The following is a 140,268-nucleotide window of genomic DNA, read 5'->3' on the forward strand; positions in this document are numbered from 1 at the left end:
CAATTTCTACAGTAACACAGGGAGTTTTATTGGAGATGTTAGACATTATCTAAAGTATAATATTAGCTTTTTAAAAACAAAAAGAAAATGTTTGATTTTTCATCTGTAAAATGAAAAGTTGAGAAGGAGCTGCTCATGCAGTTTTCCTCAGCTATCATTCAATCTGTCCTATATACAGTATATTTAAGTCTTGTTTGGTTTAGCTAATAAATTAGACATTAAAAAGAGGACAGTCTGGACAACTGAGAATATTATTGGTGCTCCTCTTCTCGCTCTCCATGAAATGTACACCTTCACGGTGGAGAAACAATCATCATGGACATGAGCACCAGAACTTCAAGACAAGAACATATATTTCCCAAAGGCAATCCACTTAAACACACATTTTATTTAGTATATTGCCTACAATTTCACAATTTCATCGCACTACTTTATTTATTTTTATATAGTACATAGAGGTTTTCATCACCAAGACAAACTCCAATTTTTCTGAAAAGTTCTTTAAAAAAAAGGTGGCTTTTAAAATTCAAGCAATTTTTTTTGTATAGGGTTTTTAACAATGAACATTGTCTCAAAGCAGCTTTACACAGATAATGTGGTAATAAAAATGAATATGTTCTTTATAAATGATAAAATCATATTCATTTCAAATGAGAAGAAAAGAAAGGCTGGTGAACAGTCAACAGATTTTAGCTGTTATACTGTACATGATAATAGGAACCAACTGCTCATCTTGCGGTGGTTTAACTGCGTCAAATATAACTAGAACTAATGCTGTGGTTTAAGAGGAGTGAATAAATAAAGTGCTGTTATTGAGATATTACCTAAGGCCACATCACACCACCTCACCCCAGAATATTTTTTATTTTTTATTTTTTACTTCTTGTACATTTTGGCTTATGTAATATGTATTAATTTTCCAACTTTTAAACGTTTAAAGTGAATCATCGTGACCTCATCATGTTTTGTGTGTGTGTGTGTGTGTGTGTGTGTGTGTGTGTGTGTGTGTGTGTCTGCGCGTGTGTGTGAAACTAGCACTTTGAGCGGATTAGTGCAATCAGAAGCCTTGAGTGTGTTTAAACACGGCTTGAGGGACAGGAACTCAATCTGTGTCTCACCCAGTCGAATTAATCAGCCCTGTATTAACACACACAACTATTTTCAGATTTGGATTTTGTCAGGGTCACCGTGTGCTTGTCAAAGTTCAAAGATCACTCTGCTGAGGTCACCTCGGACAGCAGACAGGAAATTAGGTGTGTTCTGGGTGGCCAGAAGAGGGCAGCCACACTTATGATATAACATTAATAATACACACTGTTTGACAGGCTGATGTAGATGGAAACTGCTTTTGCCCAGTGGTCAGGCTATTTATTTTTAATGTTAACTATTTAAATATATGAATCATAGCCTTCTGTCTGGTAATTACAATAACAATGGTTATGACAGGTATCATATTCCTTTTATATGTTTGTAATAAATGTGCTTATAAATACATATTGTGCACAATTGTCTTTGGAATCAGAATAAAATTTCCCCTTTACTTAAAACCCAAAACTGCCTCAGCATGACAATGCCCCTGTGCACAAAGCCAGCTCCATGAAGATATGGTTAACATAAGTCAACCCTATGAATTGGAACGCTGACTGCACCCTCATGTCTCCTCACCCCACATCAGTACCAGACTTGTTTACACCCTTGTTTTGAATAAGAACAAATCTTCACAAGCTAAATCTAGTGGATCTAGTGAATCCCAGAAAAGTGTGTAAATACAGCAAATAAGGACTAAATGTGGAATGTTCAAAAATAGTATAAATTTGTTTTATATATATATTTATATATATGTTGATATTATTCAGAGCCTTTATTTCCCCCTCCCTCAAGTTTCTTCTCTGAACAACAAACTATATTCATGACACAGGCTTAAGACTAATCCCCATTTGAAATAGTTAGTAGGCCTATATCTGCAAAATGACTCACAGAGATGGAAATCCTCATTGTCGCACGTCATTCATCGTGTGTGTGTGTGTGTGTGAGTGTTTGAGTGTATATATGTATTCAAGTGGCATCCCTCATGGGGTCAGGGGTGTTTGAAGATGATAATTGGAATCGAGCTGCCGTTATGTCTCCCAGCGGAACCCCTCAGACCGGACCGCGTGTGTGTGTGTTTGTGTCTGTGTGTGTGTGTGTTGGGATATAAAAAGAGAAGAGAAGTATGAAGATGGTCTCAAGCATAGATACTCCCAGGCAAGAGCATCTCAGACTTGTTCTCAGCTGATCTGAATTTGAATAAACCATACCAACTCATCAAACAAGGTAAAATGAAAATAAATGTTTAATCCATTTTGTGTTTTTTGGTGTAATTTTGCAGAATCGAAATAGCATACATTACCTCTGATCTACTCTTTACCACGTTATTTTCTACTTGTATTTTTTTTTGCTTTTTTTTATTAATTAAAAAGTGCTAAATAAATTATCATTGTTATTATTATTATTATTATTATTATTATTATTGTTGTTATTATTATTGGTGATTGTGGTGGTAAATCAGGACTGAAACTGCAACTGTGAAAAAAAAAATTAGAAATGAGAGCAAATTTCTTATTTACCATTTGGCTTACTTAATAAAATGATTGACTGTAATGTATTTGTGTGTGTGTGTGTGTGTGTGTGTGTGTGTGTGTGTGTGTGTGTGTGTTTAGCATGATGGTCAGTGTGTGCAAACTGTTGCTGGTAGCTGCCTTGTTGCTGTGTTTGCAAGCTCAGCTGTCTATCTCTCAGCACTGGTCTCATGGATGGTACCCTGGAGGAAAGAGAGAAATCGACTCTTACAGCTCACCAGAGGTTTATTTCTCTCTCTCTCTCTCTCTCTCTCTCTCTCTCGTTTCTTTCTCTCTCTCAAACACACACAGCTTTACATAAAATAACTGAAAGTGAAAGTTTTTGAGACACAAATTGAAAAAAACTTCTAATTTCTTCTACCAAAGTTGAATTTGAGTTGAAGGCAAAATGTTAAGTATTAGGAACAAACCTGAGCAGCGTAATGTCTAATACCTTGTATCTATTACAGGACAGTAAAGAACTCAGACTATGCCACTGTGTTATGTTGAACCTGATGCTCAGAAGACTTTCTGGTTTTCAAGTTCAAACTTTAAAAGTTCTGTTGTCCTCAAACACACGGTATCAAACCAAACACACGGTATCAGACCAAACACACTGTATCAGACCAACAAAGAAAATGCGGTAATCATTAGCAAGCATAATACAGCAAACCTAAAGTATTCTGAAAATAGACTGAAAAGGCTGAGGTCAAATTCACATTTCCTGTCAGCGGTTTATAAAATCTTCCTTCTGTTTCTCACGGTTTGAATAGATATCTGGGGAGATTAAACTGTGCGAAGCAGGAGAATGCAGCTATCTGAGGCCACTGAGAACCAATATCCTAAAGAGCATCCTGGTAAGAACTCAATCTGCATCGTTTTACTATTGATTTATGATTAACGAAAGATCAGTGCGTGAATTTATAATGTCTATGCTCCTAATGGTGTTAATTGCCTAATTCCTTAATGACTTGATGACTCAATAGAAATGTGTTAATGACTTGATGACTTAATCAGTTCATCGGTCATTCAGCATTTGCTTTATACGCTTATTATTAAAGAATATCTGAATCTCTTTTTAGAGAAATGTTATCATGTAAACCTCGTGTTTTTACTCAAGTTTCTTGAGTTACCTTCCTCACACCTGCAAAAAGTGCTTTCAATTGTTCTTTCATTTTACCACAATGATTGTTTCCTCAACAGCTTGATGCCCTTGCAAAGGAATTCCAAAAAAGGAAGTGACCTCATCAAATTGTACCTCCAGGATCACAGCCTCTTTCTTTGCTTTGTTTCTCTGCACTGTTCTGGATAAACACCTCTGCTAACCTGTGGATGTGAGCATGTGTTTATGTTTTTGTGGTTTTAGCATTAAGCTTTCTGTCATCTGTCTAAGAAGCAGCCCTGTGAAATTGCATCATGTGATCGTTCAATAAAATGTTTATTTTGGTATTCTGTCTCTTTCTGAACTAACAATTGAAAAGTTGGCTGCATTTCCAAATACATAATTACCTGTGTGAAAGACTAGCTTGTGTATGCTTGTCGAACTCCTTATACTGTAAAGCCTATTCTGAGTACTTTTCACCTGAAACCTGCTTCTAATCTGGAGAATTATTAATGGTTTAGCCTGTGGTAGATTTTCTTACATTGTCTATAACTCCAGAGAACATTAGGAACGCTAACACTAAATAAACCAAAATGTGGCAAAAACATATGAGGACACTACATGTGAACCTTCTCCCAAACTATTGTCACATATTTGAAGGCATAAATATAGCAAGAATGTCTGTGTTTACTGTAGCATTATACTTTCCCTTCCCTTTCCCTTTCCCACATACTGGGATGAATTGGAATACCAGGCCTCTGACTACACAGGCTAATCACTAAAGAGAAGTTCCAAAGTGAATCAGAAAGTATTCACGTAAAAATGGGGTTATTATAACAAAAGGAAGATCAATTCCATATGGTTTTGAAATAAAATAATAAATAATAATCGGGTTTCCACATACATACATGTATGTACGTGTATGTATGTAACAAATCATGTAACTTAGTGCATAAATAGTGTACATTTTTATAGGTACAACAGAGCTCTAAATATTGTGCAAATGTTTGCTATTATTAACTCCTGACTGTGCTTGTGTAGCTCAACAATATATATTGTCTGAAGAATGATATGCCTCTGTAGTACCTCAGATTCTGATGGACATTAGTATGCTCTGATAAAGCTGATTCACACTGACTTTCACACAAACATTCAATGATAGTGAGTATGCTCAAAATGCTAATGGAAGCTACACCAAGAAACTGAACACCAAGTATGGACTTGTCCTTGTAAGGAGAAGACTAGCATTGCTCCACTGGCCACGCAGGCGATTCCAGGAAGTATCTTTGGAAGTGGACGCCTCCTCACAGGCTGCAGAGATACAAGGGTGTGTTGCCAGTGTACCACAGTGTACCAGTGTAAGGTTACAGCACATGAAAAATAAGGTGGTCCATCTTGGCCTAATGTTCTTTATAGTGACGACAGCTGATAGAAATCCTAATCCACACTTACTCTTCTGACAGTCAGCTATATAAGCACAACAGGATGTTAGGTCAATTAGCTTTCTTCACCTTGTTCAGAATGTCCTCAATTGACCACATTAATGACTGGTATCACTGACAGGAGCTAATCAACTGAACTATGCTGTTACTTGTGCTATTATTATTCGAAGTGGAATTAGTGAAATGCACTTCTCTCTATTACTTATACTCCAACCCACTTACTTCCTTTCCAAGAAAAAAACACCAACTGTAACTTGTCTGACTAATAATAATATAAATATGCTCTTTATTTTAGTCAGTTTTTCCACTGACCAAATTCACAAATATAAAAAACTATATTATTATTACAACCATGGCAGTAAAACTAACAGCATCATCATTTGGGTGTTACAATACCATCATTAAGTTAACATGTAAGTGCTCATAACATTTATATTTATTTATTTTATAGTTATTTCAGTGTCTAATTCCCCTTTCACCACACACACACATTCAATTGCTCGCACATTTGCTTCAGTATTAACCCACCTAACTAGACACATGCGCACATGACTCATTTTGTATTAATCTCCTGTAAGAGCACACACCCTAATAGAGTTGTATTATGTATTATAACATGCATTATAATACTTTATCATTACTGACATAATGAATGTGTTCATAAATTTCAGTGAAACAGGTCACAATAAACAGGAGAATGTTTGTAAGGTACACTACAGTATATGTACAGTATATACTTGAACATTGGCATTAATATGGAATGTAACTCTTTCCACACATTCCTGCTAGAACTGCCAACAAGAGAATCTCTATTATTACATTATTATATGTATTATAAATATTTAGATTTTTCCACGAAGTCTTTCGCACAATAGCTGTATTTTCCAGATTTGTTGGGGGAAAAAAGTTGATCAGTTACACCATGAAGTTATGGGAAAGAGTAGTGGAAGCCAGGCTGAGAGAAGAGGAGATCTGTGAGCAACAGTATGGTTTCATGCTGAGGAAGAGCACCACAGACGCATTATTTGCTTTGAGAATGTTGATGGAGAAGTATAGAGAAGGTCAGAAGAAGTTGCATTATGTGTTTGTGGATTTGAAGAAAGCGTACTAAAGGATGCTGAGAGAGGAGTTGTGGTATTTTATGCGGAAGTCTGGTGTGTCAGATAAGTATGTGAGGGTGGGGCAGGACATGCATGAGGACAGTGTGACAGCAGTGAAGTGTGCAGTAGGAAAGACTGGTTCAAGGTGGAGGTTGGACTGCATCAAGGATTGGCTCTGAGCCCTTTCCTGTTTGCAGTGGTGATGGACAGGTTAACAGACGAGGTCTGACAGGAGTCTTCATTGACTATGATGTTTGTGGATGATATTGTTATTTGTGGTGAGAGTAGGGAGCAGGTTGAGAAGAGCCTGAAGAAGTGGAAGTACGTGCTGAAGAGAAGGACTGGTGAAGATAGAGGAGTTTAGGTACCTGGGGTCAACAGTGCAAAGTATTAGAGAGTGTGTTAGAGAAGTAAAGAAAAGAGTGCAGGCAGGGTGGAGATTCCAGAAAGCACAGTTTCACTGTTATATAGCTCCACAAACATGTAATCATTTTAACTTGCAATTGGTGTGTGGTGATTCGGTATGCTCTGCTATGTCTGAGTAATGATAATTAGAAGTTTAAATAAAATAATTGGTTTCAGAAGTTAAGCCTTATTTTAGGTTAAAAATAGCATATACACTATGTTACTAACGTATTTAAATAAAGAATAAGCCTGTTGCCCACTGTTTATTATTTTCATCCTACCATCATTCAATGATAGAATGAAGGGGAAAGACAGCTCATCCATATTTCTCAGTGGCTGCATTTGTATTTAGATCAAGGTTAGTTGCACTGGCATTAGGCGACTCATTATATGGTTCATTTGGATAACTCATATACAACAATATTCTTAATTCCCACACCTCTTTGGACAAGTAAGTACCCTGTGGATCAAGTCCCTAAGAGGTAATTTTTACTAAAGAACTATTTCTCACAGTGGGTTTGTGAAGCAAAACTTAAAAAACTCTTACATTGGAAAAATCGCATCCTATTATTATCAAAATCATGTTTATCACATGAAATGATCACTAAAATGTTGAATCATGACTTGGTGAGTGAGTCACATGCAAGTTGAGGATAAACAGATTTTAACGCTAAGCAACATTAACCCCTAACCATAAGCAAAACATCAAAGACTAATCTGTCTCACTTGACTTTCCAAAGTTCCATCAACTTTCCATCGAAATTTCATTTGCATGGCCATGAAAAATTTAAGAGAGTTCAACCTAAACAATACAATAAAATACAACATTCAACCATATTACTCCACTTTAAACACACACCCACACATTTGCTTTGCTGCTGGGAAAAATAACAGCTGGTCAACATCATGACCAGAATAATGCAAACATGAATCCCCCTTTTGTTAGACATAGGGACGTCAGCCAATCCAGTGGAAAAAATGCAAACCTATATGTGTGCGTGTAAAAAATTGTCCAATAAGAATATGGCAGTTATGACCTTGAGGGGAGCTGCTATTATTATTATTATTATTATTATTATTATTATTATTATTATTATTATACTGCAATTAATAAAATGTTTTCCTACCAACCCTACTATACCAAGAAGTACCCATAAAGCATTACATTTTTTAAATAAATAAATAAATAAATGTTGTAAGTCGCTCAGGAAAAACATGTGCCAAATGACGTAAGCATAACGCTTGTGGCTGCTTTCCACATCTGCAAATTAGCTGACCTACAAGTTTTGGGTATATTCAGTTCCCTTACTGTGACGGTCACATTTGCTAAATGTGTTTACACACAACACTTTGGCTGTAGTTCTCTTTTGCTTTATTCTGCATTTTGCATGCATTTCTTCCTACATCAACGGTTATCTGGATTGCCGTTAAGCCTGTGGCTACATGTCACTCCAGTACAGATCATGCCAAAGTTTTGTTATCTCTTCATGCCATGTTGTGCCCTGCTTAAAAGGGGCTGTTTTAGAGTACCACAACTAAATTACAAATTACAAATTACCACTACTAGCCCTCACTCAACTTCTGTGGCCCCTTGAACTTGATTATTTATATTGTATTAATCTTTACTGTCATTTGTTGAATGGAAAAACATCAGCTGGTTCAAGTGAGCCTGTGTTCACAGTAGCATCAGATACTTGTTCTTGTCTGTGTATCCCATCCAACTCAAGAAATGGCAGGTGGTGTTTCCTGAGGTGCTCATCATGTTTGTAAATACAGTAAGAACAACTTTGGAGATTATTTGGAACGCATCAGTGCATCAGTTCACGACTTTACTAATAGTCTTGTGGTTGAATGCACACAATTCTCCACAAGCACATGCCAAATTCTAATGTAACATCTTCCAGGAAGTGTGGAGATTATAACTACAAATAAATGAAAAAAACTTTTTTCCATGTAGTGTTCTTATAGTGTAACTCAAAAGTAAAATGGGTGTAACAATTACACTGCTTCTTTTTTTGGTTTATACAATGGAAACACACACACACACACACACACACACTCTCTCTCACACACGCTCTCTCTCACACACACACACTCACACTCACACACACACTCACACTCACACTCTCTCTCTCTCTCACACACACACGTCACTGCTTTTTACTCATAGAGTTTCTTGATTACCCTGTGTAATTGTAGGTATGTTTATATTTAGGTAATAACTGTAACATGTTTATTCAGGGGCTACTACTTGTATTTTAAGCTCCTAGTTTGGTGTCAGTGTCAGTTGAGAGTGTCAGCTATAAGGAAATACGAGAGAGAGAGAGAGAGAGAGAGAGAGAGAGAGAGAGAGAGGTGTAAAGTAACAGGAAACATGAAGAATCTATGCGAGATTTACATGTAGTTGCTGAGAACTGCCGAGCAACTGCTGAGCTGCTGAGAACTGTTTTGTTGTCCGGTCTGTTTACAAGACATATGCGAACTTTTCTAGACTTTTTTCAATCCCTTTTCTTCTGGATTTGGCGTGGATCGTAAGCGGCTGCAGTGCCCCCCATTAACGGTAAGTTAACTTCAGCTTGACAGTGTTCTAGAGCAGAGACTCTTCAAACTAAGACTTTTCCATTTTCCATTTGCTATCTAGAAACCTGCTCTAGCATGTCTTTTACTGTCTTTATCACTTGCATTATTATAAAGTTTTTTGTTTGTTTAGTTTGAAACATTCTCACAGGCTTACAGTCAAAAAGTCTTAATACATTAGAAGTTCACTCACTCAAGTGACCAACATTCTGACATCAGTGGAAACATTGTTTAGAATGAAATTCTTTTTAATGCCATTCAATTCTTCTATAAATTATTTGCCAAAAAGTCAACTTTAGAATGTCGCTTCTTTCCTAAAGATTGTCCATAAGACACGGCAGAAGACACAATTTCTAAATAGTCTTAAAACTCGTCAATGTTAGGATGACTGCCAACTTCCTACAGCTCACCGAACCCTACTACATTTAATACATTTATTGGGTTTTTCAAATATTAAATGGTTACAAAATAATAAAACCTGCAGGATATCATTCGTAGAGTAACTACTACTGTTTGTTCTTTTATGGCCTCATGATCTTTCTTCTCTTTTTCTTTACTTCCATTTGTTTCTTTTCCGCCACATCCTTAAAACGGTTAGTTAAAGCTAAAACAGCCTTCACCGCTCTTCCCACACACGCTGTTTAGTTTGGATTGTGATGCAATTATCCAGCATTCCAATGTGAAGTTTCTCTCTGAGAACTTGCAGCTTACTAAAAACTTGTTTTTTTTCTGATCAGACGAATGGCTTCCCCTTTTCTAGCAGGTAAAAGATTCATGATGGTTAAGGAAACATGTCTCAATGCCTTAAAAAAACCTATATATAATGAAAATGGATACTTTTAAAATAAAACAATTCACACAATTTTTATTATATTCCTAAAATCTGTTTGCCAAGTAGGTTACACATGGAAGGAGTTTGTGAGTTACACAGTCACAATTAAACAGACAATCATAACAGATCCAGAGCAAAAAAAAGACCTGTTATGCCATATACAGGTCCCTATGTATTGTGTAAACATCCGTTTTACCTGGAAAACAAGAAACCCCTGTCAAATCAGGCTTTAATATTTTTCCAATTATTTCCTATTTTCCAATCACTCGGAAATTTGGGTGGGTTTAGCCGAAAGTTAGCGTGTTGTATGTTATTTATCATTATTAGGGATAAAGATAGGGAAATGATGTATGTATGAAGCTGCAATTTCGCTCTATTGTCTCGTTTTCATCTGTTATTCACAATCCCAGTGATGGACAATATTTTTTACTACAGAGTATTTTCATTTTCGGAAACTATGCTACATTTTAATGGTCAATATATTTTATTAAATTTTTTATTTATTGCATGCAGTTCCTCGCTACTTTGAAGTGAAGGCATAAATGACCGTAAATGATAATTTAACATAAGCTATAGCTGTGCAGTTTTGGTTATCGTTTCTGTGGAGTAACAGTGCTCTCACTTTTTGCCTGTAACAACAGAAAACTCTTTACAAAGGTATGATATGCAGGGGAACAGAACACTGAATTGCATAAAAATATTATATATATATATATATATATATATATATATATATATATATATATATATATATATATATATATATATATATATATATATATATATATATATATATATATATATATATATATATATATATATATATATATATATATATATATATATATATATATATATATATATGTAAGTATACTTTTACTATTGATAATTAAGTTTGCTCAAACCCAAATGTCTATAGCAGGGGTCACCAACGTGGTGCCCATGAGGACCACATGGGTAGCCCACGGGCCTTTTCTGAAAATAGCTGTTTCCTACTTTGTTGAATCATTGTTGATAATTATTAGGTGAAATCATTAGCATGATCAGTGTCTTCACATAGATGAATATCATTAATTATTAATAATAACATATAATAAAAGGTAAATTGAGCAAATTTGTTATTTCAGATCAAACTGAAACGTGTGTGTATCAAACTGGTAGCCCTTCACATTAATCTGTACCCAAGAAATAGCTCTCAGTTTCAAAAAGGTTGGTGACACCTGGTCTATAGTGTATAGCAAAAAAAGTCCAAACCTTTAAAACTTTCAAAGAGCTAGAGAAAAAGGGAACAGACTGAGGTAAACTTAATTTAAAACACTTGAGCTCTTCAAACCTTTCACTCTTGAATATTTAGCGTGATGAGTAACTGGTGTCTGTGGTATGTGTTCGGCTTTATTTGAGCTAACTCAAAACCTGTGCTCTGTTGACCAACAGACCTTCTGGTAAAATAGAGAGATGGAAAATAAGGCTGATGTTAATGCCTTTTTAATTGTTTTATTCTTTAGAATGAAAAGCTTCAAAAGATACGTCCAACAGAGAAGAACTTTGCTGATCTTCTTATTGTCACTACTGGCATTTTGGCGTCTGATCAGATATGCCAACAATTTATTAAACAACACCAACGATGTTACAGTCATCAAATCCATACAAGCCAACACAAGGTTAAAAGATAACCGGTGGCATATTACTAAGAAACATGGAATCAACTGTCAGGATATTTACGACATGGACCCTGTTGCTTTGGGCAAGTCTTTGGAAATCAGACGGAAACCCTCTCCGACTCCAAGTGACGAAACCATTGTGAACGCAACTTTGGACTGTGGAGAGTTCTTGGCATCAACGGGGTACAATGATGTCCAGATCTCTGAGCAGGAGCGTCATTTTCCAATCGCTTTCTCTCTGGTGGTGCACAAAGAAGCACACATGGTCGAGAGGATCCTGCGTGCAATTTATGCACCAAGCAACATCTATTGCATCCACTATGACCTGAAATCTTCATCCGCTTTCAAAGAAGCTGTAAATGGCCTGGCGCGCTGCATTCCCAATGTCTTTGTGTCTTCGCGGTTAGAGACAGTGCATTACGGGGGTATCTCACGCCTCCGTGCTGATCTCAACTGCCTCTCTGATCTTCTGAACTCCGATGTACGCTGGAAATATGCCATCAACCTCTGTGGCCAGGATTTCCCACTCCGAACCAATGCTGAGCTCGTATCTGATTTCAAGGCCCTTAATGGAATGAACATGCTTGAGACAGTCCGTCCCAGTGAATACAAAAAGCAGCGCTACACCTTCCAGTTTAAGCTCAAAGATGAAAAATCACCGTTAAACACTGTTCTGGTAAATACAGGTGAGAAGAAAAAGCCTCCACCTCATAACATTGAGATATTTGTGGGCAGTGCTTACTTCGTTCTCTCGAGAGACTTTGTAAACTTTGTGTACTGGAGTCCTCTGGTAAAAGACTTTCTTGCTTGGTCTGAGGACACATATTCACCTGATGAACATTTTTGGGCCACCTTGAGTCGTGTGCCTGGAGTCCCTGGTGAAATCAAAAGGTTTGAGCCCGACATTATAGACTTGATGAGCAAAACACGTCTGGTCAAGTGGCAATATCTGGAGGGAAGCCTTTATCCAGCCTGCACAGGGGTACATGTACGCAGCGTGTGCATTTATGGTGCTGCCGAGCTCCGGTGGCTCCTTAACGACGGACACTGGTTTGCCAATAAGTTTGATCTTCAGGTAGATCCTGTGGTCATCGAATGTCTTGAATGGAACTTGACTAGAAAACAGGAGACAGAAAACAGTGTTTTCCAAAAAACATAATAATAACTCATTTTCTGTGAATAAACAGTATTTGTACTGACTGGTTCTACTGGACAGATTTTTTTTTAAAAGGGGGGGGGGGGGATTTGGTTCAAGATGTATTTATTTATTTATTCCAGGATTTTTACGTTTTCATGAATTTGTTAGAAGTGTTGCTGTGTCATGACACTGCTGTGCAATGAAGGGATTTTAGACTGTTTTTATGCGTTCAGTTTATTACATGTATATATTATCAAATTAGTTTTGAAGCAATAAAGCCTATGGGAACATAGTGACACATTTAAAGTAATGTAAGTCTGAGTATAGTGCAAATTTGACATCAAGTCTATGCAAACTTAGCAATGTGTAATTTTATACTCTGACACAGGTGTGAAAAAATGCTGTAAAGGAGGAATGCTTTCAAAAACACTATTGTTCTCTTTTTTATCAATTAACAATTGTTCAGATCAGGACTGAAGGTAGTTGTCAATGACATTGGCTGTATGTTTGGGGACGTTGTCTTGCTGCAGAAAAAAATCGGACCACTCAGACACCTCCCTGATGGTTCTGCATGATGGATAAGTACCTGCCTATATTTCTCAGCATTGACAACATTATTAGTGAAAAAATCTCCAACTCCAACTGTGGAAATGAAGCCCCAAACCTCCACCATGCTTGACTTCTGCTTGAAAATACTCATTATACTCATTAATGTACTGTTCTTCAGCCCTTTGAATAATAAAAATCTATATAAACAGATTTCCACTTTAAGGCATTAAGAACGCATTGTACTGTGTCGGCAAATAAATGAATGTTGCCAGTGAACATATACTGCAAAAATGACTAAATAAACTGTGAGCTGTTGATTATAGCATTTAAGATTTTTCAGAGCTCTTGTGCAATGCTGTGAACTTGTTTGTGGACTTTTCTTCATTCTTTCTTTCTTTCTTTGTTTTTTTCTTTTGGCAGCTATTTTATTCATTATGGGGATGTGACGTATCTGGCACTGGCTTACTGGCCTCATATTACATTTTTTTCATGGCCCTCTGTATAGGTAACAGGCCTGCAGAAATACTTGGTCATAGTTGGATGTTGTTCATGGATGTTGGATGTAATTTATAGTGACAACACGGGCCAGAAAGCAATGTTTCCAGAATCTTGTGAAATATCTGAGTTTGTTTTAAGAAACTGCCGAGTTGCAAATGCAAATGCAAACTAATGATGTGGATGTTTTAACTGAACTTGTTACACAACTGCAAGAGACACACACGTTCTGCTACAGGAGGTACAGGAAAAAAGTGGGTTGGGATAATCAAGAGGATATGATTCTTGTGAAATTAGTGGAAATGTAAAAAGTCGAGTTGCTGAATCAGTCTTATTTTACAATGCCTTATGAGACTTTACCCTGCTTTAACTTTCTACATAATGCTGCCTTTTGTGAAGTTGTTTGGGTAAAGAATATAAAGGCAATTTCTTTTTTCCCCTTTAACCCATTTCACATTGGACATGCTGTGGTAGTGCTGGTTTACACCACTGCAAGAAGGTATATTTGCATTGCAAAGGGAGAGAGGCAATGGGATGACACAGGTGTTGAGAACTAGAGAAGCAAACTAAGGAAGCAAATGAGCCAAAGTAATATATGTTTTATTTAACTATTAAATACATTTGATGGAATATATATTTTTGTTAACAGTCAATAAAACAATCTCAGTGAAATATAAGGCAGAGTATTATCATGTTCATAAAAGGTATGAATGAGTGTGAAAATGAACCATTCATTTGTAAAGTGTACCTGGTTTTAAGTGACATGACTCTTTTCCAGGTACTCCGAAGAATAGACACTGAAGCAACACAGCAGATAATAAATGATTTTTGAAATTCTAAGGAGACTAATCTGGGATTTTGTATGATATCTATCACAAAGAGTGTTATTCATACACCGTATCAGGTATCCAAAACATCAGATGTACTATGGAACACTGTGACGATCATCTTCTTGATCTTACGTTATTGCTCCAAAATGTTGAAAGGACAGAAAGAAAACTGGTCAAGGAGTTTTTTCCTCAGCTAGGTTTGGAATAATGAAAAATAACTTTCCAGCATATAAACATCCCAAAGTATGAATTCAAGTCAAAATAAAATTAAAATAAAACACAAAGTACTATTAAATGTGAAAATAGCATTTTATAATATAAGCCCATTTCCAAAAAGTTGGAAAAGGACAAAATTATTTGCAAATCTCATAAAACCATGTTTTATTCACAAAAGGGACATTGTATACCTGTGATCTTCCGGGACCTCATCTCAGAAAGAGGCAACAAAAGAGTGGAAAAGTGAGTGGTATTAAAAAGAAACAAGTGAAGGAATATTTGCAACTACGTCTACAAATTTTGGAACAATTCAGAATAATGTTCCTCAACTTTAAAATGTATTTTTTTGTATCTTTTTAATTGTTTAATAATTTTAATTGTAATTGTGGTCCTTCTTGACTAAAAGCTTCTTGCCATATCGTGAAAATCTGAAAAACCTCTGTGTGCAAGAAACATTGTATACCGGTGATCTTCAGGCCCTCAGGCAGCACTGCATTAAAAATAGGCATGTATTGGCTCTTTATTGGAAATTACTGCCTGTAAACACAGTCTGAAATCATTGTCTGTCATGACATGCAGGTTAAAGCTCTATCATGCTAAGAACAAGCCGTATGTGAACATGATACAGAAACATCATCCTCTCATTTAAAATGGTCTGAGGCATAAAGGAAAACTAATCCAAATTATTTTTGGAAACTATGGTCGACACATCCTATGGGATAATGAGGAGAGGGACCACCTGGCTTGCTACTTGTTTACTTACAAAAGAAAAGTTGAGGATGTTGATAAAAAGATGTTGATAAAAGATGTTAATAAAAGGCAATTTTAAGCTGGGTTGAAAATTATTTCAACTTTGTAAGCGAGGGATGGACCACTGGATGTTTAAAACTGGAGAGAACAATTCAGCAGCTGTTGAATATAGTCAGTGACCTGAGTCTGATTGTATCCAAAACAACCTGACAGATAATATCTACCAAACAAGTGAGTATTACAGACTGAAATTTGGTTGGATGACATGGGAAGACATTACTTTATATACAGTATGTTAAAATGTTCTCTAAGAAATCAAAAGCAGAGTGCAGATATGACCTCTTAATTGTTAAAAAGAAATGGTAAAAAGGGATCGCATGCTTGTAGATGCTTTTTCGATACTGCCTGTTTGACCTGCGACAAAAACATCTGTCTTAGAAGTCGACAAAACAGTCAATAGTGCACATAAATTTATTTGATGGCAGACTTAAAAGTATACGTAATGGCCGCATTTACCTTATTGTGCTTCATATTTTATACCCACCAGCGTCGTTCTCATATGAGGCATTTCTGTTACATAAATTAAACAGCATTAACTAAAAAAACACATTTAAACAGTTAAACTGAAGTGAAAATGAATAATGATAAATCAATTTAGATATATTTTATTTTATTTTAGACACTATACAGGAAAGCTAAATCTTGTATTCACTGTATTGTTCTTATATTGCTTGATCTTGATTAGATGATTTAAATTTGAAAATAGGAATGGTGAGAATAGTATAATACTATAAAGTGTGTTTCTGTATGTAGATGGTGCCAGTACTGAAAAAAGAAGCCACGTCTCAGATAACAACCACACCCCTGAATATTGCTTATCAGCTTATAACTGGACAATAGGCTTTGTATTTGTGCTCATTCACCCACAAGGGCATTAGTAAAGTCAGGTACTAACTTGGGTGAAGAAACCTTGAGTGCTCTCAGCGTTCCAATTCCAATGTGTTCAGAGCTCAATAGCAGGCCACTCAGACATCATATACAATTGTGTGCTTCTGGATGAGAACTAGGGGTGTGTCAATACATTTTGAATTTAAAACTCGGATTTAAACTCTGATGCTAAACAATATGCATTTTGCATGTATGCATGCATAAAACAAACAGTAAAAAGCTACAAATAGTGGTTTAATATTGTAAACAAAATGTACTACTGGTTCACCATACCTTGGAAAGTGAATAAATAATTATTAATTATATAATAAATAAAATATAATTATTTTATATAACAGAGCAATTGTAAAACATTTTTTGTATTGCATATGGTTATGTGTTTGCAACGAATACAATTTGAATTGATTTGTTCTGAATTTGGTAGAGCTCTAAAGTCAGCTCAAATGACAAATATCACTAGAGTAAAGGCAATAAAACCCTAAAATCTGGACTAATATTGGGCCATTTTGGACTTGGCCTATTTTTGCCTTCTTTGCTGGCCTAAACACTATCATAAGCACTGACCTACATTCACAACATAAATTCTAATATTTGTTCCATTAAATTGTATTAATTTATTCCCAACAGTTTATTCTCTTAATTTCGTAGGGTTTCTCTTGGCTGCACTGCTTCCAGTATGTGGATGTTAGATTTTTTTTGTCAGATTTCAGCCTCTATGTGCTGCCATGTCAATCTAATCTGCCCAGGGCCTTCAAAGTCTCTACTGCTGCCCCTTTCACCATAGAGAATATTATCAATGGGTCTGTTTCTTTAACCAATAAGATTTCATATTCACCTTACAGCTAGCTGGCCCAGAATAGTCAGGCTAAGTTCTACTGGCAAAACAAGTCTGTAGCACTGCACACATTAATACATCTGAGTTAGACTTTTTATGCCTACAGAGAAAGAGAAATTGATTTTGTACTTAAAAATAAAATTTCAATAAAAGCTAGACATTGTGAGGAGGTCAGCCAACCCAAAAGCTAGGTAGCTTGTCTCAGGGTTTGTTCTCCATTTCCAGACCAGTGAATACGAGCGTTACCACTGGCTTACAGCTTCTAAGGAGCGGTGCAAATTGTGAGTCTGCATCTCTGGTGAGTAGGTTGTATTTTATTTACAATGTTTTTGTCATGTTATTAGACAAATATTGGTTCTAAACTGCTCCAGATGATGTAGGTGGCACAGCTGTGGTGGTAGTGTAGAGGTTTGGAGTCTTAACTGGGTTTCTTGCTTTAGTAAAATGGTATTTACCCTCCATATGTGAAATGCGTTTCTTTCTCTGTAATACTACGTGTTGTTATATTGCCTTTTTGTATTGTATTGATGGTTTCTATAATTGTGACGTGATAGTGGTGGTACTAAGAGGTGGATTAAGTCAGGTAAGTCCCCACTGAAGGCCAAGATACCAAATGCACGGCCCGCCACTGGGTGAAAGGTTAAATAAACTTTTTATGAAGTTTATTCTTTTAGATGTTTTCTCTAAGGGAAGCTTACAGAGTAACCAATTTCAGCTGAAAGGACCTCAGTTAAGCCCCGACCACTTTATATCTATAATCTCGACAGAAAAAGGTTTGTGAACCCTCAGATGTAGCAGAAAATATTTTATCAACTTCATCAGGCATTCAGGTCACACACTGACAGGCTTGTCTAACATACCATATGCTTATATAATGAAGATGACAACACTGTTAGCAATTTGGCTCAGTGTAATTTTGAAGCACTTGTTGCTCTTCTTGCTGGTGCAGGTCTGTCGATAGAAATAGCTACAACATAAGTGGTTAAATCCGTCCATACATACTATTAGCTGAAAAGGCACGGCATTGCGTTTCTCCCTACTCCGCCCAATTCCCCTTCCCACTACAAAATCCACCAGTGTAGTTATGATGTACATCTACAAGATGCATAATCAGCAGAAGTTAGCCAGTATTCATAGGATATTTTGCTACAGAACCTACTGTGTCATCACTTTAAGACGCCAGTAGACATGCTTACAACTGCTCCATCAGCGGTTTTATCTATTCAGAATTTTCCCACATTTTACATTTCTTCAGTTAATGTAATCCAATCAAAACTTTTCCCAATGACCAATCCTTTCCACAGGTTCCATACAACCAATCAGTAATGCTCACTATTTGTCCCATTTTGAACTCTTTTCTCTTCGATAGAACCTTTTCCTTTTACAACTATTCAGTTCATATGCCTACTTCTCTATTTTAGATGAGGCTGGTCAGTGTGTTGCCTTGAATGTAACCTGACAAACTCTCACTAAATATTTACTGCTACATCTGCGTGGCATACCTCAATTTCTTCTGTAGTCGTCTTCTGGGAACTCGGGTTACCGTTCACCTCTTTAAAACACAGCTGTAGTTCAACTATCCCAGCTAAGTAGCAGAATCCAGGATGTGTCCCTGCCTCTCATCCATTGTTCCAAGAATAGACTCTGTATCTGGTTCCAAGCTAATCAAGATAAGCACATCCTGAACATTGAGGAACAAATGTGAGTTTAGTGAATAACCGTAATTTATTCACTTATTAAAAGTAGTCTCTGCAAGATCGATTCATAGATTTTAATCTCAATAATCAAAGATTTGATTAGACTAAAACACATGTAGAAACAATTAAAGCCAGAGCAATAATAGAAGACTTCCTGTCTAAGTCTGAAGTTGACATGCTTGCCATTCTTTTGTTAGTAGAGGAAATGTTTTCAAATGAGTGTTAGTGGAAACTTTACATCTGGCATTTAGAGATAAGAGTAAAAAAAAAAATTATGGGCTATTTGTTAAATCCTTATCATATACACAATTAAGTTTCCCACTAATCTAACTGTGGAGTAAACGATCCTTGATTACTTTTTTGTCCACAGTTAACATTTTATACATCCAGGTTTTTTCAAATGAAAGACTCGATACTGAATCATTGCTGAGGAGTTTTAATGCGTGTGTACCACAATTTTCAGGCCTTTTAGATTAACCACAAATGACAGCCAATGAATACAGTATAAAATATGACATTACAGCAAACAGGCAGTGGATAAGAACAAGTTCTATGAAAGGAGCATTTTTAAAAACTGCATTAAATACAAAACTAAAATACATTCAGTATTTACTAAAGATAGGTCTCTGTAAAAATGTGCAAATTCAACTGAATATGAGCACAATAAAATAGTCTCAAGGAAAAATCCCCAAGAAAGGCATTTAATTTGAGGGATCATGGTGACTGACAGGTTAAGTGTCCTAAATAGGTGAAGGGGGTGGGTTGGGGAAGGTCATCTGCCTGCTGACTGGTCACTAGGCATTCAGTGGGATTTCCTAGAAATACAAAAAAATGAATTGTTATTTTCCATGATCGGATTTTCCATGAGTAGGAAAATCCATGCATGAGTGTAACACTTAATGTCATGCACTAAAAGTACATGTAAATGTCTTTAAAGGCTTTTCTGTGGCCTTAATGAGCTGATTTATAAGCAGTATAGACGGCAATTTCATGCACACACACGAGCACATTTTAAAACACCGCTGTCAATAAGCCTGAACACATGCATATATAAGTCTATCTCTAATCTCTACTGTGTATATATTACACATTACATCCATTTCAGCAATCATTTTATTATATGTTCCCAAGAGATACAATAATATAGAATTCAAAACTGGATATACTTTAGTCAATGTGCAGCTTGTATATCAGTACAGGTTTACTGTCCTCTAAAAATAACTCAACATACTGCCATTATTGTTTAAATAACTGGCAATAAAAGTGAGTACACCCTTAAGTGAACATGTCAAAACTGTGTCCAAAGTGTCAATATTTTTTGTGAGCACAACTGTTACGTAACACTGCCTTAATCCTCCTGGGCATGGAATTCACCAGAGCTGCACAGCTGGTTGCTGGGATCCACTTTCACGCTTCTTCACCTTCCACTTGAGGATGCCACACAGCTGCGATGTGGCCGTTATTATGTTGGAGGGCACAAACCGACTTGTTGCAGTGTGCGGCGTCCTGAGCACTGATGAGCAGATCTTCCACTTCTGCAAACTCTAAAGCAATGCTTGCAGCACTTGTGCATCTGAAACAGCTTCTGCACCTGACGCGCAGCACAAGAACTTATCTTCTTTGATCGACCCTTGCGAGGCCTTGGTGTAATAATAGCTGTATGTTGAAGTAGTTTTAGAGGACAGTAAATGTGTACTGCTATACAAGCTGCACATTGACTACTCTGAAATATAGTATTGTCCCTTGAAAAAATATATTAAAGATGTTGCTGAAATGTGAGGGGTGTACTCACTTTTGTGAGATACTCTGTGTGTGTGTGTGTGTGTGTGTGTGTGTGTGTGTGTGTATATATATATATATATATATATATATATTAATAAATATGTGCATGTCATGCAAATTGAAAAAAATTCATGTAAAGAGCAATAAATATCTCTCAGTAAACACAACTTCACTAAAACTAACCTTTCATCTGTGGGTCTTTTATCCCAAAAACATTGAAATATTTAGACTGTAACAGAAAGGTTACAATACAGATACAGGGTGAGAAAAGAAAGAGAAAGAGATTAGTGCCACTATACTAGATAATCTACATGATCAGAGGTGGTTTTATGTAATGGGTGCCTACCACCTCCACCTCTCAACTCTGTTGGATCGATTTTAAATGTAATCGCACTACAGTGAAACAGGCAGTGATCACCTTGTTCAAATAAATTCAGACTGGTCTGAAAAAAGAAGGAAAGGGTAAACAAACCAGGGGTTTGATTTAAACAGAAATGTTGCATATGCAAAGTACCTTTGTACACAGTCAAATAATCTGTTCTTTATGCTGCCTATTGAGACCTTTTTCCAATTTTTTCCAATTTTATTATTCCCTTGTTTTTCAGAATTGCAACATAAAGGGTCATGAAGACATAAGTTCCAGTCGTTTTTTGCTGGATGTTTTATTGCTCAATATTCTTTTTTTTCGCTCTTTGTATGCAACAAGTATTGAAACTGGCCCAGAAAAAGATCATTCCACTTCAAAAAACATTCTTTGCAATAATGTAAATTATGATTTATTTGCTTTTTAATTTCCCTTTTGAGCTTTCTCTGTTATGTACCTCTTGAGGAACTACTGAATGTAACAAATGTGAAATATTTGGAATATATGGATGAAAATTTGTTCATATTTCTATTGCAGTAGATTAATATTGCCCACAAAACTTTGCTTTTTTTTTACCAGCTTTCGGCATAATTCCACAGTACTGTACATATAGCCTACTCTACTTATGACCAAATCGTGTTAAGAGTGTCGTACGCCACGGCTACGACAGTGCGTACCAGCTTCCGGCATCATTTTACAGTACTGAACATATAGCCTACTCTACTTACGACCAAATCGTGTTACGACCGGTCTGTCGGTCCCAATTGAGGTCGTAAGTCGACGTCTACCTGTAGCTGCATGCCCAGACATCTTTTATTTCTTACATACAATATACAAAGTAGGGACGTTTTTCTTGCACCTAGTTTAAAATGTATACTACAATAAACTACATTAACAATATACCAACTAACATTTAAATATTAGACCTAAAGTAACATTCCCATCTCCATGATTTTTGGCAGTTGTTCAAAACCTAAAACCGAATGCTCTTACAATGATTACGAAGAGATTTTTTGATTGACTGTAGTTTCATTAGCAGCTGAAACAAAAAAAAATATTTTAACTGGAAGTGGGAGCTCAGGGGTTAAAATACTGAACTTCTGATCGGAAGGTCATCATATTCCAGCACCACCAAGCTGCCACAGCTGTGCCTTGAGCATGGTCTTTAACCTTTCAGCTGCTCAGTTGTATAAATGATAGTACTGTAAATTACTGTTCAGAGGAATGTCTCATTTAAATACGGTCACAATCGCCTCTCAAGGTTGTCAAAATAAACTATATCCCTGAATTTCTCAGATTCCTGTTCGCACTGGATTGGGCGTGAATGAGCAGTTAAGAAATAGAAGTGAGAAACGTTGTGCCTTGAACTTACCTCAAGGTTTCCTCGTGCTTTCTTTAACACTCGGTGAGTCATTGACACTACAGAGATACGGAGAAATGGCAAGAAATGTCAAATACAAGAATAACACATAATTCTGCATGTGTGTGGTGATGCGAGTGTGTATGTCTTACACTGCTCTATGATGAGCCGCTCCATGCCCTCTTTGAGCTGATTGGTAGAGCGCAGGCGTTTGACAGCTCCAGTCATCATTCGCTCCTGCTGAGACAGTCTGATTTTTAGCTGAGCGAGCTCACTCCTCAACACCTCATTCTGTACCGAAAGAGAAAGAGAGACAGAGGGATAGAGAGAGAGAAAGTGAAATGTTATAAATGTTTCATTTATCTTTTAGTGAAAGTGTGTACGACTGTTTTGTAGGCCGCACTGAACTAAAATTCCCCGAACTAAAATCTTCTCAGAGAGGACAATTTTCTTCATATTTCCATGAGCATGTTAAAAAATGCCAATTACACTTGAGCCCATTCATGGCACAGAGGTTTTACTTTTACTTGCCCACAAAAAAAAAAAAGAGGACTGAAAAGTCTCTCTCTTAAATGTGGCATGCACTAAACCATGCAATGATGTCTTTCAGGAATTGTAACACAGCTGCAGCAGGTTACACAAACAGTAGTGGAGGAGTGACTTGTTGTCCCTCGCTTTCTCCAATCTATCCAGTTTGTGTCCCATTATCTATCTATCAGCTTTGCAGATGTTTTAATTTAGCTTGCCCGCATCCCTGGCACTGATGCTGATCCCCCAGCAGACCACAACACTATGAAGGGCACTTGCCACCACAGACTGATAAAACATTTCCATAATTCTGCTGCATACTTTGAAGGATCTGAGGTTCCTCAGTCTGCTCAACGTCGGTGTTGGTCCTTCAGTCCAGTCTGCTGTTTAAGTGAACACCCAGGTTTTTGTAGTTTTCCACAACCCCAACCTGCTCACCCATGATGGTATCATAGTTTTACCCTTCCACTACCATCTCTTCGGTTTTAACTATGTTACAATGGACATCGTCTTAAAGCAGCGTTACACAGATAATGCGGTAATAAAGAATGAATAAGAATGTTTTTTATAAGTGTAAGTTTGTCCCTAATGAGCAAGTCAGTGGCGAATGTGGCAAAAAAAACCTCCCTGAGATGGCATACGGAAGAAACCTTGAGAGAAACCAGACTCAAGAAGGAATCTATCCTCATCTGGGTGGCACCGGATGTCTTTTAGGCTTTAATAAACTACTCTGTATTACACACTTTAACACCAATGACTGGTATTGAACTGTTATGAGGTATCTCAATTATAAACCTCTGAAAGTATTTACTAATAAACAATAAACAACAACAAAAAAATAAACAAAAAAAACAAGCCTTTCAATGGGCTTGAAGGCTACATGAGAGGTTTTCACAATTTAAACAATGACTGCACTGGGAAAACCGGGTAGTGTTTGTACACAGGTCTGAGATTTAAGACACAAAACTAGTTTGATTATTAGTTAACAAGGTAAATGAACAGGGAAAATGCAACATGTCAAGGTAACCTAGTGCCTAAAAAAGACCATGCACATAAAATGTACTATATGAGTTGAAAAGTGGCTTGTCTATTAATACAATATCTCATATTTCAAACAACAAATTTTTAAATAAATCATACAACTGAGTTATGGCTGTGAATTATAAATCTTTAAGCCTACAGGAAAAAAAACATACAATTTCATTGATCAGAAATAGGACATTCCTCCACTGGCAGTTTTTATCTGCAAATAAACTATATTTATCTGTTTACCTGGGGAAATTTGATTTAGTGAATCATTGTGTGTTATGTCTACACTGTAGGTTTGTGCGTCTGTGTGTGTGTCTATGTGGGTATGTGTATTACCTGCTGAGTGTGTGTGAGGTCTCCTGTGGGCAGCGATACTCTCCAGAGCAGCTTTAGCAGTCGGCCAGCTTCCTCCAGCACCTGCTGCATGGTGCTCACACTGCCAGAAAAACCTGCACACTCCAAATACTAACACACACACACACACACACATCTCATAAGAGGGAATAATATATAAGGAGCAATAACTTCTTAATACGTAAAAAAAAATATTAAGCACTTCTAAGTGTATGGTTGTAGAAGCATATAGAAACAATATGCATTATTTTTGTGTGTAATTTGTGAATTAATTAAGGAATAGGGAGATAATGTCAATAATTAAATTAATAATACACGAAATTCTTGGATTTATACATTAAACACTGCCAAGTAATGTAATTTTGACCTTTTATTTTATATTAGAACTTTAGTCTTAGAATCGAGTTTTTAGTATTAGAGATAAAGCTAATCTTAATAAATAACAGCACATTTGAAGCAAACTTTTGTTAAAGTAATTTAGCCGACTAATCTTTTGAGACACATGGAGACTTAAAATGCTGGGATTCACATATGTGGATTTGTAGAAAGTCTCATTAGTGATTTACTAACAACGTGTTTATTTCTACATTGGATTGTATTGTGAAAGTGCCATAAGAGGCACACCAGGAATATGATCCTTTACATTTGTTTCTTATTTATTAACTTGGAGAAAAGCATTTAATTCTCTGATAAAAACCTCAAGCTAATACAATAAACTATGGGCAATGGGAATACGATAACATTGTTAAGATAGAATTTATTGTGGATAGAACAATACCGATACAAAAAAAGGAGTAATGGCAAGACAGTAAAATCTTTAAAAATTAGTGTAGACATGAATTTCACAGCACATATAAAAGAAAAATTACGGGTCTATTACTGGAGTGGCAATTGTTGGAGTTATTGTGTACATGTATTTGTATGTATTCTAACCCTGTCCTGTAGTTGTTTATCCATGGCTGCTGTGATTCTTTTGGCCTCTCTGATCTGTTTGCTTAGCGCGCTGTAATCCTCTATAAGGCCTAGAACATGACGCCCATGGCGATCTGCCCACTGCCTGTGGCCTGGAACCAGTCGGGACAAAGCCGGAGAACTACGCGCCGAACTACCGCTGTCTATGTATACAAACAAAGAAAACGATCATTGTCATTAGAATTTCATATGCAGGTTGAAATTCACAGATCTCAAAAGCCAGATGTTTATGCAATCACACGTGCAAATTTACAAAACGGAACAATATACCGTATGCAGCGCTGGACGGGTCCACATGTGAGTGCTGGTGTAACATCTCAGTTTTACTGCTTTCATCTGAGAGAAACATTTAAATAAAACAAAAATATTAAAACATATTACTATATATTAAATATGTACATATTACAAGTTGCTATCCAATAAACAATGTTCAATAGGAAATTAAAATTCTGGTACTTTTTTTTTATTTCAATACTGGGGAGATTATGCAAAATTCTCAAATAATTTTGTGCTGCGAGTGGTGAAATTACACATCTATATAGGAAAGAGTTGTACTACAACCTAGTGGACAGAAACAGAAATGCTGCTGCTAACAGATTGGAGAACAGTATTGTGATTATTTGTTCAAAAATAATCCAATGATTAGGATAACTGGAATTAAAAATACAATTTAACTGAGATTTGTTATTAACATTAAGATACTACTGACAGAATTCACAAATGAACAATGAACATTCTTTTAAATGTAAACTTTAAATATAAAAACTGATGCATTTGTGTTTGTATACCTGCTTGAGGGAGTAGATAGTTAATGTTGATAGTGGAGGGAGAATCTGAATGGTTCAGTAACTGCTGCTCCAGTTTGTGTCTCAGTGCAGTGTTGGTCTCGATACTTTTCTCCAGCTGCAGACGCAGACGCCGTACCTCGTTCAACAATTCCCTCAGATCCACATCGGAGGACTCAGAACTATGCTGCTCCTCTTCTAGACACACGTTATATAGAAGTATTGCAAACCTTTTTTTAATCAATATTTAAAACCTCTGCATAAGTGTTTGTGTGTACGGTTTGTACCTGTGTGGTTGTGTACTGAGCTCTTGATCTGTTCATGCACCTGGAGCTCAACTTGCACTGATTGTAGAAGTTGTTGAGTGTCTGCCAACTGCTGCTTTTGGAGATTTTGCTCACATTGCAACCTACAAACACACACAATTCCTTTACACACAACCATACACATAAAACATTATGTAATTGGAACCTCCGCAATTTAATCCCACGACTGATTTCCATAATTACGGTGCACAACCAAAAACTTTTCAGGAATTCAGGACCTCCAGGTGCACCTCCAAATGAACAATACATCACACAATTTTTATACGCATTTATGTAGCACTACTTGGTTGATGTTCCATAGGTAGTTGCATGCTAAAAGTACATGGAAACATGTTTGTGACTGATTACTCATAATAACAGACTATTTCCTGTACATAAAACACACATATGATGAAAACCAATGTGTGTTACCTGTACAGGCTGTTCTGCAGGTGTAAGCGTTCCTCACGCAGTATGTCACACTCTTTTCTGCTAAGCTCAAGCTTGGCCGTTCGCCTCGACAAAGTCTCTCTCAGATAGTCATTCTCCTTCTGTTTACCTACACACACACAATTTGTTCACAGACAAATAAACATGACTCCATCACCTTCTGTTTTAGTGTGTGGTTATTTTTGTTATTAAACATCAACTGTGAACTCAAATATGTGTATGTGTATACCTCTCGCTGACTGGCTAAGTTGTTCTTTTAGTGTGTGGTTCTGAGCCAGAAGGTAACTGATATCACTATTCAGCTTACTTGGATCTTCGGACCCAGCAATAAAGATGTGAGTATCTGCTGGAAAAAGAGATAAAATATATAACAAATTTGCATGCACCTTGAAGGTGTTTTTGTGTTAGGATTTGTGTGTGGTTGTACCCGGGTCTCTCTCAGCCTGCTGAAGTTTTCTCTCCAGCTGCTCTCGGAGTCTCTCGTTGGTGCGGATTGTTTCCTCCAATCGCTGACGAAGAGCTCGAATCTCCTGCAGATGCTCCATTAACAAATCTGTGAAAAACAATAAAGATCAGACTTAAAATAATTAAAAAACAATTTAGGAAAAGAAACCCCAAACAAGCACACATTCATTCCAGTACCTGAGCTGATGCTGGAGTGTACTGACTCATGCAGTGCCCAATGGCTGTCCGTAGTTTGGCTTTGGTAGTGCGTGTGTGAGACCGGCGAGCTGCTCTGAGTTTGTTTGTGTTTGGTCAGCGGGATGTTCTGACTCTGAGTGCGCGTAAGAATGGAGTGCGTGAGGTCGAGTTCGGTCTTCAGTGTGGCATTCAACTCTTCGCTCTTTCTCAGCTGTTCTTGAAGACGCCCATTATCCCTCTGCAGAGTGTAAACACTCCCGTCATCAACCGGAGATCTGTTCATGTCATCGCCAACAGATGAATGATGGGCCTCATCTTCAGGAGCATTCTTGCCACAGGTCGACTGCATACCTATTGGAAACCAAACAGCACACAAATGTGGCTCATAAATTAAAAAACATTCACAACATTGTGAATCTAATTCCCTCTTAGCCACAGTGTAACGTGGTGAGTCCTTGTGGTTTTGTATAAAATATGATTATATTACAATAGCCTGTCTTTACATTTTAAAGAATAAATTGCCAGACTCTGGCCAGTCATGTGTGATGTGATTTAAATAGCCACATCTTTAAGTAACATTTATTAAGTTACCATAATCACTGAATTTCAGATACATAGAATTAATTTCGGAAAGTGTCAATGTCAGCCTTGTACCTACTTGTGCCACGACATATATACAAGCACAAAAAAAAAGAAAAACAACTGGTACCTTTCTGACAGCAGAGTCTCAGTGTAATCTTTGTAATCCTGAACTTGCTACCACTGGCCCTTACCTACCTCTGGCTGACAAACTATTAAACTTCAAGACAAGTTAAATTCTCCTCAGAGAACTAAAGTGTCACCAGTACACAGTTATAGAAGTATAAAAATTCTCTTCATTTACCTGACCCGACCAAGGTTTCAGCAGAAATATATAAGCTCTGGAGAACTGTGTAGAGACCCACTTACACTCACACAAAAAGGCCCACTGGAAAGAGGTTTAACCCGATAGGCCTAGTAAATAATATATTTTCAAGGACTGCAACTGGATACCCCCTCTTCCACTTCCTCAACTATACTACACTTATAAAACGGAATTATTTTGGGAAAAAACAGTTGTAATCACACAAGCTGGTTCACGGATTGACATCCTAATGACTAAAGGAAAAATGACTTCATAACCATACTAATTTACCATTAGTGCATTAAACATTTATAAATTCAAACAGACAATTTTCAGGACAAATTTCTTTTTCCGTTCCACTCTGAAAAAGTGTGGCCTATTTGTTCCTATTTGTTTCTTTGTAATTTTTATTTACTGAACATTGACATTTATTATACATGAAAAAAAAATGCATGTGCATCCTTAAATTCTGCAAAATGTTAACACTTAACTAATCCTGGATCTCATAGTGTGGAGTGTGGAGGTGGCAACTTAGTGGTTAAGGCATTGGACTTTGGATCAAGTGGTCAGGAGTTCAATTTCCAGCCACATCAAGATGCCACTCCTGGGCCCCTGAGCAAGGCCCTAAACCACAAAGCTGCTCAGTTGTATGAATGAGATAAATGTAAGTTGCTTTGAACAAGTGTGTCTGCCAAAATTTTGAAATTCCAAAATAGTGAGTTTACAGAGAGAACAGAAGGAGCAAAGTTGTTTGTTTTATGTTGCCAGTCGCCATTTACATCACAGGTTCCAAACAATTCCAAATTTGTACCAGTGCAAATGTATATGTGGAGGTGAGTGATACCTTCAGTTGCTCCTCTAGCAGTGTGTGTTTGAGGGTCGTACAGACTGTCGTGAACAGAAATGGTGCTGTCACTAGACATTCTGTCACTCATCTCAGACTCTGAATCCTGATGCATACTGCTAATTTTGCCATGCAGCTGGTCCTTCAGCTCCTGAATGAGCTTCTCCTTCTCTTGGAGCTCCGCAGTAAACCTGACATGCACAGACACAAACAAGTAAGATTAAAGGTATATAAGCTAGTACCTGCTTCATACACATCTTCTTGAAGGACAGTTTAGAAAGTCCAGACAAAGATCCTCTAGGCTCAAGTTATAAAAAAAATTGAATTAAATATAAGCTGAGCAAAAAGTTTTAGAGTAAAAACCTTTATGGGTAACCAGCATGGCCAACCTTGAGTAAACAATAAATAATTAATACAGTGAAATAAGCTCAGAGCAAACAAAGAAGTAGAAAGTCCAAGCATGCACTGAAGAAAATCTGCTGTATAACTGAAAGATGTTCATTCCTCATATTAAAAGAAGTCCAGGTAAATTCAGAAAAGGCGAAGACAGTGAACCCCAAGCACGCGCACACACACTGCACTCATGTTCCGGGGCTGGGGCAGCCCCACTCACAGGTGTACATGCTGATGTGTTGCCAAAGCAAGGTTCTGGTTCTGCCTGCACAAATAGGTGATCTGCACCTGGTGCTGCTCTCGGTCATGCTCTAGCCGACTACGCAGCCACTGCAGCTCCTCCAGCATCCACGCAAGCTTCCTGACACAGCAACGGTGCATAGCAAAAGCATCCATACGTTTAAATTAGCAGCTCTACCCCTACTGCTGTGATGTGAACGACGTTCAAATAAAGATTAAAGGATATCTTCTAAGTGCAAATCATTTCACAGAAAACTTGAAAATATATAGTCAATTCCTTTCCATTTACAATATATGGCATTTGAATACGAGCCATTTTTGAAAGTGCACTGAGGTGACGTATTGTTTTTTCTTTTCATTGTCTAAGATATAGATCATGCTGTAATCCTGATGTAAAGCTCTTTAAAGTGTATGTGTGTACACTCATTCGTAAGGCATGTCAAAAGTATGATTGAGATTTAAGATCATGAAGTTTTGCCCACATGCATGACATGTCTCTGTGTGCGTGTGCGTGAATGTATGCATGGAGACTCACCTCTGAGCCACCTCAAATCCCGCAGCTCATCATTTTCCAATCGAGGGTCTGCTGGGTAATAAAAATGTGATTAGGGAAATAAAAAAAAATTGGCGAAATTCAAAAAGATTTTGAAACATTAGTGAGGGTATGCATGTAATAAAGAAGCCAAAGCCAAACACTAATACCACAATGTACAGATATTACACTAATAATAATGTATATAATATATGCTCTCTCTCTCTCTCTCTCTCTCTCTATCTGTATATATATATATATATATATATATATATATATATATATATATACACATACATACATACATATATGTATGCCTAGGCTACCAAAGTATTAATATACCAAGGCTACCAGGATATAGGTATACTTTTACCTTGGTATACCTTGGGTTACCTTAGTAGATAGACCATATCATTCATCATAGATGAATCTTTATCTTTATCTAGTCATCTATATTTTAATATCGTTATTTTTTATTTACACCAATGCAAGTGTGATTTTGTCAGGAAACCACCAGCCACGCCTCCCTCCAAGGCTTTAACTCTCACTCAGCCTCTCCCTGCTCTAATCACCTACACCTGCTCCCCATTACCTTTCCCCTTTTCTTACTTCCTACCATTAGTATTCCCCGTACTTCCATGCTCCATGCTCCGCTTGGGAGGAAGCGCTCAAGATAGGTTTGCCTTTAAGGGTTCACATTGGCGATCATCCCTGGACTACCCGCATTACGGATCCTACCCGCTCTCCGGTTCGTACTTCTCCTCAAGCCTCTGCCTTGTATATGTTTAGACTAAATAAAGGCAAGGTGTTTAACCATACTCCGGTTTCCGACTCTTGGTCCATACCGATTTAAAAAAGAATAGCAACAAAAAAAATTTGTGCCACTTACCAGTGAGCTGCATCTATGGTGAACTATTTTTAGAAAAGGCCACGCTTTGGGGCACCATGTTGGTGACCCATGGTATAATGCTACTAGGCTACCAAGCTATATTCTACAATGAACCTGTTTAATTACCATAAAATTGCAGTTGGGTTCTATTTTAGTATTATGTAAGTTTTGGAAAGAAAAAAGGGGCTGTGCTTTTAACGCAAAAAATAATCAAGTTGCCTTTTGGAGACAAACATTTGATAAAAAGAGCTTGGAGCAATGACTTTACATTTTTTTTCTTTTATTGCATTTTACTAGAGAAAGTGTATAGTATATAGCAGTGGTCCCCAACCCCCGGGTCAATTGGTACCGGGCCGCACAGAAAGAATACAAACTTACATTATTTCCGTTTTATTTATTATCTGATTCTGAACGATGTTTCCGTCCGTCCGTGAAAATATTGTCCGACATTAATCCGGTCCGTGGTGCAAAAAAGGTTGGGGACCACTGGTATATAGTATAGCATATAGTTAAACAACAAATTACTGCACACTACAGTCAAGACAAAATCTGCAATTCTATTTTATTTAATTAAGTGTATACCTACACTTAACATGCGACTCGAGCCTCTAACTAATATCTCCACCTTTGCTGAATGTATTGCTACACTGACCTTGCTCCAGTGTGTCTAGTAGGCTCAGACTCCGGTCCAAGTGTTTTTTGAGATTCATGCCTAGGGGGCTCTGGCCATCGTTGGGTTGCATCAGTTCCTCTAGTGCTCCCCGAAGCTCTCGCAGCTGTTTGCGCTGTTCAGCACCGAGTGTACGTGAGATTCTAATCTGCTCACGCAACTCGCACAACTCTCGTGCCTGAGACTGCACCAGAGACTCCATCCTGCCAAAAAAAAAAAAACACATATAATCACTCGCATTCTATTACAAAACTTAAAAGCTCTAACGTAGCCCATAAGTAAATGTAGTAACAAATCATTCCTAAACTGGCAACATTGGTGGTAATTTTGACAAAGCGTAAGGGAAAATGTATTCAACAAACAAACCAATAAAATAGATTCCTAAATGCAGCATGAAAAAGAATTAGAGGTGTTTTTCTCACTCTCACCTGGAAGGGGAAGCTGATTCATTACGGCTGTTAATTGTACGCTCTCTGTCCAGTTCAGCGTTAAGCTGGGAAATCTGTGCCTTCATTGCGGCACGTTCCTCCTCTTCCTCATCGCGTGTGGTGTCTGAGATCACACTCGGAACCTCGGCAGTCTGGAACTTCTTGGGCAGCAGTCGCTGGAGGTGAACAATGACCTTGTGCTGACTTTCTACCTGTGACCTGAGTTGCAAGAGCTCATGGGTGGAGTCAGATTTAGGGTCACGAGGCCGGGGAGAGCTGAGATCTGGTGAACTCGGGTAAGAAGGGCTGGAAGTTGTGGTGTCCAGATTGTCTGCTGAGGTGAATCCAGAGAGAGCGTGGTCCAAACCCACAACACCGTCTACATCTGAGACACACAATGACAAACAAACATAAACATACAACAGGTATAAAATTTAAATTTACGGGAAGCAAAGAAAACCAGAAGGCGGAACCCGTAACTCCAGGAAAACAGTATAGCCATGCAGGAAATGGAATCACAGACCAAGTGGGTGAAAAACCCAATACCAAAGCACTATCAACAAGACATCCTCCTAACCCCACACCAAGTCTGAGTCGACTCCAAGCGGCATGTGAAACATGCAAAAATGATCGTATCAGGAATCTTTCCATTATATCTCCAGATTTCTGACATGCAGCAGACAGGCAGAGAGTAAAAAACATGCAGGAAAGATATTTTTCTGTATTTATGAAATTGTATCTCAATTTATTCAGTAGCCAGCACGTCTTTAGTAACTGCCGATCACACAATGTCACAGAGCAGCGGAACGTATTTGGGGAAGAAATGCTAGAGACTCCCAAAGAAAGTAAGAAATTGAAATAGAGAGATAGTGCTGCTGCCAATTCTGTCTTGTCTACCTGTGCTACTGCCCTCCTCTTTTTCAACCTCCGTCTCACTCCTTCCACTTGTCTCGTAGCCAAGGTCCTGTGCATCCACCTGAATGCCTTTATCATCCTGTTCAACACGAGGTGCTAGGATTCATGAGCATGGGTGAAAGCAGCAACGACGTGTGAGTGATCCAGAGTCCATGTTATTGAACATAGCATGCAATGCGGTCATACTCCGACGAAACATTTTGACATCTTTATAACGTTGTGTAAACAGCCTTTTATGATCCTTTAGTTACTTAATCATCATCTAAAGCTAACACTTGTAAAATTGGACTTTCATACAATATAATGAGCTGCTAATACCCAGTAGTAGTAGCCCAGCTAAGGCTATTATTAAACACTATTACCCTTCTGTTTACCGGGGCATTTATAAGGGTTTTGATGCTGATAGGGTCATAACAGTGTCCGTGTATTCTGTTTATATACTTGTGCATATCCCCTTTAAAAGTTACAGCAAATTATGAGCGTGAAATAACTAACAATGACAACAAATAAAGGCAATTAACCTTTGTTTGTTTAATTTCTTTTGGCAGTGAGGTAGTGTATAAATGCATTACACTGTTTTTTTTGGTTGACCGAACAATAGAATGAATAGATTGAAGCTTTGCTTACCTTTGCGTCGCTCTGAGTGTTTATCCCTATTAGAGGGTTTCTGCAGTGCAATGATGGACTGAGCAGAAGCCAGTTTCTCCTCCAGCTTCTGACACATTTTCTGCTTCTCTTTTAAAGCCTTCTGCAAGCTCTCCAACTGGGCAACACTCTCAGGGTTGAGCTCACCCGCTGCTTTAAAGCCTTGTACTTTCTTAACTTTAAGTGCCTCCGCCAGCTCCCAAACCTTCTGAGCATGCTGTTTAACAATCTGGACAAGCAATGTTAGACTTTTATAAAGGTTTGGGTGTGGACTTCCTGATTGATCAGGATCCCATGTTTCTAATATATTCTGTTGCCCCTGTTTCTGCTGTCCTTGGGGAATCGGGGTGCTTGTCTTCTGTTGCGCAGCACCTGAAATCTGGAGTACTGGTTTGTGTTGGAGTGGGTCCACAATAGTGCTGTGACTCATATCTGTGCTGCCAGGAGGCCAAACCCTGTCTCTTTCCAGAACTGCCTTCTGAAGCCTGTTCAAATTCTGTTCAAGCTCTGTGTTGGGCAAGCTGTCAGAACCATGCAGAAGTTGATCTGACCTGGAACCGTAATCTGCAAGAGAGCCCGCTGTTTGTTCTGCTGCTAAAATATACTCCAAAAGACATGCAACCAATCTATGCTGATTCTTTTCATGTTCATGTATCGTCTCCTCTTGTGGACTTGTGGCTTTGTGGTTGCAAATCAGCTCCTGGTCGTTTGTAGGGCTGTTGCGCTGGGCAAACATTTTGGTAATCGTTTCTTCTGTAGTCCTAAACTTTTCCTGCAACTCTGGATTAAGCCTGCACTGTTGCAACAGGGACTCCTGAAGGGTCTCGGCTTGACGTTGCAATTCTGACACTGAATTTCCATCCGGCAAATGCAACTCCTTAGGAGTGCTTGCGGAGGATTTTCCTTGTTTCTGCAAGGCCTTCATCTGGCTGAGCAGGCCCTCAAGTCTCTCACACAAGGCTTGTGGGTCATTCTGGCGAGAGGAAAAGCTTTCAGGCTGATTAAATGAGGTCAGTGATGCAATGGCGACTTCAGCTGTGTTTAGGAATTCTAGTAGCTGAACGTTAAATTGATCTTTTTCCTGCACAACTCGTTGAGGCTCAGTGCACTGCTGCTGCAGTGAGGAATTAGATGCCAATCCAGATTGGCCCAGGCCGCTTTCAGAATCCAGGTTGCAAGCTGTAAGGTATGCAATTGTGGACTTTGCAGCATGCAAGGCTTCAAGGTACTGAGCATTCAATCGTTTCTTTTCCTGAAGCTCAGCTTGGAGCCCTTCCCAATTCTGCATCTGAAACTGAAGTTGGGAAATAAGCTCTTCCTTCTCTTGGCACTCCTGGTTCAGTAACTCCAGCTGAGATAAGAGTTCTGATTGTGGAATCTCAGACATATTCCTTGAATTTTGTCTGGCATCACAGTTTTGTTTAGTCTCAGTGTGCATATATTGTCTAGCATCAGAATCCCAAAGAGTCTCAATGCTACTGCTTGGAGAACGTTGGCGTGCTGTCCTACTGAGACCTTTGCTCCTTTGCGTAAACTGCTCAGAGTCTGTGGTACTAAGCAGCTCAGTACTTTCCTCTGTATCTCGATCAGTCAGCTCTTGCCTGTCCCTTTGCTTTGTAGGTCTCACTGCTACGGGCAGCCGTGATTTGGAGGATGCCTGCAAAGCAAAACATTTGGTGATGCATGTTGTAGCTTGAAATGCAACTTACAGCACTGCAGTTAAACAAAATACACTACAATATTTTCTAAGGCAATGATCAATGACTAACATGCGTACCTTCCAAGTGTTTTATCCATTTATTATTTGAAACGAAGCAGTTTTGCTAACACTAAGAACGTTTCCCCATCAATTTATTCAATCATAAAATCTTTTGCGTTTTGTTATATAAAAACACTCTGATTAAAAAAAAGTATTTTAAGTGTTAAAGAATTAAGTGTCTTTTTAAAAGGCATATGTTATAAAAATCTGTTTACTAATAGACTTAGATTACTGGGGGCTGCCAACCAAGTCCCAAGTTTAGTTACTATAAAAACAATAGAAGTGTTTTAAAAGCAGTGCATTATTGTTGAAATCATGGTCTTATAGAAAATGAACCATCAGGTCAATCACTTAAGAATTCCACACCATTGTGGCATAAATGTTCTAAAAACATACATGACTCTATATAGAATTAAACCAGAGATAGTTTGGAAAAATATAAGTATGTACCAATATCTGCATTTTATTACCCATGAGTGGCAATTAGAGAGAAAATAAAAATGTCACCCATATTTAAACCTTTTCTAAATTTTCTAATTCATGAAATACATCCGGGAGAAATCCAGTCTCCTTCAAATGAACTCCTTCAGGTTCAACACATCTTTAAATGTATAAACAAGAATTAGCTTTCAAATCATTCAGCATACAGACACATTACACCTATAATGCTGACTATACAGTTCGCCGTTTTTTGAAAAAGATGTCACTCAGCATAGATAGCTAACTAGCTTGTTGCTCTCCAAAGTCAAACTGGCACCAAATGCTTGCCAAAATAATTTGTCACAAGCCATTTGATAAAGTCTTAACACTTACTGCATGTTTCAGACTTTTGTTCAATTTCCTGCTTTGGTCTCGTCTGCCTTTCCTTTTGCTTTCTTGCTCTTCTTCATGTTCTCGGTCCTTGTTTCTTCCTTTATCTCTTTTCTGTATTTCCATCAACCTGTCCTCCAAACTGGCAGAATGTCTCCGAGTGGCCTCGTGCTCCTCCCTCGGACTCTTAGGAGCCATGCTGTCAATCAGTTCCGGGTTAAACCCTGGCCCACTTTCTGCTTTTGCTTTCGTATTGCGCTGTAGCTGTTCCTTCAATAGACGAACAACCTTGCGGTGACTTCGAGCTTCTGCGCGGAGGGTCTGCACAGTCCGGTGGAGGTTAGCATGGCTGTCGTTCTCTCCGGAACTTTCCGCACTCTCTTTAGACTCGACGGCGTTTTCTTCCTTCAGGAGCACACCGAGCTTTGACATTTCGGAACGAAGTTTATTAACCTGCTCCCTGTAACCGAGAGGATGAGAATATGAATGATATCAGCTTGCTATTATATATATATATTTTTTAATATCCTCATACAATTTGATATATTTTAATTTTATATATTATACAGGACACAAAAGAAGCTTATCCTCAGGATATTTTTAAATGGTGATATTGCATGATTTTATCACTGGAGTCTATGGTACAGTCTACAGCTTTGACTTCAGCGTGCTTACCTGAGCTCAGAAACAGATTCTGCTCCACAGTCTCTAAGCAAGGATGCAAGTTCTACCCGTTCATTCTCACCCTGGTGTCCAGGAGCATGTGGGGAGTTTCCATCATCATTTATTTGGGATGGTAAAGGAGAAGCAGCCATCCTTCTATGGGCTTCAAGACCTTCATCAGCTATCTCCTGGTAATAAACAGAGGTGGCAAAATTACACACATCCTTCATTTAAGTATGAGTAAGATACTCATGTTTTAAAAGTACATATTTTTAATACTCTAATCAACATGGGGAAATATGGATGCTTTATGCAAATGTATGTTTATTATTAGTGAAACCAAGCTCAACTTAGAGCATAAAGACAAACAATTATTGTAAATGTTTTAAATTAATTATGGTGGTTTAAATTAAGTAAATCATTAGGACACCAAACGGATCCTTTGCTATGTTTCCACACGGACAGTTAATGAGGTGATACCGGAGCAATTGTACCTCTTCTAACTTTCACACCCTTTACATAATCAAAGAATATTTGTATTTGATGTGAACTGGTTCATGTAAAAACATTTCAAGCTTTTTGTACATGCATTTATTATATCTGTGAGGTGAGTATTTACTGAGATTCAGGTAATTTTATTTGTGTTTGTGAAGGGAGATGACACGGCAGCCTGTCTGTTTACTTTATTTGACAAAAGCACAGTGTTTTGTTGCTATTATGAGTGTATACAAATAAAAGAAGACATTTTACAGATTCGAATGATGTATTGCTCTTATCTGCACAAATCAAAAAGACAGGAATTTAAGTTTGTTTCCCCATTATAAGAAAAAAAAAGAAAAGAAAATGCTCTGCGCGTTTGTCGCCCCCCAGAGGGTTAATTGTGTAAATCATGGCGGATTTTGGTGTTTGATTTAAAACTTGGCGCATCAATAAATCAAATGTTAACTGAATAAAAATCTGGAGTTTATTTAATTATTTCATATCTGAGTAAAGAAAGGGCGTCATGAATAAATGTATGTTGCGCTGAAAGTTTTAATCTCACCTCTTTTATATTTAGTTATTTATTTATGTATTTATATTTTTAATAAAAATGGTCAAACAGAAATGCACGCTGCATTGATAGCATGTTAATAAAATTTAATGACGTTAAAAAGGAATGTGCATTTGAATTTTGACTGCCCTAATTAATATATTAATACAAAATGAATTTCAAATGTATTACTTAATGAATGTGTCCAGGCTGAACAGCCACCATATAGAACATAAGCAAAGAAAAGATGGACAGGAATGTCTCTGTTTTCAGTCATGTTTACATCACTGACTTCCTCTGTCTCATCCACGTTAGCTATAATTCTTGTTGCCTTCTGCCTGCTCATTGTGAGCTTCGTAAACTAGTCTACGTCTGTGGTGTGAGAGAGCCAAAAAAAGATACACCAGTGGATTGAAAAAGCTGCGCAATGACAGGAAATAGGTTGATAGGCTGAAATCGGCACGCAGTGAAAAGAAAAAATTGACATTTCACCAAATTTACAGATTCAAACTAAAGTAACGAGCAGCAGTGACGAAGTATCTGTACTTCGTTACTTCCAATCTCTTGGTAATAAAACAGCATAATACATACAATATGTATAATAGTATAATAAGTATATTAATATGTTTAGCTAAAATGGAGCTATAACTATGCCAAACCACAAACAGGATACAAACATTAATTGTAATAAAAAAGAAAGTGCACTAATAATGCAGAAATGCTATAATAACTAATAGATGCAGTCTAGATGAAAGGGTAGGTGTACCCAATAAAATTAAAGTATGAGCAAATCAATAGTATCGTTAAAAACTGCAAGGTGTTAATGACATGTTGTAGTGATATACACAGCACATATGCTTACTAATGAAATCTATAAATTACGGTAGGTACCGTATCTTTGTGATTTGTAAATTTTTTTTATGTAACACTATGGCTGAAATTGAAACTAGAGTGCAAGAACACGATCTAAAATCTCTAATCTTACCCTTTCGCATCTGGTGTAAAACTTTCCCTACGTATCACATTGATCAACTTTTAAATCACACTTGCTTCTGGAACTAGCTGGGAGAGGTATTATGTTTTTAGGTTGCAGGATTGTTGCAGATTTGTATGTAATTGTTATTACAACCAGCAAAGGAGGTCACATCAGGTTCAAATGTCTGACAGATGCTTTAACTTCCTTATTAAGCATGCGGCAGTGAGCAGGACTGATTGAACTTTCTGTAGAATTAGCCAGTATTGGTCAAATTTATTTGCGGGAACATGTGGGATGACCAACATATACTTTGGGAGTTGGTTAGAATTAATCAAACTTCCTGGAAATACTAAATGAATGCCATATGAGTCAGATTTGAAGTATGACAAAGTGACAGAGATTCCTTACCGTCATACTGGCGGCAGTTAGACTCTCATCTACGTCTAGTAGGCTGGCTAGTCCCTGCGGCTGCTATAGTAATGGGATGGATGGTAACACATGACTTGAGAACAAAAAAACGTTATGAACGAAAATAACATAAAGAAAGCATACAATAATAGCTGGATGGAGAGGCTGCAGGTGGTTATGGGCAAAAGAACAGGCCAGAGAGATAGAGAGAGGAGAGAACATGGGTTAGGGAGAAACGGAGAATCAGACAAAAAACTACACTACACATAGAAAGAGAAACACCTAGGCGTATATATATACACACACACACACACACACACACACACACACACACACACACACACACACACACACACACACACACGTCAAGATCTCATTCATAATGCATAAACTAACACAGAAGTAAAAAGATTTAGGGTTTAAAGTCGATGTGTTAGGAAATCTACAGATTTTAAAAAGAGGGAGTGAGTTTTATGAAATCAGTTAGTATGCATTGACATCGGACAAAAAAGATTCTTTCCTGCTAAATAATGTTAGAATAATTGTTTTTGGTAAATTGTTGTCAAATAGTCTGAACTTTTTCTGTTTTATACAGAAAATGTTATTGTAAATTACCTTGCTGGGGAGTGAAAAGCCAAGGTTTTTTTGTTCCAGTGACTCTCTCTGAGCATTGCCTATAAGGCTTCTCTCTTCCAGTGCTAACTTTTTCTGCAGCTCTGCATTTAAAGTCTGCAGCTCAGAGACCTTAAAAAAAACAAAACAAAAAAAAACAAAACAGAAAGCAAACCAGAATAAATGTCTGAAAGAAAAAAAAAAACAGCAAACATTTCCAGAATATATATATATATATTTTTATGTCATGAAAAAAGTAAGAAGTAGAATAGAGCCAATAGTGTAATGCTGTCTTATGATTAGGGAGATGTTTGACGTCATGCTCACCTTCAGCCTTAGTTGTTCCACAGAGAGCTGCTGTAGCTCCTCCTCTGGCCCCTCTCCTACACATATACTCATATAGGATGTCTGCTCGCCAATCAGACTCAGTGTGTCGTCTATAATGACCAGCAAAATTACTATTAACATCAACATCTAGCAAATCAGTAATTTAGGACCATTACCAATCAAGCCAGCATCAGCATAAGCTATTATATGGCCAAATGTTTACAGAAACCTGATCGTGACCATATGGGCTTTTTGAACATTCCATTCAGATTCATTCCCTTTGCTGTATAATAAACTACACTATTCTAGGAAGAGTAGCTGTGGGAATCCGTTTTCACTCAGCCATAAAAGCATGAGTGAGGTCTGGCAGCAAGGCCTAGCACACAGTAAGTGTTGCAGTTTATGCCAAAGGTGTTCAGTGGGGTTGAGATCAGCTCTCTGGCACAGGCCACTCAAATTCTCACTGGCAAACCTTGTTTCCATGGAGCTCACTATGTGCAAAGGGCCAATGTCATGTTGGAGCCCCTTAATTCCAGTAAAGTACAATTTTAATGCTACAGCTAAAAAAGCAATTCTATACAATTGTATGCTTAACAAGAGAATTCCATATTCTGAAAGCATATAAAATTATTATATATTTTTTTTTATATCACATGTATGGCACTAGTGCAAGCTCTGTCATTTTCGTAATCTTACACACAAAATTGTATTGGACACTGTATACATATCTGGATTAAATAAATGTGTCATTGTCTTGGAATATTCAGATTAAAAACCTCTCCTTAAAATTTTCCGAAACTCTTCAAAAGGGAAGTTTTAGCGATTTCTCCGTAAAATGATCACCAGCTTTCCTCACTTATCCTGCAATGATTCATTAGGCTAAACCATCTTCTCATTTCTAACGAAAATAAACACAAGTTACTGCTGATTTATCCAGTACACATCAGATAAAGTCTGCTTCGTGGGTCAGGACTTCTTTAAATGTGCCATGTTTAGATATACATACCCATGTCATTGGCCTGTCCTACTCCTCCACCTCTGTTCTGGATCTGGCCGAGTCTGGCTTGTAGAGATGCGTTCCAGCGCTGAGCTTCTTCTAGAGCATCTCGCATATTCTCCAGCTCAGCAGGGTCTGCACCTAAACATATTCACCCATATTACTATACACACACATACTCATATACTAAAATCACCACTATGAGATAGATAGATAGATAGACATATATATATATATATATATATATATATATATATATATATATATAAATAAAAAGTCCCTATAGGGAAAATTAACAAAAAAATGTTTTCACAGAGTCATAAAATTCTTCAAATTTTTACAAATAGCCTTTAAGAATGCCTTTACAGAGAAATTATTAATGAATTGATGTTATTTTCATGGATAGATCTGAAAGCTTGTCACAATGTAGCATGTCTATTCGACAAAAAGGACATGAACGCAGGTCACTAAAAAAAATACCAGGAGACGAAGTTGGGAAAGACCTTTCTATATATTTACAAAGAAAAAACAATCATGTTGAGGATATTTTGCAAATAAAGCTGCAGTCTGTTAAATTAATTTCCTCTGTGCATGGAGGACAACCTGTAAATTTAATTTCATTAAAACTCCTAATAGAAATGCTTTGTGTCAGTATTCACAATGTTATTTATAATACCTAAAGTGTTTCAAACCATATTTTAGTAAACCCGTTTATGTATTTTTTTATTTATAAATGAGAAAAACGCAATAAACTGACGCCACCCCAAAAATGCTATTTTATATACTTCATTTTATAATTAATAATTATATTTTTTCATATAAATTTCATTATTTTAATATAAAACTCCATAAAAACAATTCCCTTGAAGTTTTTTGGTCTATCGTGCAATCCACAAGAAAAAATAAGCCAAACAAATTAGTTATGTGGTAAATGCAATTTTGTGATAAACCGGGGGTGCACGATTCGAACCTCGCTAAAGCGGGGGATTACTGTATTTCAAATGCAGCACAGAAATTAAGTTAACTGTCCCCAAATTAAAAAACTGCTTATCAGCTCTGGCTCTTTTTCTTAAAAGGAAACTCGCAAAACATAGCAGTTTTAGTTGAGGGGGTTGGTTGGTTAGTTAGTTAGCTAAAGGTTTGTTAAGGTTTTCAGTACAATAGCAATTTGCCCTGCAGGTACAGTAGCACAGGGGTTTAAAAACATAGTGTATAATGGGATTTAAAAAAGGACACAATGTAACACAATGACACCTTGAGAACATATTGACTCAGGCTCTTTCATGAACCTTTTTCTTTTTAAATTTTCCTTTAATCTGTCTATACATGCAGACTAAAGATGAAAGAATGATGGGATTGGACCGTTAGACAGTTTATCTTTGCATATGCATCATATGTAAATCTCTTTTTAGTATTGGATTTAATAATCGTAATGAAAGCTGAACGCACTGCTTAAGACCTTAACTTTTTAAACCAGTTACTCTATGACTGTGGAAACATGAGAGCCACTAGACAAGGACATACATGTTACATACATGCCTGTATGTGGAGACAGCACAAAGCCTATATATTATGAATCCTGGCTGGACATCAGGACTGAGAGATTGTGTGCTTGTGTTAGATGTTAACATGGCAGACACAGAAACACAAAAAGCACATTTTATTTAATGGCTGATTTCTCATTTGTTAATAGAATAAAATGATGAACAGATGAAAGAAGCAGTTAGTCAGATTGATTAATAGAGACAAAAAGTATAAAGAACATTGATTACAGGGACAAAACAATAGCAGGTTAATAAAAAGTGTATACATATATGGCATAAGTGAATGCGTACAGAGCATAAGCACAATGACAGACAGGAATACTGACAAATGAAACAGAAAATAAATAGTGAAGGATAGCAAAAATAATAGAAGATGATGAAATGAAACATTAAACACAAACCCAGGATGCATAGGGAGCAAGAGAGAAATGGAAAAGGTTCAAATACATAGCAGAAAAGGGATGAATAACCTGTTGGATAGCCTACGCATGTGTAATATATGCAATATGCTTTATACTTTCTGAAATACTAAACACATCAAATATCAGTTTATGCATTTTAGATTTCAAATTAACTATATGTTATATAATGGCTCAATAGTTATAGAGCCACTATCAGAAAGAGTTTGATCAGACATTAACTAAATAAAATAATACTTTTAAAACACAAAGAATACTTTACTAAAAAAAAAAAAAAAAGTAACAACTGCAACCCTGCTCTTTTAAGCATCATCCAGTCAACCAATCATTAAAGCAGAGCAATGCATGACATCAGGGAACTAAAGACAAGTGGAATGTTTCTCTAAAATGAGAAAAATGTCTGATGGAACCCAATATAATCCTTTTGCTTCTGTAGTCCTATCCACCTCCAGGCACATTGTACTGTGCATACAGTGTGCATGATTTTCTGCTCGCCGTGTTTGCAAAGAGTGGCAACTTATCTTAAACTGAACTAGCAATCCTGTTGAACTGGCCACCTCTCTTATGAACTGCTGCACAAAGGGGATATAATATATATATATATATATATATATATATATATATATATATATATATATATATATATATATATATATATATATATAATTTTATGTTGTGAAATGTGCCGATCAGCAGCTCTAGAAATACTCTAACCTTCCAACATTACTATTTATTATGTACAATTTTTTTTTTTTTTTATGTACAATTTTATTTATTTATTTATTTATTTATTTTAAAAGAGTATTTGTATTAGTATTTTATTAATAAATAAAAAAGGCTGGATAAAACATTTTCAAAACGGACAGCTAATGGAACAAAACCAGTTAAATACCTGCCACTGTGTGCCTGTGATTTTTTTATTACATTTTTTATGTGATCATATTCAGAGCTTAATGCAATGCATTAAAGCGACACAGAGCTCAGGCAGATCAACACAGATTCATTTTGTATTTAAACCATTTCAAGAGTTTCAACTCTCCTAACATTCTGACTGGCCCTCAGAAGTTGTCTATTGCTAAAATGCACTCAGTATTTGGCTGTCCTTTGACTTTCTGTACTGCACCTTCTCTCTGATTAACTCTCTGGATTTCTTGGCGCAGCTGCTCTCGGAGCTCGTTGTTGTTACGCACGCCATCTTCTAACTGCTGCCTGAGGATTGCCACGGTAGCCAGTTCCAGTTGTAGTGATTGCAGCCGCTGGGCACTGTAAAATACACACACACACAAAGCCATGTACAGTGTTACACAAAGTCTCTAAGAGCATACTGCATACAAGAAATGCACAAAAAATATCTTAACCAATATAAAAATATAAAAATTATATAATAATTTTCAAAAATCACTTATGAATTTAATTTGTGTTTAATTAAAACATGAGATAAATTAATAAATGAGCAGGAGGTACAGTGATGCAGCAGGCAGGGCTGCCAGCTTTAGGATCTCTGATTTGATCTTTAACATCACTGTGCTATTGTCTACATAGATTTGTTCTCCCTGTGTGTTTAAAGTGCATTCTCTGGTTTCCTCCCGCCCCAAAAACAATTCTGCAGTAGGATTGGCTACTTTAAAATACCTCTAGGTATAAATAAGTTTGTTTAAAAAAGTGTTTATGCTGCCCTGGGATAGGATCAGTCCCCACCAAGACCCTGGGCATAAAAAAAAAAAACTGAACTGATTACCATAGGGCTAACCAAAGTGTGCATCATGTGCTCTATATTGGCAGAAACCATTCACCTGTCTGGCTCTCGGACTGCATGAACAAGCTTGGTATAGAGCTGCTGTTCTTCCCTGAGAATGTGATTTAGCTCTGCCTGCTCTGAGCACAGGTCCCCCAGAGACGACATCTTCTGCTGGGATTAAATTTGAAGGTTTGTAGCGTGTTCATTGAGGAATAATCACGTTCTGTATTAACTGGAAATATTATAATGGTAGATGCGTCATGTTTGCGTACGTACCTGCTGCTGTCTATCTCCCCCTATGATGGTTCTCTCCCTCTGAGGAAGAGAGCGGAAGCTGAGCTCGTCCCCATACCAGGAGAGGTGGTCAAGTGTTGAAGCTGACTGCCTCTCCCCCATCTGGGCCAAACGCTGCTGTAATTCCTACAATTCAAATATTGCTAATGAGACAATACTAGTGGAATTGAGGCAATCATCCTGACTGGTTTTTAACACTTACAATCATTTTCTGCTGTAAGACAAGACTACAGATAGTCCAAGACTTACAATAAAGATGCGTTCCAATGACCCCCAACGTAACTTGAAAATATCATAAATCGAAACATGGCCTAGCCTACCCAGTAGTCTTAAAAATTGGTTATTATTATGGGTAGTATCCTGTATATTGTAAATAATTAAACAAAAGAGAGTACATCATTTAGCAAAACAGAGCAATTTACAGTAGTGTAATAGATAAACTTTACAGTATATGTGAATGTAGCAGGGGGCACACAGACGAGCGCCGGTTTGTGAGTAAAGGCGGAACCGGATGCACTCTGTTTTAGTTTCCGGCGACAAAAGAGCTAAAACAGCTAAACACAAAAAATTCAATAAAACGCGTTCCAACACCGAGATAACTAAAATCTGCCGACCACTGGCAAGAGTAAGGCATCCTACAAGGCGTACACCCTGGCCGCGTACCAATGTACCGCATAACCGCTGCTACGTTTGCCTGCCGTGCAAACATTTAAATACGTTACAACTTTGTCATATTGGTATCGTCATCGTAAGATGAAAAAATCGTAACTCTGGGACTACCTTTAGATTCACCTCAGGTAATCTAGTCACTTGCATATTTTATTAGCAATTGAGCATTTGTGGTCAAAATAAGTATTTTATATGCACACAAAACATGATCTCTCATACTTACAGTAATAATTTCATCCTTAGTACTGATTGAACATTGGAGAGACTCTAGTCGGGCCACCAGGTCTGACACAGAGGACTGAAGCTCAGCAAGAGATATCTACAACACACACACAAACATTCCAAATGATCAGAATTAATTTTTTTTCTAACCTAGAAGTGCACACACAGACATACAAACACACCTTGAGCTGGTTTTCTCTTTTTAGAGCACTGTTGAGAGCATCTGTTTTCTGTGCAAGCTCTTTCTTCAGAATAACAGCAGGTTTCTTATTGCCTGCCAGAGATGTCACCATGTTCTCCTCACTGTACTGGGACAGCTCAGCTACAAAGACAGACCACAATTAGAATTCCCAAAAGAATGTTCACATGAGCAGTTTTTGCTAATATTCTGAAACTGGTACACTGCAACATTCAACATCACATAACCAAGTCCTACTCATTTTGCATCACCTCCTGACACTGTACATATATACATCACTGAAAATGGCTGGTTTATTGTAAGCACTGGTTAATACTGTTAACTGCTTACTCAACAGAAAAAAAAATTAAATAATGCAAGAAGAAAAAAAAAGAGCCCTTTGCAACACACAAACATACCTTCTTTCTCTTTCAATCTCTGTTGCAGCACATTGATGGTATGTCTGAGCTCTACCACCTGAGGGAGTAGAGCCTCACCCACCTTTGTCTCATTCAGATTGTGGTCTCTCTCCTGAGCATGGTCCAAAAGCTTCTGTAAGCACACAGATTATTTATTCTTAGATTGATTCGAAAAGGGAAATGCACCACAGAACATTATTTGATGGTTGCTGCATTCTTCTCTGCTCAAAACTTTCCCTTTCCTTACATGACAACAAATCATGTATTTTTTTTTATAAAACCTGAATATGTTTCAAATGAATAGTTTAAGAACTGAAATTCAGAAACTACATTGCTTTTGGTGGGTGCAATAATAACAAATATTACATCATCTGCTGCAGTAATTATTTTCTAGTAGGCATTAGGAAATCCACTGTAAATGTCCTTGCTGGTTCTGTTAAACAGTCCCATGTTTGCAAGCCCTTAACAACATTTTTCAACTGTATAATTTACACATATAAATATTTAATTATAATGAATATAATTTATAAGGAAGTGTTAAGCCTCACGTTGATGAGTGCATCCTTTTCATTCAGAGCAGCACTGATATGCTGAATGTTGCTGAGTTGCAGCCGGGTGTCTGCGAGCTGTCTGCGTAGATCCTGTAACTCGGCCGACCGATCAGAAAGAGCCTGTGCATGTCGCTCCGCACTCTCCTACACCCACACAAACACAGATACAGAGACTAGTTTCTAATAACAGTATGGCGCATTCATTTTTTTTTTTTTATTGCTTTCTCCGTGTGCACAGGAGGTATTATAGCTTTAGTAGCGTACCTTGAGAAGGTGGTCTTTGCTACTGATGGTGGCAAGCAGGTTCTCCACAGCTGTCTGGTTTTCACACACCAGACGCTCTCTGTGCTTTACTGCCTCAGCCAACATCGCCTCTGTGACCTTTAACCTCTGGCCCATCTGCTCTTTAAGATCATGTCCCTGAGACTCTGAATGACTAAGAACTGTACTAGCCATGTCCTACAGGAGAAAGAGGGAGAGGGAATTAGAGCTGGTGAACAAACACCAAACACATTTTTAGCCATTGTGGTTATGAATCAAATTGATAATAACTTGGCAATTAATGTAGTGTTACTATATACAGTATATGGCGCACGTTTCTGTGTTTGTACCTCGATGTCTTGTCGTTGTTGCAGTGAGTGTTGGAGCTGCTGGATGATGGAATCTTTCTCTCTCAGAGCTCGCTGCAGGTTCTCATCACTCTCCTGTTTGGAGCGCTGCAGATTTTTGAACGAGTTCAGCAGTTGCTGCAACTCCATGTCTTTCTCCTTCAATAATGTGTCGAAGTTCTAAACACACAAACACAAATTTTACTTTGATCTAATTTGGGTAAAAGCTACTTTTTTGGCAAACATACACATACATATTTGGGGCAACTCTTTTGTGTTTTTTTGAGATAGCTGGGGTCGAAATTAAGCGGAGACCTGACAACCTGGCATAACAATGGCTCAATAAAACTAATGTTTAATTAGCCCTGGTTAATTTTAACAATGTCATTGTTAAATCATGTTAAAAGTCGAACACTTACATTAACCGTCTCCTCATTGTAAGTGAGCAGGTTATTGAGGCGCTCCAGCTCTCTTTCCTTCTCTCTCATGCTCAGCTGCAGCAGATGAATTTCATTCTCCTTCTCCTCTACCACCACAAACTTTTCATCTAATGCTTTCTGCTCACATACACATACAATTCAAGTGTAAGTAATGATTTAATGTAGCTAAAAAGTTTTTACTGATTTATCTGTACTATATGAGTGATTATTTATAAGGGTGAAAAGGAAGAAATGAGAATACCTCTAGAGCCTTCTCCTTGTCCCTCAGCTTTTCTTTGAGCTTGGCCAGCATAACATCACTTCCTGCAGGAGCCCGGTCCTGCTCCAGATCCTGCACCATGCTCATGTATTCCTGAAAGAAAAAGAGATGGAAAGACAGAAAGAATGAAAGACAAATATTGCATAGGTATTTATTCTCTCAGAACATCAAATTATCAGTTTATATTCATGCACTTTTTGAATTACGCCAAAACAATATGAGACTGATAAACTCCTATAGAAAACATTTCCATCCAGCTAATGTTTTTTTTTGTCATTGCCTAAGGTTGACTGTTTACATATGTTTGGTGAGGAACAAAAAATGGTTTTAGGCCTGACAGGTTCAAAAGAGGGTGTATATCTATGTGTCTTCTGTGTGTTTTCACCTGTAGCTGCAGTTCTTTCTTTGTGAGGCTAGTGGTTAGATGTTGTATCGTGCTCTGCAGCTTATGTTCTGTTGTGTGGGCTTGTTCTTGCTGCGCTACAGACTGATGTTCTAGAAGGTTTTGACGCTCTGCCAGCTCTCCATTCAGCTTTTTCAGTTGGTTCTGCAGGTCCTAATTCACACACACACACACACGCAAAAACCCCTTTAGTCATTATTTGGCTTAAAATAAATGAAAACACATACTAACAAAACATACAATTCCCTTTTTTTAATGGTCCTTTGTATAGGAATTTCTGAATGATGTGCATTTATAAACAAATGACATGTCAAAATAATCTACGTATTTTCAGAAAAACATGAACATATAAATATTAAGGATTCCAGCCATTGTAAATGATCTATCTACGGTATCTTACAAAAGTGAGTACGATCCTCACATTTCAGCAACCATCTTAGAATATCTTCTTAAGGGACAATACTACAGTAATGAAACTTGGATATATTGTACAGAAGTGAATGTGCTATACATGTATAGCAGTACAGATTTACTGTCTTCTGAAAATAACTCAACATACAGCCATTATGGTCAAAATAACCATAATGGTTTATGGTTAATAATACTATTGCAATGTTTGCAATAATATAAATGAATGCAATATACTTGTTTATTATATTGATTAAATTGAGCAATTAATTAAATAGATTTTTTAATTGATAAATTGATTAAATACAATTTAATAAATGGAACAATTAAATTAAATATTAAAATTTTATATTTTAATATATATACATTTGTTAGACCGTTTGGGTAATACAGATGTATATAAGTGTGTGTGTGTGTGTGTGTGTGTGTGTGTGTGTGTTTGTTACATTTAATATTACACGTCTTCATTCCTTCCGTCCTATATTCATTCACTCCTTTGATATGCGAAATTGCCAGGATTTTCTCCTTTTAAGAGAAATTCTTAAAGCTGGACATAAAACACTAAATAATCCATATTGCTAGACTGTCGTACAACCAGGAAGTAGTAGCAGTTTTGTGTATGCACAATACAACGCACTGCAAATCGTATTGCCGGTGAGTAGCTACAGTGACGCTGCGCTAACTCTATTTTTCATACCCCTAGCACTGTTGTCTATGTTTTCAAATTTAATAATTAAAAAAAATGCGCTCAAAGTGTGAGGCGGAGAAAAAAAAAAACTTGTAATAAAAAAAAAAAAACCTTTAACTTTGTTGTGCACATAAAAAGTCGCATTTGGTACACGAAAAGGTTTGTTACGAATACGGTTACCGTTACACCACTACATATAATAATATAATATTAGTCTGCAATCAGACAGAAGTGTAGTCAGATAAATAAAAGTGATCAGGCCTAATCCACATCTCAGTAGGTGTGTGGAAATATATACTAACATTAATGGTCTTGTCTCCTTTCCTTTTTTGCTGCTGAAGCAGCTCCAGCTCATTCTCCAGCTGCTGTTTGTCCTGCTGCAGTAGTTCCAGTTGTGCATCTTTGCTGCTGAGTACACGCTGCAGTCTCTGAAGCTCCAGAAGTGATGAATGGCACTCCGCCTGCAGACGAGACAGCTCAGCATGCTGTGACTGCAAAAGGGCCTGTTGTTCCTCACCGCCCTACATCATAAACACACACATACACACACACATGTACTCAGACTAGAGAAATTGGGTAGAAATTGTGCTTTAAAGTTTTCAAAGGCTTTATATCTGTAATAGTATATTAGGTTATGACAGAAACTAATACTTTTTCCATTTGAATAAATTTAATTATAGCAAAAATTAAATAATAGGTTGCCAATCTGTTTTGGTATAAGAGGAATTGCAAAATTAAGCAATGCATATAAGGTGATTTAGATGTCAAACAATAAATGCCTTGTTCTAAATGTTCTAAAAGTCAAACAAGACATCCTACTCACCTGATATTTCTGTAGCTGAGCTTTGTGGAGAGCTTCCCTAGCCTTGGTTAAGGCTTGATCTTTCTCCTCTAAATTCCCATACAACTCATCCACCTGAGAGAGAAACAAAAATAAATAAGTAGTGCAAATATAGCCAGTTTTATTCTTTTCCAAACGTCTTGTCTGATGGGAACCGCGACCTGTCGTTCTTTCTCTTTAAGTAGGATGCTCAGGCCCTGAATGGTCTTGTCTCGTTTCAGGGCATTTTTCTTTTGGGCAGCTAGATCACTCTCCCTCTCCTCCAGTTGTCCAGAAAGGGTCTGTGTAGTAGAAAAGGAAAGAGAACAGTATGAGATAGAAATTTCACATTCTTGATAGATAATAATTAAAAAATACTGAAAGTTATGCCTCATAAATGCATGCTCACATTTATAGCAGAGGATTTAACTCAATGTTTTGTTCAACCCGATTCCTGTAGAAAGGAAAAAGGCGAACCGATTGTGTTGTGTCTATATGCATGTGTATACCTTGTTCTCTCGGTCAATCTCCTCCAGCCTGTGTCTTAGTGTTTGACTGCTGCTTTTAGCCGAGTTAAGCTCTTCAGCCAGCTGTCTGGTTTTCTGCTGCAGCAGGTTTAATTCATCCTGCTTCACCACACACACCTGCAAATGATCACAATATTAGATCCATAATGACTTTTAATTCTGTAACACTTTACCTTCAGAATGTAAACCAGTGTCTTTATGTTTAATGTATAGATTGAAAAAAGGGAAAAGGGAAAAATTTAAAAAAAAAATCACAGACTGGCACAAATACATATACAACACACACAAAACGTTCTGTTGGCTAAAAAGTGTACCTCTGTTTTAATAGCTTTGTATTCATCATTAAACTCCTTCTCCATCTCTCTTACTGCTTGCTCCAGTGTCACCATTTTTGCCTTACGCGTGTTAGCATTTTCAAACACATCCCTTGGTTTTAACTGGACAGGAATCCTGGTGCCTAAAGTCAGTGGCAGTGGGCGAGGCCTAATTTCCCGAAGCAACTCGAGTAAATCACGCAACTGCAGCAATGAGCCTCTGAGTATTTGAGTTTGCCTGAGATGTAGGGGTGCAGTGATAGCCTGCGTACAGCTGAGAGAAATGGCACATGATGTTACAGCGGACTTCTTTCTGATAAGTTCCGGATACTTGGAGTTTGTCGTAGGAACATAAGCGCTCCTGGAATTCTGAACTAATAAGGTTCGCCCAAGACTGAGTGAAACACTGCGCATCAACTGAGTCTGACTGATTCTCTGATGCAGGCCTGTAATTCCATTTGAACTGTTGACCCTTGACCCATGATGTGTGATCCCTCTATATCCTCCTGTGAGGTAGGGCTGCAATTTTTTTTGCTGCGCTTTTGGCTTCTCAAGGTGCTTTACCTCATCTTGACGCTGTTTCGGCTCGATTTTCTTCCATGGTTGTTTTTGTAGCTGAGGGTCATAAGTTAATCGATCCTGAGACTCATGTCCTTGTGAGTTATTAAACCAGTATTTCTGGGTTATGAGCACACTCAGTCTAGATCGCTCACGCTGCAGATGTTGCAATTGTGTAGCATGTGTTTTCTGCAGGTCTTTAACGGCGATGTCACACCGGACCACGCACTCCAGCAAAGACATGCACTTCCCACAAAGTAGTTCACTGCTCCCCTCTGGATAAAGATTACACCCCAAAACGCTGACCAGAACTACAGCAGGTCGTAAACGTCCGAATTTACCGAATAACAATTGAGACTTTGTGCCTGGCACACGGTCACCACAAACACGACACGGTTCCCACATCTCCACAAACGCAACTGAGACAAATCACTCCAACATGACAAACCAGACAGCGTAGCCTAGATTCCTTCACATAGATCAAACATGGCTTGAAGAAGAACTACTAGGATAATTTGTTTAATCTTTCTCTTGCTGTTTCGCCCTTTTACGATTTCATCTCTGCTATCCTTTCGGTTCGGAGCCAAATACAGTGCGCTAAAGCTGCACAGTGGAATAAAGCCTCTAATCCACCCTCCCACACACTCTTTAATCCTGTCCCTACCATCTAACTCAAGTGTCCAGGTCAAAGGAGTTATTTTGAAACACATCAATATCCTCTGTTGTAATATAGTACTATTTTGATTAAAAAATTCAAACTGTAAAATTAATAAAAAATATAAACTCACTTAATTAAATGGATGATTTTTACTTATAGGGTGAATATGAAAAATATGAAAAAAAAAAAAAAATAAAAAAAATGCGCCAGGACGCAATATGAATGTTTTAATGACGTACTAAATGAGAAATATACAAAAGTGAGAGTCGGAAAGGAATTAACACCAACAGTTTCATTCTCTCTCTCGCCGCGCACACACAAACATTCTCTGTCCCTCCCTAATTCTAATAACTTATTTATAAAACTCATTCATGTACCTATAATCTTATCACACAATTTTACCTCTCTGTGTGATTTAAAGTGAGCAGAATGTTAAATCTGTAAATAAAATAAACACTATATATAGTATATATATATATATATATATATATATATATATATATATATAGTATAATATTTACATATACTAACAGTTATTGTTGATTGAAATCCTTGCAACATACAATCACAAAGAAAAAAGCAAATGACTAATATGAACAGTGTCCATTTAAGAGATACTACTAATAATACTACTAAACATGTAGGTTTTACTTTTCATTCAAACGATTGATCACCTGTAACAAAACATTGTGCTAAATGAGGGTTTTCTCTTAAACAGGAAAAAAAAAAACACACTGGTGAATGCTGTGTGTCTGTGTCTAATAATTTATTTTAACCAGCAGCTAATCTGATTGTTGTGGGAGATTAGAGTCCTCTCACTGCAAGACACATGACAACCACAACAACAACACACACGCACAAACATTCAACCGAACATTGTGCGGGCCCGATCAGAAGCACAATATGGAGGCATATGGGATAACCTGTACATATACATATATATACATATACACACATACATAAAAATATCCTACCTTTTGCGTTATTGAACAACTTGTCAGTTCATACATGCTTTACAAACCTAGTTCTACAAGCACTTTAACACTACACACTCAAGGCAAATACAAACATGGCTGCTACTGAATGAATGGCATTTTATATATAATTTTAAAATTGAAATTGTTTCAAGTTCCTAATATTTTGGAAGTGGGGGTGTGCTGAAGCACCAGTTTGTGAATGGACTGGGTCGAATAAGTTTTCTGTGTTTTACTAAGTGCAAGCAAGGATAAAGTCAGATGTGTATTTAAAAAATAAATGTGAAAAAATTGGAAATATGGAAAATAAAGAGCTCCTTTTCGAGTTTTGCCAAGCCTTGCTTATTGTCTCCTATTTTCCTTTTGAACCTCGGAGAATGCTTCAGTCTTTTAAATGTACACACAACATTTCTCTCACCTTGTTCTCCTTCTCTGCTTTTTCTCGCTCACGATCTAATTCGTCTTTTAGAGCCTGTAGGAGCAATGAACAAAATAGAGGATTCTTTTGTTTTTTTATATTCCAGCAGTGTATATAAAAATGTACTGCATGTTCATTTAAGGAGTTAATACAATTAAAGCCCTCACAGTGACAATAAACTGACCTGTACTTCTGCATTCTTTTGGTCAATCAGTGTGTTAAGCTGAACCACCTGCTCTGCGATAGGCTGGTACTGGTCTTTCTTCTGAAGCTCTTCAATCAGAGCATTCTGGTTTTTGATGGATTCCTTAAAGTGCTCAATCAGCCTACACAAGAAAGAAGCAGCCACACCCAGTACATTAAACACAAAAGTGTTATTTTACATGCTTTTATCAGTTCTGAAATGTTCGAAACATGGAGTGCTTCGTAGTTACATACAGACACAAAATCAGAGCAGAGAAATATTATTCAAATATTCATTGTTAAATATATAAATTTAAAATATAAATTTATGGGGTGTTATATAATAAATAGAAAAGCAAATCTCTTTTTTGTTAGTAACATTATTAAAGTTGAAAGCAGATTAAAGTTATGCTGTTGTCTGCACTGTGATGTGATGTGACCTCTCAGTACTTTTTCACTTAATACTGCAAAATATCCATGATATGTTTTAGATACACTGTATTGCCAAAAGTTTGCGGACACCTGGTAATAAGCATGGCATGTGCTTTTTGAGCATCGCATTTCACATTTAGTCCCAAATTGCTCATATAATTCCCTTCACTCTTCTGGAAAGATGTTCCACTAGATTTTGGCATGTTCTTGTGGACATTTGTGTTTATCAGCCACAATCAGATTTGATAAAATCAGGTAATTATGTAGGGTGAGAAGGCCTGGGGTGCAATCAGTGTTCCAGTTCATCCCAATCTTTTCTGACATCTGATACAATTGTGACTCCAGCTTTGTTGTAACAGTTTGGAGAAGAAGCACATATGTCAGGAATGTTGAATTTTGAATCTATATAAACTTTCTATCCACGAGCCTTGTGTGTTTGCATCCCACACGCAATATTTTATGTGAGTTAAGTCACTACTTGTAAAAGACATGTTAATTTGTGATTTTGCTCACTGGTCTTTCTCCTGCAGAGCCTCCTGTAGTTTGTGATCAAGCTCAGGGGCGGAGCCAGCACTGTGCGAAGGTCCTGATTGAACAGCAGCTTTGAGTTCTTTCTCCAAACCTAGACTTCTCAACTTCTCTTGCTCAGCAATTGTAGCCATCTTCTCTACTTCTTCCTCTGCACAACGCAGAGACTGGAAAGAAAAAGAAGGGGAAAAAAAAGTAAGAATCGTAAATTGGTTTACATACCAGTAAACATTTATTTTTATTATTGCACAACTATAAAGAAAAAAAATTAGTACAGCTTTCCTCATGTGTTTGTGTATATTACCTCTTCCAAATCTTTTATCCGGGCATCGAATGCTTCTCTAAGTGAATTCATCTCTCTCTGAGAACGCTCCCTCAGGCCTTCTCCTGAATCTCTGTTCGCTAAACTCTCTAATGCTTTCCTAAACACACACATTAAAAACAGACATGCATGCATCTCTTATGTGTTTTCACCTAATGTAAATTTTACTGATGTAGAAAAGAAAATTGTCATTGAGAAAACAGCTGCTTTGATTGACAGGACGAGGGGCGGGACTTACGATGCAGACACGAGCAGTTCCTGTTTTTCAGCAAGGTCTCTCTTCATAGATTCCACCTCCACCTTCAACTCAATGTTCTACACACATCCACAGAAACAACACAGGATTCAAGACACACACACATTATTTCATTATTTGGTTGTTGTCCAGAAGACACAACAGTGAGTATTGTTTCATGTGCGAGTGTGTGTCTGGATGCGCTTGTCACCGTTTTGTAAAGTTCTTCGGTAGAATCGTCACATTTTTGCTGCACGTGCTCCTCCAGGAAGTAGATTCTTAGCTTCAAGTTAAAGTTCTCTTTTTAGAGCTGTAATTTGCTACAACACAGGAAAAAAACCATTCTGTCACACAAATCATTTACGTATAACGTGTTTAACATTATTCTTTAACAACGTTTTTTTCTGTGTTTAATTTTCAGACCTTTTCAGGACTAGTCTAACCAAACATGAATAAACATGACCAATGAGGGTACAATTAGGCTACACAGAAAAGGGGGATGATTTGACAGTCTACCAGCCACTCTGTGTGCGTGCGTGCGTGTGTGTATTTGCCACTTAACGTCGGTTATCTCGATCCGCATGACCAATCGCCGGCTTTTGCCACGTCACCATCTCACTACCGTATTTTTGCGTATATAATACGCGTCCTATAGAAAGTTTTACATACCCCTCACCCAGGGTGCATTTTATATATGCGAAAATACGGTAGTGAGACGGCACTGTGCAGCCGCAGAAAAACTCGCGGAAGCGGCGGAAAAATCAAGCCTTACAGATGCTACAGGTGTAGGATACTTTTCAGACCTGTGTGTCAGAGTGAAATAACTCAAGAATTTAATTTTGATACTGGTTAGCTTTTTATAAAAACAAACTACACCCCGCACATTTTTTGTGATTTTGTGAGCGATCTTTGAGTTTGCAATGTTGGAGAATATAATAAAGGTTTGTTTTAAGAATCGACGGTGGTTTGTATTGTATACTGGTAAATCTCTGCTGTTATTTGGTGCACTTATGCCTTTTGTTGTTAACAAACATGTATGTACATTTTTATAGCATGCCTTCATTAAACAAATCGCGGCAACGCTGTTGTGTAAAAAAAAACCTCCAAAAACACGTGCATGCACATTCTCATTTATTAACGCACATCATGTACACAAAGAAATTTTCAGCACGTTAATATACTGCCGCCATATTGGTTTTCGTTTATCTCGATCATTGGTTATCTCGACGCTTTTTGGCGACCCCCTAGGACATCGACATAACCGGGTTCCACTGTATTGAAATATGTTGAAATGCTTCTACATCAACAAATTATAGTAGTTGTTTTTTCCCAGATGAAAGTCAGAAATTTATAGCTACAAACTTTAATTAATTGCTTCCTACATGTAGCTGTCCTTACAGTAAATACATTCATCATGAGGAACTTCATATATATATATATATATATATATATATATATATATATATATAAAATTATAAATAAAATCTTCAATGAAACACACATTTATTCACGACATCCGTTCTTTAAGCAGGTATAAAAAAAAGAAATTAACTCCACCCAAATAGAATTTTTAATCACTAAACATTTGTTTTACTGGTCAGCCAAGTATCAAATCATGTACCGAAGTCCGGCAATTAAACTGTCGGTGTGGAAACATAGCAGCTCTGTTTGGTGTCGATTTACATAATTTAAAGCACCATAATTACTTTAAAACACTTTATACTTTCTTGTACAGGAATATATTACGATCTTTACTGTCATCTGAACATGTAAACACACTTGTTTGTTAAAGCAACTTGCTCAGTGCAAAGAAAGAGAAGAAATGGGAACTTGGTATTTCTAATTCTATTTTTCATGTGTCTAATAGAAATGAACAAGTTCTTTGAAAAACATCTTGACCTTTGAAACATGTCTAGTCTTCATGTCCTATATATATATATATATATATATATATATATATATATATATATATATATATATATATAAATAGATAGATAGATAGATAGATAGATAGATAGATAGATAGATAGATAGATAGATAGATAGACAGACAGACAGACAGACAGACAGACAGACAGACAGACAGACATATAATAAGAGTAAAATTATGTGCTACTTATGGCAGGGTGTTCGACAACATTATGTATGTAAGTTCTGCTTACATTCTCATAGTCTTTCATGGTCATGGCTTTGGTTGGAGACATCTTCTGCCCAGGGAATAGGGGAGCTGAAAAACAGAGAAGACAGGAAGAAGTAGTTGATGAAAAAAAAGACACTAACATTCGAGCTACACCAGTTTATGGTTCCAGCTGTCCACATGGCCCTCTCTCTCCCACTCAGTTGGATCATATGGAATAATTACGTGTGTGTTTTTGTGGGTTACCTGTCATGTTGTCAATAGTGATGTCTGCACTGTTCAGCGAGTCCGGGAGTCTACAGCTGTAGAAATAAGCACACATTATCAGAGTTGGTTTAACACACAAATACCCACACATGCACACAAGCTCGAAAAAAACAAAGACTCGCTCATTAAATTAAATACACAATAAACCATTCAACACTGCAGTTTTATAAGACACGCGCATGCACACACCCTTCTAAATGTAGAGGGGCTTTTTCATGGTGCTTGTGAATACAGCTCCATGGCACACACAGGCACACACACACAGTACTGGATGTTATTCACTGACTGATCCAAAGGCATACAAGCAGACAAGCTTATACAATTTGACAAAAATGTATCTACCAATTCAAGAATTTGGCTCTATTTTCCATCTCATTTTTGTTCTTTTATAAAATTTCTCTTCCATAAGTATAAACATTAAAATCTTGACTTAAATAAATAGCATTTATATTGCCTCCAAACTATGTCATTATATTTAAAGGTATTTCTTGCAGTAACTATAGAGTATTTTAAAGATGTCAACAACAACAAATGAGCTGTGTTGATATTGTGTATGTCTCCCTAAAGCAGGGCTCCAGACAAAATAAATAAACAAATAAGGAGCCACTGGCTCCTATGAGGAAAACAACAGGCGCTAAATTATATTTTAAACTTTTAAAAAAATGTATCATTCACTTCCAGTCATCCTGTCGTGTGCCATATTTTTACAGCATGGCCTGGGAACTGAAGCGATCATACGGTGTTTTCTGTGGCGCTCCTGCGATTATGTGATCACGAGCATTTTTATGATTTTGACTATGCTGTGTTTTCTTACTGTCTCTTATTGAAATGATCTGTTCCGGTAATGAAATCAGTTTCCCCGCACTTTCTCTGCCCGCTTTAGAGCAGAAGTCGCACAACATTTTCTGCGTCTCGTGATCAAACCTCAATTATGAAAACTCTTGAATCCAATAAGTTTTTTAAATGTCTTTTGTCACATTTATTTACGTTTCCACTGACTGTTAGAGAAAGATGGTTGCTCTCCCTCTCTCCAACACTGGCACAAGTGCAGCCTGCTTTTTTTTACCAACACGTGTGTCATCAGCGGAAGAGTTGGACGGAGATGGAGACTTTGAAAAAGTCTTATATTTTTAGTTCCGACATGTTTTTCCTGATGCGGAAAGGTGAGTTTTGCTTTAACTTCCCGGTTATTTTGGCGCTTTAACGCGGCGCATGCGCCTTAGTTTATCACGTCAACAAATTGTGACAGGCCATTCCTTACAGAACACGCACATAAAAAGCCATAACATGCGGATTTAACGTTTATAACGTGTACATTTATATGGTCGCAGATGGCGCGATCTAGTCAAAAATATGAGACCATTTGAGTCGCAGTCTGGAGCCCTGTGTAAAGCACTTCGGTTGGCGCCATATTTAAATCACGTAGCTGTCAAAACAAAATGACTAGCACATTTTTTTGTTTAGATAGAACAGATATAAACAGTTACCATATTTAATATATAATAATAGATGATAACGTGGAATTACTCAGAACATTAAGCGTTTACCTGAAGTACCGTATCCAGATGTGTATTATACTCTGGTTGAAACCGATTGCGTCTACACGAAAAAAGCGTAAAGATTGATAGTAGTCTGGATGTCTAAAATTGCTTCCTCAGCGGAAAAGTCGAGAATGTTACCTCATACAGTTAGTATGATCTAGGGTTTGGTGACGATCGGAGAAAGTTCAAAGCTTTAAAAACGTGCTGTTTGGTTGGTTGCTATGGTAACTGGAGAGCGTATTAGTGTGCATTGCACTTGCATGGCCTGGTAAGTCTGTATGTCTACGCTGATATTAAAGCACAGTGCTAACGGAATTCTTTTCAATTGTAGGGAGTGAAATTTAAGGTTATAAATGATGTACTACAACTGTAAATAAGATCTGGAGATAATAGCAGTGATTTGGAATAGGCTGGGAGTTGTGAGAGTGTACAGAAAGAGATGAGGTGCACTGTTTAATTCACTGTGGCCATGAGTTTCACCATGTTCAATAAACCAAATATTGAATTTTTGAGCCCCTTGTCGGTAACCTAACTGCAGAATAAATTGTGTTCCATCATAACTTACTGCGTACATAATTATTTCATACGTTCTCGAATGGTTGTGGTTAGATTAGGTGAAGTGTGTAAGCCATGTTGCGATAGAACAGTGTGTGTGATAGGGATTGACTGCTTTATCTGTGTGTGGTTACGAATGAACAAGAAGGTGCATGCAATTCAATGCTGGCTAACGTGTCTAATTCATCAGGGGGTGTTGGTTTTTCATAAAAGCACATATCCACGAGTTGCTAGTCAGTATTCAGCCCTCTCTCTTCACTGCTGCAATCCAAGCGTCACATTGTTGTTTTTTCTTTCAGTAATGTAAACACTTTCATTTCCCAAAGCAAATTAGTGCCTGGTCTGAGAGAGCATGACCAACATGTTCCTAGTTTTAATTTTGACATTTTTAATCGCAAGAATAAATCATTTGTCCCAATATCACTGTGTGTAAGTCGTCTCTGAGCAATGTTTTGAACGTGCACGTTAGCTGTCCAGAAAGGTCCAAGGACCAAAGACGTCACTTACTCACATGAACAAAAGGTTGTTGAAATTGTCTATATAAATGACAAAATAAAAATAGTAGCATTTAACACTTTTTAACACATCATAGTATTTAGAGCATTACAAACACATACAAATTCAAATTTCAGTAAAAAAAAAAAAAAAAAAAACTGCAAACAACATTCACAGGGTTTATAATCTAACAACAATAGGAAAAACTAATGAAAATGTTGTAGCTTAAAAAAAAAGAAAGAAAGAAAACCCTTCTGTCAAAGTGCATTAAACTTAACAAACCATGAACTAACTTCAAAACAGTTTAGAAACATTCAAACCAAGTAATAAACATCTCATCATCGTCATCATGTCAATATCATCTACATCGTCCATATTGATGGATGACAAAATGTTTTTTATGGCATAGGAACTCAACCAATATATCATAGATGATATGAGATGGGACCGCCCAACTGCACGGATTATGAACTTTGCTTCACAACAACCATTATTCATGAAAGTTGGTCATATGCTTATTGAATGCTTCAATGTACCATCATATACGTTTACTATTTGGATCAAGGTTTGTGGACACCTGACCTTAAGGTTCGTATGTGTTTCTTGATCATCCCATTCAGCATTTAGTCCCAATTTATTTTTATTATAATAACCTCCAAACATCTGGGAAGATGTTCTACTAGATTTTGGAGTGTGGTTGTAGACAGTTGTGCTCATTTAGCCACAATGATGTATTAAAGTCTGGAACTGAGGTAAGGTGAGATGGTCTGGGGTGCAGTCCCAAACGCCACCCAAAGGTGTTCACAGTGGGGTTGAGATCACAGCTCAACAGCAGGCCATTTATTTACATTTATGGCATTTGGCAGATGCCCTTATCCAGAGAAACCTGTAGTGACCAAGTTAATACAATTGGCTTGATAGTACAGACGCTCCCCACCTTACAAACTATAAACAACGACCGTTCATAGCATAAATATGTTTATAAGTTGTTACTGTGGTTGTTATTGACTACGCATATCTCCTAATGATGAAATAGCTATAAATACTATCAAATAGATAATGAAATACACTAAAACAAATCGAAATATTGTATACAATATTTTAAATTAAGTAAAAAAAAAAAAATTCACTTGAAACAATTCATTGGCCCTAGTCCGGTGCGCATCATGTAGACTTGTTACGGTCGACAACTTGCTTTTCACTAGCTTTAACAAATTTCACTTTGTTTGTTCATATCTGCGAAAGTTCGTAAAATGAATGTTCGTAAAGTGGGGAGCATCTGTACTGGGATTTCAACTTGACCTATTGATCCAAAGTCCAAACGCCGGGACGCTGTCATTCTGGAACACAAAAGACATTCTGTTGGCCTCCAACTTTGTGGTAACAGTTTTGGGAAGAGCCACATATGGCTGGAAATGTCAGGTGTCCCAATATGTTTGTCCATAGTGTATTTCTAATAGACATGAAACATTCAGTAATTTATAAGATTGTTACAGAAAGCTTATAAAAAGAAAACATACGTCAAGCAAATTAAACATCATGAGAAAAAAATGAACAGAAAGCAGGAGAGCAGAGATTGGATCCGAGGTTGCTCAAATGAATAAAACCATTGGATAGTTGGACGTGCACTTTTACCTGCAGGACGTTTTAGTAACTACATTTGGCTAGATAGGTTTTGATTCAGTTTAGAATGTTTTACTATGATTTAATCAATGGCACTTCACCAAAATATGCTGGATCGGATATGAGAACTGAAAAAAGAGAAGGGATTTGAACAAATCCTGTAATAAACTGAAAGATCTGACTGAATTTGGAAAAGGAAATGTACAATTATGATATAATAATGTATAAATATAATTGTTCTATTTGCAAATCAAGTGATTTATGTGTGCAACTTCTGTGCCTCATAATGACTAAGCTTTCTTCTTGTATTTCTGCCATACCCATTGCTTACAGCTGCATGAATAGAGTGAGGGGAAAGCAGGCTACTACTGGACTCTGGGGCAATGAAAAGGTTTTTAATTGTAGGTTTGTTTAATAATTTATCTTACCCCTCCAAAAAAAAAAAAAACAGCAGCACAGTGAGCAAAAACTGTTTAATGGTGCAGTATAATGAAGTGCTATTGTGTAAACTGTTTGTTTTTCTGACTTCGGGACAGTCGCACTGGATCTGTTCTGGCGTGACTCGAAAGCATCAGGTTGCACAATCAGCTCACTTACGACATAGTAATGGATTCAACAAACACTAAATCTAAAAGCAGCAAATAACAGCAGCAGTCAACGGTTCTATTTTTAAGTCACTGTTGTGTTTTTCAGCGAATGATATGCTTTTATACACAAATACTAGGGGTGGCACGGTACATAGAAAAACACCCGAACCGTTCGGTTTGCTTGTCTCGGTTCGGTTTGTGTGTGCTCAGTTTCGCCTCAGTGTCGCGTGAACATACATATAGACAGTAAAAGTTGAGTAAGGAGTGCTGCAGTGGAGTGGAGGAGCAAGTGGAGAAGAATGAAGGCTGCCCGAAGTTGGCGGATTCAAATCCGGTATGTGGGAACATTTTGGATTTCATGTTACTTACGATGACAACGGAAATAAAACAGTAGATAGAACTGCGACTGTGTGCAAGCATTGAGCAAAATGCATTCAATATGCTAATGGCAACACTTCTAATATGACAGTTCATTTGAGAAGACATCACGCCAATGTGTCGATAAGCACAAACAGGAGAGAGCCGGTTAGGAAACAACTTCTACTGTCTGCAGCATTTAAGCAGCCTCTCAGTGATCAGTTAGACAAGTTAGCCATAAATAAAGCATTGGGGATGTTTATAGCAAAAGATATGCAACCGTGCAGCGTGATTGAGTGTGAAGGATTTCGTCAGCTGATGAATGTACTCGAGCCGCGGTTTAATATTCCCTCTCGCCGACACTTTTTTTTTTGCCAAATAAACGAAAAGCATGTCATCATCAATGTCTTCTCTCTTGCTGTATCAAAATCTCACGTAGCTTTTACTCAGAGATGGTCCCAATAATGTGCTTAAAGTCAAATCAAATTCAGTAAGTGCATGATTACATTACAAAAATGTTAATACTGTATCCTAAATTGTGGATAATTAAGCTAATAAGCCATATATCAAATGCTAAAGGAAATTTCTGGAGTGTTGAAGATTAAAAGAACAAATAACAAGAAGAACCATACAGAACCGAAAACCGTGACCCTAAAACCGTGATATGTACCGAACTGTGGGTTTTGTAAACCGTGCCACCCCTAACAAATACATATTTTTGACTCTTTTTTTAAACCTGTTTGTCTACTACAGTAACTTATGTGTTTTCAAATGTGATTTACTGCGGCTTTACTACGTTCAAATGCTTGTTTTCAATGTTTGTATATTTTATTTATGCATATATTATTTAATTATTATACAAAATTAAATGTATTACATTCTAGATGCTTATATCTTCATAACAAAATCAGGGCTGCAACTAACAATTATTTTGATAATCGATTCATTATTATTGTTGGCAGTAGTAGAAGAAAGCAGATGATGGAACAGTATGACCTTTTTAATGTTCCATACACAAATGTTGGCATTCTGCCCTTCTGATTATTCCACACATATATATATATATATATATATATATATATATATATATATATATATATATATATATATATAAAATCACCAAAAGGCTGTAGTCTACCAGTTACTATAAGGATATAATTATTCATAAGAAGTAAGAAGTATTAGTCAAATTCTGATATTAGGATTTTATTGAAAATGTGACACTGACATTTTTACCCTTTTGCATTATCATGTGTTTCTATCATGCATTTTTATGGTACTCTGGCAAATCAGTGTTTTTAATAACATAATTGTGTGATTAGAATCAGCATATTTGAAGCATCATTGAGCAGAATGTGCTTCGAGTTTTACTTCTGATGGGGTGATGAGTCAATGAGTCAAAAGTAAAAGATGTGTCGGAAGAATAGATGGTCAGGGTTTGAGGTGGTTTCCGTTAGAGAGTCATGAACAGGCCAAAGCTTGGACCATGAATAAAATCACGTTACTCTTTAAAAAAATAAAATAAACAAGTAATGGATCGATTCTGCCAATATGATTTTAAAACACTAAAAGAACCAAGCTGCCCGAAAATAACGGGTGGCGGACGAGGCAATAGTGCCACCTCTCTGTCTGGTATTAGTGATGGCCATTGCACAGGTTGCAGAAGAGGGAATATAAAGATTGTGCATAGCTTCCATTCAATTGCCTGACTTTCTATCCACTGAATAAAATCCTTCTTCTTTGACTTCAACCCTGGATGCTAAACTTTTGCTCGGCATTTTAACTTTGTAACTGATCTCTCTCTCTCTCTCTCTCTCTCTCTCTCTCTCTCTCTCCCTGTTCAACAGTCATTCATTCAGTTTTCAGTACCAGGTTGGTGCATTTCTGTATATAATTAAGCAGATTCCTGCCAAACACAGAAATTATGGTTGTGTGACTGTTTTGGTTTTGTGATTGTTGTGTGTGTGTACAGAAGCCTCTCTCACCGCTTCCTCACAGTGACTCTAAACACCCTACTTCCTTTCCGGTGAACACACACACACACACACACACACACAAGACCTTGTACACCATCACAGAATGGGACCCGAGGAACAGAGAAAACTCATTAAAAGCTACATGAAAAAGTGGTAAATAAAATCGGAGTGTCGTGTGACAGTATAAGCTGCACATCAATTTACCTGTGTGTTAATAATCATAACATCATCAACACTAACAACTCGTTTACTTATTCATCAGCACCATAAGGACAGCGAGGACTCAGATCATTCTCACCTTACTATATGCGCTTGATCCTGCAGGTCATTTAGAACAGCAAGAAACGCTGTTTAAACATCTTCCATACATCACACATCTTTCACACATCTTCCTCTAAACCTCACATCACTCACACATCGCTTTTCCACTCTGTGAAGTCTAGAAGTCGCACACTAGCAAACTACAGAGTAGAAACAAGACGCCGAATAAGATGAAACCAGATTACAGAGTTAACATCGAAATAAATAGTTCCAAAGCAAGTTCAAGTACAATTTATATACTGTTTTTTTTTATTTGCTTTCAGATAAAAACTTTTTACATAGTAGCCATGACAACCCGCGGGCACTAACCCGTTCCCGTTAGAGGTGTTCTATTATAAATTACTACATCTCAACTTTACGAGGTTTGGGACGCAGCCTGGATGTAATAACCCAATATGACCAATATTAAATGTCTGATTATCAAATTTACCTACCTACTGGATAACTGTCATGGTGAGAGAAAAGACTTGACACAGAAGGACAGCGTTTCCGCTTCGCCTTGCGCTAATTTCCTCTTTTTTTCTGTCTGAAACTCGTACTAACGGCGCTTCCTCGGTAGCTGCGTGCTATTTGTTGTGACAGCGCGCGACGCGAACGCACGAGCGGGAACCAAACTAACTGTCACTGCGCAGTCAGGTCAGGCCGGAGCAACTGGAAGACGCGCCGGATATGACGTGTGTCACCGTCTAAAGCGCCGGAATGGAACTGATACAGTGATATAACGGGCTTTAATCAATTCAGATATATAATATATATAACAATGATATCGTTAACATAACGATAATAACATAATAATAATAATCTTTATTTTATTTAATTTAATTTATTATATATATATATATATATATATATATATATATATATATATATATGAGAAGTAATTATCCATAAATTAATTACTGCTAGGATTTATATCATGAACAAAAATTGGCAATGTGCTGCTATCTCTGTATGTATGTATGTATGTATGCATAAATATATAATATACAAATACCAATGACTTAACGTTGATGTGAAACCTCTGGCTGTACCTGACAGTATCAAAAGCATCTTCTTCCAATACTTTAGCAATACTGTACACTTAATTTAATGTTTTATTTATTGTCCAGAGTGAAATCCTTCTGATTATTGATTTGCTGTGCTGTGTACAATGGCTTCTGTCTGCACGTTGACTGCAAATGAGTCATTTCACTGTGTGGAGTCCAAATTATTGTGCATTTATTTTTCCTATTATTATTATTATTATTTGAATCTATTCATGTGCTGTTTAATCTTATATGGTTTGATCTGCTGTTTATAAATGAAACAGATGTGCCAGCTGTGTACTGAAGTTAGTTTTGCAAGCTTTCTGACTCAGTAAAATGTAATTCTGTGCCAAAGTCACTTTATATAAACTAAGCTTGTGATCTCACTGACAGTCTGCAGTTTTGTTCTGGTGCGTTTTGATATATACAAATAAAATATATAAAGATAAAAATCCCCGTGTGTCAGTGAGTTGGACAGACAGACAGACAGACAGACAGCGCGCTCTGTAGTCGTTATTTTTCAAAAGAACTGAACCGGCCTACCTTCCATTAATGTCAAACGGCAGCGTTTGATCCTCCCCTACCACCGAATCCATTTTTGTTCCTTGTAATCCTGTTTATCTGCAAAATCCCAGTAAATAATATATATATATTTACTTTTTTAATTAAAAACCCAACAGCACGTAAACATTTCAAAGCCGACTAGGTACCGCCATTTTAGACCAGTGACGTCACTACCCGCTGAAGGGGTTGGGCAACGTGCTGCAGTGCTCTTCACTGATTGGACCAATCAAAATTGATTCCATTTCCTGCCACTGTTATTGGTCTATATCTCGATGGGACCTTTCAATCTTTTACAGACCTATTGGTGTTCGTAGACTTGTAGACTATTCCTGTAACATGTTTTTATAATATAATTACACATAACAAAAGGTTTTCCAGACAAAAATACCGTCCAAATCATTTGGTTTCCAACAAAATGGGATAAAACATTTTTTTATTTACTACACTGTTTTTGTGTAGTGAACATTTGCATACATTAGATTTCTCAGTCACCTTCAGCAACTGCTTTATGCTGATCAGGATCTGGATCAGGAAAGATCCTTGGAATGCTGGGCAAATGACTGGAATATGGACAAATGTATTGGAACACCTGATTTTATGTTAAGCCCTATGTTGTTCTTCCACTATTTTTTGGAGCACTGTAAAGGATGTCTAGATACAGTAGCATTACATTTTCCCTTTACTTGAGCTCGGAAACTCAAACATGATTTAGTATCCAGCTGTATCATATGGTTTACATGAAGTGGAAGATCTTTAGTGGCCTGCTGTAGAACTCTGATCTCAACCCTACTGAACACCTTTGGAATGAAGTAGAACACTGAGTGCACTCCAGGCCTCCTCTCCTCACCTTACCTATATCAGTACCTGACTTTAATAACACCCTTGTAGATAAATTAGCACAAATCTCCACAAGCACACCTCAAAATTTAGTGAAACATCTTCTCAAAAGAATGGATGCTATTATGACAGCAAATAAGGAATAAATGTGGAATGGGAACCTATGGTCAGGTGTCCACAAACTTTTGTTCATATAATGTAGTGTACGATAGATAGGTGGCCAGTCAGGCAGACACGCATACTTACATTTTACACAGACCATTTTGTGGAGTTTGAAGAAAAAAAAACCCAGAGAGCTCAGCGGAAGCCCATACAGAAATGGAGAAACTGCAGACTTTTGGTCTGTACTGTATATATATATATATATATATATATATATATATATATATATATATATATATATATATATATATATATATATATATATATATATATATATATATATATATATATATATATATATATATATACAGTACAGACCAAAAGTTTGACACACCTTCTCATTCAAAGAGTTTTCTTTATTTTCATGACTATGAAAATTGTAGAGTCACACTGAAGGCATCAAGGGCTATTTGACCAAGAAGGAGAGTGATGGGGTGCTACGCCAGATGACCTGGCCTCCACAGTCACCGGACCTGAATCCAATCGAGATGGTTTAGGGGTGAGCTGGACCGCAGAGTGAAGGCAAAAGGGCCAACAAGTGCCAAGCATCTTTTGGGGAACTCCTTCAAGACTGTTAGAAGACCATTTCAGGTGACTACCTCTTGAAGCTCATCAAGAGAATGCCAAGAGTGTGCAAAGTAATCAAAGCAAAAGGTGGCTACTTTGAAGAACCTAGAATATGACATTTTTCAGTTGTTTCACACTTTTTTGATATGTATATAATTCCATATATAATTCCACGTGTTAATTTATAGTTTTGATGCCTTCAGTGTGAATATACAATTTTCATAGTCATGAAAATAAAGACAACTCTTTGAATGAGAAGGTGTGTCCAAACGTTTGGTCTGTACTGTATATATATATATATATATATATATATATATATATATATATATATATATATAGATCGTGGCAATGAAAAGAACCCTTAGAGGGAATAAGGCAGAAACCTTGAGAGGAACCAGACTCAAAGACATCCTCATTTGGGTGGCACCAAGAGTGTGATTATAAATCATAAAAGCCATGTGATCACATGTATTATATCAGCCTCATATTTGCCAATCAGTCAGATTGCTTTCTTAATGTTAGCACACAATAGTGGCATATGAAAAAGTGGCTTTCAAATGTTTCAAATGTGGTCTGATTATCTGACAGAGGACCTGGACAATTTGTTAGGATACTAGGCATCATGGACTCTAATCAAATATCACTATCATCTAGAAAGCTTAAAATGGGCTGTGGTTGGATCTTCATGGAGGATCCAAAATATGCATCAAAATCAACATAAAAATGGTTTACTGACCATAAAATCAAGGTCCTGCCATGGCCACTCCCATACATAAACCTTACACTGTAAAATAAATCCTGGTAATTTACAGTAAACAACTTGCAGCTAGATTTGCCAGCATAAAGCTGTTATTCTACAGTGCGCCTACTGTAATTTGGAACAACAGTTTATTACCGTAATAAATATTACAGTACTGTGCTGTAGAAAATATAAGATGTACAGTATAACACTGGTGTTTGGTTGCCATTATACTCTTTCAGCTTTCCTACTGTAATTTCAAACACTTTATAACTGTAAAATGTATTACAATTCTGTAGAATGTGATTTTTATGTTTATGTTATTTATGATTTTAACTCTGCATTCTAAAATTAAAACCAAAGAAGATTTAAATTTTCATTACTGAACAAAGGCGCAAATAAAGTCGAAAAGGTTTTTATGATGGTGGCCACATAGAGAAACACAGTTGCTGCCTTTTTATGGACAAGTCTTCTTGGACCCCACCTTCACCTGGCTGGCCTTAGTTCCTTTCTCAGGGTTCAAACCAATGGAGCATCTAAAAAGTATTTATCTAATAAGTAATATGAGATATTAGGCTTGGTAAATTAAGATTCAATTCAGATTAGTCTAACACCTGTGAAGGAGCGACACCAACTCTGAGAGGACTTCACATTATGGCAACTCTGAAAAGAAAAAATTTTCCTTACATAGTTATGATCGCAACATGTAAATATTGATTTAACGTGTTCATTGTTTTAGATTAACTGACCACATGACGTTAACTGCATGATTTGTATTACCTTAAAACTGTAAATTTCTGCCTTATGAATAATACTTTTTACACAGTCACCTCTAATAACACATTAATATAAATTGACATAGATAAATGCATTTTTTTGTAAAGCTGTTTTGAAACAATATATATTGTTAAAGCACTATTAAAAATAAACAAGTATTGAATTAAATGTAGATAAACAATTTTATCGTTAAGAGAAATTATACATTGTGGTGGGATACAGGTCAAACTGATGTCAACATCGATTTGAGGCATTAGGAGACATTATCTTTGAGTAGTGTAGACAGAATTATATAACAGAAAAAAAGATAGCTTTTTAGGACTTTGGTATGCAAACTTCAAGATAAAAGTACCAATGCAATTCTATCCTTACACCTAACACGGTTAGTTCAACCCTAAATGAAAATTGTGTCATCAATTACACACCCTCATATCATTCCAAAATCATAAGACTTTTGTTTATTTTTATAACATAAATGAAGGTTTTTGTAATCAAATCTGAAAGATTTCTGTTTCTCTATTGGAAGTCTATTCACACACAAAAAATATTGGCCCTCCAAAATTCATAAAGAGATCATAAATTAAATCTATATAAACCAAGCAGATTAATAACATTTTCTGTAATTACACAATAGCTTTGTATGATGATCTGATTTAATTTTAGTTTTTATTCACATATAAACATCCTAAAAACTGAGATGTATACATGGCTGTTGCAACAATAGTTTGATACTATTAATAACAGAAAAAATACAGCTGACAGTGCATTGTAAAATTTGAATTAATCCGCACTTAATCTCTGATTTTATTACATTTATTACAGTCTGCAGACCTTAATGGCCATGTGTTCTTCAGAGCTATTAGTTTAGCACAAAATAATGCCTAAAAGCATGGCAACAATTGTGGAGCACATATTCAACAAAGAATGTAAACTATTTATTTATTTTTAATAAAACCGTGTTGTTTGCAATTGTTTGATATCCATGGGAGCAAAGAACAAGGGTAGGGCTCCAAACTCATTTCCCAGGACCGATCTAAAACTTTGTGTAAGCTGTATAGAACTGAAAATGTTCAATGTCTTTTGCTTACACTAAGATTAGATTTTTTCTTGTACTGCTCCAACATCAGTTATCAGATACTTTAAATGATCCTGAATATACTTTCACTGAGCACTTTATTATTAACAGCTGTACACCTACTCATTCATGCACTTATCTGATCATCCAATTATGAGGCAGTAGTGCATAGCATGATTGTTGATGTGACCTGGGCTGGTCTAAATTTATTTTCACAAATATTGGCACCATATAAGCCCCATGAATTCTTAATTACCCATATTTTTTCCACTGTTCCCAAAAATACAGGACTTTATAGGCAATGTGAGGCCACTGGGAACACAGTGAAGAAATACAAAATGATTTTGTAAGGGTTTGGAGTAAAATCCATAGTTTCTGTCTTCGTGAAACTTTGTGCAGACCACTGGAAAAACATGAAAGCAAGACCAATGTTTATACACAACTGACATTGCTTGAATAATTCATTTATTTTCAAGGGCTCTTCTTTAAAATAAATATGTGAAAAAAGACAAGAAAAAGTAAAGCAAAGGCTTTTACAGAAAAACTGCACACATGCACACACACGCACACACACACACACACGCACACACACACGCACACACACACGCACGCACACACACGCAACATAACCAGAGTGTTCCCATGACAATCATGTTGCTCAGTAAAGAATTGCAGAAGTACATCAATACTGTCAGTGGTCACCAAAAAGAAGACAACCCTGAATAGAGGAGGGGGTGAAGCAGAGGACAATCAGACTGTGAACACAAATACATTTCTGTCCCACGATAAAAGCTTTCAAACTGTGAATAACGTAATCCACAAATGCCTGTACTGACTCCACTTCAGCATCCAACCTCACTAACTACTCCAAAACACACACATATACACACCTCATTTACACACACCCCTTTTCATGTGCTTTTGCAGTTTGCAGTTTTGCACATAGCGCTGGTCATAGTGCATTGCTATAGTCAGCATTATTAATGGAAAAAATCAGCAGCATAGAGGTAACAGAAAACCCAACACACACAGACACACAGTGTGTGTGTGCAGGTGTGTGACTGTTTAAAGTGAAATAATACTACAGTAGAACCCATCTCTTTTTCCAAACTGAAAAAGTGCCACATGCAGAAAATACCTGCTGTAAAAAAAAAATCCAACTGAACTAAATAGAACACATCCTTTTTATATTAACTCGCATCACTGTCCGTCAGATACATGCCCCACTCCGTCAATGGCAGGTGTGCTCATCTTTTGAGGGTCATGTGACCAGTGAGGATGGAGTTAAGAACTCTGTATGCAAATCAAGGCAGCGCGGTGATATCAAGATTCCGCGGCTCTGGTTGATAAATCTTATCTCGACAGTGAGGCTCACCTGCACATACACGCTCAACATGCACAACACCCAGGCCATCAGCTGCACTAAGTATGACAACAAAGAGTGGAACAATAGCTATATAATAGACAGCAAATAAGGAAGCACGATTCCGGAGCTAATAGGTGTGCAAGAAACGAGCGCGCCACTTCCTTTTAAAGTTGCTGAGCCGCCTGAGCTGCAAATATGTGGTGATGCAGCTGGTGGGCCGTTGACAGTGGCGTGACACAAGGCCAGAAGTTTGTACAAGATGCCCATGGAAGCTTAATTAGGAGCCAAGAGAAATGTGTCACGTTTTTCATTTCCTCTTGGAGGAGCTTTGAGCTCGTTTGAGCTGCCACAGGTGATTATGGATGGTGATGGCATCCACACTGGCCGAGACCGTCTTGGCCGGAATGACGGTAAACTGCTTGCGGTCTGAGCTGTACTTGAAGAGCGTTTCGATCATTTTGCGAGTTATGGCACGTGGGCCGGTACCCAACAGCTTGGTCAGTTCTTCGGTGTCAGGCAAGAACACATAAAGGGCCCGGAACTGGCAGCCTCCATCACGGAACAGGATCATCAGGTGATTGGCTTCACAGCGCTCGATTTCCTAGGGGAAACAACAAGCAACAATATTAGTGCCCTATTTTAATCTGAGTTCAAACTAAAAGCACTTAGGACCATAGAGAATATTATCAATGGGTCGTTTTTTTAACCAATCCTATTTTAAATTCGCCTCACAGGGCTAGCTAGCTGGCCCAGAATAGCATCGGCATTTTTCCCTCCTCTGATTGGTTGGTCAGAGGAAAACTGTTACAGCCAAGTTCGACTGGCAAAACACGTCTGTAGCTCTCTGCACACATTAATACATCTGAGTTAGACTTTTTTATGCCTACGGAGAAATAGAAATTGATTTGGTCTTGGACATAGTTAAAATACATTTTCAAGAAAAGCTAGACATCGTGAGGAGGTCGGCCAACCCCGAAGCTAGCTAGCGTGTCTCAGCCCAGGAAAGGGTTCGTTCTCCACTTTCAGACCAGTGAAAATGAGCGGTACCACTGGATTACAGCCTCTGAGGAGCGGTGCAAATTATGAGTGAGAAATTATCTCTGGTGAGTAGGTTGGATTTTATTTACACTTTTATGTTTTTGTCATGTTATTAGACAAATATTGATTCGGACCTGCTCCAGATGATGTACGTAGCACAGTTGAAGTAGTAGTGTAGAGGTTTGGAGATGTCTTAACTGGGTTTCTTGCTTTAGTAAAATGGTATTTACCCTCCATATGTGAAATGCGTCTCTCTGTAATGCCGCGTGTTGTTATATTGCGTTTTTGTATTGTATTGATGGTTTCTATAATTGTGACTTGATAGTGGTGGTATTAAGAGGTGGATTAAGTTGGGTACGTCCCCACTAAAGGCCCAGGTACCAGATGCACAGCCCGCACAGAAATATTTCCAGTGTAATGGACTTGGAAAGACATTTAATTGTGCTTGATAGTGTCAGAGACTGAGAATATGCCATCCCTGAAACATAGAGAACACGGCTATCTTTGTAGCGCTCTTGGACTCCCAGTCATAGCTGTGGCATTGTCAGCATTTAAACTTGCAATCTTTGGACAATGGTGGAAATTTTGGCAAATTACGTTTCTGTTTTTATAACTTTAAACTGTCAAATTGGGATATGGGATACTTATTGTGTGTATATGTGTGTGTGTGTGTGTGTGTGTGTGTGTGTGTGTGTCCAGTTAATAGTAGATGGATCACCTCTAACACAGCATTCTTCTGGGCTTCATTGACCTTTCCAGCCAGACAGCAGTGGGCAATGGCATTCTGGATGATCAGCTTATTGGACTTAGCGCTGGGCTCCTTAAACAACTTCAGACCTACAACAAGCACATAGGAAGATTTTTTTTTATCAGAATGTGTGTGTCTTTGTGTGAGTGGGCTGGTGTTTTTACAGGGAACCCACTATAAGCCAAATGTCAAAGTCCCTGAATTTTTCCTGACGTTCACTGACTAAAAAGCGGAATTTTCATGATCTATAATAAATGGAAAAACATGCCACTGCTATGCTGAGCACTAAGCAGACAAAAAACAGTGTATTAAACCTCTCTATTTGCAAGGACCTTGTCAATCTTTTCGGTTATCCTAAACATTAATACGACATTGATCAAAACAATAAATAACGATTCATTTACACAAATCTATGAGTTTAAATACATAAGTAAATACTGGTTGCAGAGGCTAAGAATTTGTCAAGAGTTATTAGTAATTAGCTTGCAACCTAATTAGCTACATTTTCAATTCTGTCAGCGAGCATTAATGCTACCTAGCATAGGCTACACTTTAAAAATAATTTTAATTATTACTAGCTAGCTAAAGTGATAGCTACATACCAATTTGTTCTAATGATCTGTATGACCAGTGGGACTCAGTAAGCTTCACGCACCACAAGATTTCAGGCTCCAGGGTCTTTGCTAATGCTAAGCCGAGACCTGCTTAACTACTACTGTCACTGCTGGAGGTGGGAGCGGATTCATTAGCTGACTGCTTTTCTCTTAAAGCTATATGGAGAGGCTGCGTGTGATGGGCACTTGAGAAAGAAGATGCTCCTTTCTACTGCATAGGGGTAGCATGCTTCTTACTGTTTGCATGGATTGACATATTTGATAGTTTGATAGTGGTTTTATAAACTTTACATTTATCTTTTCTGTCGTCTCATTTTAACATCCAGTCTTTGAAGTTTTACATTTTGTAGCCAAAGCTCTTAAAATGTACATGAACAGGTGATTATCAGTTGCTGAGTGGAAAGAGAATAAAATGGCGTCAAAATTATAAAATGGTATAGTACATTTTGATAAATGGAAACTAAAATTTAAAGCGAAAAATAAAAATCCCTGATATTCCATGAATCTAATTTTCTAACTTTCAATGTCTAGAATAGACCATTTAATATTCTATGATATTACAGAAATTCTATGACCCGTGGGAACCCTGTTTATATCTTGGTGGAGACAAAATGTCCCCTCCCGACAAGAATAGGAATATTTGACTGGGAGTGTGTGTGTGTGTGTGTGTGTGTGTGTGTGTGTGTGTGTGTTGTACTCTACCACTGTACTCTGCTGTAGAGGCGATGGAGGAAGCAGTCGAACCGTTGTCCCAGTCTCTCTCCATGTTTCTGCTAGCATTACGGCTTAACATAGGAAACGACTCCACTGACTCACCTCTGTCACACACACACACACACACACACACACACACACACATGCACACACGTCAAGTATTTTAATTTTACCACAAAATAATCAAACATTTTTATTATATAGTCTCAGTCTAAACATGATCATCCTTTTGTTCTCACAGTGCTCAGAGATTCACCAACCTCTGCGAACCCCCTCCAGAGGCAACACTGTCTGCTTCAGTAGCAGCAGACGCCAAAGAAAGAGAGGAGCCAGATGGAGCAGCACATAAACTTACAGCTGAAAAGACAGAGAGAGAGATAGATAGAGAATTATAAAACTCAACAACTTTTCAAACACATTATTTTGCATTTTGTAAATTGTGCATCATAGACAGCATAGAGGCCAAACTCTCATACGGGTATTGCTCCCGGATTGGCCACGATGGAGTGATTTGGGGCGGGGCCTCCTGCGGTGTGGGCGGGGCTTGGCCACTCCCTGTTCTTCCATCAGTTCCTCCTGTTTTCTGCGCAGATATTCCTGCTTGATGAGCTCTCTGCGGGCCTTTTCATCCTCCTTACGCATGCGATCCTCCTCTGCCTTACGCCTGACAAATTAACATGCATGCACATACAAACAGACTTAAAAATATACCTGTTTTTGGCCTGGGGTGTCATGATTTTTTAACAGAAAGTTCACTAGTTATCAAGAAAATGTTAAGCCATGATTTAGTACAGGGGTCCCCAAACTATGGCTCGTGGGCTGAATATGTCCCGGCCTCACTCTTGTAACGGCCCATTGAACAATGCCAGAGACATGTTATCAAAATTCTATTTTAAATATAAGATTTACTCATATCTAATCTGTATTTGGAAATAAACATTGGCTTTCAAATTCAAATTTCCCTTAAGTTATTATATTAGTTATAAATTGTTTGATTGCTGGGACTATCAGCTGTCGGCAAAAACAGGTAGTTTTTCCGGCTTCCTGGCCGCTGTCATTACAAAAACCGCCGTTAATCACTGACGCCATATGATGTTTGTTTTTACATGTGAGATATAATTATATTTATTAATAAATATATTTGTTTATTTCATTTAGCATATTTTCATGATTCGATACATTTTTTTTTTTACTGTAAAAAAGTTAAGTACCGTAATTTCCGGACTATAAAGCGCACCCATATATAAGCCGCACCCACTGAATTTTACAAATATTTTTATTTTTAACATAAATAAGCCGCACCTGTCTATAAGTCTACACTAATGTACTTTACACAGGCTTTAACGACAGACACGTTACACACGGTGTAACGGGTGAAATATGTTGCGCTTCCTTTAGAAGCATAGCGGTATTTTGGGAATAGCATGCCACTGCATTTTTCCAGTATTACTGCATGTGTTCAAGACAATGATTATGTCCTTATTATTTTCTGATGCTGATTTCTAAGTTTCTTTGACTAACCCATAATGCTGTTGGCAAGAAAAATAAAAAAAGCATGAGTTTTGGAAACCTGTCTGTGCTTATATGATTTCTGTTGCAACTGGAGTTAGCGAGCTCTCCCTTCACCCAGACTCAACGCGTTACAACGGCTTGTATCTAAACAGTAGCCTACCAAGAAAGTCATTGTTTACGGTCTCCCTCTTTCCTTTCACAACTATTTCTCTCGGGAGTTTATCTTTTGGCATCGTCGTGCGTTTAAAAAAAAAAAAATTGTCTCCCGATGCCGTGCAGCTCAGAACACAGGTGAGGTGCGTTTTTCCGTTTAAAAAACGAGGCGACCTCTATTTATGAACATAGCTTAATTACTTGTTCAACCACCAACCATATGAATAGGCAGCAGTAGGTAAATGTTTGGATTTCAATAGCAGTGAAGTAAAAAAAATTCAATATGATAGTAATATCGCTCTTTTGATTAGTTAAATCTATCTCTTTAAAATAGATAAATAAAGGAGATAGCTCATTTGTCTGTATGGTGCATGACAAAATAATAACTAATCCAGCATTAGGAGGCATAATAAATTCATTGAAATAATACTGGTAGTCACTCCAGCCCATGTAATTTTACTTTACAGACCAACCCAGTCCCCAAATTGAAGAAACAAAAATAATGTGGCCCTCACAGAAAAGAAGCTCGAGGACTTGTAATTTAGCAACTTGATATAAGTTTCTTTTTTTAATCTACACTTGCAACAGATACAACTAGTATTATCCAAAAAAACTGTAAAACAGGTGACAATTGCAAACAGGAAGTACTTCCGAAAAAACCCTACAAAAATGTATTTAAGATTATAATCATACATTTTCTGTGTTTATTCTTTGCATTCGCATTCAATGAACACTTATATACAAATTGACCTAAACTGCCCGTTGTCTTGATTTCTTTCACATACACAAGACACAAACACAAATGTACCTGGCCTCATCTCGCTTGAGCTCTGACTCTGCCTCCAGCTGCTGCTTGCGAAGTCGTGCTTCCTCAGCCTTCTTCTGTTGCTTCAGCAGAAAGGCAGCACGCTTCTTAGCCAGCTCGTCTGCAGCCTTCTGATCGTCCTACATGCACAGGGTATATACACACATGTAAATACACTTTCTGTCCACTTTATTAGTAACTAATTAGCCAATCATATGGCAGGAGCACATTGCAAAACGTCAGTCAGACATAGGTCAAGGGCTCCGGTTAATGTTCATATCAAATAGTATAGAAAGTGTCATCATGGCATGGATAATAGTAGATAATTGTGCTAATTCCCAGATTAGCAGTTTATAAAATACTCATACCAACACAATTGGATGTTCAAATATACTCTTTATAAAATTTAGAAAATTCTTTATAAACACTTTATATGAGAATGCATTTATGATAAATAAGTTGTCAGTTGTTCAGAAATAAAAAAAAGAACCGGCACTAGTTGGCAAATTAAATGCCTCTAGTCACCATTTTATACTGTTCAGTGAAAACATTTTTGACAAAAGAAAAAGCAAAGTGACTGAATAAACAGCAAACACCCACCCCTCTTAGTTATACTCTAAAATTTATAAAGTGGGATTGATAATCAATTTATTTGTTCATTGTGTCTTTTAGATTGAAAAGCTGAGTAATAGCAAGGTTGAAATTTCAACTAATTTACAATCAAAAATTAACCTTTTGTTAGTCATTCTCAGTATTTGGCACTGCCCCTTAAAAGGCCCCTTAATGGTTTCTCACAGCAAACAAACTCAGAGTCTATAAAAACCCCAAGAGAAAAGCATATTACTGGCACCTTGAAGAAAAAACCCAGTCCTGATTTTTGCTCGTCAGAGTCTGGGGCATCAGCCAGGTCCGACAGGGCCACCTCGATCAGCTGGGCTTTCTTCTCTTCAGACTGAACAACAATCTCCTTTGCAGGACCACTTTGCTCTTCCACTGCTGGAGATTCTAGTTTGGGCAACTCTGGGACCTCTGACGTTTGGTTCCCAGAGTCATGGAGAAGGAATGTGGTATTTCGTGTCACAGCTTTGCCAGGGGTACGCCCAGTTGCCTTGGCAACATCCTCTTTGTCATTCCCTGCTCGGAGCATCCTGCATTCTGTAGGTGTTCTGGAATCAGTAGTAGGTGTCCGGGCACTGACTTTTGAACTTGGACGTGTGGTATTCTCCTGCTTAGTCTAAGTTCCAAAGGTTTTGTTTGTGCGCTACGGGACGAACTTAACTTGGGAGGTCGGCGTGTGGCAGTAGACATCTCTAAAAACTGGACAGAGGCTCGGGGCTTTGCTTCAGGAGATTTAGGCTTGATCATGTATTCCTGCGATGGAGACTTAATGGTTTGTTTCATGAGCAACTCCTGCTGGACAGAAAGCTGCATCATCTGCTGCTGGATTACACCAATTGCGTCATTCAAAAGCTCGATTGAGTGGCTACAATCACTCAGGTCTAAGTCTTCGCCCACTTCCTCCTCAACTGCCCCTTCACTCATGTGATTATCTCTATTTAATCCAGCAGTGGCAGCAGGTGAAACTGAATCATTCCATCGTTTTCTTGTCTCTTTATCAAGATTTTTCTCGGTTTCCTTGCTCTTGGCCTTCATCGCCTCTATGCATGCATCATCCTTTGTCAATACTTTCTCTTTGATTGCAGCTAATTCCTTTTTGGTGTGATGGGGCAGTGTTTCGCTGTGTCCCTTCTTAACCACATTGAGGAAAGCAACTTTGCCCAGCTGAAGCCTCTGCCGTGCTGCCAGCACCTCCATCTTCTTCTTTTGAGCCTCAATGGCACGTCGCTTATCCTCTAGCTGCAATCGCAGGTGCACAATGTCTGATGCCATGCTCCCTTTTATGTCAGGACTCAAAGTGTCATTTTCTGAGCCATCCGGAGTGGTAGCATGTGAGCTGCTGGCACTGCTGTAACCGTCATGCATAGTGCGGTGCAATCTTCGCTCTGCGAAGCTCGTCATGCGACTAGAGGTGCTGCTAGCTTGCGAAACTGAGCTTGGACATGGGCTACAGCATCCACTGGTGCCATCTTTGTCTCCGTGTTCACACACTTGCACATCCTCGCACAACTTTGCTGACTCATCTTCTTCTTTTCTGTAAATTGGGCACTGTAACCTTTCACCTGGAAACAACAAAGTACTTTCAAGCTCTTTCTCTTCTATATCATCATCATCCTCTTCTTCATCTTCTATGTCTGATTCTGACGCTCCAATCACCAACTCGTGTTTTCCGTGTCTCGGAAGCTCAGAGTTTGCATGTAGGAAGAAACCACCAGATTGCCCAGATTCTATGTTTTCTGGTTCCACAGTGTCAATGGTCATGAAGCTTTGGTTTATAACTGTGCGGTCAATCGGTGAGGGTCCTCCTCTTCTTCTGTGAATTTGCTCCTCACCACTTTCTTCTCGTTTACTGACCACTGTGATTTTCTCCTTATTAGGTCGTAAAAGAGCCGGCTGCAGTGGCTCCAGGAAGAAGCTCTCTGGCTGAGGCTCTCTGAACCCACACATCTCTCTTGGTCCTATAATGCCCACAAGCTCCTCCTCCTTTTCCTCACTGTCATTGCTGTGTACTGGGTCTTGGGAAGGCTGAACGTTGACATGGTGACGAGGCGTTACAGAGATGACATTAGAAGCTAGACTGTCTTTGCTGATGGAGCGCGCTAAACTGATGTTGTCACCACCCACACGTTCCCACTCCATTTCCAACTGAGAAATTGGTCTGCAGAAGACAAGCAAAGACAGAAATAGACTCAGAAATGTTGGACTGACTTTAAATATTTTTTCAATAATCTTTACATGTATTTCTGTACTTTCACCTTTGTCTTCTCTCCATCCAGGCCAGCCGGGATACGGGACTATGTCCGTCCATGCGTGAGAGAGAACTTGACCTGTTCCTGAACTCTACACACATACAAACACACAAGTCTGAAAAACACTGTCCTAATTATATTGGTCTTATAATTTATAATTATCTTATTATATTCAACATCTGGTGAACAAATTCCTCTGTAAAAAAACATTATTATCATTTATGTTACAGCATTAACTACTGTCTAAGCTTTCCTTTTGTTTATTGCTAAATGAAAGTAATAAGAAAAAGGAAAGACTGTACAGGCTGTGTGTTTGTGAATGCTATAACGTAAGTTATGAAAGGAACTAGCATGTCACTGGACCTTGCACATTTAACTGTAATACTAAGTTACAGTAATAGTTACAGTATGCTGCATAAACAAGGTCTCTCCCAAGCAAATTGGGAGATGAAAAGCAGAAGGGAGTTCTTTTTCTAACTTCGCTCGGTTTTTCACAATGTGAATCGCTTTGGGCGTGACCAACAATAGAAGCTCCTATGACACCATGTCTGTCTTGGTCGACCCCTTACAACATCAATCGCGCTTTTTCTTCCATGAGGGACTACATCAAGCTCTCTCAGCACATCCAGTTGCTGCTGGCTTGTCGCTAAATTGTTTAAAAAGCGGGCCATTATTAGATTCCGCCACCGAACAGGAAATCAGTCCTATGGGATTGTGTTGAGTAAAATTGCTAAATTGAGAAAGTAATTAGTGGCATTAGGCCAACTAAGGGCTTCACGCATCAAGGCGAACCTTTAAAGGGCTAACTACCCTATGGAAATTAATAGACTAACGTGTTGTGACAAGTCTTGAATACCTTGCACTTAACTGTCTTACATGTCAACTGTCATCCCTTTGCCAAATGAGTCACAAAGCAGGGAGGTTGCATCTCACCCGTGTCCATCATCAAGTCGAGCAACCATCTCGGGCAGGGACCCTCACCCGATGTGCATTGCATGTATGGGCCGGAATGCCCAAACATCGCTCGTGGACCCACAAGCAACCCACTATACAACCCACTGTACGATGTACAATGGCGGTGAAATGTTTAGAAAGACTGCAGAGAGTGGTGGTGGATATCCAACAAGTCCCATGTTTGTCCGGTGCTGCCACAATAACTGACGGAGGCCGAATCCCCGGTCATGCTAACTCTGACCTCCTCAGTCGAGACCCCCTAGCTCGGGCGACTCGGCCTCGCAAGCAGACAGTAATCTGCACGAGGTATGCAAACGAACAAAGGTGTAATGAAAAGGTAATGAATCGGCTGTGTCAGGTGAAGGAGCGTTATGGCTAAACCTGTCGGAGCTATTAACCACCATTTCACGGGGGTACAGACTTCAATTTGCAATAAAACTACTATTGCTATGAAAATATAAGAGATTTGCATACCGAGGCACTGCTAACGAGTTTCAAACCATTCCGTTGCAACTTAGGGTTTAGAATAAACATGGAAATGAGGTGCTTGGAACAGAATATCTAGGGCTTAGTATAGATGCCCTCTCCTATCAAGTTACGCTGACAGGGACGAAAATCGTTTCTTTCACCCAGTGTCTCTCCTGATTTTTTACATTTCTGTAGTACATCTAGGACTTCTCATGATGAGGGGTTGCCAGTATTTTTTAGCTCTAAAACATTTTCTGACCTTCATAAAAGGCCGGTATGTTTTAGAGAAAAGGACAATTACGCGGTGGTCACTGAATTCAACCGGCAGGGAGGCATACACTGCCTTCAGTTGCATCAGTTGACAAAAAAGCTGATAATGACACGAGGATTTTATCCATCAGCGCGACCACATTTTGAAAGCTTTCTTACTTTACACCATTTATTTTGCAACTGCGCAAAACTTTAGAGTTGTATGTTTGCAAGACTTTACAATTAAACAAGAAATGTACATTTACCAGCAGTGTCCTCCACCTGGACTGGATTCTGTTGTCTTTGTTTCATTGTAAGAAGCGAGTAGGAGGTGCTTGCTTTGGTACTGCAAAAATTTTCATAAACACACAAACTATAAACCGACATACAAATTACACCAGACACAAAAACACATACAATATTAAAACAGACATATTGCTGTAACTTGCACTAATATTATTTTACTCATTTCTGGATTTGTTGTCAACTGCTACAGAAATTCTATATGTCTTGTTTCATGAAACTATGGGTTCACCCAGTAATGCAGGAAAGCATTTACACTGAGGGTGCTTAAATTTACGCCAGCACACAATCAAAAAAGACTCTAATCTAGATTTGAATTATTGAATTAAATAGAATATAGAAATCAGAAAATAGAAATTGGTTTGACATGAAATTTGTGGGAAAAAAAATGTTGTATGATATATGATCTATTCAATAAATCATATATCATTTAACGTTTTTTTTTCGCAGAGATTATAGATCTATGTGAATAGATTATATTGTATACAGATTTATATACATCACACAGAGCTGCTTGGTGATTTTACCAGAAACTACCAGGAATGTCTCAGACCACAATGTACCCTACCTGGCACTATGTTAAAAGAGCTGTAGGGAACTCTAGGGAGTGTATGTTACATTACAGCTTGAGACTTATTAGATCAATCTCTTACTGAAGTTGTATAATAAAATTTTCTCTTGTGGATTTAAGTTATGGAAGGAGTATCAGCTGACAATGACAATGTAACTGTCCTTTACTATTACAATAGCTTATTCATGGATTTGGTTTTGAACCAGATGGTCAAATGCTGCCACCTGTATCTATGCCACTGAATAAATGGCTGAAAAAACACGGGACAAAAATAAATAATCCCCTTTTGGCAATGTTTTGCTTTTTATTGTAATATGTTGTAAAAAAATTGGATTGTACATTACATTATAGGGGATGTGGTAGTTCAGAGGTTAAGATGTAGGACTTCTGAACAAAGGTTTGAGTTAAAATCATGTGGTGCATTTAAGTTGCCACTGGTGAGCCCTTGGACAAGGCTCTTAACCCTCAACTGCTCAGTTGTCAAATGCCATAAATGAAAATGTTTGGCTTAAATACTTTTTTCCAGGTTAGAAAATTCATATTATTGTTAATAACATTTGTCTTATTTATCACATCACATCATATCATATCATATCATATCATATCTTATCTTATCATATCATATATCTTTCCCTAAACCTACAACATTTTAAAATTAATAAATAGATAATAAAAGATTTGTTTAGAGAAACATTTATTTCTTGTCACATGATCCTCTATACTCTAAACACAACCATTCTTCTGAAGGAGTCATTGTGTCATATACACTAAGTCATATATCTTGTCGAGTCTTGAAACTCCTGAATTTTCTTGCTTTTTTTATTAATTTCAATAAAAGCATTAAGGAAATGGTTTTGCTTCAATCAACAGGTTTCATAAAACACTTATCATGACTAATTCTACAAAAAAAACCTTTCGGAAGCGTTATTTGCTTCCCAGAAAAAGTCATTACATTAAGCAAAAGCTCTCTTTAAATCTCTTAAAAACAACAATGGTTGTTCTATGACAAAACACCTATTTGGTTCTTCCTAGCACCTGCACATTTAAAACTGTGACACTATTTAGGGTTGGATCTCACTACTTGTGTTGCTTCACATTGGTGCAACATTGGAAAATGTTGTTGGAGTTAGGGGAACAGCACTCCTGGATCAGTGACCCACTCTGAATAGGATGGGTTTATATTTTTGTCTGGTCCCTGAAATATTAGGGAAATATTAACATGAATTTTGGAATTTCTTAGTATTTGGTATGTGCTGTCAAGCTGACATTGCCTCCACAAGTTTGTTCACATAACAAATTCATGTTATATAATTCATGTATAATCCATGACCTAGTGTCAGGCATATGATCAGGATCTACATTTCCCACTGACTGCATTTAACTTAAACATATCATGTTTGCACACATGTATATATATATAGACTTGCCATTTTTGCCCCTCTTGTCTCTTGTGCCATCGTTTCTGTATCCTTGTTTTAAGATTCAGATTTAGCTCATTTTTTCTTTGTTTAGATTTTGTTTAGTTTAATTCTGTTTGCTTTGTACACATGCACGTTATTAAATATTTTCGCACTTGCATCCCCCTTCATCTTGTTACGTGACACCTAGAAATTGTGCAAAGTCTTAAATATTGAAAACTCAAGTTAATGTGGGTTTTCTTTCCAAAATTCTAAAACGTCCTTTTTTTTATTATTAAAAAAAACCTCAAGCTTTTCAATCTATTCTCTGACTTATAAACCCCACTGTATATAACCACATGCAGAGTATCACAGACAAGCGACACACTTACACAGATGCAGTTTCCTCCAGGGGCCGGTAATACCTGATACAGTTGTCCTTAACCGGGCCTGTCGATAAGGAGTCCACTGACGGGGAGGTGCTTAAGAAGCTACGCTTTGTGAAGTTTGAAACAGGCATGTGGGGATGGGAGCTCTTTGCCTGTGCCAAGACTCTCACTGCAAAGAGGAATAATCAGATGTCAATCTACCAGCCAAACAATTCAGTAAATCTGCCCTAATCAAATTCTGTTGAACTGCTTTCCTGAAGTTAACCTTTCATGCTAATTTCCTTTCCAACCAATCAGAAATATCCATTTTATGTATTTATTTACATATTTATTTATTTTTTTATTCTGATAAAGACTGAATTACAAAACAAATCTAAAGGAATTATGCTATCATAATAAATTTACAGTATGCACATAGGTATAGATTCTCTCTATTATATAAAAAAAAATATACCAAAAAACAACTTTTGACTAAATGTATTATGTGAATGAATTATTGGAGTAACCAATAAAGATGTTACCATCTTTCATGTCTTGAAGATCTTTGGGTTTCACAAAGTCTGGTCTCATCACCTCGAACCACCAGAACAGTTCTGCTATGTAAACCATGAAATTGTGCTGCAGCGAATAAAATCAATAAAGATATATATTAGGTATATATATATATATATATATATATATATATATATATATATATATATATATATATATATAACCTAAATGTGTATTTTATGTACATTGTATAACGTTTACTGAAGTAAACTGGTAGTATAGTAAGGCAAAATGAGGTAATGTGAATTATAAGTTGAAATTTGTGAATCTAAATCTAAAAGAAAAGTAAATGTGAAAAATAAAATTAGTGAATGTGCATGGGGAAGTATTGTGAGTAATGTGAGGTAATAGTAAATAATATAAAATAAAAGCAGTGACTGTGAAGTAACAATAATATACGTGAAGCAAATGTAATAAATGTGGGGTCAGTTTAGTAAATGTGAGGTAAAAGAAAGGAGTGTGAATGGTAAAAGTGACATATCGATAGAATTAGAGATTTGAAGTCAATGTTTCCCAAACGTTTTCCTATAAAGGGGGAAAAAACTAGATTTATAGCCCTGGGCTAAAATTAATTGTTTCATTAAACCTAAATAGTTAATATAAAAAAATGAAAGTTGCCATGATTCCCCTTATTTATAATTTTATAATATTGAGAAATAAATCAGTCAGTAAATAGAAAATATTTGTATGTAATTTATGTAACTAATGCAGCTGTATTCAATGGGCCAATGTCAATAATTTGGCTTGTGGGCCATAAATTGGGAAACTCTGTTCTAGGTGTTTTCAAGCGGTACATGTGAGAGAAAACCTAGTCAAACTATGTAAAAAAAAAAAAAGTGAATGAGGTAAATGAGGTAAAAGTAATCATTTAAGCATGTAAGATGTGTTACAGTTGCAGAGATTGTGAGGTAAAATTAATCTATACAAATGTAAGAATTTAGAGTTAAAGTTGTTAATGTAATTGAATGCTTTAAAGTCAAAAGTAGACAATGTGAATTAAGAAAGTAAATATGAGGTCAAGCTAATGTTCGGTAAAAATGGCGTAAAAGCCCATTTAAGAGTGGTGCAGTATGTTTCTATGGTATGCAACCATACAAAAGTGAGTGTGTGAGTATGTGTGTATGTGTGTGTGTGTGTGTGTGTTTCTACCTTTAACACTGCTGGAGCGTATAGCAAGTCTTCAGTACGCAGATACAAACAGTGGTTCAGATACTCATTGGAAAACTCACTTAGGAGCTGAATATTATACGCACTCTCAGAGAGTGACAAAACTTCCTTCAAGCAGATATCTGAAGACAAATTAAAGAAATTAGTGACAAATTAATGACCTCTTTTATCTTGATAACAACGTTGCTGTTTGACAGACATAAGCCGATGTTCCAGTGCTTTCCTCACCTTCCTAGATGTTGCACAATCAAGGGGAAGCATGTTTGCTGCCCCATTAACAATCAGAAGGTCATGTTTTTTTTGTCGTAATTGGCCTAGTTCAAAACTACTCTGTGGCTGCACAGATTCCTTTGTACTAGACAATTATATACTTAATAAAAAACAGCTATATCAAAAGTGCAAGCAATGTGTTTATGATGCATTTAACCATTTCTATTTTAAGATATAATGCAAAGATTGGAAAAAAGTAATTATGGAGTAAATAATGTCTGTACATATAAAATGCATGAGCACAAAAGTGACCTTGTTTCCTATTCAAGGCTGAAAAAAAGAAGGTCAATATGTCTCCCTTTCCAATGCCTTATGTTTTGAGCTAGTTTCAGGGTATTTGTGTGGTTTATGAGATATAATTGGACTGGAAGTTTTGATGAAACCTGGAAACCCTGGTTCATATTAGCTCTTCTCCCATATATGAGACTCGTTGTGTGACAGCTAGTCATTATCTATGGACCCTAGTCGGGTTCATGATATGCGGTGTGCGAGTGTAAGTGGGTTTGCGTACCTTCAAGCCTCATGTATTCAGGGCAGTAGTAATGGATGATGGTCAGCAAGGCAGCACCATCACAGAGGTCTTTCATCAGATCATCCACCAATGGCAGGTGAGGGACAATACGACTGGACATGTGGTCTCTACGGTAACGTACCTAAGTATTAGCCGACAAACAAAGATCAGTGTATACACACACACACACACACACACACACACACACACACACACACACACTCACTTTCTCACCTTACAGAGCATTAAATATTATGTCTATACATCCCTCTTACTAGAGTAGATCTTCATGTCACATTCTACAATCCTAAAATAGTTTGTGCTTGAACAGGTTTTAAAAATAATTAAAAACTCTCTCCATCTCTACACTATTTCTAATGTTCTAATTGTAATGCAGTATTCTAATGATGATTCAAATTTAAGTAATAAGCATTAGTAGTTCATATTTTAATTGCTTGCTTACTGAGTTATATTTGTGTAACCTGTTTTATATCCCTTTCTGATTCCCTTCTTTTCACCAATCATACCTCAAAGTAATCCTGCCCCACAATGCAACATGGCAAATAAGCTTAACAACACAGCAAGACATGACTAAGTAAACAAATGAAAAGCAATGGATGAGTAAATGGATGAATACTGTACCACACGAGCAAACTCTGCTGGCTCCAACATGCAATGGGCCAATGCATTCATAAAGTCAGGCTTACAGACAATGAGTGGAGGGCACAGGCACATAAGACAAAGGAAAAGAAACTGAATGAGGTAAATGAGCGGAGACGGTGGAAAAAAATACGAGAGAGACCAAACAAAAATAGAGACAGCAAGATAAATGCATGTGGTGGAATGACACATGCGTTATGGCAACATGAACCATGACTACATAATTACATATCTGACAACAGACCAACCTCCCTGACCTGCTGCATACAGACACAAACACTCATACACACACTCTTCAAGTATAATGCAGGAGGCAGAAAGGAGGCATTATAGCACTTACAGGCACGAGCTTCCAGTACCATTTGGAGGGAGACTATCCAACAAGAAGGAACAGGGCAAAGAAGACAAACGGGAAGAGTAGCAAAAAAGTCAAGATAGTTTAAAAATGAAGCAGGAGGACAGGAATAGAATAGAATGAAATGATCAGATTTGGATTGTACCGCATCAATCTGATCAGAGTGCAGATTAAAACCAAACGGACATATACTCAGTGAACTAGCCAATCCAGGACAGGAGCATGCTATTGTCCTTCTGGGCATTTGTCACAGGTAGATATGAGTCACACAACAGGATATGAGTCTACATTCAAAGCCATCTATTTTCTATTTCTCACACAAGCTCATAGAAATCTAGCAGTTGCTTGAAAGGAGACTCACACATTTCTCTGCCAAGAGTGTGTCTGTGTATGACCTCAACATATTTAACTGAAGAGCAAATGCACATTGAGCTGTATGCATTCACTTTCTTGTGCATAGGGCTTCAAGGATAAACACACTACATGGTCAAAATTGTGATTGGTCACATTCATTCCAAGATGAAAATGCCTTCAGAGTGGCATAAACACACACACACACACACACACACACACACACACACACACACACACATACACCTTTATAAGTCCACATAAAGCCAGTAAAAAGACACACAAATTGCTTTAAATGCATTGCATAGGTTTCACTAGAATGCTTACCTTTAATTTATGTAATAGTCTTCACCTGAGGTATTTTTTTCTTTGTAAATAAGGAACAAAATTTGCTCTTCCTTGTGTTCTCTGTATGTACCTTTATAATTGTGTAAATTGTGTAATGTAATTGTGCATTAAGTATGCTGAAGCCTTACGTGTGCTCCAGAAAAATGTTTCTTAAAGAAAGCTAAACAGTTTTAATCACAAGTGCATTGTTTGTCTAAATGAATATTGAATGCCGACCCAGGACCAAATGCGGAGGACACTGCAGGATGCCTATGAAATCGAGAGTAAATGCTGCAGTCATGACCAGTGATTGGTCAACTGTACCTTTTGATGACACGGTGAGTCCATCAATTGTTGTTTCAACTTGAACTCCTTCTCACAAATCTCCCTGGTTCTTGAAATCACCTGAAAAACACACAACAGAATGTTTCATTCTCATGAGGTTTTACTGATGAGTTAGGAGAAAATTCCATACCTGGTATATGCAACTGCACCAAATGCACAGTTTAAAATAGAACACACTTTCAGTAAATGAATTCTTAAGAAAATGCGTCACACTGACTCAGTAGAGCTGGCCATTTTAAGACTTAAACTCCAACTTTGCTTAAGAAGTGAATTCCCATCTAAATTCCCATCTATCACTCTCCGTTCAAAGCAATATGCCAGTCAAAAGAACCTGCTCTTGTGCATTCCTATTACATTGTTAAACTATTCAGAAAAAATGAAAGCTCACAAGGAGTTGTAAATTTTTAGACAGTAAAAAATTAACTTTTTTTGTTGTAGAGAAAATCATTATCTCTAAAAATTGAGAACAAAAGTAATTGTGATTTGTGTAAAAGCTTGGACTCCTTTTAAGTTACATTTCAAAAATTAATTAAGTTGTAATGCTTTAATCAAATCAATGGGACTTATTAATCAAGTTAGAAATTGGCAACAGTATTAGTCAGTATAACACATTTTCAAATTCTTCAAACAAAACAAGCATAGGATTTTTTTGAACAGAGTAGTGTGTGTGTGTGTGTGTGTGTGTGTGTGTGTGTGTGTGTGTGTGCTGCAAGGAAGAGGAGACTGAGTGTGTGACTGTGTGTATATGATAAGTGTGCTTTTTTTGTGTTTTAAATAGTTTGGAAAAGGGATTTAAAAGGGCTCCTGAAATAAAATAAAAATATGCTTTCTTAAAGCCTGCCTTTCACATCCTAATTTCCTTCCCAGATTGTCACGGTTAAGGGGTCTGAGGGAAGGTTTAGCTAACACAGAAGAAACAGTGCACTATTCCACCTGCAGTGTTGCTTGTACAAACATGATCTACATGGAAGAGTCATTGAAAGGAATCTTGACCTGATACCTTAATTCAAATGTCAACAGCTGAAATATTCAAAACAGTATCTAGATAACATATGGAATTAAGTGTTGTGAGCTGATAAAAAAAAAAAAAAAATAGATATCAGTCTCTACACCAAAGGTGTGTGTGGAGAAATAAATGGAAAAGCATTTGAAGAAAAGAACATATTTGCAACTATTAATATTAGGGGTGGATCTATTATAATTTGGGTAATGTGGCATTTCATATGTTGATGGAAGGATGTATTGTAATCAATAAGTTTTAAAAGTAAATGTGACACAATTAGCTATTAAACTAAAGCTTAAAAGAGGTTGGTTTCTATGAAGGAGCACTGATGCAAAATAAGAATCCAAAATTAGGAATTATGCAGATATGCAAGATAAAGCTTGTGCAATTCCGTTTTTTTTATTATTATTATTGAAAATCTGAAGAGTGTAAGATGGCCCGAGAATATCTCAAAACATTCTGCAAAAAACAGTGGGTAAAAATGAACTGGGTTAAAAAAAGGTCTTGTAAATTTTGGGTCTTCCAATAGGGGTGTTACTAGTAGTAAGTAAGTAATTAGTTAGTTAGTTAGTTAGTTAATTAGTAAGTAAGTAAGTAAGTAAGTAAGAACTGACTAAGTAGAGACTACAATATCCTTTTTTCTTTTAAACCTTTTTGTGTGTATATAAAAAAAACTGTGCATTTGTTGAAAATTGGATTTAAAAAAAAATTTGCTCCAGAGTGTGTTCTTGCATGTAAAAAAAATACCAAGAAAATGTGTTATTCTATCAATTCTCAGACATTAAATGATCTCCAAAATAAAATAAAAAAAAAGTCATTTGTTTATATCCATTAAATAGAGGTTAAGCAAGCGGTCTGGAACACACACAACATGTGCATAGAATTACTGACCTTGTTGATCCAGAAGAGCATGGCCTCCTCCATGTGGAAGGGCCGCTGCAGCTCTTTAGTGGGGAAAAGGTGGAGAAGCGTTTAAGACATGACACCACATGCTCTATGCTCATCATCTCCATCGTACAGGCCAGCATCAGAGCATCAATCAGAGGGATGTGGGAACTCTGGATACACAAGCACACAAAGTTAAGAATCCTGCTGTTACCCAGGTGTCATATTCTCAAGTTAAATGAAATGCGTTGTGTTTATTTTACAACCAGGAAAAATAGTGTTTAAAAAGGTTTCTTCAGTATAGAACTCAGTGGCAAGAAAAAAAGCATGTGCACCTTTTAGAAGTTCATGATTTTGTGCATAAATGTATCATAAAATGTGATTTAATATTCAAGGGTATTGACAAATATAATGTGCCTTATAACTGGTTGAGTTGCAGCAATGACTTCAAAGGGTTTCAAAAGGTTTACATACTTTTTGTCACTGGCTGACACAATTTTGTTTAGTACAAGTATTTCACATTTTCAAATTCTTCAAACAAAACAAGCATAGGATTTTTGAACAGAGTAGTGTGTGTGTGTGTGTGTGTGTGTGTGTGTGTGTGTGTGTGTGTGTGTGTGCTGCAAGGAAGAGGAGACTGAGTGTGTGACTGTGTGTATATGATAAGTGTGCTTTTTGTGTTTTAAATAGTTTGGAAAAGGGATTTAAAAGGGCTCCTGAAATAAAATAAAAATATGCTTTCTTAAAGCCTGCCTTTCACATCCTAATTTCCTTCCCAGATTGTCACGGTTAAGGGGTCTGAGGGAAGGTTTAGCTAACACAGAAGAAACAGTGCACTATTCCACCTGCAGTGTTGCTTGTACAAACATGATCTACATGGAAGAGTCATTGAAAGGAATCTTGACCTGATACCTTAATTCAAATGTCAACAGCTGAAATATTCAAAACAGTATCTAGATAACATATGGAATTAAGTGTTGTGAGCTGATAAAAAAAAAAAAAAAAAAATAGATATCAGTCTCTACACCAAAGGTGTGTGTGGAGAAATAAATGGAAAAGCATTTGAAGAAAAGAACATATTTGCAACTATTAATATTAGGGGTGGATCTATTATAATTTGGGTAATGTGGCATTTCATATGTTGATGGAAGGATGTATTGTAATCAATAAGTTTTAAAAGTAAATGTGACACAATTAGCTATTAAACTAAAGCTAAAAAGAGGTTGGTTTCTATGAAGGAGCACTGATGCAAAATATGAATCCAAAATTAGGAATTATGCAGATATGCAAGATAAAGCTTGTGCAATTCTGTTTTTTTTATTATTATTATTATTATTGAAAATCTGAAGAGTGTAAGATGGCCCGAGAATATCTCAAAACATTCTGCAAAAAACAGTGGGTAAAAATGAACTGGGTTAAAAAAAGGTCTTGTAAATTTTGGGTCTTCCAATAGGGGTGTTACTAGTAGTAAGTAAGTAATTAGTTAGTTAGTTAATTAGTAAGTAAGTAAGTAAGTAAGAACTGACTAAGTAGAGACTACAATATCCTTTTTTCTTTTAAACCTTTTTGTGTGTATATAAAAAAAACTGTGCATTTGTTGAAAATTGGATTTTAAAAAAAATTTGCTCCAGAGTGTGTTCTTGCATGTAAAAAAAATACCAAGAAAATGTGTTATTCTATCAATTCTCAGACATTAAATGATCTCCAAAATAAAATAAAAAAAAAGTCATTTGTTTATATCCATTAAATAGAGGTTAAGCAAGCGGTCTGGAACACACACAACATGTGCATAGAATTACTGACCTTGTTGATCCAGAAGAGCATGGCCTCCTCCATGTGGAAGGGCCGCTGCAGCTCTTTAGTGGGGGAAAAGGTGGAGAAGCGTTTAAGACATGACACCACATGCTCTATGCTCATCATCTCCATCGTACAGGCCAGCATCAGAGCATCAATCAGAGGGATGTGGGAACTCTGGATACACAAGCACACAAAGTTAAGAATCCTGCTGTTACCCAGGTGTCATATTCTCAAGTTAAATGAAATGCGTTGTGTTTATTTTACAACAGGGAAAAATAGTGTTTAAAAAGGTTTCTTCAGTATAGAACTCTATACAGTGGCAAGAAAAAAAGCATGTGCACCTTTTAGAAGTTCATGATTTTGTGCATAAATGTATCATAAAATGTGATTTAATATTTATCAAGGGTATTGACAAATATAATGTGCCTTATAACTGGTTGAGTTGCAGCAATGACTTCAAAGGGTTTTAAAAGGTTTACATACTTTTTGTCACTGGCTGACACAATTTTGTTTAGTACAAGTATTTCCATTTTTCCATCCAATAAAAATCACTTGACCAGCCTGAAATCTAAAACCAATAAAACCTACAATGAATGTGCTTTCTTCCAATTTATCATCTCATGGGTTTCCATTCACTTTAGGACATCATTTTAACCCTATATTATCCACACACCATCTGCTCATTTAAAATATATTCAGTCATTCACATTCCACCCTTCTCCGAACTGAACTGAGATATAATAATAATAATATTAATAAGTTTAATTTATATAGCGCCTTTCCCAAGCTCAAGGAGGCTTTACAAGGTACAATAGTTCAATATTTCAAGACAGATGAAATATAATGAACATACATAAACATAAACATATTCGTCAGACATTTGCCCAGGACGAAGGATCACATGCAGCTGCATGAGTTAATAACAGAGACACCTTTGAGCAATTTACCATTTCAATTGATAAATTCACGAGACCCAGTATTAGTACATGTAATATTTTTGCTATTGTTGTAGTGCACTAATTACACACATATAGCAGGCTGTGAGCAGATGGTCATGTGTGGCAGGCCATACCGACTCAAATACTCACACCAATCATTATGCACAGATCCATTTGGCAAAAGGTTAAGGGTCAGTGCTCATACAACACCACTCACCATCCTGATGGGGGCTGAGCTGAGGTCATGGTGGGTGACAGGCGTGCCATCAGGCTCCAGGACATGGATGGACTGACGGGCGAGTGTCTGCAGGACCGAGTAGTGTGTGTGGCAGGTGGTAGCCTGCTCGCCCAGCGAGAGAAAGTCACACACGCGCGAATAGAGCTCAGCCGAGAGCAGCAGCTTCAGCACTGGTGGCTTAATGTGCTCAACGCCATACTGATCCACATAGAATGGGTCTCTCAAATCATCCGGGACGTGATCTAAAAAAAGAAGGAAAGAGAAAGAGAAGGGAAATAAACAGGAGAAAAAAGTAGGATAGGAAAAGAGAGAAGGGATAATAGATACAGAGAAAGGAAAAGAAGAAACAGAACATTGATTATCTTGAAAACAAAACATTTATAATACAAAAAGTGCCCAATTGTGAAAGACTTGCAAATGGATTGCAGTTTTTAATGTGAATGCCAGGTTTATACAGTATTAATGCCTTTATGCTACTACAAAATCAATTCTACAACATCCTAAACTCTTACTAAACTCTTCCTTCGGGATCACCCCTACACCATTTCTCTTTCCATCCACACCATGAAAGAACAGTTTAAACCCCTCCAACGGTTCTGGCCTTACTCTCCTTTCACTTGGTCTCCTAAACACACACAATATATCTACCTTTCTCCTTCTTTTAGAAAACACCCAGGGTCAGTAGTACTTCCAGTTGCTACGTTCATGAAACCATAAATGGACATGATTTATTGCGGGTAGCTTTATCATCCACCCACAACACACAAATAAGCAGGAGGTGAGAGTCCCCAAACAGGTGATTTGGAGATTAGAAATTTAGAATCTAACTAAACGGATAAGATCGTGCTACCACACGCCTACGCCAGAAAACACACAGTAAACCCTGGTTAGGTGAACACACACTGTATTAAAGTATTTTTACTAAGCACCAAGCTAACTATAACCTGCTAATCCCTAGTCCCTAAGTAGATTAAGCACACAGCAGACAGCTGTTTTCTGGATGATTCCTATGGCAGCAGGTAATGATGTGGACAGTGTCTGTGTTATTTGCCATGTATGTTATTATGTGCAGCAAAATGTTGAGGCTCATTCTCTCTATTCTCTAAATGCAAAAAAAAAAAAAACAACAACAACAACAACAAAGGGTGCAGAACACAAGTGCATTAACTTAGTGTGGGTTTCATTGAGGTCAATACAGAAATAATACTCAGAAGTCAAAGCACAAGCAGATAAGGTAATCATAGGAATATTCAAAATCATAAATGTAACAAATGAGCGGGTTTAAGATATAATATAAGACTTAAAAATATGTTAATAAACAAAGAAAATCTTAAAGATTTTAAAATGCTGCATGTAAGCACAGAACAGCTAAACACAATAGGGCAACGAACAAATGAAAATACATAGGAAAAGACAAGACTAAACTAAAAAATAGGCACATAAATTGTGCACTAAAAAAGTTGTGAAAACAGCCAGCTAGCAGCCTTTTTTTAATCATCAATAACACATTTGCTCATGACAACAACCTCATCTTCAAAAGTAGACACAATTTAGTAAAGATCAATAGTCACTGGATCTGTTTGGACACAGTGCAGCCTTGATATCCAGCCAAATATATCTAATAGAATTGTGAGGAATTTACAACAGGAAAATTGTGTCAGGATGAGTGATTTCTCCAAGCTGAGTCATTACTGCTGTCCTAATTCTTGTTTTGTAATAAAGGATAGTCTCAATCGCTTTAGCTAGCATCAAATGTATATCTGTGCACTCAAAATCCAATGCATTCTTTACTTTAATTTCACATTTTTTGTCTTATTTTACCACTAGCAGCCTTTCATGTGCCAGGCCAAGAGGCTAAGAGAGCAAAAAGAAAACTCCAAATCTAATCCAACTACCAATTGCATCTAACACAAATGACCTGACATGGCAAGTAACTTGATTTGAAGTGTATCCCCCAAATCTTTGTGAATAGCACCAGTAAAATTCAGAATGAAGAGGACACTAAGAGAGAATTTCCTGGGAATTGCCAAACAACAGGAGGGTCGAAGTTCGACCAAAGTGATTAGACTGTGAGGGGGATTATTCAGAGGAACATTGTCTGTTAACCAGAATTGAACGAGGGGGAGGGGGTTGTGTGTATGTCTGTATATGGGCATGTGTTGGGGTTCTGTTGTACAAGCTATGCCCAGCCAAATACATATACACGTCCCCTATAGGACTATATATATAATTAGTTAGAATAAAGACAGGTCCCAAAAGACTGCAATAAAAATTACTAATATGTCATATATTGATCGGTGCCGATATTTAGAAAGCATGGCAGCATTATATACATAAAAAATTAAATATATAAGCCTAAAGAATGATAAGAACTTAAAGCCCGGCACACAACAAGCTAATAGTCAACGGCGAGGAATGTCGGGGAGGGGCAGGAGGGGCGAAGGAGGTGTTTTGAGTGTCGGTCGAATCAGCGACGTGGCTCGTTGGCGAGAAAGAGAATCTGATCGGTTATTTAGCTTAGCAAATGAGCACACAAAAAAACCAAACACTCATTGATATTCTTGCTTTTGTCTTTGCAACTTAGCAGACATGACTAATAAAAGCTACACAAATCTGTTAGTAATGATCACAGTGGGCTGGAAACCACTTCTTGCTTTAGATATTCACAGTTCTATCTCTTCCTGTTTCCTTGTTTGTATACTGAATACAGACTACTGCCACCTGCTGGTATGATAGAGTGATGTTCCTTTCGTGCAAGCGCTGAACATACACACACAGCAGATGCGCCTGTCTAATAATTGGTCAAATTTGCAGCACAATCGGCAAAAAACTGCCCCTGATCAATCGGTCAACCACCAATTGATTCCCAAATAAAATCTTTAAAGGCAGCGCCTTTAATGCACCCCTTCTCTTTATAAAAAATGTAAAATGTTTAAAAATGGGTCAATGGATAGTGTATGTACGTACACACACACACACACACACACACACATACACACACACACACACACACACACACACACACACAAATAAACTTAACCTCCAAAGACTTAACCTCCAAAGACTCCAAAGAGATTCAATGTCTTTACCCAAACATGGCAATAGTTAAGAAAGCAAATCATTCATGAGAATGAACTCACTGTTTTGAGTCAGATGTTGTGGAAAAGACATCTGTTAGACTTCAATTTCAGGATGGCTTTCCACTAGATTCAGAACATGGCTTTGAGTATGTTTGCTCATTCACTCATTACAAAGGTCAGACACTAAAGTTGTCCCAAAGGTTTCCAAAGGGTTTGAGGTCAGGGCTCTGTTCTTCATCTCAAACCTTAACATACTGTTAATCGTCATGTTTAAACGTGTTTGGGATGCTTAGTTCCAGTGAAAGAAAGTTAAGTGTTAGGGAATGTGACATCCTCGAAAAAACATACTTACCTGTGTGCTTCAGTTTTTGGGACGGTCCACATATACATGCGGTTCTGGCAGAAAACTGTTACCACAATAATGAAGGCACACAAATGTATAGGATGTCTTTGGATGTGGCTCCAATAGTTGATATAGTTGCTAGAACTATCTGCAAAAATACCTACCGATTTTCCAGGTTGCGTCCGTTGCTGGAGCGGCTGAGAAGGTCCGCTGTTATTACGAGAGTGGCCTCTAGAGGCAAATCACTAATGCCATGTGCTGTTTGTTTTTACGCTTGAGACTGTGTGCTGCATGGAGAGTGCATGCTGCCTGGAGTGAACAGAGAGGGCTATATCATATTTATTAATTTAAATTTAATTATGTGTATTATTTACTACTGATTATTTTTTTTTAATTAAGTTCAAAATTATTTTACATAGAATGCCATTTTTAAAACTATTAGTTGATTAATCGGTTATTAAGAATGATCTAACTCTTGGTATTAGTAAAATCCACTATCCGACAACCATTACATTACATTTCAGTGAAATGTTTTCAGCTCCATGAAGATATAGTTTACATGGATTAAAGTGGAAGATCTTAAGTGTCTTGCTATAGAGTTCTAACGCCTTTGTGGCTGAATGAGCACAAATCTCCACAAGCACTCTCCAAAATCTAGTGGAACATCTTCCCAGAAGAGTGGAGGCTATTATAACAGCAAATGGGGACTAAATATGGAATTGTATGTTCAGAAAAAACACATACCGATCCTATGGACAAATGCCCAAAATCTTTTGTCCATTAAATGCCTAATTAATAGCCATATAATGCCTTTTTTGCCTAATCCAACGATAATGAGAGCATACACTAAATGATTCGTCTTTACACACACACACACACACACACACACACACACACACACACACACACACACACAAAAGACTGGTTACTCGGGCAGGCCTGAAGCCAAAGTACAAACCTCACACAACTGACCACTGCTGACTTACAATCTGGGAACTCCATGCCTTTTCCATTCTTTCCTTGCATGCTCTTTCAGTCTTCACACACACACACACACACACACACACACACACACACACACACACACACACACACACACACACACACACACACACACACACACACGCACACACACAAACACCTCTTCAGCAAAAGGAAAGAAAGCAAAAAAAAAACTGTTTACCTTCTCCAAAAGCTTTGGCGAAGAGCCATCGTAGGTTGCCGTCGATTTTTGCCCGGGCCGAGTCATAAAGTTCTGGTGAAATGATTTTAATCTCAAGGCCTCCATCCCCTCCATCTGCATCCATCCTAAAGAAAAAAACTCTGGTGAGGAGCTGAAACAAAAATAACACTGACCTGATAATCAACTTATGTTTGTAGACTTCAACATAAGTCCTCCTGCCTTGTGTTATCTATCAGGGATAGATATGTGATACAGTGCCTAAAAGAACCCTCCAAATATACTGACCATTTCAGATATATTTACAAAAATATGAAACACACTAGGACTGTCCCATATCATATCATCCATAATATACCTATTGAAATCCTACCCACGATAAGAATTTGTCTTCCTACAATACTGATAATAAGATAAGAATTTATTATACTTTATTATAATTGTGCAGAGTTCAAATACAGAGCCAATGAAATTTGGTAGATGATGTAATTAATGATGTAGTTGATTACGTTTACAAGTTAACCTGAATCATTACTGCATTTATAAACTGTAACTGTAACTGTTAAACACTTATTAAATCCACTATTTAAACATTAGATGCACTTTTTTACTTTTATGAATACATTTTTTTTTGTGTTTGCACAGCTGTCAAGACTGTAGACTGATAATAGAAAAAAAAATTGAAATATTGCCCAACCCAACTGTTTACCCAAACAATAGTAAAAATATTGTCTTTGTTATTACAAAAAAAACCACATTTAAATAATATTTTGGAAAAGAATGATTGCAAACCAAATTTATTGGCACCCATAATGAAGTAAAGCAGCAACAATGCTAATGAAATTATATTAACTATTACACTAAGTTGGAATGAACTTATACTGGATGGCATTTGGCATTAAATTTTCCTTTCACATAAGCTAGGAGACCCAAACCTGTTCCAGCATGACAATGCCCCTGTGCACAAAGCCAGCACCATGAAGATATGGTTTATATATGTTGGAGTGGAAAATCTTGATTAGCCTGGTATAGGGGTCTGACCTTAACCCTATTGAACTCCTATGGGATGAACTGGAACAATGACTGCACTCCAGGCCTCCTATCCCTACATCTTTGCCGGACTTTACTAACAGAATTGTAAATGTGGAATGCAATGTTGAAAAAGCACAAAAAATCCACAATAAAATCAACCCAGGAATGTATACAGAAACAAAACATTTCTTATTTTACCAACCATCTGAGTGTCTCCAATGGTGTTCAATATCACAGATATTTTGTGCATAAATATTAGCTAATAAATCTCCAGCTGCATTAAAGTAATAAAAATTTTAGAAATTCTGTTTTGTTTAAAAAGTTTTAAAATATTTCTATACAATGCTTTTGTATGTTTTAACTAAAACATGCCATATTGTACCATAATACCTTTTCCATATTTTATCTTCCTTTTTGACAATACTTGACTAAAACTGTATTCAGTTATCAATTGTTCGGCTACGTAAATCTGCAAAACATTTTGAAAGCCAATTAACTGCATGTTACACATGTTAGCATGTTACTCAGAGATACAGAATCTACTTCCTGTGGGCCAAAGTTGGCCCACGGTGACTTTTGATTTGACCCACCATGCCATATATGAGAGGAACTAGAACTTTGAATCATGTTTTCAATGTATTTATTGATTTTAAAAGTATTAAATGAGAGTATTAAATCGCAGCCTTTCAATGGACAAAGATTGGGGCTTCCGATGTTACTGTTACATTACCATTTTATCTGTCATTTGAATTCATTAAAAAAAAAAAGTTTTATTGTTTTTTTTTCTGATGTTTTTGTTATTATTTTGTTTTTAAACCTCAAATGCTACAAATCAACAAAAATCAGTTTTGGGTTTGAGGTTATGTCACTAGCATGCAATTATATCTTCTGACCTACAATTAGCATTAAACCAACTACAGTGGATTTCTTGTCATAAAGCTGACTATTTTGCTAGTGACCTGAAGAAAACGTAAAAACAAAAAACTATATATATATATATATATATATATATATATATATATATATATATATGATTATATATTATATATAATCAAATGTAGCAGAAGACATTATATATATTTATTAAAAATATAACCTTATCAGATGTGTTGTGCTGTTACACAGTTATTAGCTGTAACACACACAAACACACATAATTAAAGTACATTTTTTTTTACATTTTTTTCAAACGATAAAATATAGCTTTAGGAAACAAAAAATTTAATACCAATTAAAAAAATAAATATACAATTGAAATATTTGTTAATATATTATGTTTAAAAGTGGTTATATTACTTGTATTATATTATACATTAATTGTGTGTGTATGTATATATATATATATATATATATATATATATATTTGAGGTTAATATATAAACAGAATCTGTTTCTATTGTTATATTTAGGTATAATTTTATGTTTTTTTAAGGTCCTTATTATTTAATTGGCTTATAGCTCGGGTGGCTAAATGATGACAATACCACTATGTATTATGGAAGCCTATATACTATTCAGAGGTTCTGCAAAATATTTAGCTGTTTTAAAACTAGATCCTGGATGGATAAATAAATAAATGGAGAAATCAATGGAATAAATACACTTATAACGCCGGACTTACAGGATGGACGAATAACAACAGCAGTCATAACGTTACACCTGACAACCTGCAAAATAAAAACCCGCAGCAAGCAATCAAGGTGAAAAATAAAATATGCAAAAGTATAATTACCTCCAGATGTAAGAAATCCACGATTCGGTACTGGAAGAAACACCCGATGTGAGGCTTCAACACTCCCTATTACTATATAATAACTGTAAAATAGGCTTTTCCCTTGTCCGCCTAGCAACACACTCCCAGCCAGGCACTGCGGCCTCTGCTACATCACACTCAGACACAAATACAGTCTCAATGAAATATATAAATATATTTTGCCATTATAAATTGTAAAATGTCAGCGAAGCATCCTCTATATTGTCCTGCTGCTCGTCGTCCATCATGCTCGCTCTGAATGAACTGAACGCAGCTGTGGCTTTACAAAGCGGCTCGCCATTGGATTTGAGCAGGTTTCTTTACTATGGATAGCCATCAGAGTCACACCCTTTCTAGCGCTTTAATTGCAACCGCACCTGCTCCAAGAATTTGTTTTTTTATGGATAGCCAATGAGATCAGAAAACATGTGACGAATAAAACCACTTATTCGTGTAATTTGAATAGCGCTTTTAACAGTGGATATTACGGTGGCCGAGAAGTGCAAAACATATTAACAACTCAGGAAAACAAATGAACAAATTAGAAAGCACTAACAAATCCGCAAACAAAATAACAAACGCAAAAACAAAATAACAAATACGAAAACAAAACAACAAATTCGAAAACAAAATAACAAACGCAAAAACAAAATAACAAATCCGAAAGCAAAATGACAAATTCGAAAACAAAATAAACGCAAAAACAAAATAACAAATCCGAAAGCAAAATAACAAATTCGAAAACAAAATAACAAACGCAAAAACAAATGAACAAATGCAAAAACATGTGATGAATAAAAAAACACTTATTCATGTAATTTGCATAGCGCTTTTAACAGTGGATATTACAGTGACAGAGAAGTGCAAAACACATGAACAAATCCGAAAACAAAACAACAAATGCAAAGAAATTGCTAAATAACAAATCCGCAAACACATTAACAAATCCGAAAACACAACAACAATTTAGACAAACCGGAAAAGGTAGGTATAGTTTGTGAATGGAAACTTACCAATCATTGGACGAGACACCTGTCATTCAAGATATTTAGGAAGTATGAAATCTTATAACTTTGTTTCTTGTACATGTGTAAAGTTCTCTGTTTATTTTAAACTATTTTTTATTTCAATTAGTGCACCTTTAAATATAAGGAAATAACAGAAGTAAACATTGGCAAGAAAGGAGAAAATGGAATTTGTTGTTAATTTGTTTTTGCATTTGTGATTTGTTTTGTGATTTGTTATTTTGTTTTCCACCGTAGGGATATTGTTTTAAAGCAGCTTTACAAACATAAAGCGGTAATAAAGTGTATAAAAGAATGTATAGGTTTAGTGCCTATAAGTTCATTATAATTGAAGAGAACCCATCCTCACCTCTGTGGTACCAAATTTTATTTTTATGTTTAAATTTATTACAGGTCCATCATTGCTGAAGTGTGTAGTGATAGGCAGAGGTGGGAAGTAACGAAGTACAATTACTTAAGTACTTAACTGATTTTTCTGGTATCAGTACTTCACTATTTTTTTTTACTCATTACATGTTTACACAAATATTTATACTTTTTTTTTTCTACTTCTTACATTTCAAAAACCGGCTCGTTACTTTATTTTTAATCTATTTGGTGACGTCAATTTTTTTCCTTCTCATTGCTTCTCCTAATAGCTTTTTCAATCTACCACTGGTGTATCATTTCCTGATGTACACCACACCACAGACGTAAACTAGTGTATGAAGTAAACAATTTGCAATCAAAAGGCTACAAGAAGTCTGGTGGTAACGTGGATGAGACAGAGGGATTCAGTGACGTAAACATGACTGAGAACAGATACATTCCTGATCACCTGATCTTCATCTTTTCTCTGATTGTGTTCTATATGGTGGATGTTCAGACTGGATACATTTATTAGGTAACAACATTTTCAATTTGTTTTGTATTTTTATATATATATATATATATATATATATATATATATATATATATATATATATATATATATATATATATATATATATATATATATATATATATATATATAAAGGCTGTCAAAATGCTAAATCATTTTAACAGCACTGGTTTTATTAACATGCTATTAATGTAGAGTGCATTTCTGTTTGACAATTTCTAATGAGGTGTGGAAACATAGCAAAGGTTCTGTTTGGTGTCCTGATCATTTAAAACACAATTGTTTATATTAATTACAGTCTAAATCCATCCTTGAAGATAACGAGTTGCTATCTTCATGGATCTATAGGCTGTTGAAATTGCTCTATCTCTAGCTGCACAGAGTGATCTCCAAGTGAAGAGTGCTGCTTCATTATTTAGTTTAATTTAATTTGTTTTGGCAATAAATCGTGTCCCAAAGCAGCTTCACAGAAATAAGTAGATTACAAAATAAACTTCCCAAAGGTTTTTGCTAATGAGCAAGCTAGGTTTGATAGTGGCAAACAGCAACTCCCTGAAATGATATCAGGAAGAAATCTTGAGAGGAACCGGTCTCAATAGGGACCCCGGACACCCATTCATGATAGTTGAGGTTAATAACTATACTCTGATGGAGATTAAAATGCAATTCTTTTCATTACAATTGTAATCCTGAGCCATTGCAGCAGACTGGTTATATTAATTACAGATTAATTCCATTTTCATTGTTCTTGAGTGGAAACCTGTAATATCATATATCTGTAGGTTGTCTGGGTAGAACCATCTTTAGCATCAGAGAGTGATTTCTGATTGAAAAGACCTCCATCCAGAAGTAGAGCATCAGAATTGATCAGGCATTCCTCCCCAAAAAATGAAGAAGATAGGATCATTATTTGATGTGTTAACAGAAATTCCATTGATATAGAAAGAGCATGAACTATCAAGTGCTTCCGCCCCCCTTTCAAACAATCGGTAGAATTTATCTTAAGCCATATTTGATTTAGCACTGTGTTCTGCCTTATAGAAGCTGGCAAACCCTGAGCAAACATTTAAAATTTGCATTTAAAAAGTCACAAAGCCAGGAGCTGGCCTGAGTATCTCTTTCTTCTAGACTCACAAACATGCCACTGAGCAAAAGTTGTGCTTTTATAATGTTACTGAATTGCTTTAGCAGTGAGCCATAAAGTTGTGCCCACCATAGACAATTCCCATTTAATCCACTAGAGGGCACTTTTACTCCATTTTTATTTCCTCTTTTGTTATCTGCTTAATTTCCTTACATGATTTTGTACAAATTTCCCCATTAGTCACATTATTTAACTTCCTTCTTTGTGGCTCGAGCATTAAGGTCGTGTCTGTTTTTGCATGGAACATTATTTTCACTAGAAAGTAAAGGAAGTAAAGTTAAAGAAGTAAACAATAACAAACGCGTTGTAAAGATACTGCATGTCTAGTTCATAATCAGAATTAGAAATAACTTTATTACCAGGTATATTTACACACACAAGGAATTTTACTTGGCTACAGGAGCTTCCAGTGCAAGAGAAAGTATAGTCATGATATAACAAAATTAAAGTAAACCAGACAATTAAATAATGCACTATATACAGAAGTAATAATATTGTTTAGACAGTTCTACTCTGCCATCATTGAGTCTGTCCTGTGTACATCCATAACTGTCTGGTTTGGTTCAGCTACCAAATCAGACATCATTGAGGCTACAGCAGATAGTCAAGACTTCTGAGAGGATTATTGCTGGCCCACTGCCCAACCTCCAAGATCTTCACTCCTCCAGAGTGAGGAAAAGAAAATCAAAGAAAATCACTTTTCTTGGACCCCACACACCTAGCCCACTCTCTCTTCCAACTGTTGCCTTCTGGTCAGCGCTAGAGAACACCATCCACCAGAACAGCCAGGAACAAAAACAGTTTGTATACTCAGCCTGAACAATTACATTTATTCATAACTACACATTTATATATAGAATCCGAATGGTATATTTGTAAACTGCACACTTGTAAATGATCTGTACATTCATTTAAGTAGCTCCTGTGGCAAGTTAAATTTCCTCAAATGGTGAAGGAAGTCCACCCTCTGCTGGGCCTATTTTTGCATCAATATTATTGTCCCACTTCAGGTCCTGAGAGATGGTGGTACCCAGAAACTTGAATGACTCCACTTATGTTACAATGCTGTTCATGATTGTGAGTGGGGGATTTCTCCTGAAGTTCATAATCATCGCCACTGTTTTGAGCATGTTGAGCTCCCGGTTGTTGTGGTTGCACCAGACAGCCAGCTCTTTAACATCCTGTCTGTAAGCAGACTCGTCTATGGATGAGGCCGATGACTGTAGCGCCGTCCGCAAGATACAGGAGTTTGACAGAGGGGTTTTTAGAGGTGCATTTATTTGTGTACAGGGAGAAGAGCTGTGGGGAGAGAACGCAACCCTGGGGAGCACCAGTGTACTGTACAAAATATGAAAACTGCCTTTCAAAAATCTAATTCATTTTTTTTACTTATTACAAGAAATACTAATAAAACTATAAGCATGCATAAATTAGACAAAGTATCACATTGTTCAGGTTTTAAATACTTTAATACGCCTTCAATGATGATGGCAACATCTTCGTAAGGGTTCGTAGCAACTGCTCCTTCATGTACAACACAACTCGTTTCACTTAAATTAGTTGTGTAAAGCTAAAATATAACTATTTTTTTATTTTGTCAACACAACACACAGTACACTAATTTTAATACACAAACTTAAGTGCATTATTTTATTTAAACATAGTTACAGTCTTTGGACCAACAGCAGCCACATTTAATTTTTTTTAATTGTGGCTCAATTTGGCTGAAAGAAGATCAGGAATGAGTATTTCCGGTTAAATCACGAACACATCTTTTTTAAGTTGAACTAAAACAGAACAGTTATGATATTTAAAAAAGATTAAAACGTGGAGTGAGTGTAGAGCAGTGGTTCACAAAGTGCGAAGCGCAGCCCTCTAGTGGAGAATAAAGACATGACAGGTGGCGGTAGTATTTATTTATTTTTTTAAATTATTTTGGGGGGGGGATCATTTACATTAATGATTTACTCTGTTGAAAATAAAGTTATTTATACTTAAAGCAATAATTTTTTTTATTGCAAGTCAATTTATACAACATCAGTTAGGGTACAAGGAGAAAAAAGTGGAACTGTTAGTTCACTGTTAGCATGTAGACCAATAATCGCACCGTAAAATAGTGAATATACTGGGCATAACTTCAATGGATATATTTGTGACATCGACCACAAAAAACAGGCAATTCATTACAAACAAAAACAAGGTAGATGGTAGGACCAATCTGGCACGTGTGTAAAGGGGTGCACTGGCCACCCAAGAAATATGCTTGAGCCTTAGCCTCAAGCTGCTGTTCGGTATTCAGACCTCTCTTTTCAATGTTGTGTTTTGTTTTTTTTGGAAATCTAAATGCTTTAGTTTTCACTAGCAAGTTTCTGCACTTGCATGGCTCTCCTATGCTCTTTGACTCTCTCATTGTGACATAATGCTCGAATCATGAAAGGATGCAGAAGGGCAGGCAGTACTATGGCAGGAGTTTAGCACATCTCCTCAAGTAGAACCAAATCCAGAGGAGATAGTGCTCTTAATGTCTTTCATTGTTCTACCATTTGTAAACACAGTTTTTCGCAGATGGGTGAACCTCTGCACATTTTTTGTTCTGAGAGATTCTGTCTAACTAAGAAATGTTTTTTTTTAATTTTTTTTTTTTTACACCCAATCATGTTACTGATCTGTTGCCAATTAACAACCTTTGTGTCTAAATGTTCTTTCAGCTGTTTATTTTTTATAACATCATTTTCTTTTGTTGTCCCTGTCCCAATGCAAAATTGCCTCATTTCTTATTTACAATGGTAAATTTTTTCAGTTTTAACATTTAAAATGTTTTCTATGTTTTATTGGGAAAAAATTGGGGTTTATGAAATTTGCAAATCATTGCATTCCGTTTTTTATTTACATTTCACAAAGTGTATTTACACAACGTTGCCAAATGCCAGAATCTGATTTAAAGTTGCTGACTAAATTATATAATTTAAATTAAAAAATGGTGGCAATTTAGCGTTATCTTGCTAACATATGGAAGGGCTTCGCTGAAAAAGACTTTGTCTTAATGGAGATATGTGTTGCCCCAAAGCCTGCAGTCAGCAGTGATGGTGCCTCTCTGTATGTGCAATATATCTATTCCAAAGGCACTTATGCACCACCATACTATCTGAAATTCAGGATTCTTTATTGGGAATAAAATATGGGCATATGAGATGCAAGTCATTGCATTCTAGTAATTTCACATTTTACACAGTGCAAGAATAAATAGAAATAAAACCGACTAAGTTGAACACTGAAAAATCTGGACTGAAATTCTCTTTCTTCTATCACAGAAATCATAGGCTATAGTGTGACTTAGAGTAAAAGCAAAATGTTTTATTGTTTTGAGAAAAATATTTTACATCATTGGGAAAAACAATTATTTCTTCGCACAGACTACAAATGCATTTATAATTATTCCATCAGTAGTAAAACATTTGATCAGTGTTTATAAAACTTAACATGTCAGGCACCCACCGGCTGTTTTTCACAACCGCGGATGATGTCATCACAGTGCAACGCATACACAACTGTGTACAATCTTTGTCTTACACACCTTTCTGCATATCTAGGACGTATACTAGGGTGTCTAAGTTCTGACAACCAGCCTGAAAGTTGCATACTCAGCTCCAGTGTGAAATAATTAATTACAAAACAATAAAAACTTTTACAATTTTACATAACTGTTTTGTGGTGGTTGTAAAAGGCCGACACATATCTACTAAAAGGAATAAATAAATCGCTTTGCTACATACACAGAAACTCCATCTGACCTTAAATCAGGTGCCGAAAAAGGTCGACACAGCTGTGACTACACAACATAAAAACTGTACACAATGTTTTGCACAGCAAAGTGCGTGCAAAAAGAAAAGTCCATTCTGTCCACTTTTCAGAGTCCGTTTGTCAATCATATACTGTATTCGGCTTTGTAACATTATTGAGTCATGCAAAATATTAATGTCAGTGGGAGGGAGTGAAGGATGCATCACATGACCACATGATTCTTAAACATTCGAGCATCCCTGTCTGTCTTACAGTTTAAGACTCTTTTTACAGATGTTTACAGACAAAAGCTTGGCTTGACAAGATTACATGAAGTTGACTTAATACTGAATCTCAAAAATATCTATAAAAAGTCAAAGCATTAAACATAAACATTACATTTTATATGTGCTCAGCAGACAGTAATTCAGATTTTCTGAGCAGCCTGTTAATAAAATACACATAAAATACATAAATAAAAAAATCTTTCATATATGTAGTCCAAAAGCACATAAATAAAAAATAAGCAGTTTAAGAATTAAAGTATAATTAGTATAAAGTAATCAGAAACGCGTTTTGGCAGTAGAGTCTGTTATCGCTGTCCTCATTTACTGTCATTGTCACTTGAATGCTTCAGGGATATGATTCAAATGAATGCTTGTGGGTGGGCTCGAGATTCCCTCGGACCAGTCAGATAAGTTGGAATGTGGAGAGCAGCTAGACCACTGGTCGGGAGAGCCAGGAGATGGAGTCAGGAAGGGATGATCCGGGACCTGAGGCTGGTGATTTGGCGTGTTGTCCATGGGGTTGGAGTAACTGTGCTGAGAAGGAGGAGTCAGAAACTGTGTGCTGGATATAGGCTGGGGCAGCAGCTGTGTCTCCTGCGGCAGCACGGTTTGGATTGCATTGGACTGAAGTTCTGCTCCGCTCATATCACCAAGGAAGTGGCGAGAGAGGCTATGATTGGCGACATTTGAGTTTTGGTGCTGCAGATGGTTTTGATGCATGTGGCTAGACAACAGGTGAGCTGGTGTGCCCAAGTGGCTGCTTTGCATTGTGGGATAGCCCATCACTTGGGGCAAGTTAGTGGCATGGTGCATTGTTGGCATTATAGCCGAGAAAACACTGTGTTGTTGCTGCTGCTGTGCCCGTGCCAGCCAATCACATGGCCCTGTTTGGGCCCCACCTCCATTATTAGCTATGCCGAGATGAGACAAGCGTGGAGGTGCTGAATCAAATGGCTTTGCCATCCCCAGGTGAACCGCGGCCATTTGGGAGTCAGCTAAGCCTTGGAGTTGATGCGGGATAGGTGGGGACTGCTGGAAGGGTGATGTCATCAAGGGTGGTGAGGAGACATCTGATTCCATTGGAGACAAAATGTTTGTGTCTCCATTCTTTTTCTTTTTCATCCTCATCTCCTTTCCTCCCTCCTTTCCTCCGGGTTTGCGGGATTTCTTTGCATTATTTGCGTTATTGGTGCCACCTGGGCTAGTTCTGATGCCCAGGAATGCCTCAGGCGAGCAGATTGGCGGTGAATGAGTAAGAGTGGGAGGAGCCTGAACCAGATTATATTCTTCCAACAAGCGCACAATGTCATGGTGCATACGTTCATTGGCGATGTCACGTGGGAGCTGATCCAGGTGATCTGTAATGTCACGGTTGGCCAGGTGGTCGAGAAGAAGCTTTGCAGTCTCATAGCTGCCCTCACGTGCTGCCAAAAAGAGGGGCGTTTCCTCCTGCAGAGGTATCCAAAAGCTTAATGTTAAGCATTTACAAATTTCAAATCTGGATAATGCACAATAAATAATAAGAACAAGTGGTAGGTGTGTATGCATAATTATTTTTTAGAAATTATTTGCACATTTTTTGACAATTTCAGCACATTGCAATTCAGTTGTATATTATAAGCATGCGTTCTTTTCACAAATTAATCATAAGATCATAAATTACACTGATTTGTGAGATAAACCTTATCACTGGACACATAAACAAACCTTGTTGTTTTGCAGATCTTTGTTGGCTCCATTCTTTAATAGCACTAAAGCAGCCTCAACATTGTTGACAGCAGCGGCCCAATGGACAGCAGACTTTCCTATATTGAGAAAGACAGGGAGAGAGAGTGTCAGTTAGATCATTTTCATAATCAGTACTCATGTTAACAATTAGAATTTCTGACTATTTAATATTTGCTATTTAATGGATCATGTTCTTACTAACTACAAATCACAAATTACCTCGATAAATAATTATATGTATAAAATGATTAGGTACCAGAGTCATCAATGGCATTGGCATCCGCATGGCAGTTGATGAGCTCCTCAACCATGCCCTCTACTGCTAGGCGTGTGGCCAGGATGAGCGGAGTCGTGCCATCGTTCATGCGTGCATCCAGATCTGTTGCCCGATTCCTGATTAGAATCTGTAAAAATGTTCCAGATTATATAGTAAAGTAGATGCATTATGCATCCTAATATGTTCACTGGATTTGCTGGCCTTACAGCCAGCTGCGTGTTCTTGTATTTTAAGCTGTGCATACCTGGAAGACTCCTTGTGCATCAGCAGCCACAGCAGCATGTAGTGGTGTGCGTCCTGCATGGTCCTGGGCATTGGCATCTGCCCCTGACTCTAGAAGACGCTTGGCAGCATCAGATCGGGCATAACGGGCAGCCAGGTGCAGTGCCGTCTCACCTGCACGCTCTGTACGCTGGTGTGGATCGGCGCCATGCCAGAGGAAGTTGGCAATGACACCTTCCTCTCCCTCCTCTTCCTCACCAGCCTCACCACTGCATGAGGCGATCATCAGAGGTGTCAGCCCATCTGAAAAATACAACAAGCAAGATACTACAATCAAAATCTGCAACATCTACTCACCACTTCCTGCTCTCTTACAATGCATACTGAACATAGTAGCTAATCAAAGAGAGTTTTCATTTGTGCACTTCTTACGTCATGAAACTGTAATCAACATGTACATCTAGATTTTTACTGATGTCCAAGTCCTGATAAAATCAAGATTCATGATAAAAACTTTTTTTACAGGCTTTAGTCATAACTTAGGTGCAGGGCTTTTTAGGTAAAGAGACTATTTGTGTACTTATGAGCCCAGACACTGTGATGGGATTGTGACATGAGGTAAGGATCACTCACCAGGGCCAAGTACGTTCACATCTACACAATCAGTGTCTGTGTCTGCTCGCGGTGGTGTAGGAGCTATAGAGGTCAAGCGCAAGTCTGCCGCGTCGAGATGCTGCTGAGTCCACTGACGTGGATCTGGCTGGATTCCGATATCTGGTGTGACGTGGTCATCAAACTGCATGAATACAAAAACATAATAGGATTAGCTGTGCATGCATACAGGGACCATGAAAGTGAATTCCACAGCTTGCTAGTGGCATTCTTAAACACATGAAAGCAGGAGTGTACACAGAGACACGCTCTTACCCTGAAGCGTTTGCAGTGGTCTTCCTCTGCCCATTCACTCAGCTGCTCGTCCATCAAAATGCTGTCGGAGTTCCTCAGAGGCCTTTGGAAAAAATAATTATTAAAATTTTTTATAATATAATAATAAATCACAAATGTAGACCGCCACAAGAAAAGCCTACTGTGGATATATTTTAGCACCATTCAGCAATCAGTAATACACAGGCTTGAAAGGCTGCTAAAGGAGTATAAATCAAGGAGTACAAACTGTCCACAATTCAGAGATCTTGCTACTGTTTTATGTTTAAATCCATTTACTCTCCATCTCTCCCTGACACACACAAACACACACACACACACACACACACACACACACACACACACACACACGCACACTCACTTTAATCCAACTGAGTCCTCTCCCACAGGTTCTCTGCGTTTCTTTTTTGTTTCAGTCACTTTAAAGCCCTCAGGGAACCAGAGCTGGCCATGCTCTCGCTTCCGCTTGCGTGACAGCACGACTCCGACAGCAGCCAGGACCAACACAGCCAGGACGAGAAGAGCCAGAAACATGGGGTACATCTCTCCAGGGCCAGTGGCTTCGTTCTCACCTACAAAACAATTTGAGCGAAAAAGGCCTTTATAAATACTATTTTTTTAATTAGTCAGTATTGCTCTTTTAATGGGTGAGAACTCACTTGTAACAGCCTCTATAATGTAGGGAACATTGAGATTGCCACTTGAAGCCAGTGCTCCCAGGAATGCAGCCACATCTGTTGCACTCTGAAAACACTCTTCTGACTGCTGGTAACATTGTCGGTTATCGATCTCCAGATATACAATGGAGCTGCAATGTACACACACGGGTAAGGATTAACATACAAATTGCATGTTTAAAAAATAGCTTTGCATCGTTGGTTGCTATTCTGTTTTGTCATGTGGTGTGCGGCAGCTCAATACAGCTCTACAGTATTGACATTTATAAACACATTAAATCACCTTCATTAGCAATAAACACCAATCTGTTGGTTTCAACACTCATTCTGTTTGTCAGTGACACGTTTACTCACCCTTTAATCTCCATGTTGTCCAGCTCTCGTCGATGGCGAGGCTTGAGCAATGTTGACAGGCTCCGTGCAGTGCGCTGCAGCAGGTGGCCAGGGTTGGTGTTCCACTCGTGGGCAGTACGTGTGTGTTTGCTCAGCTCGTGTTCTGTGCCATAGTATGGGTAGACAAGAGGCTCGCCTGTGGTGGTGTGGCGTTTGAGTGCGACATTGGTCCGCAACAGAGCACTTAGCTGCCGCAGGAAAGAGGAAGAGTTACTAAGCAGCTCACTCGGTGGCAAGTGGACCACTAGCACCAGGATGCCAGATGCCAGACGCTGTGGTACATCCTCAGCACAGTCCAACCCGTCCCAACCACACTCAGCGCTGTTGCAGCCCTGATCGCAGTGACCGTCCGAGTAATGGTCCTTACAGTACTGATCATACAAGGGACTAGAGAGAGAAATAAAGAGAAAATTTGTAAAGTAGATTTATCTCTTTTTCTACTTTCTCATCTATATCCTGTTCATATTTATTGTACTACTTATATAATTATGTATAATGACATTCCTTAAAATCTGAATATATTGAAATAAGATAATAACCTGACATAATTATATACAATCATTAAAAATTTTATATATAAAGATCAAAAAAGTATCTAATTTTTACTTTTGCCAGTAGAGATTCTGCTGAGATGATAATTACAAATATTTATGTTGGAGTCAATGTATGCTATTTTGTGCGAGACTTACTTGCACTGGCCCTCAAGCTGGTGGCAGTCAAAGCCATCGTAAAGGCAGCCTGCACTGTGACACTGCATGTCACACTTGCCATCATTGAAGTACCTCCAACACTGGAGGGCAGCACTGCACTCATGCCAGGGGTCATCAAAATTGAGTGAACAGTCACCGCCGTCCCAGCCACATGCATGACTGTTACATGCTGCATCACACAAACCATCACCGCCTCGCTGCTCACACTGTGGCACCTCGCATCGTGGCTCTGCCTCTTCTGACTCGGCAGGGGGAGGGGTGATATCCAGACCCCGGCCCCCATTGAATGAATAGTCTAGGATGTGGCAGAAGAGGCCATTGAAATGTGATGGGCACAGACAATGGAAGAATGGAGCCTCTGCAGATGATTGGCATGTGCCACCATTGTAGCACGGGTTAGAAGCACATGGAGAATCAAGCCGTGTCTGGCACTCGCGACCATTGTAACCTGGTGGGCAAAGGCAGCGTGGGCCCGGGACACAGGTGGCACCGTGGCGGCAGCGGAGAGGGCCACATGAGCTTGAGTCATATTCACATGATGACCCTGAAAAACCCTGTAGCCAAAGAGAAATAGCTTGGATTAGTGCTGTGTTTGTAAATACTCTACATACCAATATAGGCTGCAGATTTTGCTACCTGGATAGACATAATTTTTTGGTAAATGTGTCAAATTATTGTGAACTTACAGGAGGGCATTTGCAGATGTATCCATGTTTGGTGTTGCTCGCGACTGCACAGGTTCCGCTATTTTTGCAGGGTTTATCCTTACAGCCATCAAACACAGTGTCACAGCGCTGACCTACATACACCAAGACACATCGGACAATGATAATAATTGCACAGTCAATTTCATTAATATTAATAGCAATAGTAATGACTGACTTACAATTTATTTGTTTTAATTTACAATTAGTATCCGTTACATGTATTACACAATTTAATTTTAATATTGTATACGGATTAAGTGCTGTCTCTATGGAAATACCTGTATATCCTGTGCGGCATTCACATCGGTAGCTGTTTACTAGCTGGATGCAGTTGTAGGAACCGTTTGGGTCACAAGGGTCAGACAAGCACTCATTCACGTCGCCCTCACACCGCTCGCCCACATAGCCTGGTTGGCAAACACACCCATATCCACCCACCCGGTCCACACAGCGCCCGCCATTAAAACAACGTGGCTCGCCAGTCTCAGGATCCACATCCGGGGAACAATCGTCCACATCAATTTCACAGTGAACACCTACAGAGTGTCAGACAAATAGGATGATTATTATTATTTAAATAAGATTCATGGAGGAATGCAGTCAGTTTTATTTTATCATAGCTTGTATCTGTTAAACATTACAAACTGTGTCTTTTTATTGTTCTTTGTGTTACTTGGTTTACAGAAGTAATGGTGTGAATGATTTACTGTTTATTCCTTAAATCCAAAATCATGTCTATGAATTAATATTTCATGGTTGATTGTTCTGCCAGTTTCTAGGGGCTTGTTTAAGCAGAATATGAAAAGAGCTGAAAACAAGTTTATCTTAGGTCTAGCTCATCTACAGTATACTGAAAGTGTAAACACTAACCTTGTGTTCCCCGAGGACAGGAGCACTTGTAACTGTTGACAAGGTCGATGCAGGTGCCTCCATTCTGACAAGGTTGAGACGCACACTCGTTTATCTCCTTGCTGCAATTTACCCCATGATATCCCGCGACACACTTTTAGAGAGAAAGAGAAGGATGGAGAAAATATAGATGCAATTTAGTTCCAGCAAAGGGTGTTTTCTTCCATGTTAAAGATTTAACACCTGGAACATTAACATAGTTTAACTGATATATTAGAATTAGTATTCATGAATGTCAAATCCCTGTCCTGTTCATCATACACCAGTCTGCCTCTGATCACTCATATATGACTCATTCTGTAAACCTATTCATGATGTTTATTTGAATAGTTCTCAGCACAAATGGGCAACAGCCAACACCTCCTGTAATATACAGGACAGTGTGTGTGTGTGTGTGTGTGTGTGTGTGTGTGTTTGTGTGATTCCATACCTCGCAGGTGTATCCGCCCAGGTAATCAGTACAAGTTGCACCGTTGTGACATGGGTTTGGCACACACTCATCCACCTGATCCTGGCAGTAGCTGCCCATGTAGCCAGCCTGGCACCGGCACAGGTGTGTGCTGCCTGCATCTACACACTGGCCTCCGTTACGGCACAGAACTGCTACAGGTACCCCTAAAAAAAAGAGAAATGAGCAGAGAGAAAGAAACAGAAAGAGTATGGGTGTGTGTGAGGGTGCATGTTAGACAATATTAGTACACACAAACACACTTTATATTTGTATTACCCTGTTGCTGTGCGGCAACTTCACAGCTGACACTGGGCACATCGCAGTAGATGCCAGTCCAGCCACTGGCACACTGACATGTAAAGGAGGAACCCTGCTGCCAACATGACCCTCCATTTTTACAGGGTGCTGAATCACACCAGCGCACTAGGCTCTGAAAACCATACAAATAAAATACAGACATACAATATGTTTAGCAAACATACATTCATACCATTCGCTATTTTCCTACACATGCTCCATATCCTGAACTTTTTTGGATACAAATGTAAAATTTATATGCTAATAATGCACTTTTTTTTAAGTGAATTAATGAAGAAAAATCTAGGGTATGTGTCCATGTACCTGACAGTTGATGTCCGTGTAGCCATGCGGGCAGGTGCACTTGTAGGTGCCATAGCCATCTTGGCATGTACCACCGTTAAGGCACGGGACTGAGTCGCACTCATTCACGTCGTGTTGGCAGTAGCTGCCCGTGAAGCCAGGCAGACAGACGCAGGAGAATGAGTTAATCCCATCCACACATGTACCACCGTTGAAGCAAGAGCTGCACGCACACACACGGGTGGGGGTTAAACTGATGTGTATACAATGTGTTTTATTAAAAGATTTAGCACAAGCAGTGAGAAATTAATTAATATTTTTTTATTATTTCATATTTACACATTTTGAATATTTGTGTGTGTCTGTGTGTGCATGTGCTACCTCTCAGTGCAATCAGGTGTGTTGATCTCACAGTTGATGCCACTAAATCCAGCTGGGCAGCTGCAGGTGTAGCTGTTGACACAGTCTGTGCAATTGCCCCCATTGCGGCAGGGGGCGCTCACACACTCATCTATGTCCTCAGTGCAACGCTCACCACGGAATCCAGCCACACACACACATGTGAAGCCATTTACACGGTCCACACACACACCACCATTACTGCATGGGTCTGACACAAAGACACAGAGAGATTCATATTTAGACAATATTTTATTTCCAGTCTGAGTGCATATGAAGTGTGTGTGTGTGTGTGTGTGTGTGTGTGTGTGTACATATGGTGGACTGTGGTGAATGTATTATAGGCATATTTGTGTATCTTACTAGGAGTGCAGTCGTTGAAGTCAGTCTCACACAGGTCTCCTGTGAATCCTGGGTTACATCGGCACTGGAAGCCACCCAACGAGTTGACGCACACACCACCGTTATGACACGGGGACTTCACACACTCATTGATGTCCACTTCACATGTCTGACCTACAATGGATGATAAAATGTTTTAAGAATGATAAAAATTATGACACCATTTAAACTCTTGATAAAGATGCTTCTTTGATACACACACACACACATGCATGCTTACCTTGCCAACCAGTCGGGCAAGCACAGGAGAAGCTCTGGTAGTCCTCAGACTCACGACACACACCTCTGTTCTTACATGGGTGTGTGGAGCAGGGAGCTAACACACTCTCACAGAGCTCACCTACAGCACACAATACATTTTATTATACTATAATGCAAAAACCCATGATTTCACAAATTCTCACACATACACATTGTTAACCAACACTATTATTTCCTTGACACTTTCCGGGCAAACAATATAGTTGTAAGCAATTTCCTACAATTCTAAGTTTCCCCTTAACAGGAAATGGGAAGTAGAAATGCAGGAAACGTACCAAAGGTTCCCACTCTGATAAAAGGCACAAAGAATTCTTAGGCAAACAAAAGCACAACAAAAAACCCAAACAATGCCATGTGAAGCAGACTAAAGAATGCCAATGCGTTTGTGTTTTGTCAATAAAACAGGAAGAAGGTGCGTGTGGGTATATGTGTGTTGTACCTGTATAGGGCAGCAAGCAGTTGCACTTATATCCAGCTACATCATCAATACAGGTGCCCTGGTTCAGGCAGGGGTTGGATGCACACTCATTAATGTTAGTCTGGCAATTAGGACCTGCAAACATGAAAGATATAAATAACACGTCTACATATTGAAACCTACACAATCAGATGTCCACACAGAGAAATACACACTCACCTGTGAATCCTGCTTTGCAGCTGCAGATGTAGCCATTGGTCATGTCTCGGCACGTTCCACCATTTACACATGGGTTGGACAAACACTCGTTCACATTTAGATCACAGTTACGGCCCATCCAGCCGGGCTCACACACGCACACATAGCTGTAGGAACAAAAAAGATGTGTGAATGGGTACGAATGTGTACCTAATTAATGCATTCAACATTTACTATAGTTATTTTCCACCAAATCTTTTAACCAAATGTTTCCCCAGCATAAAAGTCCGAGAGCAAAGGAAAATGGGAAACTGCATGTTTCAATTAGTTTGAAATCAAAAGCGTGTCAGCTCATATCATTTAGCATATTTATTTGACTGTGCATCAACCCTTTCAACCTTAAAAATTAAATATAAAGTAACAGTATGTAATTGAGTCTAAATACCAATTTAGATGTATCACACAGAATAGATTGACATATTTGAATCTATTTTGTACTGTTTGTGAAAAAAGAAACATACGCATTTGCCTGGTGCTGACAGTTGCCATGGATGCAGGGGTTGCTGGCACAGTCATCACGCTGTGAGAGGCAAAGAGAATCGTGGAAGCCATCAGGGCAAAGGCAGGTGAATGAGTTCACGCCATCCACACAGGTACCCCCGTTACGGCAGGGATTTTGCACACAGTCATCTATGTTAATGTTGCAAGTTGCACCTGAAATAGAGAAAAAAGTGGAGGAAAGTTGTTTTACTTGTTTCATTCAGTTCTTCTGTTACAGACAAATGATGACGCTAGTTTTACACTCTGTTGAAACTACATGTGCCTTTCTGAATTGCCATATAATAAAATGTGGGTAAGACCAGTCTGTACATCATCTATGTGAAGCTCATTAAAAAAAAAAAAAAACAATGAAGTATGGCCAGAACCATTGCATTAATTTTTTTCTGATGTATTTTTTGGTGTATTTATATACTTTTCTAAATTTTGTTTCAGGATAATAGCCTGTGTGTGTGTGTGTGTGTGTGTGTCTATGTACTCTGAGGATGTTGAACAGCTGGGAAGGACGGACCATGTGATTGACAGGCCTTGTGAATGACAAAGACAGAACCTCCCACTCCCTTCCTTTTTCTCATACACTTTGGGATGGGGGATGTGGTGTCCCATAGAGGGACATTTATAAACACAAAGGAGGCAGCCATATTTCACACATGACTGAGTAAGAACTACCAACTCCACCCCCTAATTACCCCCCCCACCCCTCACACACACACACACACACACACACACACACACACACACACACACACACCACCTCTACGGACAGACAGTGTCACCTAAGCGCCTGGTTCTGCTTTAACAATGGTCCTTTATCCCCCACCTTTTTTACCCCACCACACAGACATTATGCTTTTGTTCGTTTAAAAAGTTTTTCAAAGTGTGTGAGGGGGGTTGCTGGCTGAGATACAGCATCCATGGACAGGTGAGAGCTTAAAGGGACATCAGTGCAAAGCATACAGGTGTCCTGTGTCCCAGTTAGAAAAGGGCGTTTCTGTCCTCAAGTGTTATCTGAAACCAAAGCTGTGCACCTCGCTCACCACCTGTTACACACGCTCATGCGCATGCACACATTAACACAAGATTCTTACCTGTGTATCCAGGCTCACACAAGCACTCGAATCCGTTAATCTTGTCAATGCATTTGCCAAAATCGCATGGGTTGCTTTTGCAGTCATCCACATTGATCTCGCAGTTCCGACCTGTACATGCAACACGATTTAGAGGGGATACTGACATATTTCTGTGTATTTGCATAGATGTATGTTTAGATTTGTTTATGTAAGGTACCTGTTGTTCCTTTAGGGCAGCTGCAAGTGTATGAGTTCTCCCGGTCTAGACAGGTACCACCATTATGGCATGGTTGACTCAAACACTCGTTGATGTTGATCTCACACAGACGGCCGGCATAACCAGGCCGACATGCACAGGTGAATGAAGCCACACCGTCCTTACACACTCCGTAGTGGCATGGGTTTGAGGCGCACTCATTTATATCTACCTCACACATAGAGCCTGTGAAACCTGCAAAGGGAAAAGAAAGAAGATGATTAAGACCATTATTTAAGATTTAGTTTCAGTAATGTATGCATATATTTTAGTACACCTACCCTCTTTGCACTCGCAGGTATATTTATTTGGCCCATCTGTGCACTTGGCTCCATTCTGGCATGGAGTGCTTGCACACTCGTCTACATCCACTTGGCATAGGTTCCCAGAGAATCCTGAAAAATAAAATGATTTTTTAAATATATATTTTTCATGCCTTTAATAATCAAGTAAAACTTATTGCACAACTGCTGTGTCCTACAGACAACCATGTACAAAGCCTGACTTATTAAAAAAATAATCCATTGTCTGCTATTAATAGATCAATCAGCACTGAAGCATTTACCTTTAGGACACTCGCAATGAAAAGAGTTGACTTTGTCGATGCATTTGCCATTGTTGAGACAAGGCTGAGAGGAGCAGTCATCTGTATTTATCTGGCAAAACAAGCCTTCATACCCTACATATGTAACACAAAAATAGTAAGAAAAGACAAAATGGTAAGAGATAAAAAAAAAAAAACTAAAACCTTACAAACCAAGAACTTGCAGTTTTCTATCCTTACCTGGCATACAAATGCAGTGAAAACCACCAATCTGATCAAGGCAGGTGGCATCATTCTGGCATGGGTTAGACTTGCACTCATTCACGTCCATTTCACAGCGTGGCCCCTCATAGCCTTGAAGGCACTTGCACTGGAATGAGCCTTTAGTGTTAAGACACCGGCCACCATGTTCACACGGATTGGCCCCTGAAAAAAACACACCGAACCTGAATATCAGCCATTCAAAATGTAGCTTGTTTCAATTTTAACCTCAGTTTTCAGTAGCCTGTATGTCACTGCATGACACACATGTATTTCTCCATGTTTTTTTAAAATACTAAAATTATATTATCATCTACAGTTAATAATTGGTAGCATTTATTAATATATCACAGCAAATTCTAGCACTTTACAATCTAACATCTACTGCTCTACCCAACCAGTGCTCACCCCTGTCCCTTTGCCCTAATAAACTGTGCTGTATTTGGCTATTACCTAGCGAGCACTCGTCAATGTCCTGGTTGCAAGCAGAGCCGGTGTAGCCAGGAGGGCAGGTGCAGATGGCCATGCCATTGACAGGATTGGTGTCACAGTTGGAGCCTTTCTGACATGGGTTACTGATGCAAGCATCATCCAAATGACACAGAAGACCTGTAAATACAAACAGAGTGTAAACAGAGTGTATTTTTTCTATAGCTGTATCCTATATTTTCACACACAGCCCCTACAATCTCACCAGTGCGCCCGTGAGGGCACTCGCAGTAAAATGATGCGACACGATCATGGCATGTGGCTCCGTGGTAGCAAGCTGCACTCGCGCAGTCGTCGATGTTCTCGCTGCAGTCATCGCCAGTCCAGCCGTTAACACACACGCAGTGGAAGCCGCCTACTGTATTATGACACGTGCCACCATTTTGGCAGGCATTTGGGGACAGCTCACACTCATCCACATCTTCTGTGCAGTACTGACCTGTATGGGAGTGTTAAGATTAAAGGTCACACGCCAGAGTATTACACTGAATGGTCAGTTCATCGAAATGTATTCATAATTTTTAAATTTCTTTATTCACTTTTGAAGATGTGGAAGAAATTGTTTTATAAAATGTTCTGCACACATACAATGATATTGTGCTAAGAGACTAGTACATAGGTGGTGTCTAGTGGTGTGTTGGGGTATTGTCTGCAATATTGTGTCTGCAATATAGTTTTAACAAAATCATTAAAGATCTTATCTTTCCAAGAAAACTGTAATTGTTATTAAAAACATACACAAAACCATAAAGCAACCCTCCAATGTGTGCATATTTACAAAACTTTTCAAGTATAATTCAAAGAATTGTGTTGTGTTTAGTAATAAGTCGCAATGTGTACTATTGTGTAGTGTGTTGTACCTGTCCAGTGTTTGCCACAGTGGCAGTTGTATGTGTTTACACCGTCCATACACCTGCCTCCATTCTCACATGCATGCTGAACACAGTCATCAATGTTGTGCTCACAATCTTGCCCAGTGAAGCCTGAAGACAAAAAAACAGTAAGTGAATGAATAACCCGAGTGAGAGGCTGTGGGAACCTGCGTGTGTAAAAAATTCCACCTACCGTACACAACAAGAGAAGTGTGTGGGTGGGTACAGGAAAGTACATTTAACTACGGCAATCGAGGTTGAGCTATTTAGATTAATCATAAACCGAAAGACCAAAAGAGCCAGACAACACATCAGGCAACACACTGCTTGTTATTCTATACCCACCCACACACAATTACGTACACATCCGGATACACTCATTCAATTTAATACACATAAACACACAATCACTCACACACACTCTCTTCATTTACCTGGCAGGCAGGTGCAGGAGTGGCCAGTGTCACTAGTTTGTGTGCAAGTGCCCCCATTAGCACAGGGAGAAGGCTGACAGGGCTGGAAAGGGCGCTCACAGTGTGTGCCAGCGTACTCAGGTGGACATCGGCAGCGGTACGAGCCCACCTCGTTTATACACACTCCACTGTTTTGGCAGGGTGAGGGAGTCGTGGCACACTCGTTTACATCCAGGCGGCATGTGGACCCATGAAAGCTGGGCGGGCATGTGCAGATGAAGTGGGAGTCGAAAGCTGAGCACCGACCACCATTGGCACAGGGGTTTGATGCACATGGATCTGCCTGTTGGCATGTCTTACCTACACAGCACACAGATTTTTAGGAAAGCCCTAATACATTAAGCATATACAACAAATTAAAATGCTATATCTAATTAGTATATAACTTGGATATAACTATAATTTGACTATTTACACATATACACTCGTACACTTGTATGTATGAATGTATTTACCTGTCCAGCCAGGTGGGCAGCGGCAGCTGTAGGTGCTGAGTGTAAGGAGTGAACAGGATCCTCCATTGCGACATGGTGAGCTCATGCAGGCATGATTGACCGGTGTCAGGCAGAGTGGTCCACTGAAACCCAGTGTACAGTCACATGTGAATTCCACATCATTTCCCTGTGTGCGTGGCCGACACACACCACCATTCCGGCATGGCGATGGACTGCATGGGTTTGGGAACTGACACTGGGCACCTGCATAGTCTGCTGGACAGCTAAAAGATAAAAAGAATAAAACACATTGCATGCTACATCAAACATTTTTCCAAGTAAGGGTTGAAATAAAGTTGGAAATATTTATTTTAATTGATATGTGCAGAGTTCAGGAGTTCCCAAGAAACTTTTACATATGCCAAAACCTGTGTCTATGTGTACACGTCAGGTAGTTGTAGTTTCAATTAGGTGTGTAATCAACCAATAATATAAAAGACTTATCATAGATACATCTAAAGTGTTTAAAATATTACACTCCGTTATTTGCTAGCTCATATTTGTTAGCTGTATTTCATCTTTAACAAGAATGTTCTCAAGACTTTCCTGTGTGTGTGCGCAGCAGGTGTGTGCATTGATGAGTGCAGTTGTGAGGCAGGCCCCTCCCCCGGCTCTATGCCTCTCCCCTGAACCCTGTTGCTATGGCAAGTGGCGTGGGGTCAACAGTGCTGATCCCCAGAGAGAGCACACTCCTCCTGTCATCCCTCCATCCACCCACCAGTCCAACTCTCTCCCACCAGTTTCTTCCACCTCCACATATGTGTATCTTTGCGAAAAGTTCCATCACTCTTACCCTCTCCTTCTTTCTATTTCTGTCTGATAAAGATTATAATCTCTCTTAATTGCCCCCCACCCCCCTATTTTCCCCTCACTCTGTCTTAATCAGAATATCGAAGTATTTCCATCAGGAGCTACAACAGGTGTATGTGTAGACCTTCCTAATTGTGTGTTTACTTTTAGCATTGACTTGGATAAACAGGCTTTGTCTCTGTTTCACTGCAGCAGCAGGCGTCTATAGCTTACCGTGACAACATGTGTGAGTGTGTGTGTGTGTGTCTGAACAGATGCAGGGATGACCTATGACCACATTTGTGACTCCAGGCTACAGCCTTCACAGGGGGCTGGTCTGCCATCTGCTACTGATTGCCCTCAATGTGTGTGTGTTTGTGTCTGAGTCTGTGCATGTTCACACCTCCTGCTTCCTGCCTCAGTGTGAAACTAAACAAGAAACTTTCATTTTCTCTAATCTAGTTTATACTCACAGTTCTCACAGTTTTTTTTTAAGCGTAATACACAACATACACCTACAGTATATTAAATTAATTAAAAATTTCAGCATGCACACAAAAATAATACCTCAAACAGAAACAGAAAACCCATAGAACCTCTTTAGTTTTCACAAGCTCTCATTTATTAAATAACCTCACATACAGCAAAATGCTATTCTTTCTTTTTGTAATTTAGAGATGTCTGAGTTTTCACTGAATTATGAAAATAGAAAAATTGAAATAGACCTGCACATGTGGACTAACATATTCCATGTTTAGGATCTGATCAAGGATGATGGTAAATCTAAAAGTTTTTTTTAAAAGAGGGGTTAATCATCAAACTGTGTTTGAGTGTATATTTGCATTTACTCTAATACCAGGTGCACTAAAATAAGAAATAATACAAATGGAAATTAATGCAAGGTCAGGGCTGGGCAGGCAGGCCTTATTTTACATCTGAGGTGAAGGAGGAAGCTTGTTTCACCACAGAGAAACCAGGATGCTGAAGCAGTGAATTTCGATGCCGCATTTACGCATGGCAACATTGTTTCATTGTTTCCTTCCAGAACATTTAAACAACACTTGATGGAGCACGTGATTCACATTTTCTCACACACACACACCATTGCTGACATGATCATGTACCGCAAAACACATTTTGTCCCCGGATTTAATCACTGTAAAAGTACTTTCATGGCAAATGTAAATTAGCCTAACACGAAAATACAACTTAAATTCTGCACGTTTGATTGATGAAAAGATTTTTAGTTATGTCTCCTTTTTTTTTTGTTGCATAAACACTTTGCAAAGACACTGACTTTGACTAACATTTTACACCAGCAGGGGGCGCAAGGTAAGTGCACTAATTTAAGCATGGCTGCTGTCCTTCAGCACTCTCTGAAGAAAAGATAACAGCCTAGTGTCTTTTGATCAATTTCCATAACACACACTCACTACACTCAGTGGGAAATATGTTGCCATGAACCCCTTCAGGAAAGAAGTCACAATTTAAAAATATTTTAGGAAAAAATAATCCAAATTTATCTTTGCATTTCCTGTTTTGCTGTGAACACATTCAAGCGGATATTCAATCTGTGTGTCTATTTTCACCCTATTGTACTGAAGTTTACTACAATGCATCAGCACAAGGACCTGTCCACATTTCACCAGAAAGAGAGAGAGAGAGAGAGACAGAGAAGGGGAGCAGAAGGGAGGAAAGGAGAGAGAAAGAAGGAGAGACAGAGAAGGAGAGCAGAAAGGAGAGAAAGAGAGAGTGAAGAAGGAAAGGAAGAACTCATGTGGGATGTGGCCAAAAGGCTCTCACACTTGTTTGCTTTCAAATCTTCCCCCAACTCCCCTCCCTGATGCTACCCCCATCCACCCACCCACCCACCCACCCACACACACACACACACACACACACTCTGAATGGTGTCCTGTTCTGGGGCAGATGGCTGTGAAGGTAATGAGATTGGATGAAAACTAAGCATAGCAATAGAGTCAGAGTGAGTAGAGAAAGACAGTGAAAGAGACAGAGGAAGAGAGAGAAATCGTTAAATCTATGATTGTTTTAAATGTTTGTGAGAGTGCACAAGAGTAGACAGAAAAGTGGCTTATAAATGTGTGTGTGCACATTGAATATAAATGTGTCTATATATTTATGTGTCTGTTCCAAGAAAAACATTTTAAGAACCCACAACGTGTGTGAGTGTGTCCGCTCACCCTGTGTGTCTTCGTGTGTGTGTGTGTGTGTCTGGTTTAAGGACAATAGGGAGAGTAGGCCAGCTGTCGGATTGAATTGGCTGAATAGGCTTCAGGAGTAACGGACCACTGCGCCTCTCTGAGAATGTCTATGGGCGCGTGCACGCTCTCACACACGCGCACACACGATCAGCATGGAGCCTCATTCAAATTGAAAATTCACCACAGCTGCAGTGTGCCGTAGTTTGCTTGATCTCTTCCTACATTCCCACTTTTTTTTACGCTTTTTACAATCGACTATAATGCTTTTGCTGTGACTCACCTGCAGCCTGGTTTTCCATTGGCTGTGAGCTCACACGTTCCTCCATTCTGACATGGCTCCAAACACCTGAGACCTATGCACAGGTGAAAAAATAGAATACAAATATTTAGGCAAAGGATTCTGAAACACACACACACACACACACACACACACACACACACACACACACAGATAAAAAGAACAGCCGTGATGCGATGTAAAGAGGGAAAGTGCCTTTTGTTTTGTCCATGGCAGATCAAGCTATTGTTTCTGTCCTGAGTCCTGAAAGACTCTTTGATAGATGAGGCTATATTCATCCACAAAAACCGTGTTTTCTAATTTCAGATGCTGAACTTTTAGAGGCCACACACCTTCATTTCTAAACACTTAACTAGCATCTATTTAAAAGAAGTGCTTAACTCAAAGATGCTTGTGTCACTAATAATGAATTGATGTCAGTGGAGCTAATTTGATTCATGCAAATGAGACTGTTAACTGGTTTTCACTTGTTTTAGTTCATTGTTTGCCATGATAGTGTTTCTCTGGACAATGCACCTTTAAACACACACAACTCGTGTTTTACAATTTTAACACCTATCGATGGACTTTGGGATTTTCAGGCATGTTTAACTATTTCAAGTCGAGGGATGAATCAAAACCCCCAAAATTCATTCAGATGATCAAGATTTGTACGTTTAATAGTCAATTGAAAAAAAAATCCATAAAAAAGCTATTTTAAGACAATACTCCCCTGAAAAAATAAGAAAATACTAATAGTATAAAAGGTGTGATTTGTGAAGCTTAAACTGAACACGCTTGCTCAGGAAGTTGCTCGATCGAATCAATTATTTTGAATGATATTGGAAGTTCTGTGCTTTTGCTTTGGTTTTAAAAATCACTTATTCTTGTGTATTTTGAGAGGTAGTCCAAAATCAGCTTGACACACTATTTTAAGGTTACATTCTAACCTTAGTTCATTGTTTATATTATATTACACAGAGTACAAAAATTTGCTATGACCCAACTGACCAGAAAGACGGTGAAAGAGATGTTAAAATTTGTTCATTTGCATCATACAGTCCTGTGCAAAGTCCAATACTTTGGTAAACAGTATCTTGTGCTGCTTTTCATAACTTTTTATATGAAAACTCAAAGACAAATTCATGCACCCATAAAGTAACAACTCCTACATGTAATACTGTGCGCTATAGTTTGAGGTGCATCCTTATCATTGTTCGCTGATGCTCAACTGCATTCAGACCCTATGTAGTACTCATGTTAAGAGAAGGGAGATGATCAGGGATGATCTGATCTCCTGCTGGCGTCTGATATCACTCCAAGTCAGGGCGCTTGCTTTCTAACCCCCCCCCCCCTCCCTACTATTATCCTGTCTCTAGCCGATATTGGGCATGCGCAGTAAGTTTCGGGGGCACGCGCCCCGTGGGAAGAAAGCGCGACAGCTGCAGGGAGAGCGAGATGAGGGTCGCGCACACAAAAGGACATCAGAGTGCAGCACGAGCCATAAAACACGCTGCCGGGCTATTGTTCACACGGCGTCCCCTCTCCACACACACACACACGACTGCTTCGCTTTATCTATGCCCTAAAGTTGCCCCCCCGCCTCGTCCCTTCACACACAATCGAGGCACTCTGCCATAAAAGCCCATTCATTAATCTCTCACACACACGTACTATAAGGAAATAAAGCCGTTATTAAAAAGCATAAAAAAGCCAAAGAACCTGACTTTTTTTAACACCCGCCGGTGACTAAAGTCATCTGGGTATGATGTTCAATAAGTTACTCAAAGAGGTCAAACAGACCACAGTGATCCCAGGAATAAAACACAAGTTTCTCATGAAGACTGACTGAATCGCAGGACTCTTTAAGAAACCCGCGCAGTACTGATATGATAAGATTTACAGTGCGTGAGGAAATAAATTAGTAAATAAACAATTCAACAAGTGACTCACAGCCCCTAACCGTTTCCTAAATAAATAAAGAACACAGATGAACAAAGGGAATATGATGTTTTTATGGTCTAAAATCTACCACAGCATGAACACGAACCGGTTCCGTTACCTTTCCCCTCACAGAGCGGAGCAGTCCCGAGGAATAAGGATATCAACAACAAACGGTTCATCCCGTCAAAAGCTTTGTCCAAATCCGCGCAAGGTTTTCATAGATCCATGGATATACTCTCCACTTTCCAACAAAAAAAAAATAAATATTAGTAAATAAATAAATTATAGCTCCACGAAGCGCAGTTCCGGCTCAGCGCAGCCCGTGAGAAACTCCGTTCAGCTCGTGCGCGTATGTCGTAGTAAGACGGGCGCGCGGGCAAGCGGTCGCGTGGGACTCCAAAGTTCTTAGTGACGTATCACGCGCGAGCCGGGGGAGTCCCGCCCGTTTTTTGGTGTCCTGTATTCGTCCGCGGATAGAAAGCACTTAACGTGAGAACATTTAAACTAAATTCAAGAACGATGTACATAGTTTTTTATTTTTGTTTATTGTCCTGTTATTAATATCAGAACAGACTGCAGACTTACACGGTTACTCTTGATTTTATACAGACAAACAGAATGCTTTTATGAATGAAAAGGGGACAGAAAGGGTCCTTCCGCACAAAGAAAATAGTTCCCCTCATTAACATATCAATGAACCATACCTCTCTCTCTCTCTCTCTCTCACTCTCTCTCTCTGTGTCTCTCTCTCTCTGAGTCTCTCTCTCTCTCTCTCTCTCTCTCTCTCTCTCTCTCTGAGTCTCTCTCTCTCTCTCTCTCTCTCTCTCTCTGAGTCTCTCTCTCTCTCTCTCTCTCTCTCTGAGTCTCTCTCTCTCTCTCTCTCTCTCTCTGAGTCTCTCTCTCTCTCTCTCTCTCACTCTCTCTCTCTGTGTCTCTCTCTCTCTGAGTCTCTCTCTCTCTCTCTCTCTCTGAGTCTCTCTCTCTCTCTGAGTCTCTCTTTCTCTGTCTAATTAACATTTTATTCATTTATTTATCCAATTATTTAACTAATGGCTAACATAACATGATAATAACATCGTTTGTAATAACATGACTTGTGTTAAATAACAGATTGTAAAAGTTAAAAAGTCTCTCTCTCTCTCTCTCTCTCTCTCTCTCACTTTGTGTTTCTCTGAGTGTCTCTCTCTCTCTCACTCTCTCTCTGTGTTCCTCTGAGTGTCTCTCTCTCTCTCTCTCTCTCTCTCTCTCTCTCTCTCTCTCTCTGTGTCTCTCTCTCTCTCTGTGTCTCTCTCTCTCTCTCTCTCTCTCTCTCTGTCTCTCTCTCTCTCTCTCTCTCTCTCTGTCTCTCTCTCTCTCTCTCTCTGAGTCTCTCTCTCTCTCTCTCTCTCTCTCTCTCTGTGTTTCTCTTTCTCTCTTGTCTCTCTCTCTCGCTCTCTCCATGTTTCTCTCTTTCTCTCTTTGTCTCTCTCTCTCTCTCTATGCGTGTCTCTGCCCCCTTCTCAGTGTCTCTCTGTCTTTGTTTCTCTCTGTGTGTCTCTCATTTGTTTTGCTGCTACACACAAGTCAAATGCGTACACATGCACACACACACACACACACCACAGACATAATTATTACATTTACCTTCGCATTTGTGGCATTTAGCAGACTGATGTATGCCACAAATGTAAATGTAAATTATGAATGCTATGCCCAAACCATCTCCCTCTTACCATGTATTCAAAGGTATTCAGTGCACACATGCACACACACACACACACACACACACACACACACACACACACACACACACACACACATTTAAAAGAAAACATTACGCCCCACACACAATCTATTGGCTAGAAATTGAAATGATGAAGTGAAAAAAAAATGTAATGAAAACCTTTAGACACCTTTATTAATGACAGCCTAATCTTGTCAGGTGTTGTTTTTTAAGCTGAAACTTACAGTGGAGTTTCATGCCCTCAGGCATTATAGTAGTAACATTTAATCTTTTTTGACATTGTGTGTGTGCGAGGGTGTGGGAACAGTTTGCTAGTGGATTCTATACCCGCAGGACACATACAGTGCATGCATCAGTGTGTGTCAATATCTGTGTATGGGTGTGTTTAATGCATATACAAGTTTTGAATCACACACACACACACACACACACACACACACACACACACACACACACACACACACACACACACACAAACACACACTCACACACAAAGCTAAAATATTTAGTACCAATACACTAGTACTAGTGCTACTAGTACAATTCATCATCTAGCTACTACATCATCTACTGTCTCTCTCTCTCTCTCTCTCTCTCTCTCTCTCTCTCTCTCTCTCTCTCTCTCACACACACACACACACACACACACACACACACACACACGCACACACACGGGTCTGTGCATGCCTTAAGGAGGCTGCATAAGTCTGTCCCCTCCTCCTTGGCCTATGTTTGAATAAAGCTAAATTAGCATTTCTAAAGCAGGAGACACACAAACAGCAGTCCTCTGAATAATCACAGCTCTGAGCTGCACATGCCTGCACTGTGTGAGGGGGTTAGATTGGGGGCTAATTACCAACAGTTAGCAACTGGTCTTACCCATATGCCTGAGACAATAGGGCTCAGGAAAGTCCAGGGTTTTCTCTTTCAACTCTACACACACATACCTGTAAGCTGTGTCGCGGTGAGAAAGTAGACGCCTTGAGTTTCAGAGCAGGAAATAGGGCCCAATTCACACCTGACAGAAAGGAGGCACAAACACACAAAAACACACACATCACACATGTACTTTAACCTTTCAAAATGCATTTTAATGCTTTTAGAATGCATAATTAATGCAGTTCATAAGTGTGAATGAAAAATTTGGGATATTGTGTCACCATGTGAAACAAGTCTGAGTTTATGGTTTTTGGAATAGGATCCTTGTAGATCAGAGGTCTTAAGTAATGCCTTTACTATGGTCTTTAACCTATTTGAAAGCTTTTACAAAAAGTCTCATGTTTGTTTTTGAAAAATCTTTTCAATTCATTCAATGTTCCTTGTATGGCAACCCAAAGCTGTGTGGCATCATCAAATCTATGATAACAAATAGAAGAAATAGCAGATATAATTGCATACTCTATAAGACTATTTCACTTTTGGTAAATTAATGTTAACAAAAAAAAAATTCTAATCAAATTTGAGCATAACACAGCACAAGCCACCACAGTGGTGAACAGTGAGCTTGGGTTACTGTCTGTGTGAAGTTTCTGTGTTTCCTCTAGCTTCTTTGCTTTGCTCCCATCTCCATAAAACATGCCAGTAGGTGATTTTTTCTAAGCTGAATGTCACAGCTCTAGGTATGAATTTGTGTGCACGGCACAGTAAAATAAACTGGCATCCAATACAAGTTATATTTCCACTTCACACACACTGTGCTTGTGATAGGCTTCATAGCCACTGCAACATAAAGACTGCAAAATGAAGAGGTTGTAAATGAATGATTTTTGCAACCTGAATTGAAAATGACTGATTTGCATTTCAATAAATCGGTCTTTCAACAAACTAATTTGCAGTATTGTGACACTTTGCATGTGATTTTTTTAAATAGCAAGAGAAATCAGCATAATTTTCCTGGTTCTGCAATTTTTAACTTGAGTACACAAGCTAACCCGCAGGATAACATAATCTAATCTACTTTGATATTGTGTTTGTTCATGCACAAATGTAATGTGCCAAGAGAAACAAAAAGTTTCCTTGTTTTCATAATTACATTTTTAAAACAATAAACTGAACTATAATTAATGCAAACAATACACACCTCTGTGGGTCATATTTCTTAATATGATCAAAACTTTACACAAAATTTTCCATTTTTAATCACTACAACATCCCAGTTTGATCTGTCACAGCCAAGTCATGAACATCAGTGTTGTGCGTGACAGAAGCAGAGCCAATCACTCAGCAGCTATAACCTAATGCTGATAGGGCAGACATGTTTGTGTGTGTATGTGATGGGGAGTGCTTCCAAATTAGAAAATCAACATCCTCCACTCTCCTTCCATCATTCCTTAAAGACATTAAGGGTCAGACCTTGAGACATAAGCTTCGGCATGTGTGGCATCTGGTGGTGTGTCTGGATATCCAAGCATGCCTGTCCCTTATGTGCATGTGTGTGTTTTTAGGGTGTGTTTTGTGTCCCAGCTGTTAGATGTATCACTTTCACAGTGTCTCCGACAACTGCAGCTCTGACCTCGCCCTCTCACTTTCCAAAATAAGTCCCCTCAAAACATTGAGTAAGTGCCTGTGTGTGTGTGTGTGTGTGTGTGTGTGTTTCATCTTCCTTAACATTTTTTTGGTGTAATAATTTCATACATGATTATACTTGATTCTAACCTTATTAAGCACAACGAACTTTGACACTTTCCTAACCTATTTAGTATTTATATTCCTTTAGACGCCTTATAAGCCCCGCCCACAATAAAGACGATCATATTCACTGTGTCAAAATATCACCGGTCATACCACTCGTGCCGTCATATTTCTCTATGCCTGTCTCACTCGCAGTCTGGTTTACTGTCCGTCTTTCTTAATGCTTCTTATGACTCCCCTTCTACATTTATTTGCTCTTAAACTGAGAATCTATGCACTCACATGCATACATAGGCATACAGAGAGAAAGAACAAGAAAGAAAAAGAGAAACAGACAGAGAGACAGACAGATAGACAGCATAACTTACATAGCATTCCAATTTGTGTATGTCCATCATTTCATAGCACATCCATGCTTATCTGTATCTGTGTATGTCAGCTGGACACAGAATAATTATGTGTGCTTGGTATGCGTTTTACTGTTTGTGAATGAACAGTGATTCAGCATGTGTTGCCATATGTCAAGGAATTAACTGCATGTGTGTGTGTGTGTGTGTGTGTGTGTGTGTGTGCACGTGTGTGGGGGATTATTATATGTCACAGCTTACTATATACATTGGTGTGCACGTGCTTTTGAACAAATTCCGATTTGTTGTGTATATTATCTAGTCATTAATGTTCAGCCATATATTTCATGCATTTATGATTTCACACTGCAATATAGACTTAGACATTGAATAAAAGATTAGGCATAAAAAACTGTAGGATAAAAAGCTTTTAACATATCATACAAATATTTTTCCTTTGAAGGATCCAAGGTGGTTTTCTATTAAGAGGCTGTGGCAACAGTTATTTTGGTTTCCATCTTATCATTCAAGCAACATGATCTTTCCGCTTTGGTTGGAGATATTTATATGATAGGCTTAATATGTTTGAATGTTGGTAATGCGGAGAGGTCACACAGAACCACTATAATAGGGTGAATGAAGATGCTGCGGTCAAGGATCTTTGACAGCTTGGCCATGACCTCTGAACTCTTGGCAGCATGAGCATGTGTTACTGTAGACGAATCCTATGCTAGGAGAAGGATCTTATATTCGAGTAATCTCTTGAGAGGTTAAATAATTATATTTCTTACTTTTGTTTCTGGGTATGAACATCACAATGCTGGATAACGGAGTTTGAATAATGACTGCAATTACAAGCAAACATCAACAGAAAAGCAATGTTGCCAATTTATCTGCACTGGTTTTAGCCAGTCTTAGTGATACCAGTGAGATTTGTCACATATAAAACAAAATTACCATTATTTGAAAAAAATGTTATATAATGATCTTGTTAGAGGAAAAGGAAGTCATCTGAATTTCCCCTGTTCTCACAAGAGTGCCAATATTACTTGAGCCCATATTTTTGGAATGCCTCGCGGACAAATCACTGTGGATTGTGATGTTGTAATGATGTTGTTAAATTCAGTTGTATTTTTGTTGTTATGATGTTGTTCGATTCAGTTGTATTTATAATATATAACACTAATATTTACTGTCACAAAGCATCTTTGTGTTAACTGGGATATACAGTAGCTCTGCATGTGTGATGAGCAAACTAGAGGTGATAAAGACAATAACATCTCCATGAGACAACAGGAAGACGAAATGTTGTGAGAAAATAGTCAAAAGAAAAGCCGTCCTCTTCTGGTTAACACAGGAGAGTGAGATTTTAAACTGTTACAATTCTACAGCTTTAAATAAACAGGGCAAAATGTTGAAAAGATGTTTATTGTGAGCATCATATTCTTTATAATTACAGCAGGCTGAGAGAAGATTTGGAAACTCTCTAACAGGACCCAAGTCTCTGTTTAATGTTCCTTTCAAAGCTTCTAAGACCTCAACCTGTTTGTCTAAATTGATATTGATATATTTTTTGTATGAGACAGCATAGAAATTTTCTAATTAGTATTTACAATAATAGACAGCTGCACTGGCGATATGATCATCGTGTTAAAGAGTGAAGAATCGCTAATGCAGGCAAATGCTCCACCAATACACCAGCTGATAACTAAAAAAATCTGAACCCCCATGCACACACGTCTATACTTGTGAGGTCTTACACTGACTTGACATTAGCACTGTATTTATTGAATCTTTTTTAAAAAGTTTTAAGAAAAAAAACTTTTGAAAATGATCATTTTTAGTAAATTTAACATTACAATATTTACAACCGTGCTATAATGTTCCTTTTCAGATAAATTCTACACACATGCACACACCACACACTCTTAAAAAGCAAATATACTGGTTTATGTCCTTACATGCGCACATTAACCCACGTTAATACACACTGCTACAAGTTTTTATACAAGTTGTTTGGATTTAGATATATCCAATATATTTGTTTATTTAATTTAATTTACATTTTTCATGTATGTATTTTGAACAAGCAAGAGGTGGAGCTACAACTATTTTACTTTATATAACAATAAGTCTGCCTTGTATTCAGACTGTTTTATTTATTTCTGAGTGTAATTATACTTATACTTATGCGTATGTACATATATAAGTGGGTAGATAGTTCTCATGGCATAATATCCTCTGGGACATAGTGACAGATGTAAAAACAAACAGACACACCCACTCACTAGATTTGTGTTTGTGTTTATATTGTTTGGTCGAGGGGGTGCACCAACACAAATGTAAAAACTTACAATTCATTAAAAATAGCTAAAAGTATTGTAGTTTAAATATATACATACATATTTTAAAGTAATTTATTTTGCACTAGCATTTTAAAAAAAGAAAAAAATGTAAACATTAAGAAGTATTTAAAATGAAAGTATTCCATTTAATACTAGAAAAAAAATCAATTAACACATTTTTACCCAATTAGCAAAACATTTATTGGAAACGGTCAATTACAGACAACAGACAATCGTCTTCAAAAATACCAGAACGGCAAAGACAATTTGTTTTAGTTATACACTGAGACTTTTAAGTATTATTTACTTTCAAATGAAACACACACACACACACACACACACACACACACACACACACACACACACACACACACACACACACACATATATACACACTATATTGTTAGAGGGCATTGTGGTCAGATAAAGTCCAGTACAGTTATTTGTTTATTTTGCCAACAGGCACCCTTTACCTAAGCAAGATAGAATATTATACCTACACACACTTTGTACAACAAAAAACAAAAAAGAATACAGAAGTCTTATAAATAAATACTATCATGATCCCTCACAGAAAAGTACAAAAACGTTTTTTTATTAGAAATCACTTTAAAAGAGAAAATATAGTTGCAAGAAATGCAAGTATTTACATACTGAATATTCAGATACTTTTCAGTTTAATCACTAGATTTCTTAGATGGCTAAAAAGCTTTTTTCATTAATGAATAATTTTTTCATTAATTCATCATCTATAAATGGTTCAAGTTTATCCTGCTCAAAGTTGCAGTGGATCTGGAATAAATTATTGATCAATATAATCTAAATGAAGTAACTTGTGGTTGTTGTCTCAGACCCACTTTTGTCTCTGTGGGTTTACAATGTGTAGTAGTTTTTAAACAATAGGCAGGTTTTAAGAGTTGTGACTGATTACTTTGTGACACAGTATAACAACAAGTGAGTTTGTGTTTACGAGTAAACAATAGTACGAATTCTCACATGCATGCACACACACACACGCACCACACACACACACACACCACACACACACACACACACACACACACACACACACACACACACACACACACACAAAGAAATATAAAAAACAAAGAAAGAAAGAAAGAAAGAAAGAAAGAAAGAAAGAAAGAAAGAAAGAAAGGAAGAAAGAAAGAAAGAAAGAAAGAAAGAAAGAAAGAAAGAAAGAAAGAAATACACAGGAAAGCTGGATGCAGTAAAAGAACACACAAAATGAAAAATTAGATAGTAAAAAGAGAAAGAAAGAAAGAAAGAAAGAAAGAAAGAAAGAAAGAAAGAAAGAAAGAAAGAAAGAAAAGAAAGAAGAAAGAAAGAAAGAAAGAAAGAAAGAAAGAAAGAAAGAAAGAAAGAAATGACAATTAAAAATAAAAAATAAAACATGAAAGCTAGATGTAAAAAAATGAAAAATAATTGTTTTAAAAAGAATGTCTACAAGAATAACAGTTATAAAATGTCTCGTATGAACTCTGCATGTGTCTCTGGGTGTATGTGTTTACATGTGTATGCGTGTGCAAAAGATGTGCATGCAATTCCAATACTTATAGAAGCATGTGTATAATAGGCCTTTATCTGCATATGTGAAATCTCTTCTTTCTTCTCACTCACAGGCATGCTGAAAAAAGTGTGTTGATCTGATCTGTACAGCTACAGACAAGGTGTGATGACATATGAATGTTCAGCCCTGAGGGTGTTATGCTACTTACACTTCTTGATGACACAACACACACATATACGATAAAAAAAAGATAAAAGAGATAAATAGCCAGTTTCTCAAAAGCCAACTGAGTACCACATCCTCTTACAATTCTCATGTCAAATGTTTCAGTTGTTTTCATATACTTATATTGTTATGTTCAATGCAATTAAATACATTTTTATTTGTATAGTTCTTTTATCAGTGGACATTATCTCAAAGCAGGGATAAAGCGGTTATAATTTGTAAATAAAAAATTACATTTTTTTTAAATTTTAAAGTATCTGTACTTTGTGCAAACATTTTCATTTTGGCAAACTTTTATATGAATACGATTTAATGTGGTTTTTTACTCCACTGAAAAATAAAGCATGCCATTCCTCACTACACTGAAGAGAAGACATGCACTGTGTTAAACGAGAACCTGTTACAGGACAACAACCAAACCCCTGCGATTTTGGTAAGACTTCTTTCACACTGTGCCTGTAACAACAAGTTCTCCTTAACCCATTGACTTGCCTTAGTTATTCCAAGATCAGTACTTTTACTTTTGATCTTTAAGACATATAAAACAAAGTACTCAAGAAGAAATATGCAAGGAATACTTTTCTAGGAGTCATATCTAAACAGTAATTGCACCCATTAGAATGTGTATTATAATAATTAAACACAAAATTAGTGTTGAACCCTTTGGGGGAAAATTATATCTAAATACTTACAGTTCAATTTTACCCTTCCAAACTAGTTAAGGCAGTGAGAAATGCCTGAACACTGGGCATGTTTACATGTGTCTTTCCCAGAGATTGGAAGTAATGAAGTACAAATACTTTGTTTCTGTACTTAATAATAATAATTTAACCTTTATTCGTCCCACAGTGGGGAAATTTCTAGTTTTTTCACATATCCCAACTCATCTGGAAGCTGGGGTCAGAGCGCAGGGTCAGCCATGGTACGGCACCCCTGGAGCTGATAGGGTTAAGTGCCTTGCTCAAGGGCTCAACAGTGGTAGCTTGGCTGTGCTGGGGTTCGAACCGCTGACCTTGTGATCAGTAACCCAGAGCCTTAACCACTGGACTACCACTGCCTAAGAAGATTTTTCTGGTATCAGTACGTTACTATTTCTTTTTTCTGACAACGTTTTACTTTCACTCATTAAATTTTTTACACAAAAGCCAACTGTCCCTCTCTTTTCTTGTGTGATATGCAATTTAAATTACATGTACACAATATGGAGCTATCTGTTTAGCAGCTTGAGATCACAGTTGAGATTCTGGTGACTGATCATCCAAAGCAGAGGATAGCGAACTCTCATTCTTTTTAATGCTTTATGTTCTGTATATTACACATTTACAAAATGTTGGAAAGTGCTGAAGTGTCCAAAATGTTTACTACAGTTAATACACTAGAATTTGGTTAAGCAATTTCGCTGAGATTATAGTGGGTTTTCCCTGGTTTTATTTATTTATTTATTTATTTATTTATTTATTTATTTATTTATTTATTTATTTTATCCCCAATCCCTTTATATAGCATGCTATACCAAATGAATAGCCAAAAATAACTAAGTAACAACACTTGCTTTCATTTTTATTTAAAGCTGGCACAATGCCCCACATCTTATACAGCTTGCAGTTGCAAATGGACACTCTTGTTGACAACACGAATACAACAAATATAACAAAAATCTTGAAAGCAGTCCAAGTTACTCTTTAAACG

The 140,268-nt window shown here is 37.8% G+C and overlaps 5 protein-coding genes across 5 annotated transcripts; 2 read left to right on the plus strand and 3 right to left on the minus strand.

The window, feature by feature from the left end:
* The first annotated feature begins 1,871 nt into the window (after positions 1-1,871).
* On the plus strand, positions 1,872-4,011 carry gnrh2 (gonadotropin-releasing hormone 2). The gene is made up of 4 exons (XM_046868054.1): positions 1,872-2,313; positions 2,700-2,841; positions 3,371-3,454; positions 3,801-4,011. Exons 2-4 carry the CDS (start codon positions 2,701-2,703, stop codon positions 3,837-3,839), a joined length of 264 nt encoding a protein of 87 aa, XP_046724010.1. The 5' UTR covers positions 1,872-2,313; position 2,700; the 3' UTR covers positions 3,840-4,011.
* Positions 4,012-8,731: 4,720 nt separating this feature from the next.
* On the plus strand, positions 8,732-13,725 carry gcnt4b.2 (glucosaminyl (N-acetyl) transferase 4b, tandem duplicate 2). Its single transcript, XM_046868514.1, has 2 exons — positions 8,732-9,206; positions 11,561-13,725. The coding sequence occupies exon 2, from the start codon at positions 11,562-11,564 to the stop codon at positions 12,873-12,875; it is 1,314 nt and encodes a 437-aa protein (XP_046724470.1). The 5' UTR covers positions 8,732-9,206; position 11,561; the 3' UTR covers positions 12,876-13,725.
* A 15,753-nt stretch (positions 13,726-29,478) lies between these two features.
* cdk5rap2 (CDK5 regulatory subunit associated protein 2) lies at positions 29,479-68,181 on the minus strand. The gene is given in 38 exon segments (XM_046868457.1): positions 29,479-29,663; positions 30,641-30,691; positions 32,179-32,399; positions 32,625-33,009; positions 33,522-33,635; positions 34,167-35,841; positions 36,757-37,213; positions 37,429-37,604; positions 39,831-39,893; positions 40,446-40,574; positions 40,770-40,879; positions 41,776-41,907; positions 44,853-44,992; positions 45,523-45,635; positions 45,744-45,887; positions 46,654-46,749; positions 46,835-46,974; positions 47,250-47,382; positions 47,798-47,944; positions 48,065-48,259; positions 48,412-48,588; positions 48,828-48,965; positions 49,090-49,200; positions 49,493-49,663; positions 50,909-51,127; positions 51,430-51,522; positions 51,609-51,728; positions 51,936-52,070; positions 54,876-54,929; positions 55,060-55,201; positions 56,004-56,185; positions 56,323-56,440; positions 56,579-56,655; positions 56,787-56,880; positions 56,882-56,895; positions 58,738-58,802; positions 58,959-59,014; positions 68,003-68,181. Coding segments are annotated over 38 exon segments (6,687 nt in total). The 5' UTR covers positions 68,056-68,181; the 3' UTR covers positions 29,479-29,616.
* Positions 68,182-71,767: 3,586 nt separating this feature from the next.
* camsap1a (calmodulin regulated spectrin-associated protein 1a) lies at positions 71,768-103,436 on the minus strand. Its single transcript, XM_046868458.1, is given in 20 exon segments — positions 71,768-74,147; positions 75,303-75,421; positions 76,649-76,764; positions 76,921-77,017; positions 77,137-77,324; positions 79,134-79,270; positions 79,981-80,357; positions 80,360-81,906; positions 82,004-82,088; positions 83,935-84,014; positions 86,332-86,497; positions 86,850-86,946; positions 88,030-88,169; positions 88,829-88,970; positions 89,829-89,861; positions 90,846-90,926; positions 94,558-94,725; positions 95,707-95,969; positions 100,334-100,458; positions 103,095-103,436. Coding segments are annotated over 19 exon segments (4,254 nt in total). The 5' UTR covers position 100,458; positions 103,095-103,436; the 3' UTR covers positions 71,768-73,853.
* A 6,061-nt stretch (positions 103,437-109,497) lies between these two features.
* notch1a (notch receptor 1a) lies at positions 109,498-130,172 on the minus strand. Its single transcript, XM_046867984.1, has 34 exons — positions 129,896-130,172; positions 127,837-127,909; positions 124,507-124,769; positions 124,013-124,351; positions 123,567-123,689; positions 122,912-123,145; positions 122,671-122,826; positions 122,197-122,382; positions 121,978-122,091; positions 121,694-121,807; positions 121,374-121,607; positions 121,175-121,285; positions 120,050-120,242; positions 119,550-119,695; positions 119,352-119,465; positions 118,872-118,991; positions 118,613-118,765; positions 118,232-118,460; positions 117,872-118,073; positions 117,527-117,680; positions 117,230-117,414; positions 116,761-116,893; positions 116,169-116,426; positions 115,870-115,982; positions 115,163-115,737; positions 114,435-114,860; positions 114,063-114,211; positions 113,765-113,975; positions 113,386-113,467; positions 113,092-113,254; positions 112,481-112,761; positions 112,216-112,363; positions 111,939-112,036; positions 109,498-111,680 (listed from the first exon to the last, which is right to left on the minus strand). The coding sequence occupies exons 1-34, from the start codon at positions 129,954-129,956 to the stop codon at positions 110,565-110,567; spliced, it is 7,257 nt and encodes a 2,418-aa protein (XP_046723940.1). The 5' UTR covers positions 129,957-130,172; the 3' UTR covers positions 109,498-110,564.
* Between the last annotated feature and the right edge of the window lie 10,096 nt (positions 130,173-140,268).

The sequence above is a fragment of the Silurus meridionalis genome, chromosome 15 (assembly GCF_014805685.1).
Source record: "Silurus meridionalis isolate SWU-2019-XX chromosome 15, ASM1480568v1, whole genome shotgun sequence".
NCBI classification, from domain to species: domain Eukaryota; kingdom Metazoa; phylum Chordata; class Actinopteri; order Siluriformes; family Siluridae; genus Silurus; species Silurus meridionalis.

Coding starts and splice junctions, on each gene's coding strand:
- gcnt4b.2 (XM_046868514.1), top strand. CDS start 11,562: ATGAAAAGCTTCAAAAGATACGTCCAACAGAGAAGAACTTTGCTGATC.
- gnrh2 (XM_046868054.1), top strand. CDS start 2,701: ATGATGGTCAGTGTGTGCAAACTGTTGCTGGTAGCTGCCTTGTTGCTG. Junction 2,842..3,370: donor ACTCTTACAGCTCACCAGAG/GTTTATTTCTCT, acceptor CGGTTTGAATAG/ATATCTGGGGAGATTAAACT. Junction 3,455..3,800: donor ATATCCTAAAGAGCATCCTG/GTAAGAACTCAA, acceptor TTTCCTCAACAG/CTTGATGCCCTTGCAAAGGA.
- notch1a (XM_046867984.1), bottom strand. CDS start 129,956: ATGAACCGTTTGTTGTTGATATCCTTATTCCTCGGGACTGCTCCGCTC. Junction 121,808..121,977: donor TCATTGCGAGTGTCCTAAAG/GTAAATGCTTCA, acceptor TTTATTTTTCAG/GATTCTCTGGGAACCTATGC. Junction 121,286..121,373: donor CTGCCCTAAAGGAACAACAG/GTACCTTACATA, acceptor TTGCATGTACAG/GTCGGAACTGCGAGATCAAT.